We start from the raw sequence: 140,668 nt of genomic DNA on the forward strand, positions 1-140,668 counted from the left end.
ACAGGAAAAAGCCAAGAAGCTGGTGATTTAAGGGGCACCTGGGGCACGATCCTCCTGGGGGAGAAGGGGGAGGGAGAGGAGGAGGAGGAGGAGGGGGAGGGTCCTGTCTGAGCCTCCGTTTTCTCATCTGTGAAATGGGAGTTATGTCCATCTCATGGGGTGGTTACGTGGCTTGAGAGAGGCTGCAGGTGGGGTATCACCTGGCCCATAGCGAGAAGCGGCGAGTAACTAGGGGCCATCATGATTGTGTGTTCCTGAGATGGTCCAAACTCCTTGCTTCCACCTCCAATGGCTTTCTAACTCTGGGAAGCCATGATAATGGTGAACGACTCTGAGCACACTCCCTTTAGTGAGGAGGACCCGCTCTCTCACCGAGGTCTGCCTGTTCCCACACGCCTGGCCCCGAGATCGGCCTCAGGAAGACGTTGCCTTTCTGTGAGGTTAACCGTGACACGTTTCTACGAGCATTTTTATACTGTATTTGGGTAGGAAGCATTGATGCGTCCGGGTCATCCAAGGGCTGGGCCATGGTCTGGCTGCGTTGCTGCAGGCGAAAACTCCGCCAACAGCTCAGCTTATCCGCAGATAGAGCCATTTTCTATTTTGGTGTCACAGTGAAGGCTCTGTGGACGGGGTCCAACTTGGCCACTATCTTGACAATGTGTTTGCGTTTAGAGCTGGGTTGGGTCTAAAAATAGGTCTGGGAGAGATGGCTGCTGAGGCCAGCATTCTGCACGGCCTGAGGCAGGCCTGGGGGCTCGGGAGGGAGAATGTGAGGGGAGCGCTTATGAGACCCTGACTACTGGTCTCCCCTGGCCACCATCTGAGAGCCGCCTCCTCCAGGAAGCTTTCCTGGCCTGTCAGTTGGAGTGGCCTCCTTTTTGCATCCTCTGTGATCAGCTTCCTGTCTTCCCCATGAGACTGTGAGCTCCACAGGAACACGACTGAGTCTACCTGCTTCTTCTTTCCCTTCCCAGCTCTTGGTCTAGGTGTTTAGTGAAAGCTTCGGGTCAAGCCCACGTGAGTGTTCATCTTGTTTCTGCGTCTCCAGCTCTGTGACCTCAGGCCCAGGCCCTCCCGCTCCGGGTCTCACTGTCTGCACCTGGGAGGCAGAGAGCATTTCCTCCTTGCAGAGCTAGATGTGAGGCTCAGACTCTCCAGGCGCCCCCTTCCACGCTGGCCTCGGACTTTTTCAGGCCTACATGAGCTGCTCTTTCACCTGGAGCAACAAGAACAAGGGACCCATTATGCGAATATAATGATGTACTTTTAGGGAGGGTTCAGGAAGCCAAAATGAGATAAATCAAGTAAAATTAAAACTCTGCCTGAGACCAAGTAGGTGTCCCGCAAGTGTTAGGAGCCATCATCGCCATAACCATCCCACTATCACCATCAATACCATCATCACCATCACCATGGCCTGGTGGGGGTATGCTCCACAGTCTCTCAGGTACCCCACTGAGACTGAGCCCCTGAGCCCACAGCAGTGACGCTTGGTACGCCTTCCTTCTCCCACTCTCCTGCCAAGGCTTGATCCCTCTCACCAGGCTCCTCCACGAGGAGAAAGACTTCAGTGACCCAAGACATGCTGGTCACGTGCATTAGGACTCCAGGCAAAGGAGCAAGCTCTGTGGACCCGGGAAACCAGAGCAGGCTTCCTAGAGGAGGTGGCACTGGAGAAAGGCCTTAAAGGCTGAGCAGAGTCAGAGAAGCAAGCCACTAACAGACCTTGGACCTCCTTGGGGCCTCTCCACTGCGGGCTCTGGGATGGGGGACTTGATTGTGAGGAACTGCACTTGGCCTTTTCTACAGTATCTGCTCCATCATCTATTTTAGAAGAAAGGACCCCAGCTGGAGAAATAACCCCCTCTTGGCCCGTCCAGACCACAGAAAATGGATGCCTCCCAGGTGTTCCATCTCCACAGATGTAAAATGCAGGGAGGCCCAGACCCCAGGCCGGCCTGGGGGACTATCTCCCCAGCAAAGCCCTTGGCTGGGCGGGATGGGGTGGGGCCCCCAAACACTGGGAAGGAGACGTATGACAGCCGGCCCCCGTGACACTCCTGGGTGCCGTCCAGCCCACTCCAAAAGGCTCTGCTGCTGAACTCATCTGCCTGGCCCCTCTCTGCTCACTCTTCTTTCTGCACTTATTTCTTTTAAAAAAATATATCGCTTCAGTAAGTCAGAAGGGGGAAAACAAATATCCCATATTAACTCATACACGGAATCTAGAGAAATGGTCCTAACGAACCTATTTGCAGGGCAGGGACTGAGAGGCAGATACAGAGGACAGACTTGGTGGACACAAAGGACGAAGGAGGGGGTGGGATAAACTGAGAAAGTAGCTTTGAAACGTAAACATTGCCATGTGTAAAATAGATAGCTAGTGGGAAGTTAGAGTATAACACAGGGAACTCAACCCAGGCTCTGCTGTGAGCGGTGGGAGGGGGTGGCAGACGGGAAGGCTGATTCACACTGCTGCATGGCAGAAGTCGGCACAATTGTAAAGCAATTATCCTCCAATTAAATATGTATATGTGTATATATATGTGTGTGTATATATATATAGCTTCAATGCTCTTTTCTCTTGTTAAGAGTAACACACGCTTACTATAGAAAACCCAGAAAAACACAAGAAAAAGAAATTAAAATCACTCATACAATTATGACTGCTTCACACTGTTCTACAGCAGACACCAACACAACACTGTAAAAATTAAAACACAAAAACTTTTTAAAAATCACTTTTAATGTCAGCAGGCAATACCTGCTGACGTTTGTGTGTCTTTCCAAGTCTTTGATTAACGTCCACACACACACACACGAAAAAACAGGTTGAGATCTTGACTAGGCTGCCTTGAGTCTATAGATCAAGTTGGGGAACTGACATCTAGGCACTGTTGAGGCTTCTCTTCCGTGAACATGGAATATCTCTCTTTCTTCCCTGGTGTTCATCTTTTTTCTAAACCTTGCTGCATTGAGATCATGCTGCAGGTAAATTTCAGCCCTGCTCGCCCACTTCACATTATTTAATGTTAAGCCTTCTTCAAGCACAGATGCTAATTCTTGCCTTATTTTCTGACCCAAGGAGACAGTAGTGCACCTGTCATCCCCATGATTGAACCTCTAGATTGTCTCCAGGCTTAAACTATAAAAACAGTAATGAAGCTGGAACCCAAGTCACCAGGAGAAATATCAGCAACCTCAGATATGCAGACGATACCACTCTAACAGCTGAAAGTGAAGAGGGATAAAGAGCCTCTTGATGAAGGTGAAAGAGGACAGTGAAAATGCTGGCTTAAAACTCAACATTCAGAAAAATGAAGATCATGGCATCCAGTCCCATCACTTCAGGGCAAGCAGATGGGGAAACAATGGAAACAGCAACAGACTTTATTTTCTTGGGCTCCAAGATCACCGTGGATTGTGACTGCAGCCATGAAATTAAAAGTTGCTTGCTTCTTGGAAGAAAAGATATGACCCACTTAGACAGCATATTAAAAGGCACAGACATCAGTTTGTCGACAAAGGTCCGTATAGTCAAAGCTATGGCTTTTCTAGTAGTCATGCACAAATGTGAGAGCTATTCCATAAAGAAGACTAAGCACCAAGGAATTTATGCTTTCGAGCTATGGTGTTGGAGAAGACTCTTGAGAGTCCCTTGGACTGCAAGGAGATCCAACCAGTCCATTCTAAAGGAAATCAGTCCTGAATATTCTTTGAAACAACTGATGCTAAAACTCCAATACTTTGGCCACCTGATGGGAAGAGCCGACTCACTGGAAAAGACCCTGATGCTGGGAAAGATTGAAGGCAGGAGGAGAAGGGGGCGACAGAGGATGAGATGGTTGGAAGGCATCACCGACTCAATGGACATGAATTTGAGCAAACTCTGAGAGATAGTGAAGGACAAGGAAGCCTGGTGTGCTGCAGTCTACGGGGTCGCAAGAGTTGGACACGACTGAGCAACTGAATAACAACAGTAATGAAGAAACGCTTCTGTTCACTAACACCTGGAAGCAGCTCAGTAAACAGCTCACGCGTGCTCTGTCAGCTGCCTCTCACTCTGCAAGCTGCACCCCCACCCCCACGTCCGTGCTGAGACGTGGTGTGTGCAGGCCCAGGGCCCTCAGAGAGCAGGAAGGTCCTAAGAACGTGCGGTCAGGACTGGAGCCCCATCCGCCAGCCTGGGGCCGGGACTCGCCTCCTCCTGGGCCTAGACCCTTCTGCTTCCTAAGTGCCCCAGACTGAGTCCCCGGGGGCTCTTGGAGACTCTACACACCGTGGACACCCTCAGAGCTCGTTGTCAGTGAAGGGATGAAGACCCAGGACCCTTACCCCACATCCTTCGTCCTATTTTTCTGTGCTTGCTTTGTTGATGAACCTTTTCCTGGCTGCCATGTACGTGCAAAGCAGGTCTCATCCCAAGGGCACAGCTGGTGGTTTTTCACAAGCTGACCACGCCATGCATTCAGACCAGCTCAGAGAGAGAGAGGACAGTACCAGGAATGCCCTGGGGCACCTCTGGTCCAGAGGCTCTCGCCTGGAGCAGTGCTGCCCCCAGGGCACGTCCTGGCAGTGAGTGCAGACACTTGTCATCGCTGAGAGGGTGCTGCTCGTTATCGAGAGGGTCGGGACGCGGTTCAACACCCCACTCTGCACAGGTTGGCCCCCAAAGGGAGGGCTACCCAGCCCCCAGTGACCACAGTGCCGAGGCTGGGAGTCCCTGCTCTGGTCTGTCCTAATTTCTAATTACATAGACTCGTTCTGGTTGGTGTCTGTCGCTAAGTCACGTCTGATTCTTGTGACCCCATGAACCGTCGCCAGCCAGGCTCTTCTGTCCATGGGATTCTCCAGGCAAGAGTACTGGAGTGGGTTGCCATTTCCTTCTGCAGGGGATCTACCCAACCCAGGAATCGAACCCAGGTGTCCGGCATTGCAGGCAGATGATTTACTGATCTAACAACCAACCCTGGTTCAATTGGGTCTTCCTGGAGTCAGGTCACCATTCCCCTCTGTTCCTTCTGTCCTCCCCAGTCACCGAGCCTGGACTCTGGTCACACCCTGCCTGAGCGGGAGTCCCGCCTCCCCGGCCCAGAGTCAGAGCAGTGCCTGTCTCAGAGGTCAGGGACTGAAGGCATGATGCCCGTCGAGAGGACGCTCACCAGGGTCCCACCTTTGACAGGGCCCTGGCACCAGGCAGGCCCCCAAGGCGGGGGTTCTAGAAGGGAGCAGAGACACTGTGCCCCAGGCCCCTGTGAGGAACAGGACACCCCAGCAGTGGAGAGAATCCGCAGCAGGGACTCTCCCATGCTGGGCACCTCAGAGATGGACCCAGGAGGCCTGCACCCCCAAGACCCCCTGCACTGAGCCCGACCCGGAAACAGGAGGATGGCTGCCGGCGGCTGAGGAGCAAGCAGCCGGAGCGGATGGAGGGGTGGGAGGAGGACCAGCCTGGGAGGAGGCCGGAACTGGGCCGACTGGGAGGGGTGGAAGGCAGTGACGTCTCAGGGAAGCTGGAGGCCAGACAACGGCCCTGGGGGCGGGTGCTGGGAACGGGGGCCAGGCAGGCACACGGGGTCTGGGGGAGGCGAGGGAGCCTGGAGCCTCTCAGAGCCCCGGGGCAGCTAGCTGATCAGCAGGACCCACTGGCTGGGTCCCTGGCATCCACACTCCTGGCAGGTTGGAGGCTGCCTGGCAGCCCAGGCCAGGTGGTTCTGCCCTCTCCGAGCCCCACGGCCCCTGGGGTACCCAGCGGCCAAACTGGCATCAGGCTGCACCTGTGAAGCCTGAAGCAGATCCCTGGGCTTGCATGCCCCCCCCCCCAGAGCATGCACCTGGGCACCCACCCTAGACCAGCCCCGTGTGAGCCTCTGGGCACAGGGACCCATAGGTGGGCACGTGGGGCGCCCTGGGCAGGGCCTCACCCATCGCCCACCTCCCAAGCACCAGGCCCAGCAGGACGGTGCCCTGCACGGAGCTGGCACATAAGGAAGTCAGGTGGTGGGGACACCTGGGAGCTTCCGGGGCGTCGGTGTCTCCCCAGAAGCCAGAGGGAGCGGATGGGCTGCGACTGAGGGTGGGGTGGGGAGGAGGGGGTGGTCCCAGGCCCCCGTCCCCGTCAGCCAGGGAGGCCAAACGGGATAGCAGCTGTTTCTCGCGGCCTGAAGGTGGCACGTTTGATGAGACTACATTTGTCTTCAAACCAGGAAGGAAAAAATTGGATTTAACCAAAACCTAAAATCTGAGAATGTTTTTAGCAGTGGAACCCTCCAGGGAGAATCACTCCAAGAACCAGAGATCAGACTCTCCAGAGTGAGACTGAACCATCTCTGCAACGTCGACTCCAGGAGTCAGATGCCTAGTCCTTCCCACGAATTCTGTTTATTATTATTATTATTTTGGCCTTGCCATGCAGCATGTGGGATCTTGGTTTCCCAACCAGGGATCGAAGCTGAGGTCCCCGCAGTGGAAGCGTGGAGTCCTGACCACCGGGCCTCCAGGGAAGCTCCCTGTCCTCACTTCTAGGCAGGTCCTTGTTGCCCAAACCATGCCTCCAGCCCCGCCCCACCCCCTGCCTGGAGGGGACCAGGCAAGGAAATCGCGATGCCCGGAGCAGCACTGGAGGGGGTGTCGCTCTCAGGCTGACACCTGAGAGAGCGCGGTGCTCCCTTTGATGTCACCCTGGTCCCTGTCCCTCCTGGCCCCAGCCCCACCCTGGCCCAGGCCTCGACCTTGAATTTCTAGACTGCAGAAGACAGCAACCTGACTGCGGCGGGCTCCGCACACAGCCTGAGGCTCGAGGGTGGTATTTCAGGAGGTGGTTGGGCCTCCCCGTCACCGGCAGGCAGAGAGAGGTGCAGCCTGACTCCTCCACCCACCACTCTGAGACCCTGAACGAGTCAGTCCCCTTCTCTGACCTCCGTTTTCTCATCTGTTAAATGGGTACAGGCTCCACCGCACAGGGGCACTGTGGAGAGTGACTGGGAGCGCCCTCGGGCAGCGGTCCAGGGCTGCAGACACCTCCTGCCCCTCTGTCCTCAGGCGGTGAGCAGCAAGATGAGTCTGAGATGTGAAGGGAACACCCTCCAGATCCCACAGCCAGCTCCCAGCAGACGCAGGATCTTCCGTCCCCTCTCAGCGGCTGGCCGTGGCCACGGTCCCGCAGCTGGCAGCTCTGGGTGGGTGAGATAGTGTCTGTGTCGGCCCGGCTCCGGGGGGCACGGTGTGGGCACAGGAGGGGGCTGGGCGATGCAGAGAGCAGGCCTCTGGGGGAGACGAAAGTGCAGTGAGCCCCCAGCCCTTCCCCGCTTGGACCCCGGCCTCCACCTGGGTGGCAGGAGAGAGAGTGGAGTGGGCCTCCTGCCCAGGGGACGGAGGGATGAGGGCAGAAAGATGAGGTCCTGGGGAAAGAGAGCATCACTTGTTTACAATCAGACACCCACACCAGAGACACTGGGGAGCCGCATGCACAGGCCTGCGGACGGGCAGCCCTGGGCAGAGGGACCAGGCGGGGCCTCAGTGGCCAGCCAGCGGGCCTCTCTGGACAGCAAGGAGGTGACATGCGTCACCTGTGAGCAGCAGGCTGTCAGGGCATCAGCCACTCAGCTCAGCGGACCCTGAAGGTCTCAGAGGGACCACAGGCCTCCGTCTCCCCGGGCAACCAGGGCCCCAGATCACGGAGGCGCCAACCCCTCTGGGCTTTTGTTTCTGCTTCTTTGGGTATGCCACAAAGCTTGCAGGATCTTAGTGCTCCAACCAGGGAATGAACCCAGGCCCTGGGCAGCAAAGGTGCAGAGTCTTAACCACCGGGCCGTCAGGGAATTCCCCACCCCTCCTGTTTTAAGGCAGGAGCCACTGAAATATGTTAGGTGGGAGTAGGTGACCAGGAGGCCTGGTCTGGGGGCTGGTGTCTCGGGGGCCTGGGCTCCCTGGCAACCCGGGGAGAGGGGTGGGCTGGTGAGTCTGGGGTCTGCAGGAGTGGGCAGCGAGGAGGCTGCCAGCCAAGAGGTGACACCCCCCGCCAACTGAGCTTCACATCTGTACTCAGCAGACTCACAAGTTCCCAACCATTGAACTCATGTTCATGCACACAGACACACATGCACACGTATTAGTACACACACACACGCACAAATACATGTGGGCGTACACGTGCACATGTACACGCATGCACACACAGGCATGAACGCACACATTCACACACCAGCATACACATGCACAGACACATGTGTGCACACACATGCACAGGTGCTCACACATGCACACACATGTATGAACACGCGCGGGAACATGTACACACATGTATATGCGTGCCTGTCTGTGCACATATGTGCATATATGCATGTACACATGCAGTGCACACACACCCATGCAGTCCAAGCCCCGGAAAGGCGTGGGCAGCCCCCCCATCTCAGCTCACCAGGAAGCCTCCTCCGACCTCCACCTGTCACAGAGTCCCCCACGCAGCCTCTGAGCCTCCGCCGTCCAGTGGAAGGGAGGGAGCGCACCACGTCCACTTCAGCCGGGCCTTGGGACCTGTCCTCACCGCTGCAGACACGCACAGCCACCTCCCGCCCGGAAGCTGTCAGAACCAAGGGGGCCGCCCTCAGCTGACCCCTTGCCCGTGGCTGTCGGGAGGCAGTGCGCACAAAGGGAGCGGGCAACCCGCCCCGGAACCAGCTGCTTGCCCTCGGGCCGCCCTCTCCAGCCACGCTCAGCTGCCAAGAGGGGCTTCGGATGTGGTCCTCAGCCACGCATGGAAGGCCCACTGGCTGGGCACGCGGCCCGGCCCAGCCCTGTTCACAGACCCTGAGTCCACGTCTGGCCACCTCCTCTCTGGAAGGCGCGGGTCCCCTGACTTCACCCTGCAAAGCCACCAGGGTTTGGGCTCTGAGGGTTCAAGGGGGGCTCTGAGCAGACTACAGCTCGGCAGGGAGGGCCGGGGAGCTGACGGGTCCTGATGGGAACCGAGGAGAGCTGGCGCCTGGCCCATCCTGGCGGGAGTCCCCGCTCCCCAGAATGGTACGTGCAGCTCTGGGCTGGGGACACAGGGGCTGTGGTCTGCCTCAGACGCCCTCTCCTTGGGGGCCAGCCTGGACCCTGTCTGGGTGAAGCCCCAAGGGGGTCTGTGTGATCAGCAGTACTGGGCCCAGCAAGGGCCCGTGTTTCCTGGGCAGACAGTCCAACCACGAGTGCGAGGCCCTGCTGGGTGCCCCTCGGTGCGCGTCGAACCTCACCTCGTTACCGCTTCAATTTTCAAAATATTCTCTTCTCCCCAGTTTGTACGTGTGGAAACCACGGCCCAAGGGACCAAGCTCCTAATGTTGGTTTACATGATATGACGGCAGCCCTGTGATGTTACTTTTTATTTAAAATATATTTATTTTATGTATCTATTGGGCAATTTGGGGTCTTAACTATATCATGCGGGGGCACTGCAGCAGACTCTCCAGCTGTGGCATGGAGATTTAGTTGCTCTGTGGCTTGTGGGATCTTAGTTCCCTGATCAGGGATTGAACCCACATGCCCTGCATTGTAAGGCAGATTCTTAACCACTGGACCATCAGGAAGTCCCAGCCCTGTGATTTTAACCTTCTAATCCATGCTCATTGTTGTTGTTCAGTCGCTAAGCTGTGTCCAACTCTCTGTGACACCATGGACTGCAGCATGCCTGCAGGCTTCCCTGTCCTTCACCATCTCCTGGAGCTTACTCAAACTCATGTCCATTGAGTCGGTGACACCATCCAACCATCTCATCCTCTGTCGCCTCCTTCTCCTCCTGCCTTCAATCCTTCCCAGCATCAGGGTCTTTTCCAGTGAGTCAGCTCTTCGCATCATGTGGCCAAAGTGTTGGAGCTTCAGCTTCGGCCTCAGTCCTTCCAATGAATATTCAGGGTTGATTTCCTTTAGGATTGACTGGTTGGATCTCCTTGCTGTCCAAGGGACTCTCAAGCCAGAGCGATTCCACTCAAACTCAAGGTCGACAGGAGGAGGGGACAGAGTCTGCCTGCTCCAGAGGGTCACCTGCAGCACTGGGGGTCTCACATGCCCCTGACTCCCCCCTGAGTTGGGAGAGATGCCCACAGTCAGCTCCCTGAAGGTCCACAGGGATGCAGGCGGGGGCTGGTGCAGAGGTGGGTGTTCCTGCAGGGGGATGGGAGATGGTGCCCTGGTGCAGGGGATGACCTGATGTCGGATGCTCCCCGATGAGGGCCCACTGCATGTCAGGCCCTCCACACGGCATCCGTGGCCAGTTCCACAGCACAGAGACCCAGGAATAAGATTTGTGGCAATAAGGTTTACCCCCCTCACATCACAGTGCCCAGTGGCTCCACATTAGATGGGAAACAAAGCCAAGACTTACTCCTAAGATTTCTCTGGAGCATGAAGTCAGCTCCCATGACCATACGGGAAACCAAGACTTGCTTTTGCCTGTTTGAAGGATGTGGGCGTGAGGACCCAATGAGACTGTTCAAAATTACTTTATTTTCTAAAAATGACTTTATTTTCATTTTTGAATAAGTAATACAAGAGGGACTCTTGTAATACATCACCGACTCAATGGACGTGAGTTTCAGTAAACTCTGGTGATGGACAGGGAGGCCTGGAGTGCTGCGGTCCATGGGGTAACAAAGACTTGGACAGGACTGAGTGAATGAACTGAACTGAACTGAAGACAAGAGGGAAAGGCCACACATAAAGAATTAGGAATCAGGATGGCTTTGGACTTGACAATGGCTATACCGGCAACCAGAAGATAAAGGAGAAATTCCTGCAAAATTGGCCTCTGTCCACCCACTCTTTCCTGTAGGAAAATGATTTCCAAACTAGAATTTTATACCCAGTACAATAGACTGGATGTTATTTGGGAGTGTCCCCTACCCCCAAATTCACATGTTGGAATTGTAACCTCCCATATGCTGGTGCTGAGAGGTGGGGTCTCCGAGAAGTAACTGGGTCATGAGGGTGGGGCCTGTGAGTAGGGCTGGTGGTCTTATATAAGGAGACCCAGAGAGCTCGCTCACCCCTCCTTCACGTGAGGACACAGCAAGACGATGGCATCTGTGGAGCGGGAAGCTGGTCTCACTCACCAGATGCTGAGTCTGCTGGGGCCTTGATCTTGGACGTCCAGCCTCCAAAAGTGTGAGAGATAAGTGCTCACTGTTTCTAAGCCCCCCGGTGGCATTCTGCTGCAGCAGCACAGACACGCGGGGACCACCAAACTCCCGGTCAAGTGTAGGAAAGGCCGAGGCTTCTCAGACAGTTGAACTCTCCCCAGCTCTCTTGTTGGGAAGCCTGCAGAGTACAAGCTCCTCAGAGAAGGGAATAAACCCAGACCAAGGAGGATACACCCCATGTGCCTGAGGTCTGGAGATTTAGACAAGGGGCAGAGGATTTGAAGTTGGATTAACAAGCATATTATGGGAAGGGGGAAAGAGAAGAACAAACAACACAGCCATGGATAACTGCAGGCGGAGAAAGATAAGGCAGGAAAAGTAATCATAGTATATTACCTGGCTCTGCTGTGAGCCCCATTTACACAGTCATGTAAATCTAACTCAACCACATTCTTTGCATTGCAGGACTGGCGATGGGAAGGAGCTGGTAAGGGAGGGGGCCATGGATAAGAGAAAATTTATGCCTCTCCCCCATAAGGCATGTCAGTAGATAGCGCGTAAGCTGATAAAAACGAGATTGAGAAATAGGAGAATGTTATTTAGGAATGTTATTTAGGAATACAGACATAAATACCAAAAGAAATGCTTTTTTTTTTTTTTGGAGAAAGAGGAAGTGGCCGCCTCTGGGGAAGAATAACTGTGGTGGAGGCAGGGGACGGCTGTTTTTATAAAAGCCCTGGGAATTACTTAACTCATCAGATTATGCACACACACAATTTAGATTTTAAAGGCCGTAAAGGTTTTCCTGTGAACCACCGCGGAAGGAGTGCTCACTGCGGCTAGCGGGCAGTTGGCCCCGGAGGTGGGTGGAGACCCTGCCTCACCTGAGCGGCAGGCGGGAGGGAGGAGGACGGGGATCCCAGGGCCCCGGGTTCCCTGGTGGAGTTGGAGGTCTCAGAGACCACGGGGCACCTGCTCTGGGCTGTGTGTCCCCCTCCCATCACAGCTCGGGAGAAGAACCTCGGCTGAGGGGCCCAGAGGCCTTCAAGCAGTCAGAGCGGCAAGACCATGTGGGACAGGACCCAGGTCTGCCCCCTCTGGTCCCGCCTGCCCTTCCGTCCTAACTGGAGACCCTCGGGGTCGGGGGGTGACATGGGCCTGGGCGATTACTAGCGTCCCTCACTGAGCTGACTCAGCCACCCTGGGGGCCATGGGGACTCTGCCCTCCTGCTTCCACCAGATGCAAAGTCAGCACTGGGTTGTTGCCCTTTGGAGGACTCGGGAATGAGGGCCGAGATTCCTTTGTATTCTGAGAAGAATACAATATCTGGTCCCTCTGCCCTGAGCGTGGGAACAAACAACGCTCGAAGTGTGTGTGTGTGCACACGCGTGTGTGTGCACAGAGAATCACACTCCTAGGCCCCATCTGTCCTTCAGGCTTCAGGCTAGCTTCTGGCAAATCCTCCAGTTGTGACAACAGCTGTGAACACTCTGCTCATGCCCCGTGAACCCCAGGGCCTCACTAGGGCTCCGTCCTGCCCCCAGCCCCGTGCCATGTGCCAGGCAGGGGTGTGGCTCAGGGGCTGCACGGGCGGGACCCTCTGCTGGGCCCCCTGGGCCTTCCGCTCAGAGTGTGACCCGGGTCCGGGGCCGCAGGCTCTGGGCCGCGCAGGGACAGGGAGGTCGTGCAGCAGCCCAGCGGGGCCAGGGCGGCAGAGCCCGGGAGCGCCCCTGGAAGCAGTGCCTGGGGCCGAGGCGGAGGACCAGCCTTCACGGGAACGGCCCCAAGCACAGACCCGCGGGTCGGAGGCTCTCGGGGCAGCGGCTGCACCCAGACCTGCCCAGCGGCGGATGATGCCCCCTCCACCATCAGGAAGCAGATTCAGGCCCTGCCACCTGTCCCAAGTCACGGGGTCAGAGGGCTGGGTTCAGGCCCGTCAGAATCCGCCTCCCCGCCACCTTCAAAGTCAATCTACCCCCTCGGGCTCGGCGGTCTGGAGACCGGCTGTCACCCTTCTTTCTCCCACAGTCTCGAGCATCTGACCAGCAAGTCGCAAAGGCTCCACCTCCAGCAGACCCAGAGCCTGCCCACCTCCCTGGCGGCTTGGAGCCACCATCTGCTGGTGCCTCTGACTGTCTCCCTGCTCCCGCCCTCGCGGCCCACGACCCGGCCCCGTCCTGCCTTTATTCTCCCCGGAGCACGCGCCCGGCGGTCTGTGTTTCCTGTCTGTGCTTTAGTCGACCTCTCCCCGCGGGCCGTCAGCCCCCAGGAGCAGAGCCCTCTGTTTCCTCCCTACGCAGGTACCCCTGTTCCAGAAAGACATCAGAGGGCAGGCATGCGCAGGGAGGCCCGCCCAGAGCGGGCTGTTCTGATGCAGAACGGAAGGGTGCTGACCCAGGGGCCCAGGAGGGCTTGCTGGAGGAGGTGGGGCTCGGTCACGTGGGCTTGGTCGCCCACACTCAGTGGCTCATATGGGCAAGGGCTCTCAGGAAGGCGCCTCAGCTCTGCTATTCAGGACGCAGCTTTGAAGGAGCCCTGTGCCCAGGCCCACAGGAGTCGGGAGCATTGGATGAGGCCCTGCCATGCGGCCTTGGGCCTCGGGAGCTACAGGCATCCATGCAGTGAGGTGTCTGCCCAGCAAGTATTGACTGGACCCTGTTGTATAGGTGTGAGGCTCGAGGGGCCTGGAGGGGGCACCACAGAACCTACTTCTGCAAGAGAACACATCCGTGGAACACAGACAGGCCACCTGGGGTGCAGAGATGTGGTGAAGGTGGGTCTGGGGAAGAGGAGCTGCTGGGAGGACAATGAGGGGAACAGTGTTGGAGGTAGAGGGAACAGCCCATGCAAAGGCTCTGAGCAGAAGGCCCCGGCTGCCCCTCTGTCCTCCGAGGGATGTGCTGGGATGGTGGGGGTGGACAGGAGTTCCAGCCAGAGGGCAGGAGTGTGTGCAGGGCCCTTTCAAGCGGACTTTCTCCAACACAGCTGTTGGCATCCCTCATGTGGCCACCAGCAGCCTGGCAAACGTGCCGCTGAAACCCTGCTTCATTGTTTGGGTTTGGGCTTGTGTTTTCTTTTTAAGGAGAAACAGCTGGGAGGCCAGGAGAGCATGGACATTTGGAGAGACTCCTGAGGCCACAGGCCAGGCCAGCCCACCGCCCCTCCAGGCAGGGTGACGGCCCTGCCCCCACACGCCTCAGACACTGGCCTCTGAGACAAGGGTCTCCCTCCAGGCAGAGCAGCTCAGCATGCCTCCCACGCTTTTGGGAGCCCAGCTCAACCTGGCTGGGCTGAGCCCAGGTCCAAGTCCTCAGCTGCCCCACCCGGGGCTCCACCCTGAACATCTGCTGGGCCTGGGGCCACCCTGCATGCCCCCAGAGCCCCAGACAGCACCGTGCGCCCCGCCGTGACCCTGCACAGCGGCGGCCGGTCACCACCTCCTGGACGTGTCCTAGGAGCCAGGCCCACGCTTCCCCCAGTCCTCACAGAAGCCCTGCTGGGTAAGCGATGCTGCCCATTTTACAGGTGTGGCAACTGAGGCACCAGCAGTTTGTGTCGCTTGCCTGCACCCCGGAGTGGGGGTCAGCACCTCTGATGCTGGCACACAAGTTCTCTCCACTCCGGTGTGGGGGTCCAGCCTAGACAAGGGGCAAGATTCAGGGAACAGTGTCGGCCTGGGAACGGAGGCTGGCATCGCACGCAGGCTGGGCTCCCACGTCAGTGCCGCCCAGAGAGGCTGAGGCTGGGGCCCCCTCCTCCCTCCACCCTCCGCTCGCTGCCCTCCCACGCCCAGGGCAGGAAGGAGGGTCCCCACGTGCCTCAGAGGTGAAGCAGAGCCTCCCTGGGCGGGGGAGGAGGCAGGCGGTGCTCCAGAGAGGGTCCAAGCGGAGCTGGCCCAGGGGGTGGTGAGTGTCCTGGGATGGCTGGTGCTGGGCGGGGGCGGCAGGGGGACAAGGTGGAGGGTGGGGGGTCCATAGACTGCCATGAAGGGCCCTGCATGCCAGTCCAAGGACCCGCCACCTGACCCGGAGGGGTGGGGAGTGGAAAGAGGCCCCTGCCTCAGGCCCAGGTGATGAGTGCTGCTGGGGAGGGCTGTGGGTGGGCGTGGAGAAGGGCCTTCTGAGGGAAGGGGCCCCCCAGGGCCTTGTCAGAACCAGGTCCTAGGGGCCGGCAGTGACCCCGGGGTGTCTGGTTGGGGGTTCCCGTGGCCGTGCCCTTCCCTGGAGGGAGACCTGGGGAACAGAGGGGTAAGCTGACCACAGTCGTCGGGGCAGTGAGATGCAGACCCTGGCTGCTGGCCTGCCCGGAGCTCTCTGCATCCAGCCTACCTCCCCCGAGTCCTGGCCGTGCCATGGGAATGAGGGTCAGTCACTGGAGAGTGTGGAATAAAACCTGCATTCAGTGTGGATCCTCTGAGCCAAGAAACAGCAAGTTAAAGCCATGGCGGGGGGGTGGGGGGGGGGTGGGTTTTCTCTTCCCGTCTATTACAGTTAAATGCCCTGAAGCAGCATCGCCGGTGCTGGGGAGTGAGCTGGCAGCCGCATCCCCAAGCCTGCCTGTTGACTTTACGGACTGGGGCAACGGGTGTGAAAAGCAAAGTCGTATGAGCCATGAAAACATCAAAAATGTGCGCCAACCGCAACCCAGACCTCCCACTCTGGGAGGGCACCCTAAGGAAATAATCCCAAACACACAGCGGAGGACACGCACACAACCTTGTCCACCCCGGTCTGGGCCACCAGCTGTAGCAGGAACCAGGAAACAGCCTCCTGTCCAACCGCAGGGAAATGGCAGTGGCGACCGTGGGCCCCCTCGCTGGACGGAATACCACGCAGCTCTTTAAAAAGACGGATGTGGGTGCTGCATGGTGCCATGGGGAATACTGAGTATTGAATATTTACAGAGGAAATGAGGAAAAAATCAGGTGAGCCCAGGAGCATAACTATGTTCAGAAAACTTACTGCGGGTAAAGGTGTGGAGTGGAATGTCCCATGATGAAGGGTTTGCTGTTTGCAGGTGAGTGACTGGGGCTCCAGGCGACTCTTCCTTGAGCTGAAAATGTGATGCAATGTGTTTATATTGTTTTTCTGATTTTAAAATCCCTAAGTGGAGAGAGATGATGTCAGCTGGAAGGCTCAAGATGGAGCTTTGAGTTTACACTCGCTTCCCAGGTACAGCTAGACAATGCAGGAGACACAGGAGATACGGGTTCGATCCCTGGGTCGGGAAGATTCCCCTGGAGGAGGGCAGGGCAACCCACTCCAGTATTCTTGCCTGGAGACTCCCATGGACAGAGGAGCCTGGTGGGCTGCAGCCCATGGGGTCGCAGAGTTGGACACGACTGAATGACTGAACACGCACATATGGTCCTTGGTGAAGTTGGTATGCAGGAGGTGAGGTGAGACCCGCCAAGCCCAGGTGACCCCTGCTGGACCAGGAGCTGTGAGGGCTCCAGGGGGTCTGACACCGAGGCAGGGACAGGGTGGGGGGGCAGACTAGGAGACAGCCTCCAGGGTAGAGATGAGCACTCCTGAGAACCTGCTCTCTACACCCTGGAACCGTGCACTTCCCCGATACTGATGAAGCTAGAGACCCCCTTCTCCCCTGGCCCATCTCCACAAGCTGGGTTCTCCAGGGGCGAAAATCTACACCTTGAAATCCTTAAGGAAAGTGGGCTGAGTACCCCAGTACAGATACTGTCAGCCCGGATGGAAGAGCACGACGGGCCGTGGAACAGAATCGCAGCAGAGACCAGGACACAGACAAGCACTCCACACAAGGAGATGTCCCAACATCCCAGCATGGAGACGCGCCACTCCCGCCCCCTCCCCGGGGCCACCAGGGAATGCAGACTGGACCCCCAGCCAGCCGCTCCTCTGGATCACCAGGGGGGTCGGAGTGCAAGGATGGGGCTGCATGTGGGTGAGGCTGTGGAGGCAGAAATCAGTCCATCCACTCTGTAGACCGTCCAGTAGGATCACCTGCAGACGCTGGCCCCCTCGATGAACACCCGGCAGGCACGTGAACGTGTTCAGAGCAGCTCTGCTCACAATGGCCCCAGAGTGGACACAGCCCAGACGCCCATCATCGGGAATGCAGACCAACCACGTGATAACCACATGATGGAAAACCACACAGCGAGAGGATGAGACATCCACAACCAGGCACGTCAGCAGGCGATGCCCTCAAACGCAGCACCGGGCAGAGGGGGACGGACACCAGGTACACTCCGTGTTTCCATTCCCGTCAAGTGGAGGCAGGCAAGCTCTGTCTGTGCTGAGTGGTCCTGGGGCCCCCGGAGCAAAGGACCAGGCTGAAGTTCATCTCCTCACAGTCCTGGAGGCTGCAGGTCTAAGATGCGGGCAGGGCTGCTCCTTCCGAGGCCTCTCTCCTCGGCCTGAAGACGGCCACCTTCTCCCCATGTGTTCACGGCTCATCCCTCAGTCCATGCCTGTGAGCTCATCTCTTCCTGAAAGGACACCGGTCATACTGGACGAAGGCCCACCGTCAGGACCTTTGTTTTAATTTAATCACCTCTTTAGAGGCCCTAACTCCAATTGCCAGGCACATTCCAAGGTACTGGGGTGGGGGCTGAATTTGGGAACACCATCCAGCCCGTAACACATGGCCGCCCCTAGCTGCAAGGGAGGCTGGGAAAGCAGGCCGGTCAGGTCCAGCCACACAGAGGAGGAAACGGCTGCAGACCAGACGCACGTGGGTCTGCTGCCCTGCCCCACCCCGAGGCTGGTGAAGGGGACACGGGAAGCAGGAAGGGCACAGAGGCCCCCCTGCATGTCCATGTGACTCTCCACCCCCAAGGCTGACTGCTGACTTGTTTGGGCTCAGTTTCCTGCCACTGTTTCAGCTGGACAATAGGCACATGCTCCGCCACGACGGGACATTTGCACAAAGGTAGCAGGTTGGGAAAGTCCATCGCTTCCTGCACGGCCAGGGCTTCTGGAGCTCTGCTGGTACCGACAGTGCCCCTAGCGTGTGTCTGGCATGGTGGCGGGGCTGGGAACACAGAGGAGGGTCCCTCAGAGTGACCTTCCTGCAGATCCACTGTCCAGAGGGCAGAGGGAAGTGTGTCCCGGGCAGGGGGAACAGACCGTTCGAAGCCCCAACCACCTGCAGAGGGGCTGCAGGTGGCAGCGGACAGGGCTGGAAGCTCAGGTGTGGGCCGGCGGGCGGGGGGAGCCCTGGGGAGGCAGGAATGGGTGGGGAGAGGGACGGGGTCTGAACGGAGGGGCTGTGGGGAGGGAGAGCCTGAGGCTGAGACCAGGGACACTGGGCAAGAACCACGAGTGGCTGGAGCGAGAAGGGAGGCAGGGAGGACATACCCGGAGGACACGCCACTTACTTGAGTGGCGTCAGTGGACACACAATCATTGTTGCTTATATTTTTAAAAATTGCTTTAAGAGCCCCCAGTTTGCCAGCCCAGCAGGGCAATAGAGCTCCCCCCCTCACCCTGACAGTCCCCATCCTGCCTGGGGCCCTCTGTCTGCTTCTGCAGGCTTTGCGGGTGGGGGGCACACCTGTCCACTCACCATGGTCGTCCATTCTCCTCATGCCGGGAGGGAGGGAGACCCAAGTAGCCCGGCTCTGCACACCACCCCTCCTCCACCCCCGCCCCGACCCTGGCTCCAGACTGAGCGCCCACAGGTCTGCCCAGGCCAGTGAAGGGGACCCGAGACAGTGGGTCTGATGGGTCCCACTGCCTTGTCATGTGACCTGGGGTGAGGCTCACAACCTTGCTGAGCCCACCTACCGAAATCTGGGGAAGCGGGAGATTCAACAGGTCACGTAACTGAGCGGCCTGGCCCAGCCGTGGGGTGCAGAATACAGTCGGCGCTCACCAAGGGGCAGACTGACTCCTGAAGCTCAACTGTGGACAGTGAGCTTGCGGGGGGGGGCCCGAGTGGTTAACGTGCCACCTGGTGAGAGGCAGGGAGTTTGCCAAAGGAGTGCTGTCAGGGTTCACCAGGGGCTTTTTGTCCCAAGACGCTCTCCCGTGGGCGTGGGCCATCTCAGAAGCCCGCCTGCGTCCCAGGCTTGGGCCTGACTCACAGGCAGGCTGATTAACTGGACAGTCATGGCCTCACAGGGCGGCTCCGCACAACGCCCAGGCTCGGTGATAAGGGGCGGACAGGCTCCCGCATCTGGGATGGATCAGCCGCCGTGGAGAGTCGGCCCTGCTTGCGGGGACAGCCGTGAGCGCCAGGACCACCGGGAGGAGGGCCTCGGAGATGGGCCGCCAGAGCGTGGGTGTGAGAAGTGCGGGGGTGGGGGGGATGGGTGGGAGGGGGAGGCGGGGCCGGGGGGGGGGGGGGCAGGGAGGCAGGCAGACCCGGCCTCCCCCAGGCGCCCGAGGTCAGGCGTGCAGGGGCTGCCAGGGCTGGAGGGTGCCCGCAGTCGTGCGGGGGAGCCACACACACAGGAGCAGCCTGCGCCGGCCCGCCCGGCCAAGGGCTGCAGCGCTGGCCCGCCCGGCCACCCTGCTGGGGCACTCGGACTGCTCCGCGTCCCAGATTTTGTCCCCACAGTGCCCGAGAGCATGCATGAGAGGCTGCAGCAAAGAGCACCAGAGCAGCCAGCCCTCCCTCTGCTGGGCGGTTCCGAGCACAGTGACCAGCCAGCACCCCCACGTACTCGCCTGTGCAGAGATCACACAGCAAGGCTTAGTGCATGCTAAGTCGCTTCAGTCTTATCTGACTCTTTGCGACCCTATGGGTTGTAGCCAGCCAGGCTCCTCCGTTCGTGGGGTTTTCCAGGCCAGAATACTGGAGTGGGTAGCTGTTCCCTTCTCCAGGGGATCTTCCCAACCCAGGGATTGAACCTGCATCTCATATGATCTCCTGCATTGGCAGGCAAGTTTTTTACCACTGTGCCACCTAGGAAGCCCAAAATGCTTAATAAAGTGAAAGTCGTGTCTGACTCTTTGTGACCCCATGGACTGTACAGTCCATGGAATTCTCCAGGTCAGAATACTGGAGTGGGTAGCCATTCCCTTCTCCAGGGGATCCTCCCAACCCAGGGATTGAACCCTGGTCTCCCCCATTGCAGGCGGAGTCTTTACCAGCTGACCTACAAACAAAGACCAAAAAATGCTTAGTAGGTGTTTGTTAAATAAGCGGTTGGTGGTACTAGAGGTAGGGCTGAGTGGTGAGGGTGGGGCTTGGAGTGGGGCGAAGTTTTCATGGAAGTGGGGCGGGGCTGAGTGGCTTGGGGGCGGGGCCGGCTGGTTGTGGGCGGGGCTGGATGGAGGTGGGGGTGGGCCTGGGTGAATTGGGGGCGGGGCTGGGTGGGCTGGGCGGAGCCAGCTGGTGTGGGCGGGGCTGGGTGGAGCTGGACGAAGGTGGGGGCTGGCGGATGCGGTGCTGGTCTTTTCATGCCTCTTAGTTCAGTTCAGTTGCTCAGTCATGTCTGACTCTTTGCAACCCCATGAACTGCAGCACGCCAGGCCTCCCTGTCCGTCACCAATGCCCGGAGTTTACCCAAACTCATACACATTGAGTCGGTGATGCCATCAACCATCTCACTCTCTGTCGTCCCCTTCTCCCGCCTTCAATCTTTCCCAGCATCAGGGTCTTTTCCAATGAGTCAGTTCTTCGAATCAGGTGGCCAGCGTATTGGAGTTTCAGCTTCAGCATCAGTCCTTCCAATGAATATTCAAGGTTGATTTCCTTCAGGATGGACTGGTTGGATCTCCTTGAGGTTCAACGGACTCTCAAGAGTCTTTTCCAACACCACAGGTCAAAAGCATCAATTCTTCAGTGTTCAGCTTTCTTTATAATCCAGCTCTCACACCTCTACATGACTACTGGAAAAACCATAGCCTTGCCTAGGTGGACCTTTGTTGGCAAAGTAATGTCTCTGCTTTTCAATATGCTGTCTAGGTTGGTCATAACTTTCCTTCCAAGGAGTAAGCGTCTTTTAATTTCATGGCTGCAGTCACCATCTGCAGTGATTTTCATGCCTCTCACACAGAGCTTATCACCCTGGAGTTTTCAAGGTTGCTTCAGGGAAGCATGGCACCTGGTCCAAGTCTGAGGGTTGTTGAAACTCCTGTGGTCCTGGAGCACAGTAGAGAGAGGAAATCTCTCCCCAGTGGCCAGACCGCGGGGGGTGCTTCTGCAGCCTGGCTGTGGGAAGACATGGAGCAAACACAGACCAGACAGTGTCTGAGGCCGGCAGCTGGGCAGGACGCCCGCACCTGCTTCCCTCCCGTCCCCACAAAGGGCCCTGTGTCCCCTGGCTGGACCCGTGTCACAGCTCTGAGCATTATTGGCTCCAGTGCCTGTGGCCCCTGTGGGGTGGGGCGGCCCTGTCTGCAGAGTGGTCACCGCCTTTGAGGCTGCACGTGGTGAGCGAGGGTCCTGCAGAGGTGCCAGCAAGCCCGCAGCCCTCACCCTCCTCAGGACACCCCTGGGGGGCAGGGCGCCTTCCTGGAACAGCCCACCCTCTCTGGGAGGAAGCCTCAGTTCAGTTCAGGCACTCAGTCGTGTCTGACTCTATGTGACTCCATGGACTGCAGCTCGCCAGGCCTCCCTGTCCATCACCAATTCCCAGAGTTTGCTCAAACTCATGTCCATCGCGTCAGTGATGCCATCCCTGGCCCCCCAACCCGGGCTCCGGGTGAGACTCTCCCGACCTCGGGCCTGGAACACGCCCTGGGGGCTGGCCGAATGCTCCTGGTTCCTCGCGGTCCTGGGGAGGATCGTCATCCCAGCCTCTCGTCCTTTCCACTCCTAACACCCACCCAACCCAGAGCTCCGGACGGAACCTCCACACTGGTCCTGAGGCCCCTGCTATCTCCATCGCCTGGAGAGGGAGGAGAAAGGAAACTTCTGGAAAGACGATTTCACAGCAGACCACCCAGACAGAGCACCAGGAGGCCGGTCTCCTCTGTCACATCCTTTTTAGCACACGGGCAGCGGGCCTGCGGCCTCCTGCGGACTCACAAACATTAGCCCTCGAGGGAGGCGCTCAGCCCCAGCCAGGAACCTCGCCCCCAACCCCCACAGCCCCAGGGCTGCAGGCAGGTCACCTGAGCGCTCAAGGAGCCACGTCCTCACCCGGAAAGTGGGGACAATCCCGCCCCTGGAATCGGGTGGCTGTGGTTTCTCCCTAGAGGCAGCCCAGCACGCTATGGACCAGGGGACCCGAGTCTGCACCCCCGGCCCTGACCGTGGACTGCTGACCCCAGAGCCCACTTCCTCGCTCTGGCCACCATGCCCACCCCCGGCTGCAGGCAGGGAGACGCTGGCTGAAGGTCACCACCTGGCACCTGATCCCCAAGCCAGCCTCGCACACACCTCGTCCTGGCTCTGCTTTCAACGTCCCCATTGGCCAGCATCCGCACACCCGGGAATTCCCTGGACAGGCATCGTCCCTGTCCCCTCAGCCTCTTCCCTCCGGGCAGCAGTAACAGAAGTGGAAAACTGCACACTTCGGGTGCAGAGTGCCCGCTGTCAGAAGGACCTTGTGGGCCAGCCACCCAACCACCCTCTGAAACGGGTGGAACCACCTGGCCGCTGGCTGGGCTCACAGACATCGCATGGGAATGGGTCCTGTGTGTTAGCTCGCCTGGGCTTCCAAACCACAGAGACTGACTTCCCACAGCCCTGGAGGCAGGAAGTCCAAGATCAAGGGGAGGGCGTCTTCCGAGGCCTGTCTCTTGGTGTGTAGGCAGCTGTCTTCTCCCCGGTCCTCATGTGGTCAACCCTCTGTGTGTGTCTGTGTCCTGATTCCCTCTTTTCACGAGGACAGTGGTCTGATTGGGACTCACGTGCGTGACCTCATTTTACCTTCATCACCTCGGTAAAGGCTCATCTCCAAGTACGGTCACATCTGAGTGCTGGGGTGGGGCTCTGGTGCATGGATTTGAGGGAGGGGTGCACAATTCAGGCCTAACACCTTGTGTGGTCATTATTTTAGGGAAGTGAAAGTGAAAGTGTTAGTCGCTCACTGGTGTCTGACTCTTTGCGACCCCATGGGCTGTAGCCCGACAGGCTCCTCTGTCCATGGGCTTCTCCAGGCAAGCATACTGGAGTGGGCTGCCATTCCCTTCTCCAGGGGATCTTCCCAACCCAGGGATCGAACTCAGGTGTCCCACATTGCAGGTGGATTCGTTACCATCTGAGCCACCAGGGAAACACAACTTTAGGGAAAAAGAAAAGTGTTCGTTGCTCAGTCGTGTCCGACTCTTTGTGACCCCATGGACTGCAGCCCGCCAGGCTCCTCTGTCCATGGAATTCTCCAGGCCAGAATACTGGAGTGGGTTGCCATTTCGTTCTCCAGGGGATCTTCCCAACCCAAGGATTGAACCCGGGACTCCCGCATTGCAGGCAGATTCCTTACTGTCTGAGCCCCCAGGGAAGCCCTGCTCTAGGGAAGGAGGACATCAAATCCGAGACACAGGAGCAGTCTGGCCACAAGGGAGCCCCGGGACCCCAAGTCCTCCTTGCCGAGCACCCCCTCTTCAAAGGACACCGAGGCCGCCGCTCCCACACTGCCTCCCTCCTGCACTTCCCCTCCTGTAAGTTCCCGTGCAAGGCCTGCATCCGCTCCCTGAATGACCAGGGCTGGGCATGACCATCGCTGCTTCCCCGGCCAAGACCAGAGCTCGTGTTCACGAAGCCCGTACCCAGTGTTCTGTCGTGAGAGGCATGATTTTCTACATGGGAGTAGAAGTGCACACCCTGAAAAAAATCCTCAGTTACTGAGGCTGACAAGTGAGGAGTAGCTCTGGAAACAGCATCTGTTCATTTAATAGGGCCGGAGGGGAACAGCGGTTTTGGCGTTTTTTTTCCTTGTGATGATTTTTAAAGAATTTCCACCGCAAGGATATTGCAAGATGAAAAATGGATTTTTCACTGGCGAAGGGGCTCCGTCACGCCATACTGTACTCCAGTATTGCTCTCACGGCGGTTCGCACGCCCTGCCTGCTGTAGACAGGATGCTTTGGTCCTCAGTGTGAGGGAAGTGTCCACTCCTCCACTCACCTCTCCCTCCACGGAGCACCTCATGGGCAGGGCCCTGCGAGGAGCTGAGCTAGGAGACCATCCCTGGTCACAGGGATCCAGGCGGGAGGCACCCCCACCCAGGGCAGAAACCCCTGGCTCCTGCCGTGGAACGGGGCTGACCAGGAGCGGCAGGCAGCCAGTAGTGGAGCTGGAAAGGTAGGTGGGGGTCAGCGTGGGCTCAGAGCAACAGCACAAGCCCGGGGTGGAGACAGGATGGATGGCCCACATCTCATCCAGGAAGGGGGAGCAGCCCCACTTGATAGAGCGACAGGGACCACAGCTGTGTGCCCCATCACTGGGTAGTGGCCCGTAGGCCCTCCTTCCCTCAGCAGCATCCAGAGCCACCCAAATCAGCCTTTTATTCATTCTTTCGTTCACGCATTTGTTTTTTCATGCAAGTCATTCATTCATCCATCTACCCATCCATCCCCCCACACCCACCCATCCACCCATCCATCCACCCACCCACCCATCCCCCTATCCACCCATCCCCCCACCCACCCACTCACTCACCTACCCATCCATCCCCCCACCCACCTCCCCACCCATCCACCCATCCATACCTCCCTCCAGGGCTTGCCAAGCACTTCCCCTGTGTGTGGCCTTGAGCTGGGAGCTGGAAACAGATGCTTCAGACCTAGTCCCTGACCTCAAAGAGCTCCCAGGCCAGTGGGAAGACTGACTACAAAGCAGTCAGTGCTGTCCAGGGCCCAGGGCTACTCATTCGTGAGCAGCCGTGTGTCACGTAGTACCTTCTGGCAGATGAGGGACAGTTCAGCAGGACGAGGGACAGGCCAGCCCGGCTCAGACACCAGGTGGGAAGCTAGTCTGCTGCCAGCAGCACCCCCGGGGCCACACACAGGCCGCCGGCTGGTCAGGGGACTGGGGCCGAGCCAAGGGAGGATGAAGGGAGCCGGGCTCAGAGCAGGGCCCGGCCGCCATCCTGCAGAGGGCACGCCAGGGGGGCAGCCAGCAGCGGGCAGCACAGGGAGGAACAAATCGTCCACAGGGCCCCTGGCCCTTGATGGCCAGCTGTTGAGGGGCCCTCACACACGAAGACCACGTGCCCAGGGCACCCCCGGCGGGCCCAGCTTCTGTGCAGCTCAGGGTTTGCAGAGAAGGGCTGGCCTGGAGCCCCGCGAAGCTCCTCCTATGGCCCCACTGTTCCCGGGGCAAGACCCTCCACCCAGGCCAGAGGGCTGGAGGCTGAGGTCAGAGCCGGTCCCAGGCACGCACAGGCTGGGGGCACCGCTCCTGGTCAGTCTCCATCTTCTACCTCAGCTTCTTCGTAAGCCCACAGGACGGCCCCTCCCCTGAAAGGGTGCGGGGGCCGAGGCGCTTCAGCCAAGATGGGCCCAGTCCCGCAGCAGAAGCCTGGCCAGAGCTAGCGTTCAGTCAGGAGGAGGGACGGGGCAGGAAACCCACAAGGTCCACCATGTGATGGGGCCCAGATCTCCTGGGTCCGGACTGAGGGCCTGGCCCAGCTCTGCCGCTCCCTGGCCTTCTGGTCCGCGGCAGTGGTTCAGCCTCTCAGGGTCAGTTTTCCCGTCTATAAAATGGGCACAGTACAACTCCGCTCACACAAGGGCCTTGTGAACAACGAACAAAAAGGCCCAGCAAGCGTTAAGTGCTCCTTAACCTTAAGCCTTAATCTTAACCCTGCCAGCCACTCGGATGCTCCTGGTGGGGGTGTGTGTACCCCTTTCCTGGGCATGAAGACTGAGGCCTGGGAAGTTAAGGAACCACACACATAATTCTACCCATGTAATTCAGTCTTTAAAAGCCAATTCTTTTTTTTTTAAGATGATTTTTTTTTTGATGTGGACTATTTTTAAAGTCTTTATTACATTTGTTATGTAGGTTGGTGAAAAAGTAGCTGCAATTTTGAACCATGAATTTTAAATCATCACAACTAGGTTCAAACACATCTTAATCATTAATACGAACCATTATAATCAACATATTTTTGCCAATGAGAAGTAACTTTTTTTATTCCTGTAGCATAAAAGTCTGTGCTTCAGGATTTGATGAACTCTTGGAAAGCATTTTCTGCCTCCGGCTGGTGGTGGAAGAGTTTTCCCTGCAAAAAGTTGTCAAGGTGCCTGAAGAAGTGATAGTGGGCTGGTGAGAGGTCGGGTGAATACGGCAGATGAGGCAAGACTTCGTAGCCCAATTTGTCCAGCTTTTGAAGCCCTGGTTGTGCGATGTGCGGTCAGGCATTGTCGTGGGGAAGAATCGGGCCCTTTCTGTTGACCAACACTGGCTGCAGGCACTGCAGTTTTTGGTGCATCTCTTCGATTTGCTGAGCATACTTCTCAGATGTAACGTTTTCACCAGGATTCAGAAAGCTGTAGTGGATCAGACCGGCAGCAGACCACCAAACAGTGACCATGACCTTTGTTTGGTGCGAGCTTGTTTTAGGGAAGTGCTTTGGAGTTTCTTCTCGGTTCAGCCACTGAAGCTGGTTGTCGCCGGTTGTATAAAATCCACTTTTCATCACATATCACAATCCAGTAGAGAAACGGTTCATGGTTGTTGCATAGAATAAGAGAAGACAACACCTCAAAAACTGTTTTCTTGATTTGGGTCAGCTCACCAGGCACCCACTTACTGAGCTTTTTCACCTTTCCGATTTGCTTCAAGTGCCGAATGACCATAGAATAGCATTGAGTTGACATTGACATTAACTCATTGACACTGAGTTATCTGACAACGTCCGGTGTAGTTGTAACAGGATCAGCTCCAATGAGTCAGACATGATTTAGCGTCTGAACAACAGCATAATCTAACCACATTTATTTAAGAATGTATTCCAGTATCAAACAGCTGAGCTCAACAATGCAAAACCACAGGTACTCTTGCACCAACCTCAATACAATGTGACTTCCGTTTTATGTTTTGGCTTTTTGGCTACGAGGCATGTGGGATCTTATCTCCCTGACCAGGGGTTGAACTTGCACCCCTTGCCCAGCATTGGAAGGTGAAGTCTTAACCACTGGACCACCAGGGAAGGTCCTAAAAAAATAATTCTTTCTCAGGCCCTTCATGTGCTCAGAGATTTTCTGGGCTCTTGTGGAAAATAAGAGCCACCTTTGTTCAGTACCAGCGTGTTCCGTGGGCACCTCAGCAGGGTGGGGAGTGCAGGGGGCTGCTGATGACAGAGGTCCTGAACCTCCTGGAGATCGGAAGCTGGGGGGGAGTGGGAGACAGAGACAGGGTCCACCCACCAGCCGTCGTCCTGACTTGGGACGAAGGAATCATGGGTGGAGGTGGCCATCAGCCTCCTCCATCAGTCCCTGCTGTCCGCAGGGCGCTCGGGCCTGAGGGTGGACAGTGTGCAGAAGCGTGGGACAAACCCCGCACGGGGCCAGGCAGCCTGGGAGCTCCACTTCCTATAGAAACAAACTCGTTCAAGTAACAAAGTGACGACGTAATGTGCATACAACAGGGAGGTCAGGACGTAAGTATGACCAGACCCTCAAATCATTATGCATTTCCCTCCCCCCTTTGGAAACATTTCTTTAATGGAAACTTCTAGTTCCACACAAGAAAGTAAGAAAACTGATTTTATTTTCCTTCAAAATCTTCAGCTATGCCATTCGGGTGGTCCACGGTGCAAATTAGTAAAGTTATGATATAATTTAATGACGTGAGAAAGTCAAACCAGGGTGAACAAAGAGTCGGATTGGCATCGTTCAGAGCTTAGTGAAGCAAAGCCTTGGAAGAAATCTCAGATGAAGGCAAAAGATCACCTGGCCAGAAAAATCCCAGATTACAAGCAGTCAGCTTCAAAATCAGCATATAAAAACAGAATTATGCTAAAGCTCTAATCATCCAAAAGTGTTCAGTCTCTCAGGAAGACATGATCCTATGTATAAACTTTGTTTTCACCCAGCAAATCAGGATGACCCCAATCGGTCCTACCCTTTGGAGGTTACCGTCCTGCTAGGACTCGGGGCAGCGGGCGGGGGCCAGGCCAGGATAAGCCGGTCCAGCCCTGGACTCAACAGGACAAGCTGCCAGGTAGAACTGCTGGTCTGGGGCTTCCAGAAGTGAACCTGAGGTCCAGGTCCTCACGGCTTCGCCAGATTTAGCTGGTGCGACTACAGCTTTGATTTCAAACTTCCTATGACAGGCTTGTTGACCGCGAATTCCGACCACCATGATGCCCTCTCCAGCACCTTGTTTCCCTGAAGGACGGCAGTCCAGAGGTTCTTATAGAGCTGTTAAAAAATACATGATACACACAGATGGAATAAGACAGACTCTGAGCGTGTCAATGCAACTGTGCAAAACACAGGAAGCGCCGTCACTTCCTGGAAGCGTTTGAAGACTATTTAAATTCAATTTGCATAAGCCCTTTCTTTGTCAGCAGAGGAAAATTGGGAAAATACAACTATCAAGGTCCCTAATGTACACTGCCCTGGTGGCTCAGACGGTAAAGCATCTGTCTATCCATGTGGGAGACCTGGGTTCAATCCCTGGGTCGGGAAGATTCCCTGGAGAAGGAAACGGCAACCCACTCCAGTACTCTTGCCTAGAAAATCCCATGGATGGAGGAGCCTGGTGCAGGCTACTGTCCATGGGGTCACAAAGAGTCGGACACGACTGAGCGATTTCACAGAATGTACACTTATGTTGAAAACATCCTGCTTGGCCTTCTCTTTGGAAATTCTCACGGAAGGTGGATCCTGCAAGTTGACACTGATCATTTGCTCTGAAATCTGCCCTCCTGCAGCCAGGCAGCTGGCGCATGGTGGCACAGCCAAGCAGCAGCCTGCGGCTGGTCCTCTGGGCCCCCAGGCCTGGGCAGGCCCGGTCCCCTCCCTGCCCACCCCGCCAGACTGAGCCCCCTAGGCCGGCCAGCCGCCGCCTCCGGGCCCCCAGGCTGCTCTCATTAGTCATCCTAGAGGAAGGTCGTGAGCGTGCAGGCAGCTGCCTGACCCGTCCCTGCTCCCAGCACGGCCAGTGTCCAGGCCGAGGTCCGTGGAGGCAGGAAAGGGGCCAGTTTTACATCTGGCTGACGTTGACAGATGTTACTTTCAAGAAGCTGCCCTCTCTCTGCACCTGCTAAACGTGCTCAGCGATCCCGCCCGCGTACTGCTATTCCTGGCTCCCAGGGAGACGCAGACGAGGCTCTCTCCCCGCAGGTCATAAATCCGAGGTGACACCGCCCGACCTGGACGCGGCGCTTCCCTTAAAGACGGCCTCGGCCTCCGACAGCTGTGTCTGTCCGTCTAAAACGGATTTCCCACCTCATAGCACCCGGTGCAGACCTCAGCCCGTAACACTGGGAGAGACATGCACCGCATAAATCCTGCCGGGCGAGGCCCGGGGCTGCTCTGGTCTCAGTGTGGAGTCCAGGGCCCCACCTCAGGCCAGGGCAGGATGGCATGGCCTCCCCTACTCCGCAGTCGCCCGCCTGCCCGCCCGTGAATCAGGGCTGCCGCCTGCAGAGGCGCCCGGCCGCCCATACGGGGCTAGCGCTGCCGGGAGCCCATGTCCCAGAGGCCAGCTCTCCGCCCGTGGGCCAGTCAGCACATCCTCCTCATACTCCCACTGGGCCGCAGCCACACCAGGGACCAAGGTTCACACTCTCCTGCCTTCCCTCCGAACAGTCCATCTTTGCCACCTCCCAGCTGGGCCAACTCAGGACACCCGCCTGGTCCCCCTGGAGGCTGGGTCTCTCCCTGGCAAAGCAGCCGCCTCAAGGGAGGACGCCCGGCCCAGCTCAACAGCCAGAGGACAGCCGGCCCTCCTCAGACGTGTGGTCCCCGCCTTCCTGACTCGACGGGGGGCTCTTCTGATCTGCCCACCCCAGCGCCTGCACTTCCATCCCAACCCTGGGGGTGGCTTGGGCTGGGCAGAGGTCCAGGCACCTGCCCCCTGGACCGACAGCAGTGTCCCCCGAGGACAGAAGGCTCCTGTCTCCTTGGAATGTCCCCTGGGGACAGAGAGAAGGCACCTGTCCCCCGACGTTCAGTCTCCTGGGTCAGCAAGATAAGCCTCAGGAGAAACAGCATGATAGCCATGGGCCCTCACCACGTGACTTTAACACTGACATGCCACGTCTCCATGGAAACAGTCTCCATGGAAACACGGGGACAACCAGCCACGGGCAGTGGGGAGCTGGGAGCGCTGAGCGGGCCCGCGGGCGTTGTTCCGCACAGGCCTCTCCACGTGGTGGGGGTCACACCGGGCTGCCTGTGGGCTCGGGAAGGAGCGTGGCGAGGCTCACACCGCAGGACAAAGCGGGGGACCCACCTGCCAGGGGACGAGGGGGGACGCTTCACCCAGAAGCCAGAGGAGACCTCCTAGAAGAACAGCATTCCACTTAGAACAAACAGAAGTGCTCCCAAGTAGCGGGGAACACTGATGCAAGGGCCCTGGGGTGGGAGTGAGTCCAGTACAATAGAGAAGCAGAAGGACAGTGAGGCTGGAGTCTGGAGGGCGGGAGGAGGTGTGCGATGACCCCGGAGAACCAGGCAGAGGTCAGCCACAGGGGCGGGCGGGAGCAGGGAGGGATCTGGTACCGCTTTGGTGTGGGGGACTTTGCGGCAGCTTGAGAAGCAATCATTCTGGAGCATGGGGAGGGGTGGGGGCAAGAGAGGAGCTCGGGCAGCCACCTGGGGGCTGCCCCGGAAGCCCAGGTAGAGGGGTGAGGGGGTCAGGACGGCCGAGAGACGGTCAGAAGACCCAGGAGTGGGGCGGGCCCTCAGGAGAGCGTGCAGAGACCACAGCTTCGCGCAGGCCCACACTGACCTTGGCGTTGCGGCCTCCTAAGAGAGTGGCAGGGCCACCCTGTCTCTCAGGGAAGGGCAGGCTGGGGGGGCGGCTGACCCGTCCACGACCACTCCAACTTCTCCCAGTCACTCCCTCCCCGCTGGCCACGTGACGCTGGAGACCACTACCCCCCAACCCCGCCCCGAGCCCTGTCGCCATCTCAGCTCTGCCATGACTGCCCTGGGGCCCGGAGCGCCCCCTGCCGCCCACAGGAGGAAGGCCGCTCTTCATACCTCGCCGTCGGCTCTGCCAATCGGTGAGTCCAGGATGAAGTCCGGAGGGGCGATGACGTCCACCAGGGCAACAGCATCATCTTTCAGCTGTTAGAAAACAAAGTCCGTACACTTGGCAACGCCCGGCATCTCCATGGCAACCACCAAGTAACAGAGCCTGCAACCCACGAGCAATGGTAACCCCAGCAGGCGCAAGGCTCCATTCCTCAGGCATCATCTTTTCATTGGCCTGGGTTACAGGTTCCCCAAGTGTGCATCTGAATATTTTCACCATGTTGCTATCCACTCAAGACTTCCAACATTTTCTTTTTTTTTCCAACATGGTAGGGACTGCTCGTAAAACTGATGATTCTGTGGCTCACTAACTGGCAACTGTCTTCAGAGGTTTGTCTCTGAACCCTGACTGATCGGGGCAATTACTGTTCCAACAGAGGAAAATATGTCCAGAAAAAAAAAAAAAGTAAGAGTAAAAGCATTTATAAGCCCCTGGAAAAGCCATCATCCCAATGTGCTTTGGTTCACAGTAGTTTTATTACTCTCCCGTCCCGTTACACAAATTATTCTACAATATGACAAGTGGAATTCATATGAGTAGACTCCTAAGAATTTTCTTGAAATGCAAAAATACATTTTTTACTTAAAATAATTGTGAAATGCCATATGTGGTATGTGTGCTTAGTCACCCAGCTGTGTCCAACGCTTTGTGACCCCAAGGACTAACAGCTCGCCAGGCTCCCCTGGCCCGTGGAATTCTCCAGACAAGAATTCTACAGTGCGTAGCCATTTCTTTCTCCAAGGGATCTTCCCGACCCAGGGATCGAAATGGGGTCTCCTGCATCGCAGGCAGATTCTTTACCGTCTGAGCTACCGGGAAGCCCAAAGATAAAACAGAGGACAGCAGGCCTGAACGGGGACTTGAACCCCGGACCCTCAGGTTAAAAGTCTGGTGCTCCACTGACTGAGCTATCCAGGCCCTGGGGCTGAACTGAACACAGGAGCCAGGGCGACTGAAACAAGGCCGATTAAAGCCATTGTTGGGCAAAGAGTCACGAGAGGAGAGGAGCCCGGCTTCGTGGTTCAGGCGCTGCTCCACAGTCCCACACGCCCTTGGCACTGTGGTCCCAGGGGGTTGGGGGTATAAGCCTGCCCCGCTTCAAGGAGAAACAATAGCAGAGCAAGGTCCTGACCTAGACCGGGGGTTGGCCAGCGTTTCATGCAGGGGGCCCACGGGAAAGAGCCCGTCTTTGCAGGCTGTGGGGTCATTGTCTCAGCAGAAGTGAGCGTGAGACAGCGAGGACACCCCGACAGATGATGTTGCTCCAGGCCCGGGCTGGAGCAGGGAAGGAGCCGGCAGCCCCCCACTGCTGGCCCCCACTCCCCCGAGTCAGGACCAGGACTCAGATCCGCCAGGCAGCTTGCGCCCAGGTACTGCCCCTCCACCCTACCCCAGCCGCCAGCTCCAAGGTCTAAGTGTCACGTTGCAGAGCAAGGGAAACGACTGCTGTTATTTTTTATAAAGGCACTCACCCCCACAAAACACAAGAGGGAAAACCCCCCTCCTGTTTAAGTCGACGTGGCCCGAGCAGACGGAATGACCCCAGAGACACCCTTACCCTGAACCCACGTGGGGAGAGAGAGGCTTGATGCCAACAAGCACATCACCCGGAGCTGCCTCAGCTCGGAAGCAGAGAGGAGCCCAGCGGCCCCTCACCCATCAATGGAGACACTTGTGTACATATATCTGCCGTGTACACCACAGACATACCACGGACAGAGCGCTGGGGGGCTTTGCTTCATGTCTGATCATCCAGAGCAGAGAAGCGCCTCCAAATGCACTGCTTAATGCAGCAGCCAGGACACACGCTGACGGTTGGATTAAAACTAAAGAAAACCCCAAACCCTCGCTCACACCCACCGCGGTTCCACCACCGGCAGCCCCAGGTGGCCGGCGGCGACCGGCACGGGCGAGCACGGCCCTGGAACCTGTCCCTCCCTGCACGAAGCTCCAGTGGACAGAGCGCAGCAGGACACGACGTGGGGCCACCTGCCTCCTCTGGGTGATGAAGGCAGAAGGACGCAGTAAAAAACCAACGAAAGTGCCATGAGATGATTTTGAATTGGAGGCTAACGTGAAAGGCCTGAAGCAATGGTCGATGTCACTTTAGAAAGCGTTAGAACGAGCTGGATGTGTACGAGTCCCTGAGAGTGGTGCTTCCTGACCTTTCTGCCATAAGCACATTCTCTCTAGTTTTCCGGGCTGTGCTAATGGTGGCACTCAATGGACATGAGCTTGGGTAGACTCTGGGAGTTGGTGATTGACCGGGAGGCCTGGCGTGCTGCCGTCCATGGGGTCACAGAGAGTCGGACACGACTGAGTGACTGAACTGAAAGGTGGCACACACACCAATGAGTGGGAGGCCAAGGTCACCGGACGGTGACATACGTGTCATCACATGTAAGTCACATACGGACACAAGGGGTCACAACTCACCTGCGCACACAGGGCCAGGACTGCGCTCTCCATCGCTTTGCCCGCACGCTCACCGGAGAAGTATCCACCTGGAAGCACAGCGCGGTGACTCCGGGGTCCAGGATCATCACCCCCAAGGATCAGTCGCTCAGTCGGGCCCGACTCTTTGGGACCCCATGGATTGTAGCCCGCCAGGCTCCTCTGTCCACGGAGTCCTCCAGCCAAGAATACTGGAGTGGGCTACCATTCCCATCTCCAGGGGATCTTCCCGACCCAGGGATCAAACCCGGGTCTCCTGCACTGCAGGCAGATTCTTTACCATCTGAGTCACTGGGGAAGCCCTTTAAACCCCCAAGTTACCCACAAATAGTGCACACATCATGAAACAGCCCATTCTGTGTGAAAACGTCTCGCTCCTGCTGCCCGGGTCCCGCTGCGACCACCTTTAAAGAAAGGTGAGGCCGGGCCTGGGGTCCCTGTCCTCCCTGCCGGTTCACTGAGCAGGTGCTGCTTGTGGGGGGAGGGGGTCACAGCTGGGAGCTGGGGATGCTGAAGGTCAGGAAGGGCGGCCACAGGGGGCCGGGGGGGAGGAGGAGGCAGGGCCGGCAAGCTGGGCTCCACAGGAGTGGACGAGACCCCAAGCAGAGCACTGCGCAGGGTGGAGGGGGCTGCAGGCTCAGAGCGGCGTCTGGGGGCACGCGGGGCGTCTGCAGTCACCAGGCAACTGGCCCGAGAACCGCCCCCTTGGCCTCGCCTCCCACACCCACGCGCGCAGGCCCAAGGAGGGAGCCCCAAGTCTGCTGCAGAGCTGGCTGCTGTCTGATCTTTGCCACAGAGAACAGCGCCCGCTCACTCAGAGAGGGTGGGCTCCTGCCCCCGCACCCCACCGCTCCCACCAGGGAGCCCTTGTACACCTCAGTTGGTAAAGAATCCGCCTGCACTGCGGGAGACCTGGGTTCGATCCCTGGGTTGGGAAGATCCTCTGGAGAAGGAAACGCCTACCCACTCCAGTATTCTGGCCTGGAGAATTCCATGGACTGTAAAGTGCATGGGGTCGCAAAGAGTTGGACACAACTGAGTGACTTAAAAAAAAAGTGGGGGGGGGGCGGGCAACACTGGCCCCAAGGAGGAAAATGTGGGTGCTCTGCAAGGGGAGGGAAAATCGTACTCCTGAGACAGCACAGATACAAGCCTGGGGCATGAGGAGGTACACAGGACAGCTCTAGTATTAACACGTCATGGGGATGCTTCGGGAAAACATCTAAAAAATGTTCCTTAGAAAGACAGTGAAAACAAAGTTTGAAAAAAACTCAGGTTAATCCCGTTTCCGCCCATCTTCCAGGATCAGCCCTTTCATCACCTCCTCCAGGAAGCCCTCCCGGGTTGCCCGCCACGGCTCAGGCCTACGGGCACCACCCTGGTGCTGCTGTGCCCCCTGGCGGTCCCCCACCCCCACCCCCGCCACGGCCTCTGGGCTCATCTGCTCCCCAGACGAGCGCTCAGTACGCCGCGCGGCCCCGGGCCGGGGTCTCACCTCGGTAGAGCAGGGCGGTGTGCTGGCCCAGGGACCACACGGCGTAGAGGGCGCTGAGCCGCCGGAGCACGGCCCGCAGCGGGGGCGGCACGCGGGGCTGGTGCGCGTACTCGTGGAACCTGCGCGCGACCGTGAGCTCCAGGAACGCCAGGGCCAAGGGCCGGCAGTGGTACACCTGCAACAGGGCGCGGCGCACGCGTTCGGGACGGCACACCGGGTCTGCGTGCCGGCAGCGCCCGGGGAGCGGGCACAGCCAGCGGGGCTGGGCAGCGCCTCTGGGGAAAGGCCGGCAGGAACGCAAGCCCGCCTGCAGCAGCTGCTCGACCTCGGGCCCAGCGACCGCGCTCCGCTCGGCGCTGTCTGCGGCCTCGGTGACCCCACAGCTGACACACAGCCGCCACGGGCTCGCCCGGGTCATCCTGGCACTAGGGACTGGGGCGTCCCCTGGGAGGTGGGCTCCCCGAGGGCACGAGGTCGGTTCTCTTGCACTGGGAACCACAGAGAAGGTTTCCCACATGCTCCCTGGACTCACCTGGAAGCCACGTCAGCCCCTCCCGGGGCCTGGCCCCGCCCCTGCCCCCAAGTTTCTCAAGGAAACAGCCCCTCTCCCTCACTCCCACCACGTCCGGAACTGAGGGAAGGGCTTCACCGGGGGGCCAGCCGGGTTGCACTCGCGTGTGAGTCCCGATGCTGGCTCGGTTTGTGGAAGCAGGAAGTCACCATGGGTCCCGGCTTTTTCTCTTTTAACCAACAGCCAACACATCTGCTGCTCATCATTAGCTTTGCTTGTCAGCTTTTCTTTCCCCGTCTCTAGTTTATCAGTTTACTGGATTTTGTTTTTCTTTTTAATTAAAACAATTACACATGCATTCATTTGTTATAATGAGCATGTGTTGCTTTCGAAATTAAATAATCCAGCAAAGAGGTGACCCGGGATGGGGGAGGGAAGAGACACCTATTCAATGTCTGCATGAATTTGCCCCAGAATTCCTTGGTGGCTCAGACAGTAAAGAGTCCACTTGCAATGCAGATCTGGGTTCAATCCTTTGGTCCGGAAGATCCCCTGGAGAAGGGAATGGCTACCCACTCCAGTATTCTTGCCTGGAGAACCCCATGGACAAAGGAGCCTAGCGGGCTACAGTCTATGGGGTCGCAAAGAGTCAGACATGACTGAAGCGACTAAGCATACACATGCTTCAGCCAGAATCCACAGGGCAGGGTCCAGAATATGCTCTGGGGAGGCAGGGGGCGTGGTCGCCAAGGGGGCACGGTTCTGAGCTCACGGCCTCCTCTTGACTTTCAGAGCAAGCAATGGGTCCTCACTTCCAAGGCCAAGGCTCCCCCAGGGTCTGCCTGAGAACCAGGCATCCTCAGGAGGGAATTCAGGGGAGGATGTTTCCCGACCTCATGCCAGTCTGCCTGGTCTGACCCAAAGACCCCGCTGCGCCTCTGACGCCACCAGGTCACGCGGCCTGCATCCCCGCGTCCTGCCTGCAGGGCCAGCCGGGCCTTCAGAGCAGCTGCCCTCTTGTGCTCACCCTGTCGTGGGCGCCCTTGACTTTGGAGGGAGAGAGACGCAGAGAGGGGGTACTCACGGGAGGGAAGCTGACAAAGCTGACAATGGAGGCGGGTGGGGAGTGCCCCCCACAACACGGGCCAGGCACTAAGCTAAGAGCCCCCCCAAAGGCACCACCTCAATCCGCCCTGGACCCCGAGGGTGAAACAAGGTCACGCCATCGGCGACTGGTGGAGACACACTCAGCGCAGGTAGGCCGGCCCCCGTGTGCACCCTCAACCTCTCTGCGAGCGGGTGTCACTGAATGGACCCCCACCCCGACGTGCCCGCGAGCTATGGGCTCCTCCCCACTTGGGGAGATTCTCCCTGAGAGTCCCAGCCCAGGACCGAGTCCAAACTCTGCCCTCCTCTGCTCACTCCTTCTCAACCACGTGCATTTTCTAGAGTCAGTCATACTGTGCTCGTCCTATCTTTCCGTGAAGGCAGCACACGGGTCAGTTTCAGCCGCAGCATCGGCTGGTGCGGGCCTGGAAAGGCGGCCCCACCTCTGACGTGGCCACCCTAGAAACGCATCCTGCGTCCTGCTGAGCTCTGAGTCCCCCACGGGCCGGCTCAGGGCCCGGCCCTCGGAGTCTAGGGGCCAGCTTCCAAATCCACTTGGCTTTTACGAGCGTGTGTGCACGGTGGGATGGGAGCAAGTGGCTCCCATCCTGGCCCGAGCTTCTTGGTCTGTGAAGAGGGAGCAGGAGGGAGCCGGCCTGCGGGCGCTGCCGTGAGGAGCAGCAGACGGAACCTCATGTACCAGCGCCTGCATCGCATCCCACGAGCTCACCTTGCTGGTCTCAGTCCCAGAATCAGGCCCACATGGTGGACCTGGACCGTCACAGGGACCCAGGAAGGCAGCACGTGGAGGGCCTGGACCGTCACACGGATCCACAGTGCGTGGAGGGCCTGGAGGGTCACAGGGACCCAGGAAGGTGGTGTGTGGAGGGCCTGGACGGTCACAAGGACCCAGGAAGGCAGCCACACCGGGCCACGGGCACGCAGGAAGTGTCTGAAGGGAGACAGGGCAGGACAGAGACTCCCGGAGCCACAGAGAGTGGACCTGCTCCCCGGCAGCTCCCCGCTCCAGACCGGAGGCCCCACTGGCTGAGGGGTTCTTGATCTCTCGACCAGGCCCAGTTAGCTCCCCCACCCCCGGGGTGCCTGGCACCGTCAGGAGATAGTCTGGGGTTGTCACAACTCAGAGCTGCTGTTGGCGTCTTAGTGAGCAGAGGCCTGAGTGCTGCTGGGCCCCCCACAGTGCACAGACAGAACCCCCAAATCATGCAGCTCCAACACCCATAGGGGTGAGAGCCTGGTTCCAGCCCCTGCACGCTCCGCTTCCCGCCCGAGTCCTCACACTTGGCGCCCACCCTTGACTTCTCCCGGACGGCCTGCCCTTGCCATCAGAGATCTGCCCACCGTATTAACAGACCTGGGCCAACGCCCATGAGGGGTCCTATGAGGTGCCCGCACTGGGGCCGTGGGGTAGGGGGCACAGAACAGAAACTCTGAAGGACAGTCCTAGCCCACACAGCCCAAGCTGCTCCGTGATCACGAAGAGCTCCCAAGAGAGGCCGGCAGCCGGACACTGCAGGCCAGGAAGGCCCGCTCCCTGCTCCCTGCTCCCTGCACGGGCCCCTCTCTCACAAATCCTCACCCCAGATAAACCTCCAGTCCCAGGAAAAACATTCCGACCCAGGTATCAATTTCTGGTGCGCTCTGATTTCCGAGTATATTTGCATTTTAACAAGTTACGAATAAGTGTCAGTCGCTCAGTCGTGCCCGACTGTTTGCGACCCCAGGCACTGTAGCCCACCAGACTCCTCTGTCCATGGAGATTCTCCAGGCCAGAATACTGGAGTGGGTTAGCCATTCCCTTCTCCGGAGGATCTTCCCGACCCAGGTATTGAACCTGGGCCTCCCGCCTTGCAGGCGGATTCTTTACCAGCTGAGCCACCAGGGAAGCCTAAATTACGAATACTTCAGGCAGAGATGGACTCTGAGCTGCCCAAGTCTGGACACGAGCCGTGCGGTGTATGTAGCGAAAGGGCTGGGCTCGGGGCTTGGGTGCATCGCTGGTCCCGGCAGCAGACAGCCAGAGAGGACGCGGCGGTGCGGGAATCAGGAGCAACTCACGAAGAAGCAACTTCTGAGACAAACACGTACCTGGCAGTTGTTTCTGGCTTCGAAGTCGCTTTTTCCTGAGCGTTTCTCCTGACTGAGCCTCTGGTAGCTCTCCCTGAGCAGGTAGCAGACCAGCCACTCGTATGCCGCCAGCGGGACTTCAGAGTGAGAGACGGGGAGACACGTGAGTGCAGGGCCTCCACCCTCACGCCGAGTGAGTGAGACAGGGCCGGTTCACAGACCTGGAACCTGCGCCCCGGGGACGAGGGCTGCCCACCCGACTCCCACCCCTCGGTGGTGGGCAGGCTGAGACAGGCAAAGGGGGAGGGCGTTTCCTGGCTCTGCTGTGAGGCCGGCCGAGGTCTACACGGTTCCAGCAACCACAGAGTCCACGAGGTCATGGAGCCCCTTCTGGGGTTGCTGTTGTTCAGTCGAAAAGTCACGTCCGACTCTTTGTGACCCCGTGGCTCCTCCGTCCTCCACTGTCTCCCGGGGCCTACTCAAGCTCATGTCCATTGAGTCGGTGATGCCATCCACCCATCTCATCCTCTGTCATCCCCTTCTCCTCCCGCCTTCCGTCTTTCCCAGCATCAGGGTCTTTTCCAGTGAGTCAGTTCTTCGCATCAGGGGGCCAAAGTATTGGAGCTTCAGCTTCAGCCTCAGTCCTTCCAATGAATATTCAGGTCTGATCTCTTTTAGGATGGACTGGTTGGATCTCCTTGCAGTCCAAGGGACTTTGAAGAGGCTTCTCCAGCACCTCAGTTCAAAAGCATCAATTCTTTGACACTCAGCCTTCTTTATGGTCTTTTGGGGGCAACCACCTCATTCACGATGAGGATACACATTCCGGATGAAACTCAGGCCTGCACAACGTCAGGGCGACTTTCTGGCAGGTGGTGGAGGAGTGGTGCTCTGTCTGAGGCCCTGGGCCTCACATCAGCTCTGCTGAGACCTCACCCCCTCCTCCGGCCCTTCAGGGGAGAGGAGAGGTAGCTGCTGACAGGGTGCGGACGGACAGGGACCGGCTGGAAGGGGATGGAGGGAGACCCCCACCCTCCCGGCCCATCCCAGCACTGTGCCTGCCTCTGTGGGTCCTCCTGAGGTGTGATGACACCTCACGGGTTCCCAGGACGTGGGTGACTCAGAACACCCAGCCCAGCAGGGCTGTTCCTGCCCGCTCCAGTGAGGACCAGGGGACAAGGAGGCGCCCGGGCACACGGCGAGGGAGCCGGGCGGGTGTGGGGTCTGAGCTGGCTGCGAGGCTCTGGGTCCACACGCTCATCCGCTACCCAGGCAGAGGGCCCAGGCCTGCGGGACCCGCAGCTGCTTTGGGCTCTGGAGCCGCAGGACCAACCTGGGGGCACTGGGCCTGGACCCAAAGGCTGGACGCAGGGGCCCTGGGACTTCCCCCCAGGTGGCACAGCCTGTTCCCTGGGAGCACATCCCACGGTACCCACCGCTGCAGACCTCCAGCCGTTTTGTGCTGCCGTATCTGCTAACAAACCTCACAGCACAGTTGAGCATTTCATTAATGAGCAAACGCTCCATCTCAGAGGCCTGAGGAGTCAAAGGCTCAGAGGCTGCAAGCAGCCTGACCAGCTCCCACAGCACGTCTCAGGGAGCCTAGCGTGAGGCAGGTTGGGGGGTGTGGACCCTGACACGGGGCACCCCTCCCACAGTTCTGCCAGGTACAGTGGCTGGAATGGGGCCCCCAAAGTCATGTCCATGTCCTGACCCCCTGGACCTGGGAGCGTGCTCTCACTTGGGCAAAGGGTCTTTGCAGAGAGGGCACCTCCTCCTAATACCTTATAGGGAAACGGAGGATCAGAGAGGGTAAGCATCTAGCCCAAGGTCACACAGCTCACTCCAGAGCCTGAGTCCCCAGTTTCTCTGAACACAGGGTGCGACGTGACCCCACTGCCCTGTGACCCTCTGACCCACACAGCGGTCAGAGCAGCCAACCCACTTAGTGTTAGTGGCTCAGCTGTGTCCGACTCTTTCCGACCCCACAGACTGTAGCCCACCAGGCTCCTCTGCCCATGGGGATTCTCCAGGCAAGAATGCTGCAGTGGGTTGCCATTTCCTTTTCCAGGGGCTCTTCCCAACCCAGGGATTGGACCCCGGTCTTCTGAATTGTAGGCAGATTCTTCACTATCTTAGCTGCCAGGAGAGCCCAGCCAAGCCACTGCACCCCAATTATCTAATATTTTTGCGAGTGAGCCAACGAGAGGAGAGGACTGGGTCTCACGTGATCACGTGATGTGCGGCTCCCCAGCGCTCAGGCCCATTTGTTAAACGCATCCTGGGCGCACACGCATCCACAGCACATAAATCAGAGGCACCGGGTGGAAAGCCGCCCTGCCCCTCCCGCTCCGAATAAGCCTAATTCCTTAAGGGAAGAAAAAAATCTCCTGACCTTGCAAACAGGCCTGGCTCAACCCTGGAAAGGTCCTGAATGTCCCGTCCTGCAGAGCCCCAGGGTCACATGTCACTCATGGAACTTTTACCAAAGATGCAGCTGAGACGAGGCCTGGCCCCGAGGTCTGGGGTTTAAATGATTGAGCACCCTGCGGATGAATGGAGGGCCGCGAGCTTCAGGCTTCCTTCTCCCCGTGGAGAACGTTGTCAGGGTTCCTTCCACGCCAAGCCTTCTCTGCCAGATGAGTTTTGCTTGCGCTCTTCCCTCCAGAAAATGTTTTCACTTGGTTGGAACGAGTGAAAATTAGAGCACTCGCAGGAAAAACAGATGACGCTGCCCTGGCATCCTTCCTGCCTCTGTGCACAAAACAGCTTCTGCGTTCACGGCGCCAGCAAGCGGGGCGGGGGCGGGGGGTGCGTGGCAGGCCTGGGTGGGGGGCAGACACAGCAGGCCCCGTGACGTGTCCAAGAGCTGGCCGACCATGTGTTTACACTCTGATTTCACCACGGGGGATGGTTTTGTGGGGGGTGGAATTCCGGTGGGGTGGATGTTACTAGAATGATGAGGTCATTTCCTGGGCTTCCTGGAGCAACATCTGGGGGCTCTGGAACCATCAGAAAGACCTTTAGGGGTGTCCCAGCGTCCTCCCAGCTCTTTAAAAAGACAGATGAAGAAGGTGCATCGTAAGAAAAGCTGTAACAAAGGGTGGTGAGGGAACTGAAGCAGTGACGAGCAGAAACGTCTCTGGCTGCTGCTGTCGATGAAAATGGAGGAGAGACGGCTGGGAAATGGGCCCAGCCTGGGTCCCACCCTCACTCCAGCCACAGACGTGGACTGGGCAGCGGAAGCTCCTCTCCTGGAGACCTGGGCGGCGGTGCAGCTTGACAGGCCCCCCCCCCCCGCACACACACACCACTCACACACACACACCACTCACACACACACTCACTCACACACTCTCACACACACACACATTCACACACTCACACCCCCCCTCACACCCACACACCCATACACATACCAACGCACACACTCACACACTCACCCATACACACATGCACACACACCCCCCCCACACATTCACATACACACACACATACTCACACACACCCACACACACACTCACTTTCACACACACTCACACACATTCACACACTAACACACCCCCACACACACCCCCCCACACACTCACACACATAGCCACACAACCACACACCCACACACTCACCCATACACACATGCACACACCCTCACACACATTCACACACTCATACCCCCCACACACTCACAGCCACACCTACACACTCACACACCACTCACACACACTCTCACACACTCACAAATTCACACATACACACACACACTCACTCACACACATTCACACACCCCCACTCACACACCCACCCACACACATTCACATACTCACACACCCACACTCACACACACCCCCACCCACACTCACAGCCACACCCACACTCACACACACACATACCTACACACACATACACACACGCACACCCACACTCACAGCCACACCCACACACTCACACACACACGTGCACACACACACGCATACACACTCACACCCACACACCCCCACACACTCACATTCACACACCCACTCACAGCCACACCCACACACTCGCCCATACACACACCCACACACACACCCACTCACAGCCACACCCACACTCACACACACTCACCCATACACACATGTGCACACACACGCATACACACTCACACCCACACAACCCACACACACACTCACACACTCACTCACATACACACACTCACACACACACCCACACACACACACACTCACACACATACACCCCCACACACACACTCACCATACACACACGCACACACACACACACACACACACACACACTCCCCATAGCCCACAGCCAGGGATGCTGTGATGGGTCATGTGCCCTTCGGGTACGTGGGGGCAGCTCCTTCACCCAGAGGACCACAGGGGATGCGCACGCTCTGTAAGCCAGGTGCCCTCCTGCCACGCCAAAGGCTCTCTGCTAAGAGTGTTGGGGGAACGTAACGGCGTCTCGACAGCGGTTTCTGTGATGAGAGCTGCGGCTGGAACAGGGTGGGGTGTCTGCACACTGCGGGCCGTCCCGAGCCCCGAGCGGAGCTGAGCGCCGTGCTGGGGGCGCCCGCGTGTCCCCGCCCACATCCTCACCAGCCAGCAGGGACCGTGAGTCCCCACCGGGGGGGCAGGCGGATGGGGGACGCACCCTAAACCCCACAGAAGGTGCGGGTCCAGGAGCGGGCCCAGCACCTCCATCTCTGGCAGGTGGGCTGCCTTTCCGGCTCCTGGGTGACTGGCCAGAGGGTCAGCTTCTGCCCGCCTATTGGGTGGGGGCATGTGCGCCTGGGGGTCGGGTGGGACCACACAGGGGGCCCCGAGGTGCTTGGCCACAGGAGTACCAGGGGACAGAGGGACACACGCTCACTGAAACCCACGAACGGGGCGGTGAGCACTTCGCGAGGCTCCGCTGCGGCGTGAAGCTGCTATGGTTGGCACAGGATTTGACAGAAAGACGCGTGGGCCCTTGGGAGGAGGGCGCATCCTTCAGACGTCATTAACACATGGTAGGGAGGGGCGGGGCTGTGACCACCCCTGCTCTTTCTGTGACGTCTCTCCTTGACCACTCACTGTGAAGTGGGGGAGGGGGGCGGGTGGGAGCCGGCACTCCAGGGAGTGGGGAGCAAGCTCCCTTCTCTCCATTGTCGGCGTCAGCGCCGGACACAGGGAGGTGTCCGTGGATGAATCATCAGTGGAAGAATGAGGCGGCAAAGCAATAGGCTGCTTCCCGCCGGGCACGGCACACCTGGAGGCAGGGCAGGGCGTGCACTTACCTGAGGAGTCCAACAAGTCCTCGGGGCTGGAGCCCTCGAACCTCCTGCCAAGGATGTCTGGATAGGCGTCCAGGAAGTCCACGGTCTTCAGGGGGCTCTCAATGCGGGCACCGCCTAGGGGCAGAGCCAGTGACTCCAGGGAGAGCCGAGGACCCCCACCTGGGTGTATCTGGCGGACAAATCGCCCCCCCCCCACCCCCGCCCCGGCTCATCACTTCAGAAGCTGGTCCAGCCCCGTTTGATCGCGTGTTTCCTGGCTGCAAACAGAGTCCATTCTGACAGAAGAGCTGGCTCAGGGGGCCCTGGGAACCTCCTCACCCCGCAGGGCTGCAGGGGCGCCGGCCGCCTCACCTTGGTCCCGGCGAGCCAGCAGGCCAAGCAGGTAGTTGCTGGTCTGCTGCAGCAGCACGTTGTTGTCGCCTTCGTACGTGCAGTTGGGGTCATTGTCGTCTCTGAGGTCGCCCAGACGGTTCACTGCAAGGGGGCATGCTCATCACTGGGGGTGCGGCGGGAGAGATGCCCTCACCCCCTGCCACCTGGGACTCTGAGGTCAGGTCCCAGGCCCAGCCTGACTGGACAAAGCATCTCCCACCCTCTCCAGGCCCAGCTCCGCCCCCAGCCAGCAGTGCGCCCTATCCATCTGGCTGCTCCCCCTTCAAGGATACACTGGGAACACCCACAAGGCTCCCGGGACGCCCTGCGCTGCTCTCAGGAAGCACCCACTGCCACCAGCATCCCGTTACCATCATGAGTCTCACGGATCACCTGGCAAAGCCCCCTCCGGGGGGCCCACTGATGGAGCGGACTACCTGGGCGGGCGCCCTTCTTCCTCATACAACTAAAGGCATCCTTCTCTTTACACGCGACGTCTCAAATATCTGAAGACAGCGCTTCTTTTTCTCTTGCCTTTCCTACCAGTGAAATAACCCAATTCCTTCACAGATTTCATAAAAGATTCTTCCCAGACCCTCCTCACCTGGGTCTCCGGCATATTAATAGAATGTTCTCCAGATGTGAGGCTGAGATGGGAGAATGGGTAGGACCCCCAACTTCTCACACTCACATACTGCTATGAACAGCCCAAGAGGGTGTTATGGTGCTCTGTAGCAGACACGAGGCTTGTGGTCACCTATGACACCCTGATCGTCTTCCGCTGACTTGCTTCCCCGTGCCACAGTGAGAGCACCGAACGTGAAGATCTCAGAGCGACCTTAGAGAGGTGACTAGAAACTGATATTCAAATCTAGATAAAAGGCTTTACATTTATCCCTGAGTTTGGCCACACTGGCTTCAGCCCAGAAGGAATTATGTGATGACACTTGATTCGGTCATTTCTGCTGTCTGCGGGCTTCATGATTCAAGCTCCTCATTCTAAACTATTTATAGCGTCTCTATGAGCTATAACAACAAACAAAAACTACAAAGAACACTGCACGGAAGACAAAACACTCGGGTGAGTAACTTCTGTGCACCATGGTTACCCACACGTCAGTAACGCAGAGAGTGCACAAGTCGAGGGCCCCCCCGCCTGCCCCCCACCACACGAGGAGTAACCGGGACACATCTTCACGGAAAGCACACAGCTACTCCAGAGTGTCGCCGAGATGCTCAGACTCAACCGGTGCCTAAAAGGCTCCAAAGGAACAAACCGTCAGGAAGGTCTCTGCCAATTCTTCTGCCGTCTCGTCTGAGTCACCAGACTTTACCCATCGGTGACTGAAGGTTAGCACACGGGAAGTTAGGCAGGGAAGCGGCAAATAATAAGGATGATGATAATAATAATGGGCTTTCCTGATGGCTCAGACGGTAAAGAATCGGCCTGCCACGCAGGAGACCCGGGTTCAATCCCTCTGTCGGGAAAACCTCCTGGAGAAGGGCATGGCTACCCACTCCAGTGTTCTTGCCTGGAGAATCCCATGGACAGAGGAGCCTGGTGGGCTACAGTCCAAAGAGATGGACATGACTGAGCAACTAAGACTTTCACTTTCATAATAATAATAATAGAATAACGGGGCACAGGCCACCTGCCCCACATTGTCAAACCCTTCAAGTGTGTTCATCCACGCACTTGCTGCAGGAACTCCCGTCGTGCCATGCTATCATCAGCCCATCTTGTGGAGAAGAACACCAAGGAGCAGGGTGCGGGGTCAGCTCGCCCTCGGAGACGCAGCCAGCGGCCAGCAGAGACAGAGGAGGCAGGGTCTGGGTCCGGCCTGTCGGTCACCTGCTCTCTGCACCGCCCACCAGCTGCTCAAACAGCCGCCAGTAACAACAGAAGTGGACGCTAGGTCTCGGAGTGTCTCATCGGAACAAAACGTGGGGCCAGGGTACTGCCAAGTCAATAACCAGACAGTTCCAACTCAGATGAACGGACAATACGCTCCCTTCTGTTCTGGCTTTCGGTCTCCACGCTGCCTCGTGACCCCCGGGTTTCAGCCAGGGAGCATCAGGTGGCAGGGAACCGAGGGATGGGACGGGAGAGCAGGCCCTGGCCAACCTGCTCTGCAAAGTTCCAGACGGTAAATGCCGTCTGCCGAGAAGTCTCAGCTCTGTGGGGGGAGCAGGACCACGGCCACAGGAAGCGTGTAAATGAATGGTCACGGCTGTGTGCTGATAAATCATTATTTACAAAAATCTTTATCCACGGAAATAGCCTTTGGCCCACAGGCTGTCGTGCGCTGACCTCTGGCTGTGTGCTGACCCCTGGCCGTGTGCTGACCCCTGGCCGTGAGCTGACCCCTGGTTGGCCGTGCGCTGACCCCTGCTTGGTCGTGCGCTGACCCCTGGTTGGTTGTGCGCTGACCCCTGGCTGTGTGCTGACCCCTGGCTGTGTGCTGACCCCTGGTTGGCTGTGCGCTGACCCCTGGCCGTGTGCTGACCTCTGGCCGTGCGCTGACCCCTGGCCGTGAGCTGACCCCTGGTTGGCCGTGCGCTGACCCCTGCTTGGTCGTGTGCTGACCCCTGGTTGGTTGTGCGCTGACCCCTGGTTGGTTGTGCGCTGACCCCTGCTTGGTCGTGCGCTGACCCCTGGCTGTGCGCTGACCCCTGCTTGGTCGTGTGCTGACCCCTGGTTGGTTGTGCGCTGACCCCTGGTTGGTTGTGCGCTGACCCCTGCTTGGTCGTGTGCTGACCCCTGGTTGGTTGTGCGCTGACCCCTGCTTGGTCGTGCGCTGACCCCTGGCCGTGAGCTGACCCCTGGCTGTGTGCTGACCCCTGCTTGGTTGTGCGCTGACCCCTGGCCGTGCGCTGACCCCTGGCCGTGTGCTGACCCCTGGTTGGTTGTGCGCTGACCCCTGCTTGGTCGTGCGCTGACCCCTGGCTGTGCGCTGACCCCTGGTTGGTTGTGCGCTGACCCCTGGTTGGTCGTGTGCTGTTCCCTGGCCGTGCGCTGACCCCTGCTTGGTCGTGCGCTGACCCCTGGTTGGTCGTGTGCTGACCCCTGCTTGGTCGTGCGCTGACCCCTGGCCGTGCGCTGACCCCTGGCTGTGCGCTGACCCCTGGTTGGTTGTGCGCTGACCCCTGGTTGGTCATGTGCTGACCCCTGGTTGGCCGTGCGCTGACCCCTGCTTGGTCGTGCGCTGACCCCTGGCTGTGCGCTGACCCCTGGTTGGTTGTGCACTCTTCCCTGGCCGTGTGCTGACCCCTGGTTGGCCGTGCGCTGACCCGCAGTCGGGTGTGAGTCACATGGTAGGGATAAGGACAGAAATCAGCCCACGTGTCTCTGGAACCTACTGGCCAGGTAGCCGTGTCCTCCACACGCCTCGCGGCACTCCTGGATCCCCCGCTGGGCCGTCCACGAGGCCAGGGGCTTGCCGGCCGATGACAAGGCATGGATCTCGCGTCCCAGCTCTGCCTTGGGAGGGAGAAAAGCCAACAAGATCAGGGGAAGAGAGGCTCTGACCCCGGAGGTCAGGGGCCGGGCCAAGCTCTGCCTCAAAGGCCTACGCCCCCTCCAGTCTGACCCAGGTGGCTGACAACCACAACAGTAGGAGACCCAGTTTTAGCTTAAGAAACAGGGTTCATCTAGGCGTGGATACCCTGCGCTCTGGTCACACAACTTCCTAGCACTGAAGATAAACAACTGCAGCTGCTCAGCGGGTAGACCCTGGTGGGAGGCTGATCGTGGGAGAACACGCTGGGGAGAACACGCTCATGACTCAGTCTACACGAAGTTCAAGCGCGAACCTGAGCGACGGCTGCTCAAGCTCCAGTCCTTCACGGGGAGTGGAGGAAGAAACCCAAGGGTGGGAGGCGGCGCTGACGCGCTGCCCCCAGGGGAGGGGGGGAGCAGCCCCAGAGGGCTGCAAAGCCCTGGCCATTCAGGACCCCCTGTGCAGGCCCCGCTCAGGGTCCCTAGTTTTAACACATCTAGTAAATATTCTTTTACTTCCAGTGATCATTAGTAGCAACAATTACAAGAAAGATACACCTACACACACACCTGCTAAATAAGGTGATGCGTTTTACCAGCATCTTCAGCTTCACAGAAGCGCTACTTTGTAACCCATGCCTGGGTTGAACTACTTTTTCTGAGCTTCAGAGAAAAAAAAAAAAGACCATGGTGACCCTTGGAAACATTACTAGCAGGACAATCCATTGTCAGCTGGCAAAACTTCAGTGACGCATGTTTGAGGCGGGGGAAAATGCATTAGCTCCACATTCCTGATGAAACGGTCCTCGGGGTCACGTCAGCCTGACTGCATGGCTGTGCACCCTGCCAGCCCCCCACCCCTTCACCCTCCGCCTCTTGACGCCTGGGCGTCTATGCTGGATATTCCAAAATGTGCTAATTTGATACAGGCTTTTCAGGGCGTGGTCGGTAAGCCCGCTCTCTGTAGCATTTCTGATGAGTTTTCAGACGCACTTGCCGCTGTGCCTTTTCGCTCTGCCCAGGAGGCAGCGTGAAGCAGAAAAAAAATCAACGTGTGAGGCGTCCACCCATGGAAATTACCCGAAGACCCTTTCTGAGCACAGGGGCTGATCTCAGCAGGTCTGCACGCTTGCGTCTGGCACAAAGCCGTGCCTGTCAGCTCACATCCAGTCAGCTGGACGCAGACCTTTGTGGGGTTGTTTACGAAAGGATCAGAACCGTGAAATCCACGGAGGGGGCCGGTAATGTGGATTTTGCAAAAGCATCCTGTTCCCCAGAGGAGAACAACAGCTGAACTCACAGACAGGAACCAGGGGCCGTGTCAGCACGTCCTCGAGAATGGGGGATGCGGACACGTGCCGACACGGCCCCCATCCCCATGACGGGCTCTGGGAGGACACGGCCCAGGGGCCAGGTTGGACGAGCCTGCATCATCCCTGCAGATCCACACACCCAGGTTGTTTTGAAAGAAAGGCTGAGCCTGCCCTGTTCAAACCCAGTGAGATTTAAATGAGGGTGAACACAGCAGAGAAAAAGCAGGGGGCTCTCACCTGCCTGACGCTCCGGTCTTTCCCCAGGAGGCCTTGCTGAAGCTCCCCCAGATCCAGGAAGAGCGATTTGGAAAAGTGGTCCAAGGCGTAGGCGGCGGCCAGGTATGGCAGTAAGCGCCATTGCTGAAATGGACAAATCTCCGCCTGAACATCCAAACGTCCTCGGCAAGACGACAGGGCAGAGGCAGCAGGAACCCACCCCCACCGTCCCCACATTAATGCACAAGGCTCTGTACCTCTCCCGGAACCCCCCACCTCCCCACCACGACACCTGCCCCTGATGCCCTTCCAGCACAGCCGGTCTTCCCGGCCACCCTGACAGGCCCACTCAGGGAGAAGCGCCTACGGGCACTGCCCTGCCCCGCTCTCTCCGCTGTCCCGGTCATGCGATCCCTCAGCCAGAGTAAACGCTGAACTATGATACAGGGAACTGAGACAGCCAGGTCACCATGCCTGAGCGCGGGGCCGACCTGGCCACGCCTTGCCCCTTGTGACCCTAGGAGGAAGACAGCGACTGCCCACGGGCCAGGAGGGGGAACAGGCTCCCAGAGGCCAAGGGAGCACGTCTGTTTCACCAGCGCGGGTCCGCTGTTGCCTGGATGGAGGGGGAGGCTGAGAGGACCTGGAAGACAGTCAGCACCACCGCCGCTGGCTCCATCGTCCATTGTCTTCTGCAATCCCTACGCGCGGTCACCGTGCCCACGCCCGAACGTGGCTAATCCTTGCAACCACCCACAGAGGGGTGTGATCACTACTCCAACGTGCAAGGGAGAAAACTGGAGCACAGATAGGCTCAGCGCCTCACCCAAGGGCGCACAGCAGGGCGGGGTGGACCTGGGGTCAGAAGCCCACGCGTGGGGTTCGGTGGGCCCTGGTGACCACTGAGGCCAGGCTTCAAGCCCAGGCAGGGAGCGCGCTGTGACCTCACGAGGACCACGGGGTCCAGCGTTGTGGTGGACGCTGCGTGCCAGCCAGGCACGAACTAGGCATGAGGCTCTTCCTTACTTGCTCATTTGGTATTAAACCAGGTTCGTGGTCCTAAGGGTCAAACAAATTCAATCCAGTTACAATGTCCTGAAACGCTCACTCAAACATGCCTTTGCTCACACATTGCTGGGCCCAAGACTGGGGCTCGGTCTAGCTGCTGCCTCTGGGGCCCCACCTGTGACCTGGGGACCACTACCAGCCCACCTGGTGCGCAGGGCAGCTGCGTGGTGGGTGTGGAAGGGCTCGGGATGCAGAGACGCTGGGGGGGGCGCCCTGTGATCAAATGCCACGCCCGCCCCCACCCCGGCCAGGCACCCAGGTGATGCTCAGCTCAGGGTGCACCCCTGCCATCCAGGGCTGCCTCGACCTTGGAGGACCTGGAGGGGGGAGTGTCCCCTCTGCTAAAGGATGTCATCATGAATGCCGCTGCACACTCAGCCACTGTGTCCCGGGATGAACGGGCATGTCAGAGCACGGCCTGGACACACAGGACCCTGTACAAGGGGTGAGTGTGCACACCTGCCTCCCCCCCACACTGCCTCACCAGAGCGCCTCCTCCAGGCCCCTCATTTCTTTTCAACTAAAGATCATTGTGGAGACCATCTGTGGCCCCCGAGGCCACACTCCTTCCGGGGCCTGGCGTCACCGTGTAACTCCAGAACAGGCCCGGTCAGCCCCCCGTGACCCAGCTGCAGAGACCTGAGAGAAGCGGCGTGTTTGCACATGGACGGAACGACAGCGGACTCACGCCCGCAGACGCTCTACCTGCATCGGGTACTCCAGCACTGGGACTTCCTCCTTGTCCGTTGGCCCAAACTGACGCCTGGTGGCTGAGAAGCGCAGAGCGATGGACACGGCCAGCTTCAGGTTCACGACGGACATGCCCACGATGGCGACCCGGTTGGCCGACAGGCTGCCCAGGGACTCGCTGAAGCGCTGCCCCACGTCCTGCGGGAGGAGAGCAGGTGGCGGTGGACCCGGGACCCGCGGGCCACCTCGGGGATGGGCACGGGGGTGGAGGGGTGCGCCTGTCCTCCTTCAACACTCCAGGCCCAGCCCCTGGGGCACCCCAGACACAGCCCCCCTGGAGCTGAGTGGGGCGGGGGGCGGTATGCCCATCACGGGACGGTACGGGGGACACCCACCCACAGGAGGAAGGGGCCCCGGGCAGACCGCCATCACCGAGGACCAGACGCAGCTCTGCCGAGAGCGAGGCTGGAGGCGAGGGCGGGGAACACAGCTGGTGCCAACGTCTTGTTCGTAAAAAGGGCTCCCTCCCCGCTCCCCCGGGGTTCCTGCCTCCCCGGCGAGCCACCATCCCAAGGGCTGTGACGGTCATCGGGACGGCCGTCCGTTGTTCTCTGTGATCTTTTGTTGTTTGCTGTTGCTCAGCTGCCCAGTCGTATCTGACTCTTTGTGACCCCATGGACGGCAGCACGCCAGGCCTCCCTGTCCATCACCACCTCCCGGAGTTTACTCAAACTCACGTCCATCGAGTCGGTGATGCCATCCTACCATCTCATCCTCTGTCGGCCCTTTCTCTTCCCGCCCTCAATCTTTTCCAGCATCAGGGTTTAAAACTAGTAACTGTCTGTGTGCATCTATCTTCAATCGGTTCTAAGTTTCAAGGTGCTTACCATGGTCCCTCGTAGCAGCTTGGCTTTCAGGCCCATCGGCGGCACTTGGGTACATCGGCCTGACGGTCTCACCAAACGACGTGATCACGTGTGCCTCCCTCACCCTGTGCTGCTTCTCCCGCTTCATTTATTTTATTATTCAGGCTTTTCTTCCAAAACTATGTCCACTCTGGTATTTGTGCGGCAGCCTTCCAAGCCCCTGGCCATGAATATTTACTTTGTTCTCACGCACGAATGACAGTTTCCCTGCGTTTAGAAAAAGCACGTGTACGGTGGTTTTCCCTCCGTGGTGAGAAGCGTCCTTTCCCTGACTGCTTTCGGTCAACGTCGCGCTGGGAAAATCGGAGGTAAAGGGGCTTTGATCCCACGGCAGCCGCTCTGCCTCCTGTCCCGGGAAGGGCTTGGGGTCTTCTCTCTGAGGTTCTAGTATTTCTCGACGGTGAGCCTGGGGTGACAGCCCCTGACCCTCTGTGTGGGACCCCGCAGTCGAGATAGTCTTCCTTCCGTAATTTAGAGCCCTCTATCTCTGCTGTTTCTACGAGCTGTCTCTGGGTTCTCTGCATCCCTGCCTGCCGCTTGCTTCACTGAAGTTCAACCCCACTGGATCGACCCCCTCCGCTGGCTTCTCTCGTCTGCCTCCATACTTCCGGGTTTCATATCACTGTTTCCTCTTCTGAATGGCCTCCTGTGTCACTTCCAGCCTCTCTCCTGATTGGCAGGTACTTGTCACGTTCGTTGAAGCCCTGCTCTCGGCTCCGGGCAGCCTACGTGTGGCGTTGGGTCATCCCGGCCGTGGGTTCAGGACCAGCGGTGCTCAGCCACCCTGACCTGGCCAGGTCTGGAAGGGCCCAGGCCCGGGCCCCTACACGTCCACCCTCAATGAACTTCTGGGCGCGGTCAGTCCCAGACGCCGGAGGATGCAGTCGCCCCCTCGGGTGCCTGGCCCAGCAGGCAACCCTTCCCTCTCCCTGCTGTGGGGAACAGTGCTGGTCGGGGCAGCCTCCCCAGCTGTAACCCCAGGGGGCTGGTGAGGATTGTGGGGGGATGTCATGCCTGGGGCCCCGGGGGTGCGCTGGACCCAGGCGCCCCCTTCCTTGGTGGAGGCGCCAGGACCTGAGCCTGGGGAGGTTGGCACAGGCCTCCGGCTCCCTTGGCGACTCTCCTCCCCCACCAGCGGGGTGCATGTCCAGCAGACCTGAAGGGGCTGGCTTCCTCACCCACAGACTCCCCCACCCCAGCCTGGAGGCTCCGGTACCTTGACGTGGGTGACGTAGGCGCCCTCAGGGGTGACGTCTCCCGAGCGGTTCAGCAGGTCCTGGCGCGGAATCCTGACCTTGTGGAACATGGCGAACCTGGGCGGGGAAACGGCTTCTGGTTAAATGGGGGGACGGCGCCAGGGCTCACCTCCCCCTCCCGAAACCTGGTCAAATCAAAGCGGAGGACAGCTCAGAAGGTGATGTAACCCCCCAGAGACCGGAAAACCCCAAGAGCAAACCCAGGAGGGAAGACACGGGAGACGGGGCGTCTCAACAGATCTTTCTACCTGTGAAAGCAGGCTTTACCTGGTTTTTTATTTTTTGTGGTTTGTTGTTGTTGTTTGCTGCCCTGCATGGCTTGAGGGATCTTAGTTCCTGGACCAGGGGTTGAACCTGGGCCTTCAGCAGTGAGAACATGGAGTCCTAACCACCGGACAGCCCTAGCTTTCCCCAAAAAAGCTTAAACAAAAACTGTGGTGTGAGTGATGGGTTCTGCATGAAACAACTCGGTCGCTGTCTGTTGGTAATGATGGAGGCCCCCGACCCCCAGCTGCCCCTGGACACTCAGGTCTCAGGGCCGCACACAGGTTCCTACTACGCTGGGAGGGAATGCCCTCGACGTGGCTGGACAAGCCCAGATGACGTCCTTCAGCAGGAAACACGGACCTTCTTCCTAAACGTGAGGATCTCTGACTCACGCTTGGACCCCGCACCAGAGTCCCCCACACGGGGTGACAGAGCCAGCAAACTGGGCTTCAGACCTCCCCAGTCAAGCAGAAGGATGAGCCGTCCCATCGGGGCTCCAGATGCAGGGGTCAGCTCCCCTGAGCAGCTGGAGAAGACGCCTGCACACACATCCCCAGGGGTCATGCGTATGTGTCAGTAATCAAAGGTATTTTCTGTGGTTGTCAGGAAGGAAAATCTAACTCACAGTAGTCCAGGGGACAAGGCTGTGCAGAATACCGGGTGGTGCAGAAACTGCCAAACAAAAAAAACCCCAAACATCTATGTCAACCCCTGCTACAGCACCTTGGGCTTCCCAGGGGGCACTAGTGGGAAAGAAATCGCCTCCAAGATAGTGAAGTCACTCAGCCGTGTCCAACTCTTTGCAACCCCATGGACTGTAGTCTACCAGGCTTCTCCCTCCATGGGATTTTCCAGGCAAGAGTACCAGAGTGGGTGGCCATTTCCTTCTCCAGGTGATCTTCCCGACCCAGGGATCGAACCCAGCTCTCCAGCATTACAGGCAGACGCTTTACCTCTGAGCCACCACGGAAGCCCAAAGTGATCTAGGAAAGTGAAAGTCACTCAGTCGTGTCCAACTCTTTGCGACCCCATGGACTATCCAGTCCATGGAATTCTCCAGGCCAGAATACTGGAGTGGGTAGCCTTTCCCATCTCCAGGGGATCTTCCCAACCCAGGGATTGAACCCAGGTCTTCCGCATTGCAGGCGGATTCTTTACCAGCTGAGCCACAAGGGAAGCCCAATACAGTACTCTTTAAAGACACAGGTTTGATCCCTGGGTTGGGAAGATCCCCAGGAGGAGGGCCTGGCAACCCACTCCAGCATTCTTGCCTGGAGAATCCCATGGACAGAGGAGCCTGGTGGGCTGCAGTCCATGGGGTCACAAAGAGTCGGACAGGACTAAAGCGGACACAACTAACGCACATAAGCATAGCGCCTTATCGGATTTCTAAGCATTTTCAGTGCCACACGGGACCCTCTCTTACTGAACCACAGGAAGCAGGTCTGTGAGGGAGAGCAGTGCCCTTCAGAGAAGGCGGACGGCTCCTCGCCCCAGCCCACCCCCGGCCCCTCCCCAGATCCCCAGGTCACGCACGGCACCCCCCCACCATCCAGAGTCAGCACGCTCACCTCCACCTCCAACCCAATGTCCTCACGGTCTGTGCCTCTTCTGGCCTGATTTCCTCAAGTCTCTGCCTTGGTCTCTCCAGGCCCTACCTCGTCCCCGCCCCGTCCCGCACACGGGGCAAAGGCCTATGCAAACTTCAGTTAGGGATGGTCACGCCTGGCACAAGAACCCTGGATCCCTGGGACCAACAGAATCGAAACCCACAGGAGGACGTGGTAAGCCCTCTGACAGGACCGCTGCCCACTCCTCGCGGCCCCCCACCAGGCAGCATCTGCGTGCAACCTTCAAGCCGGCCAGGCCCTCTCCAGACAGGCAGGTGGGTCCTCTGAGCACTGCCACCCTCTCCGAGAGGCCTGCCGTGCCTCCCCACCCCTCCCCGTGATGAGCCCCGGGTGGCCCCACAGCACCACGAGACGTGGTCCCGTCCACGTTGCTCACTGAGTCACCTGCTTCTCAATGGGAGCTAAGCCATCCTGTTATAAGGGGCCACGTGCCCGGAACCGAGCAATTAGGGCCACGGATGAGCCAGCCAGGAGTGAGACTTCATCCCCTGGGAGCTGGTACAGTCTGCACAGACCCCCAAGTCGGGGGAGAGCCTGGGGCTGACACAGCCAGTGCCCCTGGGGAAGAGTCGAGGCCAGGGGCGGGGCATCTGGAGGCCCCTCCCAGATTCCTTCAGAATCACCTACGATTCTGCACCTCAGGCCCCAAGGCCTCCGCCAGCGTCCAGGCGAGGGGTCTCCCTCCCATGTCCAAAACACAGGCCCGGCCTGAGTGTCTGAAAGTGCTGGCCTGGAGGCGGCCACGCGGCAGGCATCTGTGGGGCTCAGACCCCTGCGTCCTGAGAACGCCTGGCCGCGGTGCCGACGCCCCCCGTGTGGTCCAGCCCGTTACTGGAAAGCCGCGGGATGCTCTTCCAAGTCTGCTGCTGTAAACTCGGAGCGCCCTTTTTAAGGAGTGGAAAATCTTCACCCGCCCCTGCCACTCAGGGGACGGAACCAGGCTGAACGTATTTATACTTGCAAAAATAGTCGCCTGGGGTTTAACCGAAATCAGAATTTCACACGTTCTTTTCTGAGTCACAGACAGTCAACGCTGGCCAGCCTGAAGCCTGGAATCCCGTGTCCATGGAGGACACAGGTGTGTCTATGCGCGTGCGCTGGGTGGCAACGGGCACGACATGGGGATGTGAACATGCAGTGTGTCTGGCTCCCCGGCCCTGCACCCCTTCCCTCCTGGACCCCCCACGTCAGGTCCTAACAATCTCCTTGCTCCTTGAGGCCTCCCACCACCGCCACCCCAGCCCCACCAGGGACCAAACGCACCCAGCAGGTCTCAGCACATACCCCCGCCCCTGCCCACCACCAGACGCTTCCCTGAGTGGCCACTGAGCAGACGTGAGGATGCCTGCAGCCCATCTTGAAGGTGAGGCTCAACGGCTCACCTGAGGGGTCTTTACTATCTTACTTTCAGAGTTATTTGACTAAAAGTAATCCACGTAATCTAGACAGGCTTGCCTTGTGGCTCAGCTGGTAAAGAATCCGCCTGCAATGTGGGAGACCCCGGTTTGAGGCCTGGGTCGGGAAGATCCGCTGGAGACGGGACAGGCTGCCCACTCCAGTATTCTGGGCTTCCCTGGTGGCTCAGCTGGGAAAGAATCTGCCTGCATTTGAGTCAGTTGTAATGAGGTGGATGAAACTGGAGCCTATTATACAGAGTGAAGTAAGTCAGAAAGAAAAACACGAATACAGTATATTAACGCATATATATGGAATTTAGAAAGATGGTAACGATGCCCCTATCTGCGAGACAGCAAAAGAGACACAGATATAAAGAACAGACTTTTGGACTCTGTGGGAGAGGGTGGGATGATCTGAGAGAATAGCACTGAAACATGTCTATTACCATATGTGAAATTGATCGCCAGTCCAAGTTCGATGCATGATACAGGGTATACTCAAAGCTGGGGCACTGGGACAACCCAGAGGGGTGGGATGGGGAGGGAGGCGGGAGGGGGGTTCGGGATGGGGGACATGTACACCCGTGGCTGATTCATGTCAATGTATGGCAAAAACCACAATAGTGTAAAGTAATTAGCCTCCAATTAAAATAAATAAGAAAAAAGGAATCAACCTGCAATGCAGGAGACCTGGGTTCGACCTCTGGGTTGGGAAGATCCCCTGGAGAAAGGAAAGACTACCCACTCCAGTATTCTGGCCTGGAGAATTCCATGGACTGTACAGTCCATTGGGTCACAAAGAGTCGGACATGACTGAGCGACTTTCACTTCGCTGATTTCTAGACAGCCTTCCTGCAGACTCACGCACTCCTGTGATCCACCTACACATTGTTACTGCTTTTTATTTTAAAAAACAAGAGGTCTCTGGACAAAAAGTCACTCCATCACAGCACTGCCCTGCAAGCAGCGGGCAAGTGGGGGAAGCAGGGACTCAGATCCCGGGCGCCCTCTGCTGGGCATGTGCCCCGCGGCCAGCAGGGACAGCGGCGTGTCCAGCGAGGCGGGCCCCTGGCCCCATCCCAGCCCCTGCCCAGGACAGGGGGTCCGAGGGGCCCCAGGTGCTGCAGAACCTTCAAAGGCTCAGGGACCGAGTGAGGCTGCTTCCATGTCCTGTCCGCCAAGCAACCCCTTGGGACGGCTCAGAACGGCGACTCTGATCTCGGGGAGCCACTCTGGGCCCGGCATCAGGGTGGTCACCATGCTGCCCCCTGGCGGCCCCCCGGGCTGGCACGGCTGAGACTTACAGGAGCTGTGCTCCTCCCACATGACCCGTTTGCTTGGAGGAGGGCCTTGGTGGCCCCGGGGGGAAAGCTTATGCCTGCAGTGTGGGACACCGGGGCTCAGTCCCTGTGTGGGGAAGATCCCCTGGAGGACGGCACGGTGACCCACTCCAGTATTCGTGCCTGGAGAATCCCATGGACAGAGGAGCCTGGAGAGCTACAGACTATGGGGTGGCAAAGAGTCGGACACGACTGAGTGACTAACACTTTCACTTTTTTTTGCTTTGTCGGTGTGACTGTGTCTCCTGGGGCCGAGGGGGGGGGGCGCTGTAGTTAGACACGGTACTGTGTCTAAAGCAGGAGCTGACTGGGGGGGAACCAAGTGCAGAGCGTTTCACTGATGTCCCAAAACAAGCGTAAAGGTTCTAACTTGTAAAAACCAAGACGTACGGGGACCGGGAACCCGTGAGCCCGCCTGATGCCGTCCACAGACTGCAGGGACCCGGCAGCGCGTGTGCACGGCTGGAGGGTCACCTCCCGCCGCCAGGCTGCACGTGGCCACACAGACCCGCCGTAGACACAGCCGCCGCACACACGCTTTCTGGGCCCCACGCTAGGGCATGCAGAGCTCAAAAGGGGACAGGGCCTTCCACCCCTCCACTCGCGTGGCCCCCGTGATGCCGCCAACCGCTCAGAGGACTAAGCGGCAAGTGGCCCGTCCCTGCCAGAGGCCCCCTGCACCCACACCGAGCCGCAATGCACAGAACGACGCCCCCTCCCCCCCAGGTAATTAACAGGTCTTTGCACAGGCCAGTGAGAGAGGCCGACGGGAATTAGTTAAACGGCTTGTGCGTGCGTGTGCCTGGTTTTGCCTTTTAACAACGTCCTGCCGCCTTCTCCTCCAGCTACAGAGTGAAAATCGATGGTACTCCCCTCCTCAGGCACAGGCTGGGGCCTCACCTGTTCCGAGGGCCCGAGCGGAGATATGAGACACTCCCCAGGCCACCAGCTCCCCAGCTTACAGGGAGGGACAGCTGAAAGGACCCTGAGAGTGCTGGGAGGCTGACCACCTGCTCTGGCTTCTGTCTCAGAGACGACCTGCCTCCTGATTTATATTCAAGACGACCAGAGTCAGGGTAACCAGAGGGCTCCAACTACGGCCGGGCATGCTCCTTTGTTCTCTGGCTCCCCGCGAAGTGGCAGGTACACAGACGCTCCTAAGATGCAGTGTGACATACAGGACTAAGGAACCTCCCAGCTCTGCTTCCCCACATGGGAAGCATCTCAGGAGAACAGAAGGCGCAGAGCATCTCAGCCAGGCTTTCTGAGAGATGGCAGGTGAGTCCTGCCTGAATGCTCAGGTGAGGGGGCACCGACGGGTGGCACACAGCTGGGAAGACACGGCTGGCTCCCAGGCAGGGCTATGTGAGGGGCCCACCACGGGGACATCACGGACGAGCAGACAGGCCGGGAAAGCTGCTGAAGGTCAGTCAGCCCAAGAGGCAGAGGTGGACCCGGGATCTGAACCCAAATTGTTTCACTCCCAAATTCGTGCCCTGAATGAGCCAGAGAATCCCTCCGGGAGGCTGCAAGGCCCCTCCTGACATGGCTCCCCTGCCCACCTGCCCCCCGTCTAGCTCCCCAAGCCCAGGTCTCGTCTCAGACCACACTGCCCCCACTACCCAGAGCCCAGCTCCTCCCGCAGGACGGCACGGGTGCGGGCTGGGCGCCCAAGCTCCAGGCTGGGGGAGCACGCCGGGGTCACAGGTTGAGGACCCAGGGGCTCAAACCCTGACTCTGGGCTGAGAGCTGGAGTGGCCACAGGCCAGAGGCAAGTTCGCTGCTCAGCATGCAGAGCCACTTAGCTCCTGAGGCTGGCCTTGGAGCAGAACCTAGCCCTTCCCGACAGTCTCTGGTGCAGACGTGCGGCGCGTCCTGCAGGGCGCGGGGGCGGCACTGAGGGCCCGGGGCGGGGGGCTCACGGGTGGGCAGTACTGAGCAGGCAGCCTCGCGGTACGGGCCCCAGAGGAGCGGCCGTCAAGTCCAAGGGCCGGACTCACCCGTTGTCCAGGCCGTTCTGCCCCAGCTTCTTCCCGATATCGCCGACCATCACTCCTGGCATGGGAAGAAGGGTCTTCGGGTCCCGAATCTGCACAGACCACAAAAAAAAAAGAAAAAAAGACGGAAGCTGTGAGGGCCACACGGAAAAGCAGATGAAAATGTCCAAGACCCCCCGCTCCGAACGAACGAGCCACGGGGTCCCTGCGTGCAGCTGCCGTGGGTTTAAACTGACCTCCTGAAATGTGGCCCTGTTGGGAGGTAGGGTCCTTGCAGATATTAACCGAGGATCTGGAGGGGAGACTGCCCTGGTTACCCGCAGGGGCCTGAATCCAATGGCCCACATTCTCTGAGGGTCAGAGGAGGAGAGGACACGGGGACAGGGGGCCACGTGCAGACAGAGGTGGAGACTGGTCGGAATCGGCCACAGCCCAGCATCGGGGGTGTCAGCAGAAGTGGGAACAGGCAGGAAGGACCCTCCCTTGCAGCCTGTGGGCAGCGTGTGGCCTTTCTGACACCCCGACTTGGCCCCTCATCTGTGGTACTGTTCTTGGTTACCGTGGCCCCAGGACACTGGTCAGTGTGCTGTCTGGAAGACCCCAGGCACTGCCTATTCACACTTCAGATGCAGGACTTTCCACGGGGTGAAACGGGCATGACAAAGGGCCGTGAACGTGTGTGTGGATTATTTTTGTAAACTCCCGCTGCCCCAAAAGTGAAAGTGAAAGTCGCTCAGTGGTGCCTGACTCTTTGTGACCCCATGGACTCTATAGTCCATGGGATTCTCCGGGCCAGAATACTGGACTAGGTAGCTGCTCCCTTCCCCAGGGGATCTTCACAACCCAGGGATCAAACCCAGGTCTCCCGCATTGCAGGCAGATTATTTACCAGCTGAGCCACCAGGGAAGCCCAAGAATACTGGAGTGGGTAGCCTATGCCTTCTCCAGCGGATCTTCCTGACCCAGGAATCGAACCCAGGTCTCCCACGTTGCAGGCAGATTCTTTACCAACTGAGCTATCAACGAAGCCCATGACTTTGAATAACTTTAAATGGAGTATAATCTATAAACTTTGAATCACTGTATTGTACACCTGAAACTAATACGGCTATAACAATAAAACACTGTAAACCGATTATACCTCAATTTAAAACACCTTTTTTAACCAAAGAAGAAGAAGTGTTGTGGTGGTGCTGCTGGTGGGAGGCAGCTGGCGTGCAGGGCTCCCCTGAGCAGTGGGTCAAGATGACCACAGCCAGCCCTTGGCGGGGACAGGGGCGTGTACCACCTCATCCCCATGGACCATGACCACCAGGGGAGAAGACTTTGCGTGCGAGGCTTCTGGAGCCATTGCTGCTGCCATCGTGGTGGCCTGTCATCATCGTCCCCGAGGTTCCGATCCTGCCGAAGAGGTACAGCAGGACAACCAGGGCGAGACGGGAGCCCCAGGGCCCCGAGCCAGCCGCCCCTCCTGCCCTGGTCCCAAAGAGCCACAGCAGCCGGCACCCCGCTGCCGTGACCTTCAGCCCTGCAGACGTCCAGGCGGGGACTCGGGGGCCCCCGCCCTGATGCTGTCTCGGCCACTGTCCAAACAGCTTTCAGTCAAGCCCGAGAAGCACAGTCCTCCTCTGGCAGTTTCTCTGTGAGCTCCTTCCAGTTAGGTCCAGGGGGCACATCTCTTTCACAGACCCACCCCCCCAGCCCCATCCTGCCTGACTCCACCCTTGCTTTGTCCAGATCCCTGCCACCACCCTTCCAAAAAGCTGTGCTACGTTGGGAATCCACTGATGGGGTTTTGCTGTCTCTCCAAACACAACGCTAGACAGACGGGCAGGCAGACAGACAGACAGCCCAGGAGCCTCCTGGTCAGGAGTCAGGGGTCAAGACAGGCTCCTGAGAGGGGCTGCCCTGGGGTGACAGCAGAGGAAGGGCCATATCCACAGCTCACAGAGCAAAACGTTCAACCCCACAGTCAGGCACAAGGCAACTATCTTGGACCACTAACCACACGCCCTACTTGTTGTTTATGACTTGTTCCGGCACTAAATAACTGCTAGCTGGCTCGTGATGATGCATCAGAACCTCTCTCCCTCTTTAAGCAAGGCTTTGGGAAAAACTCAATTCTTCTCCAAAGGTGTCTGCTTCTTTAGCAAAGAGTCAAAGACGAAGACAAGGGATGACCTTGAGAAAGACATGGGATGACCTTGAGGAAGACACAGGATGGCCTGTAGGATGAAAGCTTGCTGCAGTGTCCGCAGGCCTGGAATGAGCCTGGTGGGTGGTCACCACCTCCGCCCAGCCCCCAGCAAGGGGCTGGGTTAACCTTGACTCAGTCTCATTCTTGGCTCTCCTCCAGCTGGACATTGAGTAATCCTCTCTCCAGTTATCATCTTACCACTGAGGTCCAGTATCTGAAGGCCGATCAGATGACAGCTCTGTGTTACCTCTGCCCTTCCCAGTCACCTTGCCAGATTCAGGATATATTCCAAGTATTACAAGCACAAACCGTTCTTCCAGAGAGAACTCACCTCTGACTCGTAGAACAAGCTATTGACAGGGGAAAGCACTTTGGAATTCAGAGGACCTGCCTTCCAAGCCCAGCTTCCTGACTGTATGGCCTTGGGAGAGTGACTTGGACCCCTCCCCATTCCGTTTCCTAACATGAACTGGGACTAACGTCTGCCTCTGGGTGGCCCAACAAGTCAGGGACTTAGTGAAACAGCTCAGGTGGGGCCTGGCACCCAGCAGATGCTTTACAAGTGGGAACCAGCAACTATCGTGACGGGTTTCCTCCACTGCCAGACGCACACTTGCTCCCATTTTAATGAATCAGAATATGTCTTAAAACTGATGGGTCCATTAACAAGGCTGCTTTTTCTCCCTGTCTCTCAAAAAGCTGTTTTCTAATCAACTGTGTATTTTACAATTGATGACATCTTGGACATAAGGTAATAAATCTGTTTCCTGCCACAGAAAAAAAAGAAAAACCGAGTATTAGTACCTAGAGAATGTAAGTTACTACAATGTATTAAACTAATTCTGTTAAATTTAAAAAAAAATTATACTCTTCCACCTATCAGCTAATGACATATAGCATGTGTGGGGGGGGGGGCGGGGGCCGGGGGGTGTTCAGTTGCTCAGTCGTGTCCAACTCTATGACCCCGTGGACTGTAGCCCACCAGGCTCCTCTGTCCATGGGATTCTCCAGGCAAGAATACTGGAGAGGGTGGCCATCCCCTCCTCCAGGGGATCTTCCCGACCTAGTGATCGAACCCGCGTCTCTTACATCTCCTGCACTGGCAGGTGAATTCTTTACCACTAGCGCCATTTTGTGATGACTTATTTCAACCTCTCTCTCCCAGTAGACGGTGAACTCCACGAGCTCAGGATTCACGCTGCCCTCAGGGCTGCATGGGAGACAGGCTAGGTACCCAGAGAGGATAGGCCGGATGGAGGGGCGACAACACCCACTGAGGGTTCACAGAGCCACGCGTAAGGGGATGCAGAACATCACGCGCGGCTCCACAGTCTGAGACAGAAACACTGGAAGACGCTGCCTTCCGGTCCGGTTTCCTATACTCCAGAAGCAGGGTATGGTGGCCTCAGGTATCAAAAAATACACACGGTCTGCCGGCGATCACTGTAAACTGAAAACTAAGAACACGAAGGACCTCCCTGGTGGTGCAGTGGTTACGAAGCCGCACGTTCACTGCCGAGGGACGGGGTTCAATGCCCGGGCGGAGACCTGAGGTCCCACAATCCACCTGGTGTGGCCAAAATGAAATGAAAATAAGGGCATGAGCATCGGAGGAAATGGATCAACCGGACGTCATGGAATTCAAACCCGAGTGCACAGAGGACAATACCACAAAAGTGAAGATAATTACAGAATGAGAGGAAATATTTGCACATCCTCTGTCTGAGAAGGCTGCATGTGCAGAATACATAAAGAACCCTTGTGACTCAACAACAAAAATACCCGATTTAGAAATGAACCGAGAGAGTCAGTGCACACATGGACCAAGGCCAGACCACATGGAAAAGCCGCGCTCTGACCATCAGCCCACAGCACAGCCCAGACAAGGACTCGATCAGTAACTGGGTCAGTAACTGGACAAGGCCAGGACTCAATCAGTAACTGGATCAATACCTGGACAAAGCCAGGACTCGACCAATAACTGGATCAGTAACTGGACAAGGCCAGGACTTGACCAATGACTGGATCAATAACTGGACAAGGCCAGGTCTCAACCAATGACTGGATCAGTAACTGGATCAATACCTGGACAAGGCCAGAACTCGATCAATGACTGGATCAATACCTGGACAAGGCCAGGACTCGACCAATGACTGGATCAGTAACTGGATCAATACCTGGACAAGGCCAGGACTCGACCAATAACTGGATCAGTAACTGGATCAATAACTGGACAAGGCCAGGACTCGACCAATGACTGGATCAGTAACTGGATCAATAACTGGACAAGGCCAGGACTCGACCAATGACTGGATCAATACCTGGACAAGGCCAGGACTCGACCAATGACTGGATCAGTAACTGGATCAATACCTGGACAAGGCCAGGACTCGACCAATGACTGGATCAACACCTGGACAAGGCCAGGACTCGACCAATGACTGGATCAGTAACTGGATCAATAACTGGACAAGGCCAGGACTCGACCAATGACTGGATCAGTAACTGGATCAATAACTGGACAAGGCCAGGACTCGACCAATGACTGGATCAATACCTGGACAAGGCCAGGACTCGACCAATGACTGGATCAGTAACTGATCAAAACCTGGACAAGGCAGGACTCGACCATGACTGGATAACACCTGGACAAGGCCAGGACTCGACCAATGACTGGATCAGTAACTGGATCAATAACTGGACAAGGCCAGGACTCGACCAATGACTGGATCAATACCTGGACAAGGCCAGGACTCGACCAATGACTGGATCAGTAACTGGATCAATACCTGGACAAGGCCAGGACTCGACCAATGACTGGATCAATACCTGGACAAGGCCAGGACTCGACCAATGACTGGATCAGTAACTGGATCAATAACTGGACAAGGCCAGGACTCGACCAATGACTGGATCAGTAACTGGATCAATAACTGGACAAGGCCAGGACTCGACCAATGACTGGATCAATACCTGGACAAGGCCAGGACTCGACCAATGACTGGATCAGTAACTGGATCAATACCTGGACAAGGCCAGGACTCGACCAATGACTGGATCAATACCTGGACAAGGCCAGGACTCGACCAATGACTGGATCAATACCTGGACAAGGCCAGGACTCGACCAATAACTGGATCAATACCTGGACAAGGCCAGGACTCTACCAATGACTGGATCAATACCTGGACAAGGCCAGGACTCGACCAATGACTGGATCAGTACTGGACAAGGCCAGGACTCGACCAATGACTGGATCAATACCTGGACAAGGCCAGGACTCGATCAATAACTGGATCAATAACTGGACAAGGCCAGGACTCGACCAATAACTGGATCAGTAACTGGATCAATACCTGGACAAGGCCAGGACTCGATCAATGACTGGATCAATACCTGGACAAGGCCAGGACTCGACCAATAACTGGATCAATAACTGGACAAGGCCAGCACTGGATCAATAACTGATGGCTCCCTCCTCGTCGTCCTGCTTCTGACACAGACTCAGTCGGAGAAGGCCCCCCCACCAGTCTCCAGGACACCCCTTCTTCTGGCAGCCATGCCCAGCTCCCACCAGGTCCCCAGCCCCCATCAGGCACCCTGAGCTGCCCTCTGCGCCACTAGAAAGCTCGCACAGTCCTCCGCCTGCCTCTGAGTCTCTGCCAAGCACAAGTTCAGCCAGCTCTGAGCAAATAGCCTTTGCTTTCACCATCCCCGCTTGGTTCCAGAGGAGAAAGGATTTGAACAGACATTTCTACCACGAAGATACAGAAATGGCCAACTGGAACGTGAAAATATGTTTCACACTGTTGGTTATTAAGGAAACGCAAATCAAAACCACAACCAGATACTGCTTCACAACCTCTAGGGTGGTTACGGAATTAAAAAAACAAATGGATAATAACCTGTGTTGGTGAGGATGTGGAACAACTAGACCCCTCAGCCCTGCTGGTGGATTATGTAAAACGCTGGCAACCAGCATGAGATTCCACAAAAAGTTCAACGCAGGGTGACCCTAAGACCTGGCAATTCTTCTCCTGGGTACCAACCCCCAAAAAAGACTGAGGACCCATGTACAGACAGACAGGGCTCATGAATGCTGACAGTAACACCACTCCCAACAGCCAAAGGGTGGAAAGCACCCAAGGCCCAGCAAGGGAGGAACGGACACACGAGCTGTGGACCAGCCACACAATGGATCGTTCGGCCTCAGAAAGGAAGGGGGTTCTGGGACAGGCTGCAATGTGGATGAACTTCAAAAACACGCGAAGGGAACAAGGTCGGGCAGAAATGGTCACACAGTGCGTGACTCCTTTCTTGCAGAACATCCAGAAGAGGCAGAGGCAGCAAGCAGCCAAGGGGCTGCCAGGCCTGGGCAGGGGGTGGCAGGGACGGCATGCTCCTTGGGCGTGGGGCTTCTGAGAGGAGACGCTCTGAAACTGGAATGGCAGGACGTCATGCATGCACTCACTGCCACTAAACTGTTCACTCTCACATGGCTAGTCGTGCGTGCTTAGTCGCATCTGACCCTCTGCGACCCCACGGATGGTACAGCCTGCCAGGCGCCTCTGTCCCTGGGATTTTCCAGCCAAGAATACCGGAGTGGGTTGCCATTTCTTCCCGACCCAGGGGCCCAACCTGCATCTCCTGCATTGGAAGGCGGATCCCTTACCGCCGCACCACCTGGGAAACCTTTGTGTGTGACACGAATTCTTCTCTCGTGAGAGCCTCCCCACTGTCAGAAAAGTCTCAGAGAATAAAAATGTCAGAATGGGTGCAGGGATGGCAGGAGCTGGGTTTCATTCAGTATCCAGTCAGCCCAGGCACAGAGGTCCTGGGTGAACTTGGGGGCTCCAGGTCTGGGGACGCTGCTGCCATCCTGGGCAGTGGGGAACGGGCCAGCCGGCTCTCCCAGGCACCCCCAATGGCCAGAGGTCTGTTTGTGACCTGAGAAGGGGCTACATGAAAACCCCGAAGTCAGACTTCGCCTCGGAACTCCTGGAGCCCCTCAGATTGGCTGCCAGAGCCTGGGTGTTGGCGCCCAGCAGGATGGAGACTCTCCCCGAGATGAGCCTGGGCTTGGGGTTTCTCAGCGGCAGCGCCTCACATATGGGGCTTATCATTCTTCCTGGGGTGGGGCAGGGGGCGGGGGGTGGGTGTCCTGTGCGCTATAGAGTGTTGAGCTTTACGTAGTATGCGTCTGCACCCCTAAATGCCAGAATCACCCCTGCCCCCAGCTGTGATGAAAACATCTCTGGACGTGGCCAGACCCCCCCACCCCAGGGATGAAGCCTGCCCCTACCTGCACGAGAAAGGGGTGCAGCCCGTGGCACCGGCCCCCCGGCGTATACAGCTGAGCAAACACCACTGCGTGGGTGGCGGTCTTGCCCATGTTGCCAACCCAGAACTTGGCGGCTTCGAAATCGGGGGAATGGATGATGAATTCCTGCACGAGGGGGAAAAAATGGACGTTAGAGACGGACGCACGCTGGAGTCTGCATCTCTTTGACACATTCAGTCTTCTCTGTTTGAAACCTTGGAGGTGTGAGTAAGAACGATGGCAGGTTATTTCCCGTGTGGCACGGGGAGCCCCATTTAAAAAAAAAAAAGCATATCCTGGGTCTCATGACTTAAAGAAGAACCTTCCTATGGAAGATGATGACGAACATGGCAAACAGTAAAACACGCTGCAAGCTGCCAACGCCCCGATAGAGTTCACCGGTTCAGGGACCCTTCCCCAAGCACAGATCGGGGCGGGGGGCCCCCTCCTCGCCTTCACGCCTGCCTGATCCCCCACCCACTGCCGATTCGCCAAGTTCGGCTCCCTCGCCCACCCTGTCTGTCCCCCCACAAGCTCCCCGGGAGCCCAGAAGCACAAGGTAGACGAGCGCAGGAATTCAAGAAGGAGCAGACAGGAGGGGACAGGTCCCCTGAGGACAGGGCCCGGGGCCTGGGGAGGCAGGAGAGAGCAGAGGGAAGCAGGGCTGGGGGCTGCCCCCGGGAGGTCCCACCTGCTTGTGGGCATCACCCGGCCCGCTGGCTCCCTCCAGCGCACACCACTGCGCTCTCCTCCCCATCGGCACGCTGCATCTCCCTGTCACTCGTGACATCAGGTAGTGACGCTCCCAGATGGGACCCCTCGTGCTGGTCCCACCCCATCCCCACCCCCCAGCCCCGGCACAGCCAGCTTCTCCGTGCTGGGGGCGGGACTGCGTCTCCCCTCCAGCGTAAGAGTCCCACCGGCGCGTCAGAGGCCAGCAGCTGTCCCTGGCAGCAGTGCTGAGTACACAGCAGGGTGCTCAACAAACACCCGCGGGAGGCCCGGGGCTCCCAACCTCAGCGATCTTCACTTAAGGACTAACGCCCAGAGGAAGGGCATCAGAGACAACAGCCTCCAAGGTAACTGAGTTTCACCCAGGCCATGGAGGCCCCAAGGCCGTGGGGGTACCACCCTCCCTCTGCAGAGTCAGGAAGGGCCTCCCCGTCCCCCAGCCCAGCACTGAGAGTCCAAGGACACCAGGGAGCCGACAGAAAAGAAGGGCTGAGAGCCAGAAAGGCCCGGGTGCATATAAAGATATCTCGTGGCTTAAACAACAGTCCCTTGGACTGCAAGGAGATCAAGGCAGTCAATCCTAAAGGAAATCAGCCCTGAGTACTCATTGGAAGGACTGATGCTGAAGCTGAAGCTCCAATACTTTAGCCACCTGATGGGAAGAGCTGACTCGTTGGAAAAGACCCTGATGCTGGGAAAGACTGAAGGCAGGAAGAGAAGGGGAAGACAGAGGATGAGATGGTTGGATGGCATCACCGACACAATGGACGTGAATTTGAGCAAACTCCGGGAGACAGTGAAAGACAGGGGAGCCTGGTGTGCTGCAGTCCACGGGGTCGCAAAGAGTCAGACACAACTGAGTGACTGAACGACAAGGATACCCAAGAGGCCACACGGCTTGCTCTCAGCCCGTGGGGTGTGGCTGACCCTCATCTCTGCTCCCAGGCACCACCAGCAGCCTGCAGGGCACCCACTGCGACCCGCGCCCCCCACCACCCCTGTTCTTCCAGGGGCTTCTCAGGTTCATCCTCTTGTGCCCCCTGCCCACACTGCCTCCCGCACACCCAGCCCACCTGTCCCATGAATAAATGCACGGTGAGCAGACACACGGGGCAGGGCTTCACCCTGCCGCATGCAACTCGGCCAAACCACATGCACCAGGCGGCGGAAGGGCCGCAGGTTCCCAGGATACAGGACCCGTGAGGAAGGGGCAGAAGGATGTGGCCGTCTGGGAGACGTGGGGGCCAAGGAGCCTGATACCAGTGATGGGAGAGGGGCGGCAGGACGGGGAGCGGCAGAGACCACGGTTCCCCCGCATGGCCCGTCCTCTCCCCGGCGCCCCGCTGCACAGACCAGCCGACACACCACGCTGCTGTCTGCTCACAGACTGGCCTCTGGAGCATGAGCTCTCTCCCCGAGGACTGCCGGGTCCCCACGGCACTAAGGGCCGAGCCTGCACAGAGCGGCCTTCAACGCACCGCACGCGGAGCGGGGCCAACCACACAGGTGCCACGGAGCGTCCACGGGTGCAGGAGTGGCCCCGGGACCAGAGGGGCTGGGTTGCTGTCCCGAGAGCCTGGCCCCAGACAGGGCACATGGGACAGGCTGCTAGAGAGGGACGACGCTCAAGGAGAACCTGTGTTCCTGTTTGTCCCATGAAGCACGAGCAGCTGGAACCGTTCACGAATCGCACACCAGATAAACCTGGTAAACAAACGGATTTTATAAAAAGACAGCCTGTGCCCTCGCCACATTCACAGCCTACCCAAATCCAATCCACAGCAGACTCCCGGGTGCGGCCAGGCTTCACCGCTCACCACCTTTATCTCCTAAGCTCTGCTGTTCACAGCATGATGGATCTCGGAGTGCACTTTTAGGCAAGAGCCAGGTTTCTTGGTCTAATTATGTGACAACACCACGTTTCACGTGCGCGAAGCCTGGAGACAGAACGGGCGGGTATCACCTACCTGGGTGGTGGGGTCGTAGTGAGCGGTCGTCCGCATGCCCTTGGTGTTACTCCCATGACTCACTTCCGTCAGAGCAAAACATCCAAAAATCTAGCATGGACACAGAGAATGCGGTCAGGTGAAAAGGCCCTTTCTGCACCTTTCTGGAGGGAGCCTGCCACCAGGCTTCCTTTTCGGCCTAGACCACCAACCAAAGCCCTCAGTCTCCATTTCCTGCCTGACGCCCAGCGGGCTCACTGAGGCAGCCTGCCACGTGAGACGCCGGCTGCAGCTCCCACCTGGAGGGTGGGCAGCCGGCAGATGGGCTGATGGGGGCCTCGCTAAGTCAGCACGGTGGCTAAGGGCAGCTCTCAGGCTGCAGAAGGAAACGAAGGTGCTACTTCAATAGGAAAAAGTTCAGTTCCTATCATGCTAGGAATCTGGCACGGCCCAGTTTGGTAAAGAACAGCATGAACTGTTTGGCGAGCAGCCGCAGCACAGCATGAAGGGAGAGGAGTGGTCCCCCACGTGCAGACCCTCTGCGGCAGTGCGCCCTCCCCACACATCTCCAAGGAGAGCAGGTGACAGGACACGAGCTCACACATGAACCCCAGCTAACCTCCATACTGAAGATCTTTGGAAGGTATTTGAAGTGTCGTTCAGAACCGGAGCTGTAAATCGCGGATCCAAAAGTCTGAAAATACAACATCAGCATGTAAACAGGTGGAAGCTAAGGCGTGCTGCCGCTCTGGGACTTTACCCCCACTCCCCACCCCAACACACACACACACACATACACACCCAGCCCCCGACATCACACCAGCCCCCAGCAAGGGCTCCAGCTTCCAAGACAAAGCAGCACTGGGGTCCACAGCCCAGGGTAGACCCTGGGACTCAGCTGCCTGGCCTTGCGCTCACAGAGTGACGAGACCCGGGTCCTTGTCACAAGCCATTTATGTGCATTGAACAGGACCAGGAGAGGGCCCGTGAACAGCAAGGAGGCGGGAGCTGGGTGGGGGACGAGAGTGTGGGATGGGCAAGGCGAGCCCACCTTTCCTTCAGACAGCATGTGGACGATACCACCTTCCCAAGTTCATCTCCACCCGCGTATCAAAGAGGCAGAAACACAGGCTTCACCTTTGACCTATTTTCCCTCCGTTCCTTCCTTCCACTTATCACGATTTTTGGTATAAGAGTCCCAGAGCTGCTATTTCTATGGAATTTTAACTGCATTGCTTTATTCAAGGACTGACGTGTGTAAGTCTGCATAAACAGCTGAAAAAAACTGGGCTTCTCACTAAAAGTCACAAGGTCTACCTACATATTTTCATCTCTGCTTTTGTTTCTTCACAAATTTTCTTTTTTTCCCGCTTTATTTATTTCGATGCAGCACGCGAACTCTTAGCTGCAGCTTGTGGGAATCTAGTTCCTGACCAGCAGTGAAACTCAGGGCCCCATGCACTGAGAACGTGGAGTCTTGGCCACTGGACCCCCAGGGAAGTCCCTCGTCTCTGCTTCCGTTTCCTTTATCATTTTCTAGAAATCTCTTTAAGTAAATGTTTCCCAAATGCACAAGTCTCACACAGCTCTAGAAGCAGGCAAACGCTGCCAACCAGCAAACCACAGAGGCAACTGCCAAGCGCATCTCAGGTTCGGTGGACGGAACGCTGCTCAGCCCCGGCACAGCATGGGAGGGGCCCCTCTCCGCTCCCCCCCTCTGCCGGGGCAGCTCACCAGCACATGCAGGAAGAACTTGGTGGCCAGGGACCAGTCGTACATGCCCAGGCATTCGATCAGCGCCAGGACCTTCGGCAGGCTGCCCAGCATGTCCCCCACGGGGAGGAAGTCGTACTCGAAGACCCTCTTACAGCGCAGGAAGTTCAGCTCCTGGTACTTCTCCACGGAGAGCCGGCTGCCGCGGGGATGGGCGAAGAGGGGGTCGTTCTCCAGAGCTGAGAAGATGGTTTTCTGGAAATGCAGCAGGCAGGGAACAGTGGATTTGGAGGCAAAGTACAGAATTTTTTCACTAAGCTCTGGCTTACATGGCCTTCTCAAGGCCACAGGCTGCCTCGGGTGGGCAGTCTAACCCAGAAACACAGGAACAGAGATGAGAGTCCTTCTCAGGGGAGAGCAGAAGGTACCAGGCTTAGGAAGCCCAGCTTGTCTGTGTCCATTCATTCCAGGCTCCCAAAAGTTCCCCGAGGACCCCCGCCATCTTTCTGCTGATGAACCAGGAGCCCAGCAGAGCCCCCCTGCGCCACCGACGCCCCCAGCGGCTCCCAGCCCAGCCTCACCTTGAAGCGCAGCGTGTCCTCGCCCTCCCAGAACAGCGCCAGCTCCTTCCAGGGGAATGAAGCGCGGGCGCGGGCCACGTGCAGGGGCCCCTGGGGCGGGTCCGGCAGCACAGGGTCATTGCTCCTCTCCCCGAGGGGCACCATCACTCCCGGCCGCCACCTGCACAAACACACAACCCGAGTCAGCGTGTGTCCTTCTCACGCCATCACCGACAAGGACAGACGTGCCGCGGGATGTGAAAGACAGACAGACAAGCTCTGATCACGAAGGGAAGGGCAGTGGGGACAACCCCGCACAGCTGGTGTCCACTCTCCCAGGAAAGGGGGGGAGGCGAGTGCCCTGGGCTCCACTCCTGCACCAAGGTGACCAGGAGTCAGACAGGGGCAAAGGCCAGCTCTGTGTCCGGCGCTGTGAAGCGCCCAGCGTGGCCAGAGGACGCCTCACCTGCCCAGGGCCGCCAGACCCGCAGCCCAGGAAGCTTCGCCCTGGAGTCCAGCCAGTGCTGGCCGGCCAGCTCCAGCCACACCCCGGCAGTCCCCTTGAGTCAACCTGGACGGGGGACGTCTGCAGAGTCTGTGACTCTACTTGACACAGAAGCATCTGGCTTCCCACTAACAGAGCGACCTAGCTCTCTTGACCAAAGGATCATTCTGGAATTTACTGAGCAGACTAGCTCCTTTTCCAGTGTCTAGGTCAATGAAGGCAGGGATGGGAGGGGCTTCTGAACAAAGACCCAGAGAGACACCAGGAGAGCAGAGTCCTGGGTGTGGACCCCCAGGGCAACTCTTTAAGGTCCAGGAGAACATTTAAATCCTGTAGTTAAACATGAGGATAGTCTAGGAGGTCAAACTCTGAGTGTGATGGTCAACACTGTTGGCACACAATGGAAAAGTGGTCACTCTTACTGGCGAGACCCTTGTGTCTTCTGGGTGAGAGGGGAAGGATCCGCAGGGCACACTTGAGGACCTGCTCGTGTGTCAGATAGCTTCCGTGGTGGCTCAGTAAAAAATCCACCTGCAATCCGGGAGACTTGGGTTCGATTCCTGGGCTGGAAAGATCCCCTGGAGAAGGGAATGGATTCGATCCCTGTGTTGGGAACATCCCCTGGAGGAGGGAACAGCTACCCACTCCAGTATTCTGGCCTAGAGAACTCCATGGAGAGAGGAGCCTGGCGGGCTACAGGCCATGGGGTCGCAAAGAGTCAGACGCGACTGAGCAACTGAACTGAACTGAATACCGAATAAATCCTATCCTTTCTCTTTGAGCCCAAGAAATCTTATCATAACAACCTCCAGTTATTGAGCAAACATTGACTGTGGGTGGAGCAGCTGCTTTCCAGATGCTAGGAACCCCAGTACAATCAGTACTCTCACCTTCCAGGTGATGAAAGCAAATGTGTTAGTAAAGAAGACTGTCCAGGGCCTTAACGACCTCAGTCCAAACTCCAGAATCCTAAGCCACCGACATTACTGCATGATGTTACACACAAGTATCTGAAGCCAGACACCTGGCGTCAGATTCCAACTTTAGAGCTTAGGCGTGGGGCGAACTTGGCAAAGTCACTTCACCTGCCTGGCGGGTGGTGACAACACAGGCCAGGCTGATCCTGCATGGCCGGTAGGCTGTTACCACTCACTGGGACACCTAGAGCATTTCTAGGCACGGAACGGAACGGAACGGAACGTCTATACCATTTGGGAGGTGGGGGGCGGAGGCATCTATACCATTTGGGGGGCGCAATAGTCGCTCTCAGACAATTTCAGAAGGGGCCCTAACATGCAGGCCCGACCATGCTCCCGCCGCTAGGTGACAGCTGTCCGCTGACCTCAGGGGACAAGTGTCTGAACTCCTCAATACATCTCGCGCGTTTACCTGCCCGGCCGCCGGCCCTCGCAGCCTCTGCGCTCAGCAGTTCCTGAAGAAGACGCATTTGTCCCCCACCCCACCCCGACCTTTGCACGCGCCGCCCCCGCGTACCCTCTGGGCAAAGGCGGCCTGGACCTTCAGATGTCGCCGGGCCCTCCGATCGCGGCCCCCGCACCGCCCAGCGAACACACCACAGGCTCCCAACTCTGGTCCCCTGGAAGTCCACCCAGATCCCAGAAGCAGGCGATCTGCGCGCGCGCGCAGCCGCAGACAGGCCCTGCGTCCCGCCCCCGGGCCTGACGTCATCGCGGCCGCCGCTGCGCCCTGTCACCCGGGAGACGCAGGACGCCTGCGCGAGCCCTGGCTGCTGGAAAGTGAAAGTGAACGTTGATCAGTCCTGTCCCACTCTTTGCGACCAGGCCAGAATTCTCCGGGCCAGAATACTGGAGTGGGTAGCCGTTCCCTTCTCCAGGGGATCTTCCCAAGCCAGGGAAGGAACCCAGGTCTCCCGCATTGCAGGCGGATTCTTTACCAGCTGAGCCACCAGGGACGCCGAAGAATACTGGAGGAGTGGGTAGACGTTCCCTTCTCCAGGAATTCTCTGGAATTCTCCAGGCCATAATACTGGAGCGGGTCAGTCAGTCAGTCAGTTCAGTCGCTCAGTCGTGTCCGACTCTTTGCGACCCCATGGACTGCAGCTCGCCAGGCCTCCCTGTCCATCACCAACTCCCAGAGTTTACTCAAACTCATATCCACTGAGTTCATGATGCCATCCAACCATCTCATCCTTTGTCGTCCCCTTCTCCCGCCTTCAGTCTTTCCCAGCATCAGGGTCTTTTCACTTGAGTCAGCTCTTCACATCAGGTGGCCAAAGTATTGGAGTTTCAGCTTCAACATCAGTCCTTGCAATGAACACCCAGGACTGATCTCCTTTAGGATGGACTGGTTGGATCTCCTTGCAGTCCAAGGGACTCTCAAGAGCCTTCTCCAACACCACAGCTCAAACGCATCAATTCTTCTGTCCTCAGCTTTCTTTACAATCCAACTCTCACATCCATACATGACTACTGGAGAAACCATTGCTTTGAACTAGAAGGACCTTTGTTGGCAAAGTAATGTCTCTGCTTTTTAATATGCTCTCTGGGTTGGTCATAACTTTCCTTCCAAGGAGTAAGCGTCTTTTAATTTCATGGCTGCAATCACCATCTGCAGTGATTTTGGAGCCCCGAAAAATAAAGTCTGACACTGTTTCCCCATCTATTTGCCATGAAGTGATGGGACCAGATGCCATGATCTTAGTTTTCTGAATGTTGAGCTTTAAGCCAACTTTTTTGCTCTCCTCTTTCACTTTCTTCTAGAGGCCCTTTAGTTCTTCTTCACTTTCTGCCATAAGGGTGGTGTCATCTGCATATCTGAGGTTATTGCTGTTTCTCCCGGCAATCTTGATTCCAGCTGGTGCTTCCTCCAGCCCAGCGTTTCTCATGATGTACTCTGCATATAAGTTAAATAAGCAGGGTGACAATATACAGCCTTGACGTACTCCTTTTCCTATTTGGAACCAGTCTGTTGTTCCATGTCCAGTTCTAACTGTTGCTTCCTGACCTGCATACAGGTTTCTCAAGAGGCAGGTCAGGTGGTCTGGTATTCCCATCTCTTTCAGAATTTTCCACAGTTTGTGATCCACACAGTCAAAGGCTTTGGCATAGTCAATAAAGCAGAAATAGATGTTTTTCTGCAACTCTCTTGCTTTTTCGATGATCCAGAGGATGTTGGCAATTTCATCTCTGGTTCCTCTGCCTTTTCTAAAACCAGCTTGAACCTCTGGAGGTTCATGGTTCACATATTGCTGAAGCCTGGCTTGGAGAATTTTGAGCATTACTTTACTAGCATGTGAGATGAGTGCAGATGTGCAGTAGTTTGAGCATTCTTTGGGATTGCCTTTCTTTGGGATTGGAATGAAAACTGACCTTTTCCAGTCCTGTAAGGCTTGTCATGATATTGGATCAAAACCCTATAAGATGCAATTGTTGACTCAAGCCATTACGGGGTTGAAACAACATGCGAATCAACAGGTTAAATGTTTTAGTTGTGGTAAGAGAGGACGTGTGCATAAAAATTGCAAGACTAATAAAAATACACCTAATAAGCCTACTCCCACAAATGAAAAGACACCTGGATTATGCCCTCGTTGTAATAAAGGCAATCATTGGGCTAATCGGTGTAGATCTAAGTATCATAAAAATGGATCCCCTTTGCTGGGAAACTGGAAGAAGGGCCCCTCTCAGGGCCTGTCAAACAATATGAGCTCTCAACAAACCTGGAATGCTGTTCGTTTTGTGTACCCAGCCAGCGAACAACCACCTCATCCAGCCCTTCCAAACCATACACCCGGATTACTGACCTCCTTCCTACAACCTCCAGGAGCGCAGCAGTAGATATCCCTGCCATTGATAGTTTACTTCTTATGCCAGCTGTGAGAATTTATAAAATCCCTACCACAATTAAAGATCCAATACCTAAAGGAAGTGTAGGGTTATAATTAGGATGCAGTAGTTTAACAAGTAAGGGAGTTCAAGTCCTAATAGGGATTATAGATGAAGATTATGAAGGCAAGATTTCTGTTATGATGAAAACAGAGTATCCTTATCAAATAATAAAAGGAGGTCATATAGCTCAATTGTTATTATTACCTATGTCACTGCTAGTAAATCTCATATTAAAAGAACTGGGGGATTTGGAAGTACAGGAAAACGGGTATATTGGCAAACTTTTGTATCTGATTCTAGACCCCCATTATCTGTATATATTAATAATAAGCAATTCTCAGGACTTGTAGATACTGGAGCTGCTGTTTCTACAATATCTAAAAAGCATTGGCCAATTTCTTGGCCTTTAACAGATGTTCCTATTATGTTGGCTGGAATTGGAACTATGCAAAATATTCAAAGAAGTACTAATATTTTGACCTGTTCAGATCCCAAACAACAACCTACAACTTTACAACCTTTAATTGCAGATATCCTTATTAATTTATGGCAACTAGATCTATTGCTACAATGGGGAGCTTATGTAACAGTTCCTACTATATCTCCTCAAGCTAAACAAATTATGGCAAATATGGGATATAATCCTGTTCAAAATACATAGGCTTTTTAGTGGGGGCCACTGCCAAACAACAAAAAAACAGCACTTAAATTGACATGGAAATCTGATGAGCCGATTTGTACAAAGCAGTGGCCTCTATACGTGAAAAGTTACAGGCTCTTGAACAGCTAGTAGAGGAACAATTATCTCTTAATCACATCGCCTCAACTAACAGTCCTTGGAATTCTCCTTTCTTTGTTATTAAGAAGAAATCTGGGAAATGGAGAATGTTAACTGATTTGAGAGAAATTAATGCTATAATCAAACCCACGGTTGCTTTACATCGAGGCATTCCGTCATCCTCTGTGATACCACAAAATTGGAAAATAAAAATCACTGATCTTAAAGACTGTTTATATCCTATTCCTCTACAAGAATCTGATGCTATCTATTTTGCCTTTACTGTACAGTCAATTAATAGTAAAAACCAGTGTCTCGATATCACTGGAAGGTATTGCCACAAGGAATGCTTAGCAGTCGTACATTGTGTCAATTATATGTCTCCAAATCACTTGAATTTATTAGAAAACAGTTCCCTCATGTTTATATTATCCACTACATGGATGATATTCTTTTAGTGTCTCCTTCTGCCGAGGAACTTCAACATATCTTCTTAGATACAGAGATTAAACTAAGAGAATATGGGCTATATATTGCTGTTGATAAATTACAAGAGCAGGGACCATATACCTATTTAGGATATATATTGCAAAGAAATATTAAACCACAAAAAATACAAATTCGAACGGATTCCTTGAAAACTTTAAATGATTTTCTGAAATTATTAGGAGATATAAATTGGTTATGACCATCTTTAGGAATTCCCAATCATTCCTTAACACACCTATTTCAAATCCTACAAGAAGGCTGATTTAAATAACCTCCAGGTACTAACAGAACAAACTAAACAGGAGTTGGATTTTGTAAATCAAGCTATAGAGCAAACAACTTAAACAAGTAGATCTGACTGTGGCAATTTCTTTACTTAGTCTTCCTACTTTAGATTCCCCTACAGGAATTATGGCAACTGCAGGGTATCCTTGAATGGGGATTTTTATCCCACACTCCTAAGAAAATAATGACTACTTACATAATGCTATTTCCTTTCTTGTTTCAAAAATGAGATCCAGATGTATACAACTTTCTGGTTATGATCTGTAAGAAATTGTTCTTCCTTTCACTAATGATCAAATCCATAGATTATTTGTTACCAGTTACCAGTATGGATTGGCAAATTGCCACTGCTGATTTCATAGGTGAAGTTCATAACCATTTTCCAAAGTCACCTTTGGTTACTATTGCTGCTAAACACAAATGGATAATTCCTATTACTACTAAAACAATTCCTCTTGTTAATGCTCCCGTGTATTTTACTGACACAAATAAAACTCTTGAAACTGGTTTTACTGGACCCACAGCAAAGGTTTGGCTATCTACCCTAACCTCTGTTCAGCAAGCTGAATTAGAGGCTATTGCTACCTTATTACCTTATTATTATTAGGATGTTTCTACAGCATTAAATATTATATCAGATTCTCAATATGCTGTACGGATAATACAAATTATTGAAACCATATCTCTACCAAAGTCGTCTTCTAAATCATCTATTATTACAATATTATCTCAATTACAAAATATAGTAAGGCTTCGTTCTGCCCCTTTTTACATTTCACATATCAGATCTCATTCTAATTTGCCCGGACCATTGGCAAAGGGCAATGATTCCATCGACTCTTTGTTAATTGCTTTTCTTACTCCTTGTGAATTTCATCAACTCACACATAAATACACGTGGCTTGATGAACAAATTTCAGCTGTTCAGACAAGAAGCCCGAGATATTGTTTCTGCCTGTCCTACATGTACCCTTACTCACCACATTCCTACTACTATAGGGGTTAATCCCAGAGGCCTTTATCCCAACGGCATTTGACAGACTGATGTTACTCATGTCCCTTCTTTTGGACGTTTGGGAGCTATTCGTGTTTCTGTGGATACTTATTCGGGCATGATTTATACTTCTGCACATTCTGGAGAAACATCTGCTCGTGTTATCTCACATTTTTTGCAAGCCTTTTCTTACATGGGCTTCCCAAAACATGTTAAAACTGATAATGGCCCTGCATATGTGAGTCATGGTTTTGCAAAATCCTTATCTGATTGGAATATTTCTCATTCTACAGGTATTCCATATGATTCTCAAGGCCAGGCTATTATTGAATGCACTCATCATGCTCTAAAAAATATGTTATTTAAACAGAAAGGGGGAGAAATGTATGGCATATTGATGACACCAAAAGAGAAATTAGCCCAAACTTTACTTTAAATTTTTTGGATTTAAGATTGGATCATTCAATGCCAGCAGCAACACTGCATTTTCAGAACACTGTTCTTAGTGAAATATTACACTTCTGGTCAAATGATTGCGGATAATACTCCAGTGTGGTGGGAAAATACTATGAACAATTGGTGTTCATAGTTCTACTATGAACATTAGTTCATACTATGAACATTAGACTTAAGAAAGGATGAGGTTATGCTCTTGTCATTTCAGATGATTGACACCACCATGGGGTACCAGAAAGGCCTGTCAAAGGAAGGAAAGAAGAGGACATGGTTTGACATTAACCCTCCTGGAGAGCCGCCAGTGATGGGGAAACAAGACTGACGGTCAGCAGCCGCCCACTTGAGGTCAACTGAAGAAATTGACCATTGGAGGGGAAAAACTGGTCAAAGGACAGGGACAGCCTTTGACCTCACTACCTTGTTTTTGGCTATATTATCTGTGGTAACTACCATGTCTGGCAGCGAATCACCAAGAAAGTTGATGGGAAACAACAGCAATTAGCGACTATCGCTTTAGCTTCTATGATCAACAATAATCACCAAAAACAAGCTTCAAAAAATAAAAAAGGGGGATATGTAGGGAATATGCTATCCACAAGCCTGTACTATAATTAACAGGGCCTCTTGAAAAATAAGAATGACTTTCTCATCACCCCCGGGCAAAGGGCTGGGAGCAAGTAAAAAGTACATCGTGGAAAAACATCTTGCAAACACGATGCTGAAGTACTGATGTGCCGATGGAAAACCATTAGTGACTGTTGTCATAACCAAAGACTTGGGGGAAGTTGCTGAGAAAGGTCGTCACTAGCTGACGGCCTGAAGGTTTGACATTGAGGACTGTGCATTGTATATCTTTATCCCTGATCCAAGATTCTAAGAAACAGATATCTGTAGAGCATGTACAAGGAAGGAAATATTAGCAATAAAAGGCATGCAAGGATTAGGACCTGGGCTTTTGCCTGCGAATGGCATCAGCCACCTGGTCCCCCCCTTATTTCTGAGTCTTGTTTTTCCTTTTTATTTGGTGGCACTGCTCCCCAGGTTGGTTCGTCCCTGGGCAGGCCCCAACTCTGGAGAATTCCATGGACTGTGCAGGCCACGGTGTTGCAAAGGGCAGCTCTGCATGACTGAGTGACTTTCACTTCACACTGTCTGCTCAGTGGGGTCCTGATTGTTTCAAGTACAGTTCCTCTTCAGTTCCAAGACTGGTTTGTTCCCGTTTCCTTGAGCCCAGTTCTCAGAATTGTGGCAGCTCATGTTATGGCTACAGTCCGGTCATCGTGTAGCTTAACTTCTTCCACTTGATGGTGGTGGGGTGTTCACTCTCTGCAAAACAGCTCAGAGGATAAAGCTCAGAATGTTACCTATAGCGTTTGAGGAGGCAGTAAAGGTCCTTGACTTTGTTTAATGACTAAACTATCATTATTTGGTATTTTAAAGGTTTTTTGTTTTATGTTTTTTTGGTCATGCCATCCATCTTGCACCATTTTAGTTCCTCAACCAGGGTTTAAACCCAGGCCACGGCAGTGAGAATTCTGAGTCCTATCCACTGGACCACCAGGGAACTCCCTTCTTATTTGGTCTTGCTTGGCTGCTTTCCTTTGCTTCTGTGTTTTCTTATTTCTCTGGTTAATTTATTCTTTGGCTAAAGTTTTTCTACAGACAAAAGGCAGGCAGAGGACACAGAGGGGAAAGACTTAAGGGTCCCGCTCTGTTTCACTCTTATCCGAAGGCCTTGACCTCCAGGTTTCTGCTCAGCGATCACTCTCTTGTCTGAGCGTGTGGCATGCGCCAGGACTGCAGGGACCAAATCAGTCAGGACTAGCAAGGGGACAGCCTCAGGGCCCAGAAGCTTAAGAGCGCAGAGTCTGAGAAACAGGCATTTTGTTTTGTTTCTGAAGAACTGAGCCCACATTTAAATCAAACAACATGCTTGTTATACGCGAGAAGCCAAGTAGACACCTTACCTCAATGCTGTTTTGATTATGGACATTACATAACAAGTTGAGTGAGAAAACAAAGGCACTTTCCATCCTGAGCCTCACTAATATGATTCAGGCCAAGTTCCTAATGAAAACGTTGCTCTTGGCTTTGGTGAAACCAATGTTTGCAGATAGGCAGTGATATTTGCAGAGCTGAGAAACATGGGAGAAGGCTGCCCTCCATCCCCACCCCAGCGTGAACAAAACTGTGCCCCTGTGAACTTTTCTGTTTTGTTCTGTTTTCTGTATTTGGACAGCCAGGTCTTCTGAAGTCAGGACTCCCTTGAAGAATTTTTTCCCTCCACCACAATTGGTTCTATTTAACTCAGTTATCACTGAGTCCTCCTTTCACAACACTTTTCCTTCAAGATTAGAGGAGTTTTATAGTGTGAAACAAATGAAAAAAAAACTTCCTCCTTCTGCAACCTCTGCACCCTGTGTGTATTGACTGTTGCACATTTCATATTCCATGATCATTGTCTTCCCTCTCTGCCTCTCATCAGCCTGAAGGTTCCTCACGGGTGGGATCTTATTTAGCTCTGCATCCTCAGTGCTAAGTCCAGGTCCCTTCACATATGAGCAACTAGTAAGGCTTGTAATGATTAATCTTTTGGCTCCCCCACAGGCTAAACATATTTGGACAGCATTGGAGATTAAATTATGCCTCCCTGCAAAGACATACCAAAGTCCTAACCCACTGTACCTGTGACCTTACTTGGAAGTCGGGTCTTTGCCAGAGAAGAGACACAGAGAAACACAAGAAGGCCAAGTGATCACGGAGGAAGAGATTAGAATTATATGGCCACAGGCCCAGGAACACTTACAGTTGCTGGCAATCACCAAAAGCTGAGAGGCAACAAATAGATTCTCCCGCCAAGCCTTCAGATCTGTGAGAGCAAATCTCTACAGTTTTAAACCACCCAGTTTGTGGTAATTTGTTATGACAACCCTAGGAAACCAAAACAGCATGAAAATCAAGTACATGGTCAAAGACTATGAGGTTTAGCAATCATTTCTCTCTTACTTAACTCCATAGACATTGGTCTTTGCTCTTTTCTCTGATAAACTACATGGAACAACAGACTGGTTCCAAGTAGGAAAAGGAGTACGTCAAGGCTGTATATTGTCATCCTGCTTATTTAACTTATATGCAGAATACATCATGAGAAACACTGGGCTGGAGGAAGCACAAGCTGGAATCAAGACTGCTAGGAGAAATATCAACAACCTCAGATATGCAGATGACACCACTCTTATGGCAGAAAGTGAAGAACTACTAAAGGACCTCTTGATGAAAGTGAAAAAGGAGTGAAATAGTTGGCTTAAAGCTCAACATTCAGAAAACTAAGATCATGGCATCCGGTCCCATCACTTCATGACAAGTTGATGGGGAAACAGTGGAAACAGTGGCTGACTTTATTTTGGGGGACTCCAAGATCACCACAGATGGTGACTGCAGCCATGAAATTAAAAGATGCTTACTCCTTGGAAGGAAAGTTATGACCAACCTAGACAGCATATTAAAAAGCAGAGACATTACTTTGCCAACAAACGTCCATCTAGTCAAGGCTATGGTTTTTCCAGTGGTCATGTATGGATGTGAGAGTTGGACTATAAAGAAAGCTGAGCACCAAAGAATTGATGCTTTTGAACTGTGGTGTTGGAGAAGACTCTTGAGAGTCCCTTGGACTGCAAGGAGATCCAACCAGTCCATCCTAAAAGAGATCAGTCCTGGGTGTTCATTGCAAGGACTGATGTTGAAGCTAAAACTCCAATACTTTGGCCACCTGATGCAAAGAGCTGACTCATTGGAAAAGATCCTGATGCTGGGAAAGATTGAGGGCTGGAGGAGAAGGGGACAACAGAGGATGAGATGATTGGATGGCATCACCGACTCGATGGACATGGGTTTGGGTGGACTCTGGGAGTTGGTGATGGACAGGGAGGCCTGGCATGCTGTGGTTCATGGGATTGCAAAGAGTCAGACACGACTGAGCATCTGAACTCAACTGAACTGATAAACTACATGACTTGAGTTAGTTTTCAATCCTTGATTCTGATAGAGACCTTTTAGAAAAAAATACCAACTGAGGGATTAATGTTCAAAAAGATGGAAGAATCTTTGAGGGTTTTTTAGAGTATTGTAACAAGAGGGAAAGGGGCAAGGCACAACTTCTGAAAGAATGACATAGCCCAAGGACACAACACAAACTGATTAAAGTCAAATGGGGCCAAGATGGCAGACAAGACTAGACCTTGATCCTGAATCAGCATGCGTAATGACTGTTAAAAGACCAAGGAGTGGGTGGTGGCCCAAATCCAGGAAATCTCTGCCCCCTTCCCCAAAATAGTTGGAATAGTCCTCCAACTCATTAGCATATAAAAATATCCAGCTTATAAAAACTAACCAGGCCACATTTCATGGTCACCTTTGCCCTCTGCGATGGCCCACACTCTGTCTGTGAAGTATGCTTCTCTCTCTATCTGAGTAAATCCACTTCTTACCTATCACTTTGTCTCTCATTAAATTCATCCTGTGATGAGACATCAAGAACCTGAGCTTCATTAGGTCCTGAAACCACGTACTGTGGGTTTTGGCTGGGTTTGAGTCCCAGACACGTGGGTTCAAGGCCCAAGCAGGGGTTTGGCTGGGTTTGAGTCTCAGCCATGTGGGTTCAAGTCCCAGTCTGAGGTAAATGGTTTCAGTATCACTAGATTCTACAGACTGTGAAGGTGATGTTCACCTACACTGGCAGTAGCTGCCCTTTTCGCCTCCTCCTTGGACACAGGGTCTCCCCCGTGGCTCAGACAGTAAGAATCTGCCTGCAACATAGGAGACCAGAGTTCGATCTCTGGGTGGAGATCCTCTGCAGAAGGGAATCACTACCCACTCCAGTATTCTTGCCTGGAGAATTCCAAGACAGAGAAGCCTAGAGGGCCACAGTCCATGGGGGTTGCAGTCAGATGCAACTGAGGGACTAACACTTTCACTCGGTGACAGGCAGGTGACAGCTGGCCACCTGTCCTAATAAACCCCACAGGGCAGCACTCAGATGCAGGAATGCATTGGCTGCAACTTTCTCAAACAAGAAAGCAAGGCCAGAGTGAAATACAGATGCAGGAGCTCTCATAAGAGGACTAATCCTGAACATTCACAAACATGGGCTCCTTGACATTGATCAGGAACCAATATGGAGACAACCAGATTCCAGACACAGGAATGATTTTAATGATTCCATAAATACACTACAGCCAGAATTCTCCAAAAGTCCACTCAGGTTTTGTTACTGTCCACACCGACACCCTTGAACGTACCCCCAGTTCAGTTCAGTCGCTCAGTTGTGTCCTACTCTTTGCAACCCCATGGACTGCAGCATGCCAGGCCTCCCTGTCCCATCACCAACTCCTGGAGTTTACTCAAACTCATGTGCGTGAGTCAGTGACGCCACCCAAACATCTCATCCTCTCTCGTCCCCTTCTCCTCCCACCGTCAACTGTTCCCAGCATCAAGGTCTTTTCAAATGATTCAGCTTTTCACATCAGGTGGCCAAAGTATTGGAGCTTCAGCTTCAGCATCAGTCCTTCCAATGAACACCCAGGACTGATCTTCTGATGGACTGGTTGGATCTCCTTGCAGTCCAACTGACTCTCCAGAGTCTCCTCCAACACCACAGTTCAAAAGCACTAATTCTTTGCCACTCAGCTTTCTTTATGGTCCGACTCTCACATCCCTACATGGCTACTGGGAAAACCACAGCTTTGACTAGGAGGGCCTTTGAGCAAACGTTATACTCCTCAGCTCAGAACTCTCCACCGGAACCACGCGCCAAGGAACTCAAAACAAGAGAAGCGATAGGTCCACCATCTTCCCTTTCACTTCCGGTCCCAGCGCCCCGCCCCGTGACGCAAACGGGCCGCGCCAGGCCGCAAGCGTCATCGTCGCGCGCCGCTTGAGCCGGGGGCCCAAGGCTAGTCATGGCTGAGGTGGCCAGAGTCGTGGTGAGAGACCCGGGTTCGCGGATGCTCCCGGGCGGCTTCTGGGCGGCGGTAGCCGTGTGGGTGGAGAAGCCGCAGGTGGCCAACAAGCGGCTGTGTGGCGTCCGTCTGGAGGCCCGGCGGAGCGTCTCCTTGCCCCAGACCGAGCACACCCACCCCAGGCCCAGTACAGGCCCAGAGCCGGAGAGTTTTGCGAAGGCTGGAGGATGTGGGCCCGACTCGGGGCCGGGACCCATCCGGCGTTCCTTCGACGGGGGCCCGGGCACTGGACCGAGCGCGGGCCCCGAACTGGGCCGCCAGGAGGCCCAGGGCCGGCGCCAGCCAGAGGAGGAGCCCGGGGAAGCAGCCGCCGCCGCCGCCGCCGCCACGCCTCAGCTCTCAGGGACGCCTGGGCAACCCGGCAAGGCTGCAGCCCGGGAGGGCGACCTCCCCGCCGCCGACCTGGGTTCTCTGTGGGACGCCTTCGCTCGGAGCCTCGCCGGCGACAATCGAGAGGCGCTAGCCTTCCTCACCCGCCCCGGGGCAGGATCGCCTCCAGAGGGTCGGCTTGAGCTCGACTTGGTGCTCAGAACCGTCATCCCCAAAACGAACCCGCATTGCCCGCTTCGTGGTCCGAGGAGAGAAATGGTCGTGCAAGGTATAAAGAGTGTGTTTCTGATAGTGGCAGTTTGTCAAGAGATTCCCCACAGAGCCAGGCACCAGTTACAGTGGCAGGGACGGGTTTTAATTGGTGATACCCTTTCACGGCGCTGGAGTGGGAAATGGCAACCCCTTTTCCAGGATCCTTGCCTGGGAATCCCCGTGGACAGAGGAGCCTGGCGGGCTATACAGTCCTTGGGGGTCTCAAAGAGTCGGACACCGACTGAGCGATAACTACTCTGCTTTGTGCCAGAAGAGACTGGGTGTTTTACAGGGAGAGTGAAAGAAGAGACCGGGGCATTGTTGTGAGGGAGGTGAAAGAGTAACAAAAAGCAGGAAAGCTGGAGTGATAGGTCGTGCAGAGCCCATCCAGGGTTTGCTAACTGGTGCCTTCGGAAGTTGGGTCCTCCTCTCCGATAGAAGCTGGGGTCATAGCAACCCCATCTTCAGGTATGGGCTGAAACAGTCTGTTCTAATGTCAGCCTTGAGTTTTCCCAAGTGGGCACTTCAGGGGGGCCCAGAGTCCTGCTCGGGATGTGGTCTTGAGTTCTTGGGAACAGTGACAGTGTTTGTTCCAGTCTTCATGGGCCACGGCTGAACCCTAACAGAGACAGGGCCCAGAGGAGGTTGCCTAGAGTTTGGTCCAGGAGGGCGTCTTTGGCAGGGGATACAGTTAGGTTAAAAAGCGGGCAGTAAGTGCAAAGGGCTAAAGGCGCCTGGCCTGCCTGTTTCCTCCTGATGGCCTTGTTGTTCAGTGACCAAATTTTGTCTGACTCTTTGCCACCCCATGGGCTGCGGCACGCCAGTCTCCTCTGTCCTCCACCATCTCCCGGAGTTTGCTCAAATTCATGATGCCTTCAGGAGGTTGTAGATTGTTTATGGAGGGGAAATGTAGAAATGTGGATCCTTAATACAGAGGATGGGGTTGTTGACCGGAGTGTGGTCTGGAAGGCCTGGGGGAGAAGGTGAGGGAGGGCGGGACGATGAGTGGTTGGGAGGACTTCAGTAGGTAAAGGGGTGAGGAAAACGGCCTCCCAGCACGTCAGAGCCGGCAGCTGTGCCGGATCCTTCTCGCGCCTGGAGCCTCGTTGACCTCTCCTGCTGCCGCATCTCTTCTGCCTCTAGCTGGACACACGGCTCAGCCTTCTGGTGCCCTCGTGGCTAGACTGGCGCGCCCCCCGCCCCCCCCCCGGCCCCCACATCATCCAGGGTACCCTCTTTCTCTCCTAAGGCCCGCACCGTAACCCTGTCACATGTGTAGAGTCCCCCTTTGCTGTGTAACACCGTGAGGTCACAGGTTCTGGGTGTTAGGGTGTGGGCTGCTCTGGACGCGGCTCTGTGTGGAAGCAGTGATGCTGAGTCGCTGGTGGGTGCGTACCTCCACCCCCGCCCCCCAGTACTGCTGGCCTCTGTGCCTCTTCCCAGGGGTCCCCTCCTCCTGGAGGAGAGACCTGATCCTGATGGCTGAACTAGTCTAGGAGCCCTCGGCTTTCAACACCTCTTACAGTTCTGCTTTTGAACTGTGGTGTTGGAGAAGACTCTTGAGAGTCCCTTGGACAGCAAGGAGATCCAGCCAGTCCATCCTAAAGGAAATTAGTCCTGGGTATTCATTGGAAGGACTGCTGTTGAAGCTGAAACTCCAATACTTGGGCCAACTGACGTGAAGAACTGATTCATTTGAAAAGACCCTGGTGCTCGGAAAAATTGAAGGTGGGAGGAGAAGGGGATGACAGAGGATGAGATGGTTGGATGGCATGACCAACACAATGGGCATGAGTTTGAGTAAACTCCGGGAGTTGGTGATGGACAGGGAGGCCTGGCGTGCTGCAGTCCATGGGGTCACAAAGAATCGGACACGACTGAGAGACTGAACTGAGCTCTCCCGGCCTGCGGGGATGAGCACATCCATGCTTACAAGGCCTTCAGACGTGGATGTCTGCGTGCGCACATGGGAGTTGCTCTCAGTGAAGAGCGGGGCGGGCTAGGTTTGGAGATACAGCCGTGACCAGGACAGTCACTGTGGTCAGTCAAATGGGGAAAAGCCCTGGGGGTTGAAGGCACATTGATGGGGGTGGATTCAGTGCTGTGTGTTTAAGACCACTTCCAGTCAGCCTCTGAACTGAGCAGTTTTAATTGATCATCCCTATCTTCTGTCTCCCCAGATGTCCTCAATGGAGCTGTAACTTTTTTACCTTTGGAAGAGGATGATGAAGGGAATTTAAAGGTGAAAATGAGCAACATGTATCAAATCCAGCTCAGTCACAGCGAAGGAGAATGGTGAGTACTGGATAACATTCCTCTTTCTCGATGATCTCTGGTTTCAAGCAGTGATTTCTTTGGGCAGCTGTAAGATCCTGGGTCCCCAAGGAGCTACAGGGACTCGCCCTCAGGCAGATCAGGTTTGTGGGCTGTGCTTTCTGGTCCATGTTTTAGCCTGATACATCCTAGTTCCTTTTGGCACATGGGTGGTCACAGCCTGGCTGGAGTCTTTGGCCCCTACTATCCATGTAGCCTTGCTGGTTCACAGCACCTGAATTCAAATAAACACCATCCTTCTGTTGTTTTGTAATTTCTTACACCTTGGTAACAGGGGTAGGCGGAAGCCTCCTTTTGTATTTCCTGCTGAGGCTCACGTGGTCTTAGACATAGTGAGTATTCAGTGATGTTTTATTCTAAATGCAGCAGTTTAATCTGTTCCCTTAAATCCACATGGTGTTTGGCTCTGTCCGGAAAGTGTGAAATTTGGTTTACTTCCATTTGGTACTTTTTAAATGGAAAAGTCAGAGGAGAGGGAGATCACGCGCTACTCTTCTGCTCTTTTCCTGGAGATCTGCATGGGTCTCTTTTTCCCTGACAGCCCTTGGGTTGTGTCTGTTTGACTGCCGTGAGCTGTGCACGTGCTTTCACGGAGAGCCAGGGGCACAGTGGGAGAGCTTGGGTTGGCAGCCTCATCGACGTGGGTCCTGCCAGCAGTGCGACCTTGGGAGTGTCGCCTCTGCCCCTCACTCTTCTCACCTCTGAAACAGGTTTAATCCTTTTGAGCCCCTGAGGAGGGGGCTGGGCCAGGCTTCCCAGGGCCCTGTCAGACACTGGGTGGGATGGCCAGGGTCTGCCCCGGCGGGGAGCCTCCCCCGAGGGTCCCTACTTGTCTGCTGGGGAGTGTGGGCAGACACGGGGGGAAAGCCGTGTGTGCCCCTGGGGGCTGTCCAGCGAGTGCTGATGCGGGAGCTTGGGGGTGAGCCCTGGAGCCTGCTGTCCGCCGGCCCTGGTGGGAAAGCCTGGCCCGGGGCCTGGCCGTGGCAGGCGCTCCGCGTGGTTGACGTGGTGAAACCCGTCCCTGTCCTCCACCAGCTCTGAGCACTCGGCTGGCCACTCCACGTCTTGACCAGGTGATGTTTCCTGTTGTTGCCCCGCTGAGCACGGGTCACAGCGGGGCTGGAGCACGAGTCAGTGGGCTTTTGGTGGCGCTCCTGGTCAGCGCCTCGTTTCAGCAGGCTCTGTGGTCTCCCCACCATGTGGTCGCACTGGGTACCCGGAGTCAGCACGGCCCAGGGAGAAGGCAGGTGAATGCTCTAAGGCCGGTGCTACCACGCACAGGGCTACAGGAGTCCCCTCGTTGACCAGGGCAGGGCTGCCATCGTCCCAGCGTGGGCGGGGGGGACCCCGAGAGGCCTGAGCAGGTGAGGGGCAGTGCGGGGGCCCCGGCATCACCTGGGAGAGAGCATGGGGCCGAGGAAGAGCAGGGGAAGGGCCTACATGAGTCCAGCAGGACCGCTGTCCAAGGGCAGGGAAGGAGAGGGGAGCAGCCAGTGCTTCCCGGAGCCCCGCCCCGCCCCGCCCCTCCCCCCTCCCCCCTCCCCCCTCCCCCTCCCCGCCTCTCCCTGCCTGTCGCCCACCTGGTGACGGGCACCTGGTTGCAACTCTCAGTGGAGACTCCTGTTTCTTCTGAGAGTGACCTGTGTCCTCTGACGTGCTGGTGGCAAAAGCCTGACAGTACAGCTCACCAGACGGGGCCCCTCGACAGTTACAGCTCCCCCCGGGCGGGGCTACGTGACAGCACAGCTCTCCCCAGCCGGGGACTCCTTGCCGGCCCTCCCCTCCCGCCGGCCTACCCCGTGCCCTGCCCCACCCAGCTGCCTGTGCTGTGCTTCTTCTTAGGGGCTCCCATTGAATGCCACCTCCTTTTCTGTAGCCCGACAAACTCGACACTTCCCTGCATCTCGCTGCCTGGCTTGCAGCCCTAGAGAGTATGTCGTCCTGACCTGGGTCCTCGGGAGCGAGCACCTGCCGTGACCAGGTGCTTCGGGGGCTGGGTCACGCAGCAAGCTGGACAGACCGGGGCGGTAGCCGCCCTGCACTCCGCTGGCGGAGGACGCACAGTGGTCAGCATGGACTAGGGGCCCAGCGACTGCCTGTGTGTCCTCAGTTTGGTGACTGAGCATCACTTCTCTGGCCAGGGAATACTTGGTGAACCAGCGCTGTGTATCTGGGATGCACATGTGAAATGTATAAAACCTGGAAAAGTTAAAGAAACTGTGGATACTTTAGAATCTGGCTGGTTAACATGTGAGCGGGATGTGAGAGGAACCCTGTTGTTTGTCCCTCCTTCTACTGGGCTTTGTTAAGATGTGTAAATGCATGTTTAACAACATTTGCAAGGGAGGAGGAATTCTTTTTGCTCTTTAAATGTGTTTTTCTCTACAGGATGAAATTCTGTAACTAGTTGCAGATTGTTTTGTGTTTTGGGTACAGTATTTGGAAATCATAGATAGTTCCCTTAACTTCTCTCTTCTTTTGGTAAATAAATGTAGAGTTTAAAAATAAGACTTGAAACCAGCTCTGCTTATTCATATTTCTCTTATTTTCAAAGGTTCATATCTGTTTTAATTTTCTGTCCAGAACGATGGCATTCAGATGGCACTGTGTATCCCAAACCCACCTGGCTTGGAGAAGAGTTGCTGGCCAAGTTGGCCAGGTGGTGTGTGGAGACCAGGCAGAGTGGGTTCAAAAGCACCCTGTCTCTCATCTCCATCATGAAGTACAGTAAGGCTTACCAGGCACTTAAAGAGAAGTACAAGGACATGGTCAAGGTAATTCTGGGGAAAGAGGTCTGGGACCCCCCCCACCCCCTTTTAAAAGAGGTGATGTGCCAGACTACTCCAGCTAACATCGTTTTTCCTGTGTGCCTTTTAGTTTCATAGAGACACAGATATTAAGTCAAAATATACCCACCTGTGGCCCCCATTACAGCCGTACTTTGACATATCTAGGGTTGTAAACCATAAAAACATTGGCAATTATGTTATGGGAAAAGATTTTTTTTTTTGGCACGTTACTAATTTTTTTTTTTTTCCGGGAGAACAAAAAGGAAGTATTTTTAGCTAAAAATAATTGAGTATTAAATTAATTACTAAATTGCCATAATTCTTGAGTATAACCAAAAAGTCATCTGGAGAAAACATATGAAAATTTAAAGTACAAAAGTATATACTTCCAAAAAAGAGATCAATTTTATAAAATGTCCTTAACTTTGTATCTAAAATGTGGGGAGCAGGGAGAGATAACAGTAAACATCTGTGTATTCACACCCAGCTTAAGAAAGAAAGCATTATAAGCATATCTCGGCACACTGTGCTTTGCAGATATTGTATTTTTCACAAATTGAAGATTCGTGACAGCCCCTTGTGAAGAAGGTCTGTTGGCACTGGTTTCCGAAAGCATTGGCTCAGTTCGTATGTCTGGATGTGTTTTTGGTAATTTGCCCAGTATTTCTAACTTGTTCACTATGATATATTTGTCATGATGACCTGTGATCATGGTGACCTTTTGAAGTTAGTACTACAGTTCATTGAAGACTTAGATGAGGGTTGGCATTTTTTAGGAATAAAGTTTTTTTTTTTTTTGCTGCACCATGCCACTTGTGGGATCTTAGTTCCCCAACTAGGGATTGAACCTGTGTCCTCAGCAGTGAAAGCATGGAGTCCCAACCACTGGATTGCCAACAAACCCCAACAGTAAAGTATTTTTTAATTAAAGTACCTCCTTTTTTTTTTTTTGCATAATGATTTTCTGTTCAGGTCAGTTGCTCGGTCGTGTCCAACTCTTTGCGACCCCATGAACCACAGCACACCAGGCCTCCCTGTCCATCACCAATTCCTGGAGTCCACCCAGACCCATGTCCATTGAGTCGGTGATACCATCCAACCATCTCATCCTCTGTCATCCCCTTCTCCTGCCCTCAATCTTTCCCAGCATCAGGGTCTTTTCAATTGAGTTACCTGTTCACATCAGGTGGCCAAAGTATTGGAGTTTCAGCTTCAACATTAGTCCTTCCAGTGAACACCCAGGGCTGATTTCCTTTAGGATGGACAAGTTGGATCTCCTTGTAGCCCAAGGGACTCTCAAGAGTCTTCTCCAACACCACAGTTCAAAAGCATCAATTCTTCAGTGCTCAGCTTTCTTTATAGTCCAACTCTCACATCCATACATGACTACTGGAAAAACCATAGCTTTGACTAGATGGATCTTTGTTGACAAAGTAATGTCTCTGCTTTTTAATATGATGTCTAGGTTGATCATAATTTTCCTTGCAAGGAGTAAGTGTTGTTTAATTTCATGGCTGCAATCACCGTCTGCAGTGATTTTGGAGCCCCAAAAAATAAAGTCTGTCACTGTTTCCACTGTTTCCCCATTCATTTGCCAGGAGGTGATGGGACTGGATGCCATGATCTTAGTTTTCTGAATGTTGAGCTTTAAGCCAACTTTTTCACTCTCCTGTTTCACTTTCATCAAGAGGCTCTTTAGTTCTTCTTCACTTTCTGCCATAAGGGTGGTGTCATCGTGTCTGCATATCCGAGGTTATTGATATTTCTCCCAGCAGCCTTGATTCCAGCTTGTGCTTCTTCCAGCCCACACACTCAGTAAGCTACAGTATAGTTTAAAGGTAACTTTCATATGCACTTGGAAACCAAAGTCTGTTTGGCTCACCTTACTTCCCCTGGAGTAGGAAATGGCAACCCCCTCTAGCTCTCTGGCCTGGAGAGTTCCATGGACAGAGGCGCCTGGCGGGCTGCAGTCCGTGGGGTCGCAGTGTTGGGCACGACTGAGCACACACGCACAGAGCACCTTCCTGCACGTTCACGTTGCGGGGCGTCTGGAACCGAGGCGCCTGCTGACGGAGCTGGCCTCCTTTGCCTTCTTCCTGGCGTGTCTCCCTGCCTTCTCCGGAAGCGACCACGGTTTATCACCACAGCATTCTGTTCTGTTTTGTTTAATCTGCTGTTGCCGCGTAACAAAGCATCTCCAAGCCTCAGGCCTGAGCAGCACCTGCTCATTCCTCGGGGACCACGCGCTGGTCCCGGGCCGGCTGGCCTCACTGCGCCCCGCCTTCCTTCCCAGGTCCTGGCCTAGTGGTCCTTCTATCCTGCTATTCAGAAGCTTCACGGAGGCACTCCTTTCTTCTTCCAGCTTTTGAAATCGTCCTTGGTGAGATGGTTCATGTGAACTGTCTACCCTAGACTGGAAACAGAAATCTGAACTTGTAACATTGGCGGTTGGTTTTTTTCTCATCTGCAAGACACCTGTTGTGCACATTACTGGTATTAACAGTGAGGCCTCACACTTGGACAGCCAGCGTCTTCTAGGTTCAAGGGACCTGACGGTCATCCTGCTTGGTCGTTAAGTCGTAATCTTTACAAATAGGGAGATGGGGATGAAACAGCTGAGTGACACTCCTGGTGAGTGAGAGCAAGACGCCAACAGACCACCAGTGGAGCACTGACCCCTGACCCCATGACCCCTGCCCCTTGGTTTCCTTGACACCCCGACCACTCGATTCCTTGTTCATCAGACTCAGTCTTGGGCGGGGGGCCGGTGGGGGGCGTGCAGGTAGCGTAGCTGAGCCTTTTCCTCTAGGGTCCAGTGGCCTCATCTAAGTGTCTTTATTCTGAAATCTTACTTTGGACCCCATTGCTCTCCATGTGTCCCGTTACATGCAGGTACAGTGAAAATTTACAAATGTTTTCGATAATTTTGTAGGTGTGGCCTGAAGTCACTGACCCTGAGAAGTTTGTATATGAAGATGTGGCCATTGCCGCCTACCTGCTGGTAAGACAGTGTGTGCCCTGAGCGGCTGGAGGGTGGAAGGCTGCCTGCAGCAGCTCAAGGTTTCTGTAGTTCTGTTTGTCAAGGCTGGGCTTCCCTGATAGCTCAGTTGGTAAAGAATCCACCTGCAATGCAGGAGACCCTGGTTCGATCCCTGGGTCGGGAAGATACCCTGGAGAAGGGAAAGACTACCCACTCCAGTATTCTGGCCTGGAGAATTCCATGGACCGTATAGTACATGGGGTCACAAAGAGTCAGACATGACTGAGTGACTTTCACTTGTCAGGGTTGGTTACACGTGTAATTTTTTTTTTTTTTTAAGTTTTGCATGGTGCTTTTGTGTGAATGTAGAACAAGTTTAGATGCTGAACCAACAGGAATTCGATTTTTTCCAAATTACTAGTCAACACTGAGACGCCGGCTGGTGCTAGGGAGCCCTTAGGGGCCCCCAAGGCCAGGTTGAGCACCTGCCTCCCGCCCTCACATTTGGTGATGCAGGTTCGGGGCCTTCCTGGCCAGTTCGCTGACTGCCTGGACTTGGGCACACCCTTTAGCTTTATAGTCTTGGTTTCCGTATCTGTGAAACGTCTAGAGGAGATAAGCTATGATTCCTTTCAACTGTAATTCTCTCAGTCTTAGAAGTAATCAGGCCTCTCAAAGTATACAAAACCTGAAGAACTTAGAGAAGGCTGGGAGGAACTAATAGTGATCTGTAGAACTGCCCAGAGCCGAGCGTGTGAGCGTGGGCTCTGGGTGGGAGAGGAGGAGGTCTGGAGCCCGCGCCGCCTCGGGTGTGAGCAGGGGGCCGCCCCCGCCTCCCTCTGCTCACCTGGGCATCGCCGGTGTGGAGGCCCCAGGCCCCAGAGGCCTGCCCGCCTCTCCTGGGAGAGGACTGCAGCCCCACGTGGCATTGCGTCTGAATTACTCCTGGGCAGAGTGCATCACAGACTGACCTTGTTTTTCCTGTTGACTTTAGATCCTCTGGGAGGAAGAGAGAGCCGAACGGCGAGAGACTGCCCGGCAGTCCTTCGTGGACCTCGGCTGCGGGAATGGCCTCCTGGTCCACATCCTGAGCAACGAGGGGGTAAAGCGCGCTGGGGGAAGTTTCTAGACCTTTCTAGGGTGTCTTCACGTCCAGTACGAGGCCTTTCTCTGCTGGTGTGACCTGGGTTTGGAGGTGGCCGGGCTGTTGGCGCGTGGCTGGTGGTGACACCATTGAGCAGGCAGCCTGTCCCCAGGAAGGTGAGGCAGCCGCCTCGCTGGACGAGAAGAGGGTCCTTGGGGACAGACGGCCTGCGAATGACACCCTTTCAGCAGCCTGGGTGTTCTTGTTGGTACTTTGTTTGGAAAACCCACCATTTCAAGGCGTGGGGAGGGGAAAGGGACGAGGGAAGCTCTGCTCTCTAGGAGCTTGGAGTCTAGCTCGGAGGACTGGCCGGTGCCCACATGCTGAGCACGAGTGTGAGACTGTGACGCTCAGATCTGCCACCGTTTTCTTGGCTGTGGAGCGGAGGCCGTGAGAGCCGGGAGTGGTTCCGGGCGCGCGGGTAGCAGTGCCCCCGCTCCCCAGGGCCGCACCATCCTGCCTTGTGGACAAGCGCATGTCCTCCTCCGCTGGGCTTTGGGATGAGGTTGTTGGGCTGCCTTCTGAGGTGCTTGATAGAGTGTGCGGGCCCTGGGACAGCTTGTCTGCGGGTGTTAGCACGTTGCACGGTGACTGGGAGCCAGGGGTGGGGCCCGGGGAGAGCTGCGGGTGGTCGGGGTGCACTGGGTGCTCAGAACCCCGGAGCAGGGCTCGTCTGGGCTGGACGAGAAGGCGGGCCCGGAGCTGAGCTTGGCTGAGCGCAGAGGTGGCTCCCTTTAAGGGAGGTGTCCCCCGGGGCCTTGTGTGAGCCTGGCAATGTCTCCAGGCCTCGCCTCACGAAGGTGCCGCAGCCCACGTTGTGTGTGGGCCCTGGGCCGAGAGTGTCTGTTCTCAGACACCCAGGGTCGCTGCGCTTCTCAGGCAGTGTCCCTGTGGTGTCTGCTTCGTTCTCGCTCATTTATGATGACACAGCCACGTTAACCTTTGGTTCCTGAAATTCATCGTTTCAGCATCCAGGCCGAGGCATAGACGTGCGAAGAAGAAAAATCTGGGACATGTACGGACCCCAGACCCGCCTGGAGGTACTGGCTCTGTCCTTTCCCTGACCTCAGCAGGGTGTCCCCAGTGCAGTTGTTTCCAGGAGAAAGTCTGTGGGAGGTGGCCAGTCAGAGGTGCCAGTGACCGCAGCAGTCCAGACTCAGCTCCCTGCTCCGAGGCTTGAACCGAGGACGCCCCCTTAGATTTTCCCCGCCTCCGGTTATAATGAAGGGAGGACACTGACCTCCAGAGCAGAGGTGCTGTCTTGACCCCAGGTCTGCACCCCAGGGGTGCTTTGGGGGCATCCCCTCTGGAGCCTGCCGCAGGCTGCAGTTGAAACATTCCTTTGGCAGTGGGTGCCCTCCCTGCGGGGACCGGGTCAGGGCTGGGGGCAGGGTGGGCAGGAGAGGCCTCCAGCCAGGGACAAGTTGGCAGCGAGTCTGAGGAAGGGGAGCACGGGGTGCGGGCAGGGCTGGGCTGTGGGCGTGCGGACGTCTCGTGGAGACGGCATGGTGGCTTCCGGCTCCCTGGCGGCTGGATCTCAGTTGGGCCACAGAGCTGCCGTCAGCCCCGCTGAGGTCTGGAGCAGCTCCATGCTGTCAGAGAGGGAGGGGTCTTGGGGGCACGCAGGTGGGCAGCTCCCCCACAGCACCCGCCCGGCAGGTCTGGGCTGCAGCGCTTCCCAGCCTTGGCCTCTCATCCAGACCTCCAGGTCAGCAGGGGAGCGCGTGGCCCTGGGGCTCCGTCCTTGGCTCTGGAGTGCCATGGGGGCTTCTGCTGCCCAGCCGCCCACATTGCCTGCAGACCGTTGTCCCTGAGCTGGTAAGATGCATGGGTGTGGCTCGGACACCGCCTCTCATCTGCACAAGGGCAGGACGCTGACGGACAAGTAGGAGAACCATTTACTCTTCAGGGTGGAGGACGTTGGGAACATGCAGAAGTGGAGAGGAGCTTGTAGTGAATCCCAGAAACTCAGGGGCCAGCTCAGCATTGTTCTTCTGTCTCATCCCCTCCCCCAGAACCCCAGCATTAGCCTCACTGTGTTTGAAACAAATCTCTAATATATTGTTTCACCTGTGAATAGAAAAAAAAGTTTTCAAGGCTATTATTTTCTCTTCGCCTTTCTTTTAAAGTTGAGAGTAGTGTTGCCAAAAATTAAAAAGGTTGGAGGCAGGGACATTCATTGAAGATGCCCGACACCTCTTTACTTGCTCAGGTTTTCATTATGTATTTACACTCTGCTTTATGCTGTGATAGTTTGCACTTGCTTATATAGTCAAACAGGGCTTCCCTGATGGCTCAGTGGGTAAAGAATCTCCCTGCTCTGCAAGAGACACAGGTTCAACCCCAAGGTCAGGAAGATCCCCTGGAGGAGGGCATGGCAACCCACTCTAGGGTTCTTGCCTGGAGAATCTCATGGACAGAGGAGCCTGGCGGGCTACAGTCCATGGGGTTGCAAAGAATGAGACATGACTTAGCAACAGGGATGTGTTCATACATTACAACACATGAGAACATCTAAAAAGCCTCAGGTTTGAAGAACTCTGGTAAACTAGGGGATGGACTCCTGCTAGGGGTGGCTCTGCAGATACATACGTGGACCATGTGTTCTTACATAGGTAATAAAGTTGGGCTCTGAATTGTGATACGAGGCTGATGATCAAAGCTAAGGGAGTAACATGGTTGATTTCACAATCCCGTGTGTCCCAGGTGAAGAAGCAAGATGACTTCTTCAGGTGAAAAGTTCAGACAGCAGTTGAGTAGGCTCTCTGTTCAAGTCCTGGCTCTATGGAAGCTGGCTGGCATGCTGTGCCCCTTGCAGGACAGGTAGAAGATTCTACTTCTTTCTTGACTTTGGGGGCGTTTTTTTTTTTGAAGTTGAAGTATGTGAAAGTGTTAGTTGCTCAGTCATGTCTTGACTATTTGCAACCCGTGGAGTGTAGACCCCCAGGCTCCTCTGTCCATGGAATTCTCCAGGCAAGAATACTGGAGCGGGTAGCCACGCCCTTCTCCAGGGGATCTTCCCGACCCAGGGACTGGACCTGGGTCTCCTGCATCGCAGGCAGATTCTTTACCGTCTGAGGCACCAGGGAAGTGGTAATGCTGGATTAGTTTTTTTGTACAGCAAAGGGATTCAGTTATTCATATGTATATTTTCCACAGCCTTTTCCGTTATGGTTTATTATAGGATATTGAACGTAGGTGCTATGCGGCAGGACCTTGTTGTCCATCTGTGGTATGCATGGTGGTCTGTACATGCTGATCCCAGGCTCATAATGTCCCCCTCCCCTCCTCCCTGCCTTTGGTAGCCATGGGTTTGTTTTCTGTGTCAGTGAGTCTGTCTCAGTTCTGGAAATAAGTTCATTTACGTTGTATTTTAGGTACTACACATAAGTGATCCTACCTGATGTTTGTTTTTATCTGACTTGTTTCACTGAATATGATAGTTTCTAGTTTCATCCATGTTGCTGTAAATGGCATTATTTCAGTCTTTTTAATCGCTAATACCTCATTGTGTGTGTGTGTGTGTGTGTGTGTACACGAGTGCTCAGCGCTTGTCTGTTTCCTAGTAAACGAGTGATCTCCATGAACAGGTGCAGTCTGAACATTCAGAGGCCAAGTCTGCGATACAGCTTCTTTTTCTCCGATGCCTCATTTGATTGTAAGCAAGAGATGGTTAAGGAAAAAACACGTGCTTTTGATAACAGCACTGTGATGATCACAAAATGTCTTAATTTTGGTCGTAAAACTCTGTATCAAAAGAATTACTGCAGTTTGCTGTATTCAAATTTTCAATTAAAGCTTTTTTCTGAAACAGGTGGGGCTTTGCTTGCTTGCCTTGGGGGCTGCTTTCTTCAGTTTTAAAATTAGGAGGATTATGAGTGGCTGTATAGGCTCTCTTGTCTCTCCAGTTCTTACTGACAGATTAACTATTGAGACTGTTGACTTTAGTAAATAATGAAGGCCTGCTAATTAACTAGCAGAAGGGATAGGTGTTCACTGAAAGTTCTTCAGTCATAAAAACAAGCTGTTCCCAGCTTCACCACAGAAATCGTCACAGTGGTGAACATGCCTGGGTAAAAGCTTGCCGTCCGAGTGTTCACACGAGATCTTATCTCAGTAGCAAAGGCCGGTGCACACCGTGTCTGTAAATTCTTCCTGCGCTTTCTCTTTCCCTCGATGCGCTTCAGACTGTGGGCTGACGGACTGTGGAGGCTGTGTAAATGCACCGGGTTACGCGTCGGGTCAGCCTCAGACCTCCCTGCTTCCCACTCACTCTTCAGGCCATTTCTTGCTCCCAGGTGTGCACGCCGGCTAAGTCGCTTCAGTTGTGTCCGACTCTTGCAGCCCTGTGGACTGTAGCTCTCCAGACTGCTCTGTCCTTGGGATTCTGCAGGCGAGAATGCTGGAGTGGGGTGCCATTTCCTCCTCCAGGGGCTCTTTCCGACCCAGAGATCAAACCTGCATATCGTCCATCTCTTGCATTGGCAGGCAGGTTCGGGAAGCCTTGCCTGCTCCCATATTCTGCCAAAAGTAAAGCGGTTCACACATACCCCATCTCCTTCACGTAAAAAGGGTGTTTTTAATTATGAGAGGCTGATGAGCTCTCAGAAGGGTGTTGTTAGCTCCTCGGGTGATGATGCTCGAAGTTGCCATTTCCCACGCCCTCAGGCGGGCCTGGGCTGGGCACACGCATTCCTCACTCCTGGCCCAGCTTCTTACCTTCTGCAGGTGAAGACCCACAGCCCCACGGGGCTGAGACCTGCCCCAGGCAGCCGTGGTTCTGCAGGGGGCTGTGCTCTTTGTCTCCTCCCGTGCTCTGCTTTCATGGACTAGACGTTCAGTCTTGTTCTGCGTCTTTCTTTTAGGAAAGTGCAATCACACCAAATGATAAGACCCTTTTCCCTGACGTCGACTGGCTAATCGGTAATCATTCCGATGAGCTGACGCCGTGGATACCAGTCATTGCGGCCAGGTGAGTCGCTGGACGCGTTGGCACCGTGGTGGCTGGGGATGTTCCGCTGCCTCAGTCTCGCTGTCCAGACCCATAGCTCCTGGCTGCTCATGGCCGTGGAGCACTTAAACGTGGCTGGTTCACCTTGTTATGGTGGCATATTGGCTATGTTGAATTAAATTTAAAAACATAAAGTAACATAAGTGGTTCACACGTTCACATTGTATTTTTGTTGTGATTCGTTCTATTGTGTTTGCATCCACTGTTGAAATGTGTTTTCCTGGGACGTTTTCTCATAGCAGGAGGGATTGCCTGTCAGTATAAAGACGCTCTGTTGGTTCAGTTCATTTACAGTGTTAGTTTCAGGTGTACAACATAGTGATTAAAAATTGTCATTGTTGTACTCTGTTTGTAGTTAGCATAAAATATATGATATAAAATATATAAAGATAAAATATTTTATATAATAAAATATCATAAAATGCTGTGCCGCACAGTGTCTCCTGTATGTTGTTTAACTTATACACAGTTCTCTGTATCTCTTTTCTCCCCCACCCTACCCTGCTTTCCACCCACCAACCCCTGCTCTCTCCCCAGTGGTGACCACTACTTCATTCTATATATCTGTGAGCCTGCTTTTTTTGTTGTTACTTTCATTCTTTTTTTTTTGATTCAGCATACAGGTGATAGCACACAGTATTTGTCTTTCTCTGTCTGACTTTATTTCACGAAGCACAATACGGACTTTTTAAGAATAACATGGGTCAAGCAGCAACCCGTAATCTTGTGGTGCCTACCTCTGAGATTTCGTATCCACAGCTGCAGTCTCCAAGTGCATCAGGAAGTTTTAGGTTCAGCTGATGATCACAACTGCAATAGAAAAAATATTTTTTTATAAAAGTAATTACATTCATATTTTTTTGAAAAGGTACTATGCTACATTGTGTCTAGAATTTAAGCTGGGGAAGGCTGTAGTTCATTTTTTTACATGAAAAACATGGTTACCCAGTAGCACATCATTTGCGTTTTGCCCCATACACCTTGCCGTGTGGCTTTCCGCGGCCTTTTCCTCACTGAGCCTCTTCAGGACTTTCACTTTTTGTGTCTCTGAAGGTCTTCCTATGACTGCCGCTTCTTCGTCCTGCCCTGCTGCTTCTTTGACTTCGTCGGGAAGTTCCAGCGGATGCAGAGCAGCAAGACGCAGTATCGCGGGTACCTGGACTTCATCACGGAGGTGGGCTCGGCCTGTGGCTTCCACGTGGAGGAGGACTGCCTTCGGATCCCTTCCACCAAGCGGGTGTGTGCTGGTCACCGGGGCGGTCCTTGTCACAGAACCGTAGACGATTCGGTGATGCCCGTCACCCCAGAGGTGTGGTTCTGACCCGGCGGCCCCCAGCGCTGGCGGTTTCCGGGGCCCACTCCGTGCCTGCGGTCCCTCCCGCACAGGCATTCAGGACCCCCGTCTCCAGGCCGGTGGCCCCTGCAGGAGCCCTCACCTGGCCCCCGTCTCCTCCCCAGAGGTAGCGACTGGCCCTCGGGCGCCTCCCAGAGTCGGCATCAGCTTGGCTTTGGTTTCTGGCCTTGGTGCTGCCGGAGGCTGAACGCTTTAAGTTCTGACTTCAGTTCAGTTCAGTTGCTCAATCGTGTCCGACTCTGTGACACCATGGACTTAGACTCCCAAGTAATGGGCTAAAATTGCTTCCGAACTTCAGAATGATTTCAGATTTTCTCTTTGAAAGCCTCATTAATTCAGATTTACTTGAAAGGAATTTGTCCCGGGAGAAATTGACCCTTGCACTGCCTGTCACCCTGCCAGACAGTTGGGGCTGACCTGCTCACCACTCAGGGGGCTTGAACCTCTGGGAGTCGGGGCAAGTGTTGACATCGGTTTTATGTTAACCTCTGGTCACTTTCTTCCTTGAGACTCTAGGCTGTTGGTGCTTTTAGAAAAGCACACACACAAAAGCCAGTCATCCAGATCTCAGCTTCACGGCCTGACAGCAGGGAAAGGGTGGAGATGGAGCTTAACTCTGGGCTCTGGCGCTTGCTGGCAGTGCACTCAGGCCCAGTGCAGGCACTGCCCAGCAGGACGAGCGGCTGCCCCCGGGGTGCTGGGCCCCTCAGTCAGCTTCAGGCACACCCGTGCTGTCTCGGCTCAGAATCCTTTCGGAAACGTCCTCTAGGACTCACCTGAGAGCCTGCATGTCGTCCTCTCAAATGCCCTTTCTTGGCAAGTCACAGCCTTCTGAGGTGGGAGTTGAATTTGGCTAGAGTTTGGGCTTTCCAGGTGGCGCCAGAGGTAAAAGAGCCCTCCTGGCAATGCAGGAGACATGAGAGACCCAGGTTCCATCCCTGGGTCGGAAAGATCCCCTGGAGAAGGCAGTGGCCACCCAGTCCAGCGTTCTTGCCTGGAGAATTCCATGGGTAGAGCCTGGCGGGCTGCAGTCCATGGGGTCGCAGAAGACTCAGACATGACTGAAGCGACATGGCACGCACGCGTGCAGAGTTTGGGTCGTGTGTGTCCAGAGATCCTACAGTTTTGGTGTTTGCCTTTGCTGTTACTGCCAGCTGGAGACCACAGGCCCCCACGCAACCTCTCCAAGCCTCAGTTTCCACATAGATTGTGTGGTTCGGGGTTGGATGCAAGCAGGGGTGTCCACACGCAGCAGCGGTTAATCAAGGACTGAATGCGTGTCCGGCGCACTCACTCCACGCACACAGAGGTCGTCACCTGCCCAGGGCGGCACAGTTAGCGGGTGGCGCGGCTACAGAGCAGTGAGGGGGCTCCGACGTGACTGGAGGCTCTTCCATCAGGGTCAGGCCCGTGGAGGACGTCCAGAGACGCTGTCCCCGCAGCGGCATCTGCAGACCGGGCCTCTCGCTCCAGGGCAGCCCGCGTCTGGACGCGCCGGGCGGGACGTGCAGCGTGAATGGGCCATCCACGCGGTGCCCGGTGCTCTGCTGGGGGCACACATGCTCCCCGCGCCCCGCGGCGAGGCTGCCTCTCATGAGCTCTGGGGGTTCCCGTCAGGGTCTGTGTGTGGGGCGAGGGGCAAAGTGTTTAAGAAGGGGCGTGACTGGTCGGCTCAGTAAAGGCGACCTTGGCCTGTATGTATTTGTTAGGCTCCGTGGGAGTCTGAGTGGTGAGGTTTTCTGTGGGCTTTTGCTTTTAGTTTATTTTGAGGTCACTCATGCTGGTATTCGTCTGTAAAATAAGGACCCTTGTCAAGATAGGTCCCTGAGACTTGAGGAGTTTGTTCTCCAGGACGAGAGGATTCCGTGGGGAAGCACCGCTGGGACCTGTTACAGCACTGCTCTGCCCTCCACCTGCAGGTCTGTCTCATCGGGAAGTCCAGGACATACCCGCCCACCAGAGAGGCTTCCGTGGACGAGGAGAGGACCCGCTACATTAACAGTAGGCGGGGCCGCCCCGGGAGCCCCTGCAGCGGGGGTCCTGCCCTCCCGCCCCCCGGGGCTGCTCCTGGCAGTGCCCCTGGCCCTGAGGGACCTGGAGCCCTGGACGCCCGGCCTGGGCACGCCGCGGAGGCTGGTGCCGGTCAGCGAGGGCCCAGAGCCCCGACGGAAGGACTCTGGCTGTCTGGATTTCACCCCAGGGAAAAAGCCGAGCGCCTGAGGAACTGTGCTGCCCTTCCTCGAGAGTTTGTTGACCGAGTGGTTTTGCAAGTGGCGCACTTGCTTTTGGGAAGAAGTCCTGCAGGTGGGAGTGCGCAGGCCTGGAATCGAGGAGGTAACCACCAGCCCGGGCTTCCCGCTGGGTGCAAGGCAGGAGCTTCTTAACTTGTTCTCTTCTGCAGACCAAGTTTGAAACCGTGCGTACGTGGCTTAGTCGCTCAGTTGTGTCTGGCTGTGGCCCGCCAGGCTCCTCTGCCCAGGGCCTTCTCCAGGCGAGGATACCGGAGTGGGCTGCCAGGCCCTCCTCCAGAGGATCTTCGTGACCCAGGGATTGAGCCCCGTGTCCTGCGGCTCCTGCATTGCAGGCAGATTCTTTATCGTTTATCATCTGAGTCACCTTGAAACTGTGTGGTCAGTTTTAATTAAGTGTATTTTAAGGAAACAGGGAAGCTTCTTACAAGCTCATTAGAAAACCCTCTTCCTTGTAGTTCCTATTAACACACAGAACTTCATGCCTCAGAGGAGGAAGCTGAGGTCACAGGGAAGTCTCAGGGTCCAGAGGTCCTCATTTTTCTGTCTACCAAAATGATCCAAACAGAAAGCCAGGTTGCTGGCTGCCGGAGAAGTGCCCCGGTCCCAGGAATATTCGGGAAGATTTGGGAGATGTTTTGCTCTGATAATTGACTTGTCTCTGAAATCCCAAAACACAAAGTCAGTCGTGATGAAAGGGAGACGTTTGTATCTGATTGCTCTCATAGGGGGAGCAGCAGGCTGGAATCTGTGACTCTCGAAAGGGCAGGGGACTCCCCTGGTAGCTCAGTCAGTGAAGAATCTGCCTGCAGCGCGGGAGACCCGGGCTCGGTCGCCAGGGGCCGGGCACGACTGAGCGACTGGCACTCACTTCCTCACTTGGAGAGCGAGGGGTCAGGTTCTCAGGGGTGTGCAGACGGGCTGAGGGAAGGCGCCTGTCGCCCCTGGAGAGCTTGCGAGGCTGCCGGGGAGACCGAGGCCCCGCCACCAGTCGGGGGTGCTGCCCACCAGCCCCGCGGTTGGGCCAGACCAGCGGTGGTGAACAGCGGGTCTCCCCCGACCCCCGGCATGGAGGAGTTGCACTGAGTTTCTTCCTTCATCCCCACACCCCTCCCACCCCCCATGTCCGTGCGTCGTGGTAGCACCATCGAGCCTGTCCTCTCCAGGGATCCCCGACCCTGTGGCCGTCTGGCTGGGAGAGCCTCTTGGGGGGCCCAGTTCAGGTGGCTGACGGTCATGTAACTACAGACGAGGCCCAGGGGCTCTGAGGAGTTCGGGGGTCAGCACCCCCTTCCTGAGGGCACCCTGCGGAGGCGGGCTAGGCTAGAGAGGGAGGAAGCGGGGGGTGGGCTCCATGTGAGGCCTCGAAGGGCCCAGAGGCTCCAGGCCTGCAGGCCTTGCTGAAAGTAAGGCCTTTGGCCCTTAGTTCCCAGGATGGCCCGTTGCTCTGGGGGGCCCTTTTATATGATTGCGCCCAGGAGGTGCTGGTGGCCTCTGCCTGGGTGGGACGCCCTGTGAGTGAGCGAGGATAGGGTCTCTTCCTGGGCTCAGGGAGGGGTATGGGGTGGTGGTGGCTCCAAGGATGGGGTCTCAGGCCTGCCTGCATGCTGGAGACAGCAGCGAGCCAGGCGGCCACCCTCCCCACGTGGGTCTCCGAGGGTCGACCCACCCTGAGGCGCTCTGGCTGCCTGGCCAGCAGCGAGAAGTCTGCCTGGTGTCGGTGGGGGCACCCGTAGCCCCGCAGCTGCGGGCTCCCCGCCTCAGTCACGGGAGCTGGTGACCCAGGCCCAGGACCCCCGTGTGTGAGCCCTCTGTGACCAGTGAGTAGGTCTGTCCCCTGGGCTCGTTGACCCAGGGCCCGGTGTCTCCCGTCTGCAGCCTGGCCGAGGGGACACGGGGTGTAAGGGGGTGGGCCTGCCCCGAATTGGGGTCGGGACACGCACCCGGAAGGGCCAGCCAGAGGCGGTGTGCGGGGCCGCGTGTGTGAGCCTGCATCGGGGAGCCCCTGAGGGGCAGCCCCGGGGGCAGCAAGGGCCTTCTGGGCCCGGGTTTAATTTCCCCCGACCCTCTCAGCGGGGCCTGAGGGGCGCTGGCGGATGGGCCTGCCCTCCGCGCCCTGAGCGGCAGCGGGTGCTGGAGCCGTGCTCCACGGCGGGCCGACTGGCCGTGCCCGGGGGCCGGGCGGTCCTGCTGGGTCAGACTCGGGGCGCACAGGCTGGCAGGGGGAGTCCCGACAGCTCTGCCCGCGGAGGAGCCGCAGGCTCAGTCACGGCTCTCGCGTTTGGGGGCAACCCCGTCTCCCACAGGGAGCCTGTCCTTGGCGGAGGTGGCCGGGGAGCTGGACCGGGAGACGCTGCGGAGGCTGAAGCGGGAGTGCGGCGGCCTGCAGACGCTGCTGAGGAGCAGCCCGCAGGTGTTCCAAGGTGAGGCGCGCCATGCGCCCCGGCGCCAGCCCTGGGGGAGCTGGGGCAGCTGCTTTGCTTTGGCCTCTGGCTGCCTCTAGACTGGAAGCACCCCGAGCTCCCAGCCCGGCCTGGGCCTAGCAGAGGGCCCCTCACCCACTGTGCCCGAGTCCCCAGCCCTGCACTGCTGCCCGGGTTCCAGGCGAGCAGGGGACGGGGGCCTGGGCCCGCGTGCTCCTCCATGCCGCCTGCAGGCTCTGCAGGGTGGGGAGCTGGCCCCGCCCTCCCTGCGGTCTGCTGGGGGGAGCGTCACAGATGTGTACACGGGCACCGGGGTTCAGAGGAGGCCTGTTCACCTTCAGCCACAGGACGGAGATTCTGCAGACCCCTCAGCCAGGGGGTCTGTGGTTAGTTGTGTGTGCTTTCTTTCTTTCTGGAAGTATTTTAAAGCATATCCCAGCTGGCATACTCTCCACCCCTAAATGCTCCGTGTGCGGCTTTAAAGACAGTGGGCGGCCCCTTGCATCGCCCTGTGTTGTGGGTGACGTCCCCGCCGAGGGAGGCCTGTCAGGGAGGCTTCAGCTCGGGACGCGGCGTCTGAGCCGGTCGTGGTGACCGGGACAAGGAGGAGCATCTCGGGCAGAGGGAGCAGCGTGTGGGAAGGGGCAGTGGGTGGGCATGGGTGGGGCTGGCGGGCTGCAGCCCCCGGGGCCTCTGCCCCCTCAGCCCCGGGCCCACAGGTCCCGGGTGGGGACACGGGCAGCCGTCCGAGCCACAGGTAGGGCGAGTGCCCTCCCCGCCCGCCTTTGTTGCCCTCCCACGGGGGTGTCACACGGGGTTGGGGTGGGTGGGCAGGGGGGTCCCGCAGGGCTGGAGCACGACCTCCGGCCCCTCCCACAGCCTGTAAGCGCCCCCAGGAGGAGCGCGGGTGTTGACGCCCGTGGTGCCTCTGGGTGACCTGGATGGCCTTCTGGGGCTGTTTTCATCTCCACTTGGACTAAGCGCTCCTGCTGTGACGGGGGCCCTGCGGTGGAGCTGCGGCTCAGGGGGCTTGTGGAGGGCAGCCCAGTGGTGAGTGGAGACTCGGGGGGCATCCCTGCTGGCCGGGCTCCACTGCACGGAGCTTCGGCAGCTGAGAACTCACCGTGCCGGGCGCTGCTCTGCCCTCTGCTCTTCCCAGCGTGTTTTTGGTTTGATTTCATGAAATAGTGTCCTTTGTCCCCCATCATAAATACTCACGTGCGTGATTGCTTTCTGTGTGGTTGGCACTGAGGGGCATGTTCATTTATTTTTGGAAACACTTCTGAGTCAGAGGCCTGGAGATTGAGCCCCAGTAAACACGCTGCTCCTGATCACGCAAAAAATATGCCCTGAGCTCAGGCTTTTCTCGGTAGGAGATTTTTTTTTTTTAAACTAACATGGCTGGTTTTCCGGCCACAATTAACACGAGTGAGGGGGTGAAGACAGTCTTGGATCCTTCAGTTCCGCCTACTCTGAGCCTCTAGCGGGCCGGGCTGGAGTCCTCGCCCAGCCTTGAGGATGCGGACCCAGCTAGGGAGACCAGGCCTCAGCCCAGGGTGTCTGATGAGTGGGGGGGCTGGTCACCTGGGCGAGACGGACCCCAGAACCGGTGCTGCTGTGTGCACCCCAGCACCCAGTAAATTTACCTCCACAGAGAGTTTCTGGGGCTTCCCTGACAGCTCAGCTGGTAAAGAATCTGCCTGCCATGCGGGAGACCCCAGTTGGACTCCTGGGTCGGGAAGATCCGCTGGAGAAGGGATAGGCTGCCCACTGCAGTGTTCTTGGGCTTCCATCACAGCTCAGTCGGTAAAGATTATCCGCCTGCAATGCGGGAGACCCCGGTTTGATTACTGGGTCCAGAAGATCTGCTGAAGAAGGAAACAGCAACCCACTCCAATATTCTTGCCTGGAGAATCCCCTGGACAGAGGAGCCTGGTGGGCTACAGTCCACGGGGTCACAAAGAGTCGGACACGACTGAGGGACTAAAGCACCGCAGAGTTTCTGGGAGGCTCTTGTGCTGCTTCCTCAGGACACTTTGGTTCAGGCAACGTCTGTGGTCAGAGACAGCGGAGGGGTGGAGTGGTGGGTTTGTGAGTCCGCAGGGCTCGGGATGGGGGCAGAGTGCGTTGGCAGGGCGCGTTTCCTGCCTGTGACACGCTGAAAATCAGGGCCGTGTTTCCACCCGGGGAGAGGCTGCTGGTCTGGCCCCAGAGCTGCTGGGGGGCGCACACGCGGGGCACAGGCCCGCCCAGGCGGGAGGCGGGGAGGGCACAGAGGCGGCCGTGTCCTGGGGGCGGAGGGGCCACCGGCCATCCCGGCCCCGGGGCACCCTGGCCTCTGCCATCTCCAGGGCCACCCCTCATCCTGAGCGCCCACTCCCCCAGCCTTACGAGTCCTGGCTGGGCCCCTTCTCCCGACCCTGCAGGGACTGCTCCAGAAACGTGGCCAGTGGAGGGCCTGCCTCAAGCTGGCCGGCCCTGAGGGGCAGGGACCAGCCACCCTCTGGACGGCGGGGGTCTCTCCCCAGCTCTGGTCCCAGCAAACCCCTCACTGTCTTCCCCCAGATTTCTCTGGAGCCTGTTCAGGGAGTGGGGGGGACCCTGTCTTTCGGATGCATACTGCTGGAGTTTGGGGGTGTTTCACACCCCATCCAGGCAGTGAGGGGCACCCTGTCTTTCGGATGCACACTGCTGGGGTTTGGGGGTGTTTTGCACCCCATCCAGGCAGTGAGGGGCACCACGTCCCTCAGATGCACACTGCTGGAGTTTGGGGGTGTTTCACACCCCATCCAGGCAGTGAGGGGCACCCTGTCTTTCGGATGCACACTGCTGGGGTTTGGGGGTGTTTCGCACCCCACCCAGGCAGTGAGGGGCACCACGTCCCTCAGATGCACACTGCTGGGGTTTGGGGGTGTTTCGCACCCCACCCAGGCAGTGAGGGGCACCACGTCCCTCAGATGACACTGCTGGGGTTTGGGGGTGCCCTGGGCACCCTGCTCCGGCCAGGCCGTGTCATTCCCGGCTGTGCCAGGAGGTGCTGCTGTGGGCACACCGTGAAGGCTGTGGTTTCCTGCCTGGCTGTCAGGCCGGGGAGCCAAGCTCTCCATCTGCCTCCCGAGAGCGGGGCCCGCCTGGCCCTTTGAAGGTGCTTGTCTGCCATGCCGGAGGCTGAATCCCCTCGTTGTGTCCTCCACACCCAGAGGCGCCTCTGTGCTTCCTTCCTCTGGCTTCGAGGGACAGTTTTAGTAAATCATCAATCTCCAGAGATAGGCAGTCCCATCATCGCCATAACACGAGGCAATCTGCAGGGGAAATTCAAGCTTTCATTTCCACTTTGAAGTTTTCCTTAGAGGTCGGGGAGCCAGATTTATTCAGTGAGTGTCCTTTATTCTCCCAGAGCTGTTGCATCTCCACGTGGTTTTAGCGCTTCCAGGGGAAACCACCAGGGCTTGGCTGCTTCACTTCATTTCCATGGGGATGTTGACTTCTCGGGACAGGGCGACCGCCGGGGAAACACGCGGGGCAGCTTCAGCCAGTCAGGGCACCAGCTCAGGAGCCCGCTAGGCAGGCGGTCAGCTGACAGGCGCACCCCTCCCCGGGGTCCTCCAGCCACCCAGCTCTGCGGTCACCCTGCCACCCAGCGCCCGTCACCACATCGCAGCCTGCTGCCCCCGGGGCTGCCGGGAGCCCCCAGTTCCTCTGGTTATAAGCCCCACCCCTGGTCTTCACCTGCTGGAAAGGACCCTGCCCGGTCTCACTCTGCCTCCTGATTGTGATGAGGCCGCGGGTCCTCAGGGGCCAGCACCGCGTGGTAGATGTCCCGACGTCCTGCCTGCATCAGGACCACACTCGTGGTCACCCCGTCCCTCAAGCCGGTGCCATTGCTGGTCACCCAGCTGGTCAGCCCTCATGGTCACGCCGGTCTCGTCAGCACCAAGGCCTCAGGCTCATTCTTCTCACCCCTCTCCATGGTGTCCGGCAACTCCTCCTGACCACCCCCAGCCCCACGCCTCCACCCTGCCCTCGCTCCCCCTCACCCCTGCCTCCGGCCCCGCTTTAGGGGAGACTGCAGGCCTCGGGCGGTAAGGGGCTCGATCTCCTCCCCCTGCCACGCCTCCTGGGATGCCTGCGTCCACCCCATCCCCCTGGGGCCTGCAGCTAACTGAGCGCGTTTCTTCTCTTTGTTCCAACCGCAGTTCTGAACGGGCGCGTGCGCATCCGCGACTGGAGGGAGGAGAGGCCACGGAAGCAGGAGGAACCAGAGGTGAAGCGAAGGCTGTCCCCCGACACCTTCAAAACCCGCATCTGCTGGTTCTTCGCTCATCACCCCGACGGCTGTGTCCTGCCGGCGGACTGCTGCCCGTTCGCCCACGGGCCGGGGGAGCTGCGGCCGGCCCCCCGCACCAGGAAGAAAAAGACGGCTCTGTGAGCGGCTCCACCCTGCGAGGGGCAGGCTCCCAACTCCCCTGAGTCCTGGCCGCGGTCGAGGTCGTGGGCCCCTTCTTCCGGGGCACGTTCTCACGGGGCGCGACCACGCCCTGCCGACGCTGGGATCCTCCCGGCCGTCCGCCCTGAGTGCTGGGTTCGCTCTTATGCGCTCTCTGCGTCTTTACAGCAGACAGAGCCACGGCCTCAGGTGCGGGAAGGACTTCAGCTGGGCCTTCTCAGCTCCTCAAGCCCCCACTACTAGCTGCTCTGGGGTCGGCCTCCTCCTGCTCTAGGTCTTCTCCCCACAGATACTGTTGACTTTTGATTCCAGGGGAAAAAAAAATTCCTGATGATGTACTTCTGTTGTAAAGTGTGTTTACAGTTTTACACAAAAAGGTCATGTCGGTAACACTGTTGTGCCCCCTGATTTTCATGGACCATGTCCATCGGCCTTTCCCTGTGGAGGGTTCCTCATGCAGGACTCTGGGTTCATTCACAAGGGATGAGAAAGAACCCACTGCTTTCTGCTCTGGGCAGCCTAAGAGGGGGCTGCTGAGAGGTGTGAGGGCCCGCTATCAGGAATCCCCTGATCAACTAGAAGCCCCCCCGCCACTGCCATGGGGTCAAGCACTGGCCAGCCTGCAGGTGCACAGCCAGGCTCCAGGAATGGGTAGAGCTGGCTTGCTGGGGGCAAGGGCAGCTGGGAGGAGCCCAGGTCCTCGGGGTCTCTGAGCCCCGTTCCGCCTCTGAGCTGTTGTTCCCAGAGATGAGGGGTGTCCATCCTCGAAGCTGCAGAGCTGAAGTTCCTGCCGCCTGGCGCATCCGGGCAGCTTTACCCAGGTGAGGGCTGCTGGGCGTTTGCCCCAGGTGCGGGGCCTTTCTGCTGCTTACCCTGCACCTGGGCATCGTTGGCCGGATGTACCGTCCACCAGAGAGGCAGTGGGCACAGGCTTGGTGCACAGAGGCCGCCAACTCAGTGCTGAGAAAGCAAGACCGGCCCAAGCTGACCTTCGTCTGAGTGTGGGCCCCCTCTCTTAGCTCTCTGCCTTGGGCAGGCTCGGGAGCCTCAGTTTCCCTGTCTGTGAGGTGGGAATGTGAACGCCAGCCTTGTGAAGGTGGAGGCGCGCGTGGTCCACGCAGCACAGGCCCAGCCTCCGGCCACCCGAGACCCAGTACTCCCCTCCTGGTGGAGGTACGCCTGCTGTTCAGTCGTGTCCACCTCTGCGAGCCCATGGGCTGCAGCACACCAGGCCCCCCTGCCCCTCACCGTCTCCCGGAGTTTGCCCAAGTTCATGTTCATTGCATCGGTGATGCTGTCCAGCCGTCTCATCCCCTGACCCCCTCTTCTCCTCCTGCCCTCGATCTTTCCCAGCATCAGGGACTTCTCCAGTGAGTCATCTGTTCACATCAGATGACCAAAATATCAGGGCTTCAGCATCAGTCCTTCCAGGGCGTGTTCAGGGTTGATCTACCTTAAGATTGGCTGGATTGATCTTGCTGTCCAGGGGACTTTCAGGAGTCTTCTCCTGCACTGCAGTTCGAAGGCGTGAATTCTTTGGCCTTCTGCCTTCTTTATGCTCCAGTTTTCACAACCGTACATGACCACTGGGAAGACCATAGCCTTGACTATACAGACCTTTATTGGCAGAGTAATGTCTCTGCTTTTCAACACACTGTCTAGGTTTGTCATAGCGTTCCTGCCAAGAAGCAATCGTCTTCTGATTTCATGGTTGCAGTCACCATCCACAGTGATTTTAGAGCCCAAGAAGAGGAAATCAGTCACTACTTCCACAGTTTCCCCTTCTATTTGCCATGTGGTAAGGGGGCTAGATGCCATGATCTTGGTTTATTTTTTTTAATATTTAGTCTTAAGCTGGCTCTTTCACTGTCCTTCACCCTCATCAAGTGGCGCTTTAGTTCCCCTTCACTTTCTTCCATTCAAGTAGTATCACCCACATATCTGAGGTCGTTGATGTTTCTCAGACCCATCTTGGTCTCCCGCACTACAGTCACATTCTTGCCTGTCTGAGCCAGCATGGAAGCGCTGGTACAGTTCTTACCATGAGTCCCAACCTCACACCTGCCTGGCCCACAGCCGATGGGACCAGGCCTGAGGATCTGACCCCAGGGAACCAGCTTGAAGCAACAGATTCACCATGTGGGACTCTGAGCAAGAGGTGTGGGGTGTGGGGTCCCCGGGCAGAAAGGCTGGCAGCGTCCCATGCCCACTGGTGAGGGGCAGGGCACGCCTCCCCTGCCCGGGAAGACGGATCGTGGGCACGTGTCCTGCGTGGGGGTTAGCCGGCAGTGCTGCGGGCTCGGCTTGTCCGGTGTGGGGTGGGCGGAGGCCCCCCGGGGCTCCTCCGTGGCCCTGGAGAGGCAGCAATGTAGACGTCAGAGACAGAGAGGGTGAGACACTTGCCTAAGGCCGCACAGTAAAAGGCCGCACCAAGGCTGGCTGGCTGGAGTGCACACAGGTCATGAAGAGAGAGGGCTCCCTGCCCTCACGGGTCCTTCCCAAGGAGAGGGGCGCCCGGAGGGGCATCCGGGAGCCACGGGGGGCGGTGGGGGTGGTCACAGAGCCAGACAGCCGGTTCCTGACTTCAGCAGCAGGGGGTTGGAAGGATTTCTCTAGAACCTTAGTGCCCCAGAAGGCGGCTTTTACTGAAACTCCCTGTTTCTTAAACGGTCTGTTTAAACCACGAGGACTCGACGCCACTAAAAACAAAGCAGAACCCAGCTCTCAGCCTGCCCGGCGGCTGCTTGGGGGCGGGGAGGACCGTGGTCGGAGCCAGCCATCCTTGGCCAGCGCCCCAGGGCACTCAGCACTCCCTTAGCCTGGTTTAACCTCAGGTCCCTCCCCCTGCTGGGGTCCCTGCAAGCAGAGCCGCAGGGGGAGCTGGACCGTGCCGGGGAAGCGGGCCAGGCGCTTCCTCTCCGAGCCCCACCTCAGCGCCTGCCCGCCTCCTCCCGCTCCCCAGGCGCCGGCAGGGGCCCAGCTGGGGGTGTTGGGAGCCCTTCCCTGGCACAAGTGAAAACCCCAGCTCAAGGGCTCGCTGAGGGCCTGGCTGCAGCCTGGGGCCGAAGGAGGGGAGCCTTGGCGCCAGCAGGCTTCCCCTTATAGCGCCCGGTGGAGCTGCCCTCGGAGCCCACCCGGTGCCCAGTCAAGGGGTCAGCCTGCGGCCCGGCAGGACTGGAGCTGTGACCTCACCACTTCCGGGGACAGTGCACCCCTCACACCGCCCACCTGCCTCCAGCACCAAATCCCCGCAGTGGAGCTGCATGGGGCTGGGAGAGGCGGGAAGGTGACGTCCCGGCAGCTCACGCTGCTGCTGACCCGCATCTGGGGGCTGGGGGGGGGGGGGGCGCTGCGGGCTCTGCCGGTGGCCTTGGGTTGGCACTGGGCGGGTGAAGGCGGCAGGAGCCCCGGAGCCCCCTCCCCAGCCAGGGGCGAGGCCCCCCACGCACCGGAAGGTGGCTCCGGTCAGCGGCGTGCAGGTGGACGCTCGGGCCCCGGGCCCAGCAGGTGGAGGGGAGGCCTGTCACAACTCTGCCAGCCCCGAGCGAGGTCACACAGTTTGGGTAAGATGGACAACCATGGTGACGTGACTTCCAACAATGAGCCCGCAACACAGGCTTCCCCGGGGCCCTGAGACCAGCCTGCCAGGCCTGGGGCAGGTTTCCCTTCCCCTCTCCGAGCCTCCGTTTGCTCACCTGTAAAGTGGGGGGAAGAGCCCCCTCCAGGCCAGTCACTTCCAGGGCCCAGGTCCTCTGGGGCCCTTGCCCCTTCCCAGCCCAGGCGCCGGCCCACCAGCCTCACACCCCATCCTGCGATGCCCTCAAGGGCTGGCAGTTGGCCGGCTCAGAGGCGGCCCAGACAGCTACTTCTGTCCGCAGCACCTGACCCAGAGCCTTTGGAGTTTCCATGGAAACCAGAAAGCAGATAAGCCTGAGGTTTTTGTGATCGCACCTCTCCTGGCGTTAACCAAAGGAGCACAAAGCAATCATAAATCTGAACTCCAGCCTTCGCAGCGGGGCTTCTGCGCCGCCCTGAGGACCAGCGCCGCCCGTGAAGGGAGCCCAAGGAGGGGAGGCGGGAGGGGGCGCCCGCGGCTTCAGCCTGTGCTGCTCAGTAGATTTTGCCCCCCAGCCCCGGGTGCCCCAGTGGGCACGACAGCCGAGGGCCGCAGCCGCTGACCTCTGGGTCACCCAGTGCAAGGGGCACGCAATAAACACCAGGCAGGCGCTGGTAACCTCCACACTCATCCTGGGCTTAGCAGGGGTCTGGGGCCCTGAGACGCGGAGTGTGAGGCGGGATCATGGTGACGTCAGGACTGGGCAGGGCCAGGGGTCAGGCAAGAGGGGGGTCTCGGGTGGGCTCACACGGGAGCCCCGATCCCTTGGGAGCTGTGAGAGCAGGGCTGGCCGGCCAGCCCAGCTGGCAGCAAGGGCCCCTTTCATACCCCTGGTGCCCTGGGCTGGATGGGGGAACGGGCTCCCCAGGGGAGGCCCTAAAGAGGGCGATTCGCTCTGAAAGAGGCGGAACGGGGCCTGCCGTGAGCAGGGGCCACGACGCCCTGAGCCCTGCGCAGGCTCTGCAGTCGCAGAGTCCGCCTAGACTTCGCCACTGAACAACAACTCGGAACGCCTGCTCTGGGCGGGGTCCTCTTCTAGGCTCAGAACCAGGAACCCACAAGCCAGAGATGGAGATGTTACCCAAAAAAAAAAATCTGCATCTAGAATAAAGAACTGTGAATCATGAAGGAAAAAAGGCAGATAGAGCAGACACACAAGACACCTCAGCGAAGAGGATATTCAGACGATCGGTGAATGTGAAGAGGTGCTCAGCTTTTTCATCCTTGGGGAAGTATAGATCGAACCACCCCGAGGGTCAGTAACTGCCCGCTGGAATGAAGACCTGAGATGTACAGACCGGTGGTCACCGCTGGGGGAAGCTGGTTCCGGCGCTGTGAGCCAAAGTCCGGGTCGCCCCGTCTGGCAGCATCTGCGGGGCTGTGACTCAGCACGTCCACTCCCGCTGTGGACGCCCAGCAGAAGCACGCACAGTGGCCGCCCACTGGAAGCTCCCAACGGCGAGCGGCTGACACGCCTGCGACAGGACCGCGGAGGAGGAGGAGTGCGACGGCCTGGCACCCCGCACCGCCTGGCTGGGTCCTGGGCGCAGGGCTGCGTGGGCAGCCGGACGGAGACTCATGTCCCTTGCTGCGAACGTCCCGCCCAGGCAAGGCCGTCTGTGGCGGGAAGGACGCGCTTACTCTCAGGGGGGCCGTGGTACCTGCGGGAGGCGGGCGGAGGCCTCAGAGCACGGGTGCCCGTCTGCAATTTCTGATCTGGGTGGTGGCTTCAAGCGTGTGGCCTCTTCATGAGACCTCATCCAGCTGTTCAGTCAGGAAGGGTAAGCCATCTATCTACTTAAGAAATAGGTCCACAAAGGTCCGTCTGGTCAAGGCTATAGTTTTTCCAGTGGTCATGTATGGATGTGAGAGTTGGACTGTGAAGAAAGCTGAGTGCCCAAGAATTGATGCTTTTGAACTGTGGTGTTGGAGAAGACTCTTGAGAGTCCCTTGGACTGCAAGGAGATCCAACCAGTCCATCCTAAAGGAGATCAGTCCTGAATATTCATTGGAGGGACTGATGTTGAAGCTGAAACTCCAATGCTTTGGCCACCTCATGTGAAGAGTTGACTCATTGGAAAAGACCCTGATGCTGGGAAGGATTGGGGGCAGGAGGAGAAGGGGACGACAGAGAGTGAGATGGTTGATGGCATCACTGACTCAATGGACATGAGTTTGGGTGGACTCCAGAAGTTGGTGATGGACAGGGAGGCCTGGGGTGCTGTGGTTCATGGGGCCGCAAAGAGTTGGACATGACTGAGCGACTGAACTGAACTTAAGAAATGTACCAACCACACCCCCTAGCTCAGCCCGCACCGTGAGACAGTTACAAGACCCACCAGCACACAGGTGTCTCGAAGACCACGTGAGATGCCTATCCACAGGCACCGGGAGTTCCAAGTTCATTTCTTCAACAAATGCAGAGCTCCTGAATATTCATGGGAAGAACTGATGCTGAAGCTGAAGCTCCAGTACTTTGGCCACCTGATGTGAAGAGCCAACTCATTGGAAAAGACTCTGATGCTGGGAAAGATTGAGGGCAGGAGGAGGTGGTTGGATGGCATCATAAACTCCGGGAGATGATGACGGACAGGGAAGCCTGGCGTGCTGCAGTCCACGGGGTCACACAGAGTCAGACACGACTTAGCAACCGAACAACAACTCGGAATGCCTGCCCTGGGCTGGCTCCTATTCTAGGCTTGGAGGAAGCGATCTTGAAGAATCCGAGCTGAGCCCTGCCAAGCTGACCATTAGGAGCTCACCGACCAGTGAGGGGTGCCTGGTGACTGGCAGCCTGGGTTCTCATGCAGCACCGGGCTGTGAAACGGTACTGCAGATGAACCCCTGTCCTCAAGCTGCTCCCAGGCTGGTGGGGACTCAGAGAGACAGTAACACAATAACACAGAGCCGTGGGAGCCGGAGGAGTGCCTGACCCAGGCTGGGGAGGGACGAATCAGGGAAGGCTTCCAGGAGGAGGTGACCCTGGAATGAACCTCAAGGCGGCTGGGGCTGGGCTGGGAGTTGGCGCTGCCGCATTCATCTTCCCAAAGTACTCAGGCTGCTCACTGTCTGCTCCCCTCAGCCTTGGCTCAAATATCCCCTCCCTGGGCGGGTTGGTCTGAGCTGGTTCACTTTTGGTTCTGGAAGCAGGATGGTGTGTTCCGCCTGCCTGTACCCCAGGGGTCCAGCCCAGGGCCTGGTATGTCCTGGCGGCTCAAGAAATATTTGTCCAGCTGATGCTTGATAGACTGGCTAACGTCGCAGCCAGGACCCCCACACTCTGAGCTGGCTTTACTGTGCTTGTGAGATGGGCCTTTTGGCTAAAAACACGCAAGATTTTGCCACCAGCACTGTGAGTCTCAGTCTCAGCACTAAGGCTTGTTAAGTGCTCTGTGAGTTGGGTAAAAACACGTCTCTTCTCTGAGCCTCTGTTTCTGTGTCTCCAGGGCGCCACACTTGCTCCACACCCTTGATCAGAGCCCGGCGCATGGCAGGAGCTCAGAGCGGGCAGAAGACACTGTTGTTTTGCTGTTGTTCAGTCGCTGAATCGTGTCCAACTCTGCAACCCCATGGACTGCAGCAGGCCAGGCTTGTTTTGTGCAAGACCGTTTATTGAAAGGATCGGGCTATCTTGAATCTCAGAGACCAACAGCCAGGACCACGGCCACCGCCTGCAGGGGACCACAGCACCCCTGGGGGCTGACATGCTGACCGGCTCGGCCGCTTGTTTGGACTCGGGTCTCGTGACCAGGAATACACTGCAGGCCGCCCGTGTCTCCCCACCCCCGCTCCACTCGGGGGCCGCCATCTGCACCAACATTATCTTCTATTTGTAAACAGTCTGCTTTTCTTCTACTGAAGCCAAGTGAGTGGTGGAGAGGCCGGCTCCTCCTCTGCAGACAGAAGGGACAGACCTTGCCCCCCCAGCCTCTGCTGCTGACGGCCTGGCCTCCACGCCCTTCTGACGACCTCTTGCTCAGTCATCATGAAGGTTTGCTGGGCCTTCTGAGGTTACAGGGAGCAGCTATTAAGGAGGACTCTTGATATTAAGCTGATTTTTATTCCCAGTAGGTCCTGGAGCTGGGGAGCTTGGGGGTGGGGGCAGGGTGGGCCGACAGGAAGGAACCTGGCTCTGTTTGAAAAGGAGAGACCCTGAGTCGGCACGTGGTGGCCGGGAGGAAAATAGACCCTCAGGAAGACCCTCAGGAGAATAGACTCTCTTTCCCCTATACGTTCTGATCAGCCCTTCTCAAACGATCTGTAGGGAAGAACCATTTTTAAAAAATTCCCAATCTGTCAGACCAGTACTTTAAAATATAATAAACTGTTAGAAAATGAAATAAAAAGAGAGTCATTCAAAAGGCAGGCCCATTTAAGAATCATTATTTAAAAACAATTAGCAACAGGGCTTCCCTGGTGGCTCTGGAGTAAGGGGTCCACCTTCCCGTGTAGGGGGGCCATAGGTTCCATCCCTGATCCCGGAAGGTCCCGCACGCCACGGAGCAACTAAGCCCGGGCACCACAGCTACTGAGCCTGCATGCCAGGGCCGGGAGCCGCAACTACCAAAGGCCACGTGCCCAGGGTCCACTACTCCACAACGACAGAAGCCGCCTTGATGAGAGGCCCCCAAACCCCCGCTCGAGAGCAGCCCTTGCTTGCTGCAATGAAAAGCTCTTGCAATGACGAAGACCCAGCACTGTCAAAAGCAGATAAAATTATTTGAAAATAAAATTTAACAACAGACAAAAAGTCACTTTGTCAAACTGTCACAAACGTTTCTGTGACTCTTGATTTCTGCGTCTTTTTTTTTCCCGACCAGCAGCAACAGTTTGCAGGTGGCTCTGGGCCAGGGCCAACTCGGGGTCACACTGGCCCTGTGGGGTCAGCCTCAGGAAGATGGCTCGTCCTTGGCCGAGGACGGCAAATTGCCTGGAGCTGAGAGGCCTGAGTATCCCGGAGGCTGGTGGCCCTGCAGAGCTGCAGGCCTGGTGCAACTGAGGTCACTGAGCTCCCGGGAGAGGGCCGGGGCAGTGTCCGGCGTGACCCTGAGAGGTGGTGGGGACCTGGGCAGAGATTTGCAGGTGGAGAGGCTGCCTCCGAAGGAGGTGGGAAGGAGGCCTTAACTTTGGGAGGCAGCTCCCCTTGGACCGTGTGATATCAGGCTGATCAGACAAGTTTCAAATCTTTCCCTTTGACCCTGTCGTGTCTTTTAGTTTCTTAGCCTTCTGAGGGAGTTTCATGCTTCTTACAACTTGGGCAGGAGGACCAACGAGAGAAATGAGGGGTGGGGAGGAAAGGGGGTGTAGAGCTTGCTCCTTGCCACTCCGATAGCCCAGGGCAGCCCAGCAGCATGAAAAACAGCAAATTGTAAGCAACTGGATGGTTGCCGGGGTGGGGGACAGGGAGGGGGGCCTTGAACGGAAAGTCTGTGAGCTGCCTGGGGGCAGGGGGGTTCATGACAGCCCTGCAAATGGGGACAGTTACTTCTATGGGCTTCCCTGATAGCTCAGCTGGTAAAGAATCCGCCTGCAATGTGGGAGACCCAGGTTCGATTCCTGGGTAAGGAAAATCCACTGGAGAAGAGAAAGGCTACCCACTCCAGTATTCTGGCCTGGAGAATTCCATGGACTGTATAGCCCATGGAGTCACAAAGAGTTGGACATGACTGAGCAACTTTCACTTTCACTTTCATGGTATCTGTGAAGAAATTGAGACCAAGAGAAATGAAGTGAGCTGCCCATGCTACACAGCAGGTGAGCGTCAAAATGTTGATTTAACCTGATCATCAAAGCATTGATTTAACCCAATCAGACTCCAAAGCACAGCTCCTTCCAGTGTACCATGCTGCCTTTTGTTACGACTGAGCTCATGACACAAATGCTGATGTATTCAGTCAAGGTTGGACTTCACTGACTTATGTAAATGGGAAAACTGCCTTCTGCATTTCTTCTGTGGAAATGGAGCCTGACTTCTTGCTCCCCTTTTGGCTCCAGGCTGTGAATTCCAGAAAGATAGACACGGTGTCTGTCTTTCCTGATTACCCCTGCATCCGCAGTGTTTACAATTGATTCGGTGCTTAATAGGTGCTCAGTAAATGTTCGTATTAATGGAATGAATGCCTCAATGAACAAATGCACGTGTTGTGGGGACACAGGATTTATCCTCACAGTTATCCATCTTTCCAGCCATCCATCATCCTTTTGTCCACCCATTCATCCATCTGTCTATATCCATCCACTCATCTACCTATTTAGCCATCCACCCACTCACCCATCCACCCATCCATCCACTCATCCACCCACTCACCCACTCATCCACCCACCCACCCACTCATCCATCCACCCACCCACTCATCCATGCACCCACACACTCATCCATCCATCCACCCAGCCATCCACTCATCCACCCATCCATCCACCCACTCATCCATCCACCCTCTCACCCATCCACCCTCTCATCCATCCACCCACCCACCCATCCATCCACCCACCCACTCATCCATCCACCCACCCACTCATCCATCCAGCCAGCCATCCAGCCATCCACCCACCCATTCATCCATCCATCCACCCACTCATCCATCCACCCTCTCACCCATCCACCCTCTCATCCATCCACCCATCCATCCATCCACCCACCCACCCACTCATCCATCCATCCAGCCATCCATCCATCCACCCTCTCATCCATCCACCCATTCATCCATCCACCCACCCACCCACTCATCCATCCATCCACCCACTCATCCATCCACCCACCCACCCATCCATCCATCCATCCACCCACTCATCCATCCACCCACCCACTCATCGGTTCATCTTTTTATCCACCCATCAGCGCCCATCCATCCATTCACACTCCCTCCCTCCATCTTTCCTTCCTTCCTTCCTCTTTGCCACCCTCCCTGCTTTCTTCCTTCAGTTCAGCAAGAGGGAGAGAGTGGGACAGATAGAGAAAGTAGCATTGACGTATATATGACGTATACACATTAGCATATACATCAGGCGTTAAGCTGGGCCGCTGGTGAGGAGTTGCTATGTGGCACAGGGAGTCCAGTCTGATGCCCTGTGATGACCTGGGGGCATGGGGTGGGGGGAGGGGAGGCAGGCGAGGGAGGGAGGGGACATATGTATAATTATGGGTGGCTTGCATTGTTGTATGGCAGAAACCCACACAGTGTTGTAAAATTGTTTTTGTAATATTTAAATTTAAAAAAATTTTTTAAAGATATTGAACCAGGAACACCTCAGTGCCGTGCACTGTGTTATGCTGTGTGGGGTCCCTAGTGACATTTGCAATAATGTAACCTCGCAACTTCTCAAGAAATTGCTCAATAGTGCTGGTTACTGAGGTTGAGATGGTTGGGTGGCGTCACTGATTCAGTGGACATGCACGTGGGCAAAACTCCTGCAGACGGTGAGGGACAGGGAAGCCTGGCGTGCTGCGGTCCCTGGGGCTGCGAAGAGTCTGACATCGCTTGGCGACTGACGGACAACAAACCTTGCAAGGGTGTAACCAGCACGCTGAGCGATTCCTTGAGAAGCTCTGCCTCCCTCTCCTGGCAGGTGTTAAACATTTCACGAAGGGGTTGGTGTGAGAACGGAGCCTCTCCTTGACGGCAAGGCCCTGTCGTCACCCGGCCCGTTACTGTCTGGGAAGAGAACGGACTTGAACAGCACCCGCGGAAAGGTGCTGAGTCCTGGGGGCTTGGCCGTCGTTACCGGGCAGCCCTCTGCGCGGCTCCACGGGTGGGGTGGCCCCAGTGTTGTAGCCGCAGAGCGTTTGCTCCACACGGACCATTAGCAGAGTTCTTTCCAGGATTTCATAAAGGAGACAGCAGGACAGAGCCTTCAGCAGACACGGGCAGTTTTCGAGGTTTCCTGGTGCAATGATTCATCCACAAATGTACTTTGAAATTCATTTCTCTCCAGCAGTGATCAGGGCCAGGCCCTGGACAAGTTGTCTCCCTTCCCCCAGCGCCAGGGAGCAGAGGAAGGGGCCGGCCAAGTGCAGGGTCTCCTGAGTTCCGGAGTCAACGGCAGGCGAGCCCCAGCCCTGCCACCAACCTGCCGTGAGAGGGCCTCCAAGTCCTCTCCTGAGGACCACTCAGGCCAGGGGGCTCTCTGGTCCTTCCAGCTCAGGTATCCTCCGATGTGGACCCTCTCCTGGGTTCCTGCTCCTTCAGAGACTGTTTTCAGCCCCCAAGAGGCCACGGCTGGAGAGGATGCAGACCCTGGGATCAGACACCTGGCTTTGCCACGCAGTCTGAGCAACCTGGGTCAGACCCTCTGCCCACACCTGCACAGGTGGGTAGCGGGGCCGCGTGTCCCATCCGCAGGGAGGGCGGGGGGTAGGCAGGCCTGCTGGGGGCGGGCTCTGGGGTGGAAGTCCTGCAGGCCCTGTGCACCCCTGGGGCCAGACAACAGAGGGGGGCCCCAGCTGCCACCAAGGGGGTCTGTCCTGCTCCATCTCCAGCCCCCCGGCCCAAAAAACCCCCAAAGACACTGGAGGCTGGGCCCGGGCAATTCAGCTGCCCCCTGCATAGGCTCTCTCGCCCTCCTGGTGGTGGCCAGGCTCGGGGGCCACGTCAACAGCAGGCCCGTGTTGGGAGGCGGCTCCATGGCTCAGGGTTTACACGAGGCACAGACGTTTGGCAGGATGTGAAGAGGGCGGGTGCCTGGGGAGAGGGAAGGAAAAAGTGACTTCCAAGAACTGAGCCGCATTCAGGAATCTCTTCGCCTCGACAGCGCCCTTTTGCTGCGCTGGACTCGCTGGCCTGACTCTGTCCGTCCAGGCTGCAGCTGGGTGTTAGGGCAGAAGGGGGGCAGGAAGCCTGTCAAGGTCCTCCCGACCTGGGGGGCGGCAGGGGGCGCGCGGGTGGAGAGTGAGGACTCTGGGAGGGACAGAAGCGCCTTCGAGCAATTTAACGCGTTCTCACCTGCAGAGCGAGGAAGGGCCTTCCTGGGCAGGGAGGCCTGGAGGCGACCAGGGGCACAGCGGAGCCTTCGGTGTGGACGCCCCTCTGCTCGCAGAGAGGCCTGTGGCCACATCAGCCTGGACAGGCCGTTTCTGGGACCCTCAGTCTTGTCGCCTGTGAGCAGGGGGCTGGGGGTGGTGGGAGAAGGCGGGGGGCCACTGTAGCATCATCGAGGACTTCCTCTGGGTCTTTCCCGCCTGGCAATCCGAGGGTAGGACAGGATGGTGCCCATGCTCTGGGTCATTTGTCCCGGCGTGCCCTCAGCCCAGGAGATGAGCAGGGTCAAGGGTCAGCGGTGCCCAGCCTCCGGGAGGTGGGGACAAGCAAGCTGAGTTGGGGACTAAAGCACTGTTCTCGGCAGACAGAAGGACCCTTTGCTGAATCCCCATGCTTGGCGCCATGTCTGGCCTCTCCTGGGGGCGTGGTTGAGAGAACCCCCGTGGGCAGCAGGGCCCAGGAGCGCCTGGCACCCTCCTGTGGGATGACTCATCCAGCTGCTTACTGGGTGGCCCTGGACCCTGCAACCAGTCTCTTGGAATGTCATCTTCAGAGAGCCAGGTGGACAGAGCCAGCTAGAGGTCTGGGCGGGAATAGTGGCTGGGGAGGTGACCCTGCTGGGGCACCAACTTTGGGAGACCCTGGGTGAGCCCCTTTTCTTGGGGCCTATAGAATGATGGGGAGTGAGGATAGTCCTCTGAGCCTCTGATGGGAAGGAGATGGGGTGCAGAAGTCTGGTGTGGAGTTGAGCTGAGGAATGAGTGGGCTTGGTGGGACCCCAGGAGACAGGCTGAAGGGAGAAGCAGGTGAAATTGGAGCTGCAGGTGTGGCCATGAAGTCGAGCGGAGGTACCCAAGTAGAACTTAAGGAATGTTCTTTAAAGGGGAACAGACAGCAGGTGCTCACCCCTTAACCTCTGCTCTTCCCTTCCTCTTGGCTGGGATGCAGATGTGCTAGCTGGAGCTTCAGCAGCCAGATTGTGATTTTGAAGACAGACACTGCACACTGAGCATGTTGAAGCAGAAAGAGAGCAGGCTCTGGGGTCTCTGCTGACCTCATGCCTCCTGACATCTTCTACCTGAGAAAGTAAACTGCTGATTTGCTTAGGCCATTTAATTTCATCTTTTGGTTTCTCTAGTAGTCATGTATGCATGTGAGAGTTGGACTGTAAAGAAAGCTGAGCAGCAAGAATTGATGCTTTTGAACTGTGGTGTTGCAGAAGACTCTTGAGAGTCCCTTGGACTGCAAGGAGATCCAACCAGTCCATCCTAAAGGAGATCAGTCCTGAATATTCATTGGAAGGACTGATGCTGAAGCTGAAGCTCCAATCCTTTGGCCACCTGATGCGAAGAACTGACTCACTGGAAAAGACCCTGATGCTGAGAAAGATTGAGGGCAGGAGGAAAAGGGGACAACAGAGGATGAGATGGTTGGATGGCATCACCGACTCGATGGACATGAGTTTGAGTAAACTCCAGGAGTTGGTGATGGATGGGGAGGCCTGGCGTGCTGCAGTCTGTGGGGTCACAAAGAGTCGGACACGACTGAGCGACTGAACTGGACTGAGCTTCGCTGACTGCAGCCACCCCGGCCCTACCTTGCTCAGCCATCCTAGGGGCCCAACTGGGCGCAGGACCGGATGGTACGAGCAGAAGGGAAGGAGGGCGGGAGATGTGGGGGTTCCAGGGAGGATGTGAAGTAGCTACTGGAGAAGTCGACTCGGCATGTCTTTACTATTCTGTAGGAGATAAATGTTTGGGCAGAGCTGGCCAGTACTACCAATATCAGGAATGAGAGAGATGACACCACTCTAGAGTCCACAGATACTAAAAGGAAAACAGGAAACGGTCTGGATAACTTCATGTCAACAAGCTCAGCAACCTAGCTACAAAGGACAAATTCCTTGAAAGACATGAAATACCAAAGCTCAAGATGAAAAAGATTCTCTTTTCTGAGTAATACCCTATATCTAGTAGAGAAACTGAACTGAAACCTCTTCAAACAGAAAATTCAGGCCCAGGTGGCTTCACTGGAAAATTCTACCAAAAATCTAAGGAAGGAATAATACCAATTATACCCAGACTCCTCTGGAAAATAGAAGAGGAAGGAATATTTTTCAACTCATTCTAGCCAGCATTATCCTGATACCAAAACCAGACACAGACATCACAGAAAGGAAGCACAGATTAACCTCTCTTATGAATGGGTGAAAACATTTTAAACAAGAATTTAGGAAACTACATCCAATAATATATACATAGAATCATATATTACGACCAAGGCAAATTTATCCCAAGAATGCAAAGTTGGTTAACATTTTAAAAGGAACTGATGTAATTTATCATATTAATAAGCTAAAAATGAAAAATCACACGATCATGTCAATAGAGACCATAAAAGCTTTGATAAAACCCAGCATGTATTTTTATTCAGTTCAGTTCAGTCGCTCAGTCATGTCCAACTCTTTTTGACCCCATGGACTGCAGCACGCCAGGCCTCCCTGTCCATCACCAACTCCCGTAGTTTACTCAAACTCATGTCCATTGAGTCAGTGATACCATCCAACCATCTCATCCTCTGTCGTCCCCTTCTCCTCCTGCCTTCCATCTTTCCCAGCATCAGGGTCTTTTCTAATGAGTCAGCTCATCGCATCAGGAGGCCAAGTATTTATATTACACACTTGGAATAGAAGGTGACTTCCTCCAGCTGATTAAGGACACATAGAAAACACCCCCTGGTGGAAGAAGACTGGCTGCCTCTGAGAACAGGGACACGGGTATACACTGGCCCACTGCTGGTCAGCATTATACTGCAGAGCTGGCCGGCGAGAGGAGGCAACAAAAAGAAACGAAAGGCATGCATAGCGGAAATGAAGTAAGACTGTCTTTTTCACGTTTGCCGTGGCCATCCATCTATATAAAAAATCTGGTGGAATCTGATAGAATCTACAAAAAAAGCTAATAAGACAGATAAGTGAGCTTAACAAGGCTGTAGCATACAAGTTCATATAAAACCATTTTTAGTACACTAGCAATGAGTGACTGGAAACTGGAATTGAAAACAGTTACGGGAACATTAAAAAGAATGAAACAGTGAAAAAGTGAAAGTATGTCATTGAAGTCATGTCCAACTCTTTGCGACCCCACTGACTGTAGCCAGGATCCTCTGTCCATGGGATTCTCCAGACAAGAATACTGGAGTGGGTTGCCATTCCCTTCTCCAGGGGATATTCCCAACCCAGGGATTGAACCTAGGTCTCCTGCATTGCAGGTGGATTGTTTACCATCTGAGCCACCAAGACTAAATCTACGAAAGAGGTGCAAGGCTGGTCAGTGAAAATGGCCAAAGATTGCTAAAAGAAAGTAAAGACATAAAGACATGAAACAGTGGAGATGCCTCTTCTCCTCAAATTTAACTAAGATTCAGCATAATCCCAGGCGAATTCTGGGTGGACTTTTTGGTAGAAACCAAGAAACCAATTGTAAAATTCATATGGAAGTGCAAAGGGCCAAAAGTATTCAAAACAAGTTGAAAATAACAAAGCAGAAGTATCCACTATTTGAAGGAGGATACATACAACACGGAGCTTCCCAGGTAGCACCGCGATAAAAAACCTGCCTGCCAGAGCAGGAGACGCAAGAGACACAGGTTCGACCCCTGGGTCAGGAAGATCCCTTGGAGGAGGAAATGGCAACCCACTCCAGTATTCCTGCCAGGATAATCCCCTAGACAGAGGAGCCTGGCAGGCCCCAATCCTTAGAGTCACAAGAGTCAGACATGACTGAGCAACTGAGCCGTGTGTGCGCACACGTGCACACACACACACACACGCATGCACATACAACACGGTATCTCACGGCAGCCTTTCAACAAGCCCCAGAAGAAGCAGGTGTAGGCGAGTTGTTGCCTCACCCAGACCCCATGGCTCACGAGGCTGCGCTGGAGGCTCGGGTGGGCAGGACCATGCCCTGCTCACCTCTGCATCCTCAGCATCCGGCCTGGGCCTGGCACATCGCAGCAGCTCGGCAAATAGTAGCAGTAAGACTCCTAACAGCCAGGGGTCACCGCGCACCTTCTCCACACCTGGCGCCGTCCAACCACTTTGTGTCAACATCAACCCTGTTTGGATGGAGTGCGGGTGGCCAAACGCAATTTCCCAAAATGGCAACCCACTCCAGTATTCTTACCTGGAGAATCCCACGGACAGAGGAGCCTGGCAGGCTACAGTCTACGGGGTCGCAAGAGTCAGACACAGCAACTAGGCACACACAGTGTCCTTAAAGAGGGTTTTTCCTAAACCTTTCTGGAAGAGGGAGCTCTGTCCCTGCTGGGGGAGCAGGCTGGGTTTGAGCGCCTCCACCCATGGTCCCCTCCGAGCCCACAGCGTGGTCAGACGTGTCCGCTCCAAGTTTGCGGTGTGATCAGAGCCTCCCTGTGGCCATGTTTGGGGACAGCCCTGCAGGCAGGCCTGCAGAGGTCGTTGCTGCCCATGGCCTGGTGATGGCCTAGCGGTGGTGGCCGGCATTAGGAAGCCCTTCTTGCTGCTCATCCCAACTGTGTTCTTCTGAATCCAGCTTTGTTTGTTTAAGTGATCAGTTCAGTTGCTCAGTCATGTCCGACTCTTTGTGACCCCATGGACCTCAGCACGCCAGGCTTCCCTATGCATCACCAACTCCCGGGGCTTACTCAAACTCATGTCCATCGAGTCGGTGATGCCATCCAACCATCTTATCCTCTGTCGTCCCCTTCTCCCTCTGCCTTCAATCTTTCCCAGCATCAAAGTCTTTTGCAATGAGTCAGCTCTTCGCATCAGGTGGCCAAAGGATTGGAGCTTCAGCTTCAGCATCAGTCCTTCCAATGAATATTCAGGACTGATTTCCTTTAGGATGGACTGGTTGGATCTCCTTACAGTCCAAGGGACGCTCAAGAGTCTTCTCCGACACCACAGTTCAAAAACATCAGTTCTTCGGTACTCAGCTTTCTTTATAGTCCAACTCTCACATCCATACATGACTACTGGAAAAACCATAGCTTTGACTAGATGGATCTTTGTTGGCAAAGTAATGTCTCTGCTTTTTACTATGAGGTGATGAAGCTGATACTTTATTCCCAGCCCCATCTGCCAGATTTCTTTGTCCCCCGTTGGCTCTGGTCTTGGGCAGAGCAGATGAGCACAACTGTGAAGACCTCCTTTCTCCTGGAGGTAATCCACACGCCATCCCTGTGGGGCAGGCATGATCATTGTCCTCATTTTTCAGGTGAAGAAATGGAGGTGCAGAGAGATGAATGAATGAATGAATGAACAGATGGAGGAATGGCTGAAAGGACATTTTCACACCTGGGCTCTGCTGGGAACTACCCTTTGACATGAAGAGCCGGGTTTGCTTGAAGGCAGGTGGAGGTGGGTAGCTTGGTGTGGACATGCTGAGTGGAGAGGACAGACCCTCTCGGGTTGGACAGCGGCTGCCCTGTGCTGTGTTGCTGTGAGCGTCTGGGTCTGGCCCCCCTGGAGGCTGTCAGCTCCTCTATCAGCAATGGGGTCTTGGCCCAGGACGCGGGTGGGCTCTGACACATGGAGGGTGGGGGCCAGCCCCTGTCCTCTCTCACCCCGCTCCTATCACCAGCTGGACACAGAGAGGCCAGGGAGGTCTTGTTGAAAGCACCGGTGGGTTTGAAACTCCTCAGCTTTCCCGTTTTGCCCTTTAATGCAGGCGAGGAAGTCAGAATCCTGGGTCCCCATGCTGACCCCGTGTTCCCGGTGGGCCGACAGGCATGGGGGGGCGGGAAACAAGGGGGCAGCGGGCAGCCCACCCTCTGCGCTGGGCTCAGGGCAGCCGCCGTGGGCGGAGAGCGGTCTCGGCAGGAATGTAGCGGCAGTGCCTGCGGGCCATCTGGAGAAGTCTCTCCAGGGCCCTCCAGGGCCGTGCCTCCAGCGGGGAGGGCGCCAGGGCAAGTTTCCACTGTGAAGAGACTCTCTGGAAGAAGCCGGGTGGCCACGTGGACTGGAGCCCCGTTCCCAGCCAAGCCCAGGCCGCTTGTCCGTTTAACCATCTCCTCCCCACCGGGATGGCCAAGGCCGCGTCCCCTCATTTGTCCTGGGATGCCAGGCTGTGTTCTGTTCAGCAAACACAAACCACACCCTTTATGGGGCAGATCCAGTTCCTACCCCCAGGAAGCGCTCTGTCTACTGGGGGAGACAGACAAGGAAAGAGATGGGTATAGCATCCATAGTCAGCACCACAGCCATAAAGATCACTTATGCAGCTCTTCTAATATTCCTGGAAGCTTATAAAGATGACCTTATTTAAGACTTGCGACAAACTTCAAGGCATATATTATTACCCTTGTTCTAAGGACTTCCCTAGTGGCTCAGAAGGTAAAGAATCCACCTGCATTGCAGGATGCAAGGCAGGAGACCCGAGTTCGACCCCTAGGTTGGGAAGATCCCCTGCAAAAGGGAGTGGCAATCCTCTCCAGTATTCTTGCCTGGAGACTCCCATGGACAGAGGAACCTGGTGCGCTAGAGTCCATGGGATCAAAAAGAGTTGGACAGGACTGAGCGACTTTCACTCACTCACTCACTCACTCACTATAGACAAAGAAACTGAGATAAGAGAGGCTAGGGAACTTGCCCAAAGTCACACAGCTAAAAGAGGAGCAGCAATTCAACCTTTTATAACCAATCCCAGGTGGTCAGACTGCATTTCCCAGTGTTTTCTGCTGTGGCAGATGGAAGCAGAGAGGTTGTGGGAGCCTGGAAAGAGGCACCAAAACTAAGGTGGCATCAGAAAAGTCTGCCTGGGAGCAGTGGGCACACAGCTGGGTGTTGAGGGATGAATAGGAGTTGGTTGGGGGAAGGGGGTGAGGGAGGGCTCTCTAGACCCCAAGTCAGAGAGCTGGTATTGGCTTCCTTTTGTCATTCAGGGGTGGAAAGGGCAGGCACTTTGACAGATGGGACCTAAATGATCACCTATATGAGTGAGCAGTCAAGACTGTAAAGCCCCATCTCACAGCACGCACAGAAGCCCATTCTGGGTGCATTCAAGGCCGGCATGGGAAAAGCCAGACTCCAAGACACGGAGAAGAACATCCAGGAGATCTCGGGTGAGAGCAGGATTTCTTCACCAGGAAGGGGAAGCCCAGACCGTAAGGGAGCACAGCGACGCACATGCCGCGCGGCAGGCTGCAGACACACGCGGAGGGGGTTCACACCGCAGGTGACCCGGAAGCAGTACCCAGCGCTCCCCGCGCCTTCCGGGAGCGGAGCGCCGCCCTCCTCTCCCACACTGCCTCCTTCTCCCGCTTCTTGGCTCGGTGCACTCATGTGTTATTTATTTATTTTGCTTATCTATTTTTTAAATTTTTTTTTAATTGAAGGATAATTGCTTTTCAGAATTGTGCTGTTTTCTGTCAAACCTCGACATGAATCAGCCATAGGGATACATACGGCTCCTCCGTTCTGAACCTCCCTCCCATCTCCCTCCGCATCAGTGCGGTCGTGGCGTCCACGCTCCCTGGGGCGTCTCACGCTGGGATCAGCACACAGCACAGCTGAGGGGCCCCAAGGGGTGATTCTGCACAATCCGCACCAGGGGCTGTGAGTGCCTGTCCCGCGTCCTCGGCAAGCATTGGGAGACTTTATCGCAGTTTGCCCAGCAGCACGTGCTCATCGAATGGCCTCCTGATGCAGACACGCCGGTTCCCCCGGCAGGGCCCAGAGGCGTGGCTCCACGCGCACGCGCAGTAGGACCTATAGGGCCCAGCTTGGGATGGCGTGGTTCTTCCCCACAGACAGCTCGCCTGGGTGCTGCCCCGGGGGCTGGGGTGCTGGTCAGGAGGGCTTCCTGGGGGAGCTGTTCCCGAAGGGACACAGGTTCAGCTCCGTCTCCGTGGAGGCTCGTGGGACCCACGGAGGTTGAAAACTCACAGCCTCTCAAATCAGGCCCTTCCAGGGAACCCCGCTCAAAAGGATGCAGGCCTTCCCGTGAACCAGAGAAGTTTCTGGGCCACGGGAGAGGCAAAGGGCGGCAGAGAAAGCAGGACAGACGGAAAATGCATTTCAAAAGAGGCTCAAGAATTTGCTGCTCAGGAAACAATTTCTGGAAAAGTTCAATGGGGCATTGTGTGGAATCTCAAATATTCCTAGTTTAAGAGGAAGGAAGGATTGTGTTCCCGGGGTGTGAGGACTGGGGAGGCCTCCGGAGCTGGCTGGGGAGGGGCTTGGGCAAGGCGGGTGTCTGGGGAGGCTGGAGATCAGGCTGGGGTTGAGCTCAGAGTGCGGACCCTCACTCACCCTGCTTGTGTGGAACTGCAGGGTCCACGGCCCTGGGCCGGGACTTGGGACTTCGGTCTTCGGTGAACCCCACCCCCCACCCCCACCGCTGGCTTACTGGGGGACACCCAGCAGGCTCGCTGCCCATGTCAGCCTCAGGAGTAAACAACCAGCACATCCCACTGAGACTTAGACACGACCGCTGTGGGACGCTTCCGCTTTTACCCGCTGCTAAGAGAGAAAGAACACTGCCCGGGAGACCAGACGCAGCACTTTCATCTCAGCGCCAAACATCTCCTTTTTGAAGACACCTTTAGTGACCACAAGCTGAGACATGAGCTGAGGGGGCCGGGTGGCCGCCTGGCTGAGCTCGAGGGGAGGGGGTGCAGGTGGACATGGCGAAGCGCGGACAGGCAGTGAGGGTGACGGTCTCATTCCCCAGGCACTGGAGCCTTGGCATCTCCTGCTTCTGTATCTTCCTGTGGCTCCTTGGGGAGCTGGTGCTGGCCTCTCCATGTGCCCCCCACCCCCCAGCTCCTTCCTTGACCCGTGCGGTGCCCACACGTCAGAGGTCGACTGTCAGGACTCTCCCCTCTTGAGAGTTGGTACTTCCTCTCCTCGGCCCTGTGGTCCGGTCAGCCACTCCAGAGCTGCCGTGGCCTCCCCCAGTCCTGCGCTCTGGCTACCAGTGACCTGCTCTCCATCACCACCTCACGTCTTTTCCAGAATGTCTTACAAAGTGGAATAAAACACTGGGATTATCTGACGAAGGCCTCCAAGCAGCAACTATGAAAGAAAGGGGGCCAGGAGACCTGGAGGATCTTCCTCAGCGCCATGCCCTGGGGACCAGACAAGGAGTTGTCTGTGTTGGCGGCAAGTCCCTTCATGTGCTGGGTGGTGGTTCCTCATGCAGATGCAGCCTCTCTCTTCATCTCTTTACCCCTGGAGGACATTTGGGTTGTCTCAAGCTTGTGTCTTTTGCCAAATTTGGGGAGTTTTCAGCAATTATTTCTTGAGATTTTTTTTCTTCTGCACTTCCCCCTTCCTCCTCTCCTCCTAGGACTCTGATGACACAAGCATTTCACCTTACTTTATTTCCTCATAGGTCTGTGAAGCTTTGTGCATTTCCCCCCCTTTTTTTAAATTGAATTTTTTAATTGAGATGTAATTCACATAACACAGAAGTCACCATGTTAGCCATTTTCAAGTGCACAGTTAGGTGGTTTTGAATATATTCACAATGTTGTGCAATTGCCACCGCGATCTAATTCCAGAGCATTTCTATGATCCCCAAAGGAAACCCCACACCTTCCAGTGGTCATGCCCCCTCTTCCTCATCCCCTAGCACCCCCAGTCTGCCTTCTATCTCTATGGATTTCCTCTTATGGAGGTTTATAAGTGAAATCATATAATGTAAGTCTTTTGTGTCTGAATTCTTTCACTTTGCTGCTGTTCAGTTGCTAAGTTTCGTCCAACTCCTTGCAACCCCGTGGGCTGTAGCACCCAAGGCACTGAGCATCATGTTTCAAAGATTCAACCATTTTGTAGCCTGTGTGAGTGCATCATTCCTTTTAATGGCTGGATAGTCTTGCCTTATTGTATGAATAGACCACACTTAAACATCTAAATATGTGTGCACCCAGCAAAAGAGCACTTCAATATATAAGGCAAATGCTAGTAGCCATAAGAGGGGAAATCAACAGTAACAGTGATCAACAATGATAGTGGGGGACTTTAACACCCACTTACACCAATGGACAGATCAGTCAGACAGAAACTTAATAAGGCAACATAGCATTAAGTGACACATTATACCATGTAGACTTAATGGATAATCATAGGACAATCCATCCAAAAATAGGAGAATATACTTTCTTCTTAAGTGCACAGGGAATATTCTCCAGAATGGATCACACGCTAGGCCACAAAACAAGTCTTGGAAAATTTAAGAAAATTGAAATCATAGCAAGCATCTTTTCTGACCACAATGCTGTGAGATTAGAAATCAAATACAGGAAGAAAGATGTAAAAAACACAAACACATGGAGGCTAAGCAATATTTTGCTAAACAACCAATGCATCACTGATGAAATCAAAGGAGATTAAAAAAATTACCTAGAGACAAATGACCATGAAAACACAATGATCCAAAACCTATAGAACTTAGCAAAAGCAATTTCAGGAGGGAAGTTTATAGCAAAACAATCTTACCTCAGGAAACAACGAAAGTCTCAAATAAACAACTCAACCTTATACCCAAAGCAACTAGAGAAAGAGGAATAAGCAAAACTCAAAGGTAGTAGAAAGGAAGAAATAATAAAGATCAAAGCAGAAATCAATGAAACAATAGTAAAGGTCAATGAAATTAAAAGCTGGTTCTTTGAGAAGGTTAAAAAAAAATTGATAAACTTTTAGCCAAACTCATCAAGAAAAAAAAAGAGTTCAAATCAATAAAACTAGAAATGAAAAAGGTGAAGTTACAGCTGATACCACAGAAGTACAAAGAATCATGAGAGACTACTGCAAGCAAACTGTACGCCAATGAGATGAGAGCCCAGAGCAAAGAGACACATTCTCAGGAAGGTGCAAACTTCCGAGACTGAACCAGGAAGGAATAAATACAAACAGACCCATCACAAGTACTGGAATTGAAATTTTGATTTTAAAAGGTGTCATTAGTTGACGGACATGTGAGCAGTTTCCACTTTTTGGCTATTGTGACTAATGCTGCTATTCCTCCACAATCTGTTAAGAACACTGGTCTTTCCCCACACTGAATGGTCTCAATGTCCTTGTAGAAAATCAATTGGCTGTAACTGTACAGATTATTTCTGGTTTATCAATTTTACTCCAGTGATCTGTGTCTTTACCTTCAAGCCAATACCACACTGTCTCAATGGCACTAGCTTGGTTGTAAGTTTTGAAGTTGGGAAGTGTGCATCCCTCAATTTTTAAATTTTTTTTAAAGGTTGTTTTGGCTGTTTGGCCTCCCTTTCAATGAATTTCAGGATTAGTGTGTGCATTTCTGCAAAACAGACAATTGGAATTTTGATGGCGACTGCACTGAATCTGTAGATCATTTGGGGGAGTATCACCTAAGATATTAAGCCTTCCAATCTATGAACACAAGATGTCTTCACATTTATACAAGTCTTTAATGTCTTTCAACACTGTTTAGTGGTTTGGTTAAATTAATATTCTTAAGTATTTTATTATTTTTGATGCTATTGAAGGAATTATTTTTTTTGGATTGTCCATGGCTAGTGTATAAGAATGCAACTGATTTTTGTATGTTGATGGCATATCCTACAACCTTGCTCAGCTTTCTACTTACTCTAATAGACGTTTTTGTGGATTCTTGGGATTTTCTGTATATAAGATCTTGTCATACATGAATGGAGATAGTTTTACTTCTTCTTTTACAATCTGGATGACTTTTATATATTTCTTGTCTGATTGCCCTGGCTAGAACCTCTAGAATGATGTTCAGTAAAGGTGATGATCTCGCTTTGTTGCTGATCTGAGGGGAAAGCATTCAGTCTTCACCACGGAGCATGACGATAGCCATGCTTGTCTCGGACACGTCCTTAATCAGGTTCTGTCCCAGTTCATTAAGTGATTTCATCATGGAAGAGAATTGGATTTTATGGTCATTTTAAAATCTCTTTCATCTCTTTTGTCCATGTTGGATAACTTTTATTGCTCTATCATCAGGCTCACTTGCGCATTCTCCCATCATGTCCTTTCTGCTGCTGAGCACATGCAATGAGTGTTTTATTTTGCAAATTTTTCCTTCAGCTCTAATATTTTCATCTAGTTCTTCTTTATATCTTCTATTTTTTGGTCTAGATTTGTATTCTTTCCTTTCACTTCAGTAGTGTTCACCTTTTCTTCTTGAGTTATTTTTTGCAATGCTTGGTTGGAAGTTTTAATCAGACAGCTATGACATCTTGGAGTCTTCATGATCTGTTGGTGATCTCTTCCTGCTGCTGCTAAGTCACTTCAGTCATGTCCAACTCTGTGCGACCCCATAGATGGCAGCCCACCAGGCTCCCCCATCCCTGGGATTCTCCAGGCAAGAACACTGGAGTGGTTACCATTTCCTTCTCCAATGCATGAAAGTGAAAAGTGAAAGTGAAGTCGCTCAGTCGTGTCTTAGAGACCCCATGGACTTCAGCCCACCAGGCTCCTCCATCCATGATATTTTCCAGGCAAGAGTACTGGAGTGGGGTGCCATGGCCTTCTCCGGGTCTCTTCCTAGGCAAGCTGAAATTTTCCTGGTTCTTTGTATGCCAAGTAATTCTGGATTGTATCCTGGACATTTAGACCACTATTATGAGACTCTGGGTCTTGCTTAAATCCTGTACAGAATGTCAATAATTTCGTTATAGCAGGCAATGGGTGCAGCTGGGTCCAGCTCATAAGAATCCACCAGCTTTCTGTAGGTTATTGTTTTAATATCAGTTCTGTTTTCAGTCTTTGCAGTGACTTATCCTGTGTGTGCACCACCCAGTGGCCAATCCGGGACCTAAGAGGCAGTCAATTAGTCAGTTCAGTGGCTCAGTCGTGTCCAACTCTTTGCAACCCCATGGACTGCAGCATGTCAGGCTTCCCTGTCCATCACCTACTCCTGCAGTTTGCTCAAACTCATGTCTATTGAGTCGGTGATGCCATCCAGCCAGCTCATCCTCTGTCATCCCCTTCTCCTCCTGCCTGCAATCTTTCCCAGCATCAGGATCTTTTCCAATGAGTCGGTTCTTCACATCAGGTGGCCAAAGTACTGGAGTTTCAGCTTCAGCATCAGTCCTTCCAATGAATATTCAGGACTGATTTCCTTTAGGATGGACTGGTTTGATCTCCTTGCTGTCCAAGGGACTCTCAAGAGTCTTCAGCACCACAGTTCAAAAGCATCAATTCTTTGGTGCTCAGCTTTCTTTGTGGTCCAACTCTCATATCCATACATACTGGAAAAACCATGATTTTGACTATATAGATCTTTGTCATCAAAGTGACAGGTCTGCTTTTGAATATGCTGTCTAAGTTTGTCATAGCTTTCCTTCCAAGGAGCAAGTGTCTTTTAATTTCATAGCTGTGGTCACTGTACACAGTGATTTTGGAGCCCAAGAAAATAAAGTCTGTCACTATTTCCATTGTTTCCCTATCCATTTGCCATGAAGTGATGGGACCAGATGCCATGATCTTTGTTTTTTGAGTGCTGAGTTTTAAGCCAGCTTTTTCACTGTCCATCTCAGCCACCACCATTACCATTCTCAGCCGCCCACCACTTGATGTAGATCAGCTCCACATACATGCAGTCCGGGGTTGAGCCAGGGGTTCAGAAACAGTGTCATGGTGTCCGGATCTAAGTTCCTTCCTCTTCGTGATGTCTCTGGGCTTTCCTGTTTCCCTGAGGTCCCAGGCATGGGGGAACACTTGGAGCTTTCTAATTTCATTGTGAGCCTTTGTTTGTAGCTGTCTGCACCTAAAACCACCTCAGCTGTCATGAGAAGCTGATTTTCAATTCCCTGGTCTGGGAAACAGAAGCCCATCAGGTACTCAAACAGAAGGAACTGAATAAGGTGCTGGTCACAGGGTTGGAAGGGTTATAGGAGCCGGGAAGGAGGTGATGCCTGGGATCAGAGGCTGGACTGAGTCCCGAGTCTGTGCACACAGTGGAGACGCCGTCACAGCCAGCTCTGGGCCCACCAAAGAATCGCCGCCTTGACGTGTGCAAACCACTGTGAGGCTATCACTGCCGTCACCTCCGGTGCCCAGAGACGCTGAGTGAAACCAGGATAGCAGAGAGTTTGCTTCTCCACCTACCCCTCCCCATCCACATATCCCACTGCTGGAGCCTACCTGGAGGCTTCCTGGCTTGGGAACCTGAGACATGCCCCCATCACACAAAGCAGGAGTGAGACTGGGAGCAAAACAGCAAGCGCCCAGCACAGTGGTAATATACTATCAAAACACTCCATTTCCTAGCTTCCACATGTTTTGGAGCAACAAAGCCAGGTGCCACAGCTACTGAGCCTGTGCTCTAGAGCCCAGTTTTGGCAACTTCTGAGCCCACGTGCCACAACTACTGAAACTCTTACACCCTAGAACCTATGCTCTGCACAAGAGAAGCCACCATGATGGGAAGCCTGTGCACCACAGCTGGAGAGTAGCCCCTGCTCTCTGCAACTAGAGAGAAGTCTGCACAGCAATAAGGACCCAGCACAGATAAAAATAAATAAATTTTAAAAGAGTACAGGCTATCTGTCTATATCCTCTTTCCTTCCTTTCCTCTTCTTTCTGCTTTCTGCCTGGAATCAGAATGTGATGGCTGGAGCTCCAGCAATCATTTTGGGCCAGGAGGAGACCTTGAAGATGTAAGTCATTCTCTAAGGATAGTGAAACAAAAGATGGTGCTTGGGCCCCTGATGACCATGGAGCTGCCTACTGCTCCTGATTTTTCTTCCCTCTGGACTTTCATATGGGAGAGATGAAACCTGCCTCTTGTTGAGCTATTGACGTGGGTTTCTTTCTTATGCAGCTAAGCAAAATCCTAATTGGTGTCTTGACTTTCATTATCTAGTAAAAAACTGAGACACAACTGCCCTGTCTATAAAATGGGGGCAGCGTATGTCCACTTAGTTCTTTTATTGGGAAGACGGCATTGCTGGGGGCCAGCCATGCTTTGTTCCTGGCTTGTGAATGCCAGTTCCTCTGGGAAAGGGAGGCATGTGCATGCAGGAAAGCAGGCTATTTTCTGCTTGAGAATTAAAACTTGAGACTTTCTGTGTGGCTCTCACAGGGAGAATGTGAATTAATGATTGGGGTTTGGGGGGTGCAGTTTGGAGCCTTGTATGGGGCATGGTGCTGTTAAGATATGAAACCTGTGCCCAGAGTTTAGTGGGAAGCCTCGTGTGAGCAGGTGATTACCTAGCAGTGACAGGATAGGGGATGGGGTGCATGGGATTGTTGGCCCATGTTCTCCAGGCTGAGGAAGGGTCTGTGATTTCCTGAAGGTGAGACCTGAAGAAGGTCAGAGCCAGCCTGAACAGCGGAACCTGGAATGGAATGGAATGGATAAGAGGAAGAAGTTCCAAAACATTCAAATTAGGGGCTGAACTCCCTTATACGTGAGTGAGTTCCCCATGCTTGGAAGCATTCAAGTGAAAGCTGATATCCAAGGAGAAGGGGGTGGGAGGAGTCACAGGTGCTCTGAGGATTTGGGGGTGGTGGGAGGACGGAGCTGCCCTGGATGGGAGGGACTCGGGGAGCCTCTGGGGGAGCCTCAGTGGCGGCCACGGGAAGGAGGCATGCAGGGGAGGAGGTGGGCTGAGGGTCAGGGCTCAGCTGAGAAGTGCCGCCTATCAAGTCCACTCCTGGCAGGGCCCAAGCTGGCGGGAAGTGGGCAGAGGCAAGTTTCTGGGGGTCTCCACTCCTAGACGTGGGGTGGTCTCCAGCAAATGCAGAGGACGAGGTCTATCTGGCCTGCAGGGATCTGTCAAGCTGGGGTGCCTTTTACCTCCAAGTGATGTACAGAGAGGTCCCCAAGTGGCCAGTGAAGTCTGGGGCTGCTCGTCGGCAAACCTGCTGCTGGTGAAGGGGGGCCTTGGCCCCCCGCCCCCCAGCTGCACCAGCATTTCTGCTGTTAGCACCTGAAGGTGGGAGCCGTGATGGGTCTACTCTCTGCCCTGGGCCCAGCCGTGGCCAGCCTGGGGGCAGTGCCTGACCACAAGTGAGACCCCGATACTCACCAGTAACTCACCCGAGGCCTCCACTCTCCCCATCGCCCCCAGGGGATCTGCTTTCTGGGGCTTGAAAGGGGGACGAGCCCCTTCTTCCAGGGTGGTGGTGAGGATTGAATGAGAAGTGCATGTAAGGAAAAGACCCTCAGGCCCCCGTGTCCTGCCCATAAAATGAGGACGGGATCGTTTTATGGGCCAAGGCCAAGGGCACGCTGTAACATCCAAAACCGCAGAACTGGGGCCTGGCCCAGATTCCAGGGCAGCTGGGCTGGAGTGAGCCCCAGGGAGCCAGGCCAGGCTGCCACCTCAGCTGTCCAGCGGGGCCAAGCCTCCAGACCAGCTGTTTCCTGCATTAGCCGCCCCTTCCAGGAGGGCCTCCGGCTCTTGAAAAATGGGAGAGGAGGGGTTCTGGGAGCCTTCCAGGCACTCAATGTGGTCTCAGGGGTGCAGGTGCCCCGCAGTGAGGATCTTGGACCATGTCCTCCTCAGCCAGGGCCCAGGGCCCAGGTTCCTGCAGTTACATTGCCTTCTGACCTCCTGGCCCTGACCTCCCTGCCTGGCCAGGCCAGGTCGGCACTGGAGGCAGCTGCGTGGAGGCAGGAAGCAGCCAGTGCTGCAGGGCCAGGCTAAAGATGAGCCCTGGCCACAGCCCTGCTGCTCGTGCCTGAGTGGCTGAGAACCTGGGCAGGTTCCTCCGGGGGTGGTGGTCCCTGCCTAGAGCTCGGGGTGAGAACGAGGCTGCATGCAGGAGCGGCGGGGGCAGAAGGCA

At 55.6% G+C, this 140,668-nt stretch overlaps 3 protein-coding genes and 1 non-coding gene across 22 annotated transcripts; 2 read left to right on the plus strand and 2 right to left on the minus strand.

Moving 5' to 3' along the window:
• Positions 1–27,699: 27,699 nt before the first annotated feature.
• Positions 27,700–82,915, minus strand: ACOX3 (acyl-CoA oxidase 3, pristanoyl). 19 transcript variants are annotated; one of them, XM_043448580.1, is made up of 20 exons: positions 74,486–74,555; positions 73,519–73,674; positions 72,613–72,772; positions 72,053–72,286; positions 70,938–71,012; positions 70,340–70,429; positions 67,623–67,766; positions 60,127–60,215; positions 53,452–53,548; positions 51,325–51,507; positions 49,573–49,695; positions 47,884–48,004; positions 44,503–44,625; positions 44,152–44,265; positions 38,895–39,010; positions 35,168–35,342; positions 33,655–33,722; positions 31,164–31,250; positions 30,412–30,461; positions 27,700–28,370 (listed from the first exon to the last, which is right to left on the minus strand). In XM_043448580.1, exons 3-20 carry the CDS (start codon positions 72,754–72,756, stop codon positions 28,274–28,276), a joined length of 2,130 nt encoding a protein of 709 aa, XP_043304515.1. In that variant the 5' UTR covers positions 72,757–72,772; positions 73,519–73,674; positions 74,486–74,555; the 3' UTR covers positions 27,700–28,273. The 19 variants fall into 19 exon arrangements, 18 of the variants coding, with proteins under 18 accessions (XP_043304515.1, XP_043304514.1, XP_043304513.1 ...); XM_043448579.1 differs by lacking the exons at positions 73,519–73,674; positions 74,486–74,555 and adding an exon at positions 82,774–82,915; XM_043448578.1 differs by lacking the exons at positions 73,519–73,674; positions 74,486–74,555 and adding an exon at positions 74,591–74,749.
• TRNAK-UUU lies at positions 32,064–32,136 on the minus strand. The gene has a single exon. It is a non-coding gene; the product is annotated as a tRNA-Lys (tRNA).
• Positions 82,916–85,882: 2,967 nt separating the features above from the next.
• Positions 85,883–111,687, plus strand: TRMT44 (tRNA methyltransferase 44 homolog). Its single transcript, XM_043448577.1, has 11 exons — positions 85,883–86,582; positions 88,747–88,861; positions 91,455–91,674; positions 94,622–94,690; positions 95,664–95,771; positions 96,782–96,853; positions 100,679–100,785; positions 101,878–102,061; positions 104,098–104,512; positions 106,734–106,850; positions 111,047–111,687. Exons 1-11 carry the CDS (start codon positions 85,925–85,927, stop codon positions 111,277–111,279), a joined length of 2,298 nt encoding a protein of 765 aa, XP_043304512.1. The 5' UTR covers positions 85,883–85,924; the 3' UTR covers positions 111,280–111,687.
• A 1,812-nt stretch (positions 111,688–113,499) lies between these two features.
• On the plus strand, positions 113,500–118,902 carry LOC122428164. The gene is made up of 4 exons (XM_043447972.1): positions 113,500–113,665; positions 114,132–114,265; positions 114,323–114,860; positions 118,360–118,902. Exons 1-4 carry the CDS (start codon positions 113,500–113,502, stop codon positions 118,527–118,529), a joined length of 1,008 nt encoding a protein of 335 aa, XP_043303907.1. The 3' UTR covers positions 118,530–118,902.
• The last annotated feature ends 21,766 nt before the right edge of the window (positions 118,903–140,668 follow it).

This window comes from Cervus canadensis, chromosome 26, assembly GCF_019320065.1.
Source record: "Cervus canadensis isolate Bull #8, Minnesota chromosome 26, ASM1932006v1, whole genome shotgun sequence".
Classification (NCBI taxonomy): Eukaryota; Metazoa; Chordata; class Mammalia; order Artiodactyla; family Cervidae; genus Cervus; species Cervus canadensis.

Excerpts from the sequence above, each read along its gene's own strand:
- TRMT44 (XM_043448577.1), top strand. The coding sequence starts at position 85,925 with ATGGCTGAGGTGGCCAGAGTCGTGGTGAGAGACCCGGGTTCGCGGATG. Across the intron at positions 91,675-94,621 it reads AGTACAAGGACATGGTCAAG|GTGTGGCCTGAAGTCACTGA; the intron begins GTAATTCTGGGG and ends ATAATTTTGTAG. Across the intron at positions 102,062-104,097 it reads GGATCCCTTCCACCAAGCGG|GTCTGTCTCATCGGGAAGTC; the intron begins GTGTGTGCTGGT and ends CTCCACCTGCAG.
- LOC122428164 (XM_043447972.1), top strand. The coding sequence starts at position 113,500 with ATGCCCACTGGTGAGGGGCAGGGCACGCCTCCCCTGCCCGGGAAGACG. Across the intron at positions 113,666-114,131 it reads GGCCCTGGAGAGGCAGCAAT|GTCCCTCCCCCTGCTGGGGT; the intron begins GTAGACGTCAGA and ends GTTTAACCTCAG. Across the intron at positions 114,266-114,322 it reads CTCCCGCTCCCCAGGCGCCG|CTCAAGGGCTCGCTGAGGGC; the intron begins GCAGGGGCCCAG and ends TGAAAACCCCAG.
- ACOX3 (XM_043448579.1), bottom strand. The coding sequence starts at position 72,756 with ATGGTGCCCCTCGGGGAGAGGAGCAATGACCCTGTGCTGCCGGACCCG. Across the intron at positions 49,696-51,324 it reads TGCTGGAGTACCCGATGCAG|CAATGGCGCTTACTGCCATA; the intron begins GTAGAGCGTCTG and ends TGTCCATTTCAG. Across the intron at positions 48,005-49,572 it reads AAGACCGGAGCGTCAGGCAG|GCAGAGCTGGGACGCGAGAT; the intron begins GTGAGAGCCCCC and ends CTCCCTCCCAAG.